Source organism: Medicago sativa, chromosome 1 (genome assembly GCF_051527215.1).
Source record: "Medicago sativa cultivar Bolivia chromosome 1, Bolivia_mono, whole genome shotgun sequence".
In the NCBI taxonomy this organism is placed as follows: domain Eukaryota; kingdom Viridiplantae; phylum Streptophyta; class Magnoliopsida; order Fabales; family Fabaceae; genus Medicago; species Medicago sativa.
Genome location: NC_140749.1, coordinates 11385893 through 11529629, shown reverse-complemented (window position 1 = coordinate 11529629; position 143737 = coordinate 11385893). Strand labels below are relative to the sequence as shown.

The 143737-nt window shown below is 33.5% G+C and overlaps 11 protein-coding genes, 1 long non-coding RNA gene, 2 other non-coding genes and 4 pseudogenes across 26 annotated transcripts; 10 read left to right on the top strand and 8 right to left on the bottom strand.

Moving 5' to 3' along the window:
• The first annotated feature begins 4023 nt into the window (after positions 1-4023).
• Positions 4024-4130, top strand: LOC146952650 (small nucleolar RNA R71). Its single transcript, XR_015025132.1, has one exon. It is a non-coding gene; the product is annotated as a small nucleolar RNA R71 (small nucleolar RNA).
• A 4510-nt stretch (positions 4131-8640) lies between these two features.
• Positions 8641-16721, bottom strand: LOC146952649 (uncharacterized). 3 transcript variants are annotated; one of them, XR_015007105.1, is made up of 5 exons: positions 16596-16721; positions 16332-16427; positions 15587-15807; positions 14823-15153; positions 8641-8960 (listed from the first exon to the last, which is right to left on the bottom strand). XR_015007105.1 is itself a non-coding variant. In XM_085704081.1 (4 exons), exons 2-4 carry the CDS (start codon positions 16419-16421, stop codon positions 14883-14885), a joined length of 582 nt encoding a protein of 193 aa, XP_085560207.1. In that variant the 5' UTR covers positions 16422-16427; positions 16531-16687; the 3' UTR covers positions 14818-14882. The 3 variants fall into 3 exon arrangements, 1 of the variants encoding a protein (XP_085560207.1); XR_015007102.1 differs by having other exon boundaries at positions 16531-16687; XM_085704081.1 differs by lacking the exon at positions 8641-8960 and having other exon boundaries at positions 14818-15153; positions 16531-16687.
• Positions 16722-34569: 17848 nt separating this feature from the next.
• Positions 34570-38537, top strand: LOC146952648 (O-Glycosyl hydrolases family 17 protein). The gene is made up of 2 exons (XM_085704185.1): positions 34570-35283; positions 37377-38537. The coding sequence occupies exons 1-2, from the start codon at positions 34943-34945 to the stop codon at positions 38464-38466; spliced, it is 1431 nt and encodes a 476-aa protein (XP_085560311.1). The 5' UTR covers positions 34570-34942; the 3' UTR covers positions 38467-38537.
• A 1439-nt stretch (positions 38538-39976) lies between these two features.
• Positions 39977-41852, top strand: LOC146952647 (uncharacterized). The gene is made up of 3 exons (XR_015007128.1): positions 39977-40422; positions 40587-40665; positions 41141-41852. It is a non-coding gene; the product is annotated as an uncharacterized LOC146952647 (long non-coding RNA).
• Positions 41610-46865, bottom strand: LOC146952646 (endonuclease V family protein). 2 transcript variants are annotated; one of them, XM_085704166.1, is made up of 8 exons: positions 46735-46865; positions 46385-46652; positions 44075-44137; positions 43845-43884; positions 43210-43274; positions 42935-43051; positions 42613-42723; positions 41610-42135 (listed from the first exon to the last, which is right to left on the bottom strand). In XM_085704166.1, the coding sequence occupies exons 1-8, from the start codon at positions 46797-46799 to the stop codon at positions 42076-42078; spliced, it is 789 nt and encodes a 262-aa protein (XP_085560292.1). In that variant the 5' UTR covers positions 46800-46865; the 3' UTR covers positions 41610-42075. The 2 variants fall into 2 exon arrangements, with proteins under 2 accessions (XP_085560292.1, XP_085560284.1); XM_085704158.1 differs by having other exon boundaries at positions 41662-42135; positions 42613-42741; positions 46735-46852.
• Positions 46866-53086: 6221 nt separating this feature from the next.
• LOC146952645 (FCS-Like Zinc finger 10-like) lies at positions 53087-55902 on the top strand. Its single transcript, XM_085704148.1, has 3 exons — positions 53087-53200; positions 53918-54829; positions 55330-55902. The coding sequence occupies exons 2-3, from the start codon at positions 53946-53948 to the stop codon at positions 55478-55480; spliced, it is 1035 nt and encodes a 344-aa protein (XP_085560274.1). The 5' UTR covers positions 53087-53200; positions 53918-53945; the 3' UTR covers positions 55481-55902.
• Positions 55903-57325: 1423 nt separating this feature from the next.
• LOC146952644 (protein MAINTENANCE OF MERISTEMS-like) lies at positions 57326-58010 on the bottom strand. Its single transcript, XM_085740128.1, has 3 exons — positions 57864-58010; positions 57554-57806; positions 57326-57438 (listed from the first exon to the last, which is right to left on the bottom strand). The coding sequence occupies exons 1-3, from the start codon at positions 58008-58010 to the stop codon at positions 57326-57328; spliced, it is 513 nt and encodes a 170-aa protein (XP_085596254.1).
• Positions 58011-64436: 6426 nt separating this feature from the next.
• Positions 64437-73759, bottom strand: LOC146952642 (putative E3 ubiquitin-protein ligase RZFP34). Of its 5 annotated transcripts, none has more exons than XM_085704124.1 (13): positions 73635-73759; positions 71727-73502; positions 71046-71630; positions 70869-70956; positions 67486-67545; positions 67338-67370; positions 66841-66918; positions 66644-66687; positions 65956-65996; positions 65763-65845; positions 65446-65537; positions 65249-65360; positions 64437-64877 (listed from the first exon to the last, which is right to left on the bottom strand). In XM_085704124.1, exons 3-13 carry the CDS (start codon positions 71210-71212, stop codon positions 64767-64769), a joined length of 909 nt encoding a protein of 302 aa, XP_085560250.1. In that variant the 5' UTR covers positions 71213-71630; positions 71727-73502; positions 73635-73759; the 3' UTR covers positions 64437-64766. The 5 variants fall into 5 exon arrangements, with proteins under 5 accessions (XP_085560250.1, XP_085560273.1, XP_085560239.1 ...); XM_085704147.1 differs by having other exon boundaries at positions 71046-71276; positions 73468-73502; XM_085704113.1 differs by having other exon boundaries at positions 71727-73759.
• LOC146952643 (uncharacterized) lies at positions 68244-69456 on the top strand. The gene has a single exon (XM_085704097.1). The coding sequence runs from the start codon at positions 68309-68311 to the stop codon at positions 69266-69268; it is 960 nt and encodes a 319-aa protein (XP_085560223.1). The 5' UTR covers positions 68244-68308; the 3' UTR covers positions 69269-69456.
• Positions 73760-79397: 5638 nt separating the features above from the next.
• Positions 79398-80487, top strand: LOC146952641 (uncharacterized). Its single transcript, XM_085740110.1, has 3 exons — positions 79398-79466; positions 79582-79796; positions 80238-80487. Exons 1-3 carry the CDS (start codon positions 79398-79400, stop codon positions 80485-80487), a joined length of 534 nt encoding a protein of 177 aa, XP_085596236.1.
• A 7469-nt stretch (positions 80488-87956) lies between these two features.
• Positions 87957-89250, top strand: LOC146952640 (F-box/FBD/LRR-repeat protein At1g13570-like; annotated as a pseudogene). The gene is made up of 3 exons (XR_015024682.1): positions 87957-88841; positions 89031-89186; positions 89245-89250. The product of XR_015024682.1 is annotated as an F-box/FBD/LRR-repeat protein At1g13570-like (transcript).
• Positions 89251-90432: 1182 nt separating this feature from the next.
• LOC146952639 (F-box/FBD/LRR-repeat protein At1g13570-like) lies at positions 90433-92961 on the top strand (annotated as a pseudogene). Its single transcript, XR_015024680.1, has 4 exons — positions 90433-90437; positions 91038-91679; positions 91869-92024; positions 92459-92961. The product of XR_015024680.1 is annotated as an F-box/FBD/LRR-repeat protein At1g13570-like (transcript).
• A 12997-nt stretch (positions 92962-105958) lies between these two features.
• LOC146952638 (molybdate transporter 1-like) lies at positions 105959-107830 on the top strand. Its single transcript, XM_085703922.1, has 2 exons — positions 105959-106229; positions 106338-107830. Exons 1-2 carry the CDS (start codon positions 105971-105973, stop codon positions 107531-107533), a joined length of 1455 nt encoding a protein of 484 aa, XP_085560048.1. The 5' UTR covers positions 105959-105970; the 3' UTR covers positions 107534-107830.
• A 3988-nt stretch (positions 107831-111818) lies between these two features.
• Positions 111819-113135, bottom strand: LOC146952637 (uncharacterized; annotated as a pseudogene).
• Positions 113136-113244: 109 nt separating this feature from the next.
• LOC146952636 (wall-associated receptor kinase 5-like) lies at positions 113245-116216 on the bottom strand (annotated as a pseudogene). Its single transcript, XR_015006986.1, has 3 exons — positions 115099-116216; positions 114624-114788; positions 113245-114477 (listed from the first exon to the last, which is right to left on the bottom strand). The product of XR_015006986.1 is annotated as a wall-associated receptor kinase 5-like (transcript).
• A 12085-nt stretch (positions 116217-128301) lies between these two features.
• Positions 128302-128408, top strand: LOC146952635 (small nucleolar RNA R71). Its single transcript, XR_015025233.1, has one exon. It is a non-coding gene; the product is annotated as a small nucleolar RNA R71 (small nucleolar RNA).
• Positions 128409-130347: 1939 nt separating this feature from the next.
• On the bottom strand, positions 130348-131077 carry LOC146952634 (uncharacterized). The gene is made up of 2 exons (XM_085740073.1): positions 130753-131077; positions 130348-130649 (listed from the first exon to the last, which is right to left on the bottom strand). Exons 1-2 carry the CDS (start codon positions 131075-131077, stop codon positions 130348-130350), a joined length of 627 nt encoding a protein of 208 aa, XP_085596199.1.
• Positions 131078-132064: 987 nt separating this feature from the next.
• Positions 132065-136840, bottom strand: LOC146952633 (wall-associated receptor kinase 2-like). 3 transcript variants are annotated; one of them, XM_085703908.1, is made up of 3 exons: positions 135925-136840; positions 134204-134374; positions 132065-133601 (listed from the first exon to the last, which is right to left on the bottom strand). In XM_085703908.1, the coding sequence occupies exons 1-3, from the start codon at positions 136760-136762 to the stop codon at positions 132472-132474; spliced, it is 2139 nt and encodes a 712-aa protein (XP_085560034.1). In that variant the 5' UTR covers positions 136763-136840; the 3' UTR covers positions 132065-132471. The 3 variants fall into 3 exon arrangements, with proteins under 3 accessions (XP_085560034.1, XP_085560035.1, XP_085560036.1); XM_085703909.1 differs by having other exon boundaries at positions 132065-133103; XM_085703910.1 differs by having other exon boundaries at positions 132065-133097.
• Positions 136841-143737: the final 6897 nt, after the last annotated feature.

The window sequence follows — 143737 nt, the reverse complement described above, 5'->3', positions numbered from 1 at the left end:
ATTGGAGAATTTTCACATTAAAACAAGATATGGGTATAGCAAGAACATAAGAAACACAAGAAACTACTTTTATGTACAAGAAACAACCTTTAGAGAAGAGACAAAACAAAAAAAATTCATGCCATATTTACATTAAAAACAAGCTACTTGTCATGCCTCTTGCTATAAAAACAAAACAAAAGAATAAAGTTCAAGGGAGTTTGGAAACACTACGACTCTAGACACTTTATTAGGCCCCCCCCACACTTAGGGGAAGCATTGTCCTCAATGATTCAAAGAAAAAGAAATTAAAAGAGAAGAAGAAGAAGAAATAGAAAGAGAAGAAAGAAGAAGATGAGTAGAAGAAGAATGAGAGAGATAGGAAGAAGAAGAAGAGAAGAGAGGAAGAAGAAAGCTCACATTTGTTTATTGAGGTCCGTAAGGAGGACCTTGAAGTTGGAGGTGTTGCATCATCCGACGGAGCATCTCATTATTTTCATCATTGACGCGGTTGCCCCTTTGAACTTCATTGCGAAGGCCGGAGATCTCAACACCTTGCCTTTGTTGCTCGGTGCTCATCCTCTCGATTTCATTGTGAATCCATGTCCATCTTTGATTTTCATTAAGCTCACCGGTTTCATGGCCATGGTGCCCCTCTTCATGGTGCAAGTTAGCACCTTCTCCTTCATCATGGTGCAAGTTAGCACCTTCTCCCTCATCATCATCTTGCTCACCAAGAACCTGCACATCATTAACATACAACCAATTTTCTTCCACCTCGGTGGTAGTCCGAGATGGGTTAGGCAATAAAAACATGATTGGCACATTTAGCTTAAGTTGGTAATGGAGGGGTGGACGATGTTTGATGAAATTCATAGCAATAAGGGTCTCTATGTTAAGCCTATTGTTTCCCTCAATTGGTTTGATCCCCTCATCTTCACCCACTCCAAAACACCTAGCTATGTATGTAATGATGCCACCCACCACTATGTCTCCTCTACCGGCCGGTCTAGTACCGACAAAGTCTAGGTGATCAATCAAATAAAAACAAGTATTGACGGGGTGGTTGTAGAGCATTGCCCATAACATGAACAACTCATCGGTTCTAGGGTTTCCTAGCTCGGTTCTACCCCAAATAGTGCAAGCCATTACCCTCTGAAGGTACCTAAGTACGGGGTTGTGAATGTTGCTAGCTTTGTTCGCCCTAGGGACGTATTTGTTAAGACCGGTGATTTGTTTCCAAAAGGCAGCTGGGTCATAGTTAGCCGGTTTTAGACTAGGATCCCAATGATCATGAATATATCCTTCATTTGCAAAACCTAAGGCTTCACAAAAGTGCTGAAGTGACATGTCATAATCAATATTCATTAACCGGAAAACAACTCTATGGTTAGGGTTATCATAATCCAACTTATCTTTGGTAAAATCTATTGAGCTCAAGAATTCATAAGTGAAATTTTCATAACCCCGCATAGGTTTCAGCAAATCAGTCCATCCTAACTTTCCTATATGCCTAGAAACATCATCAAAAAGCTCTAGCACATCCAAAGTATTGGGATCAGGATAACGAGAAGGATGCAAGTGTTTAGAGATGAGATTTTTATACCTGTCCCTTTGCTTGTTGTTTTTGAACTGGATCCCATGATTCTTCACTTGTGCTTGCTTCTTTGGGGGAGGTCCTCCTTGAGAGCTTGCTGGTTCTTTACCACTTCTTCTTGAAGCCATTGACCCTTGTTGGAATTGGTTTTGAAGTTTTAGGGTTTGGGAAGATTTTTGGTGGAAAGGATTGGTTTAGGGTTGGGGTTGATGTTTAAGGAAGGTTTGTTGGTTTGGATGTGGAGATTGGTTAAGGTTTTGTGGTGTTTGGGTTAGGTTTTGAAAGATTAGGGTTTTGGTGAATTATGGGTTTGGATGGATGAAAGATGTTTTTGATTGGTGGTTTTTGTTTTGGATAAAGTTTGTTGTTGATTGGTGAAAGAATTGAGTGGTTTGGTGAAGAATTGAGGGATATATGAAGGTTTGAAGGTTTGAAGGTTATGGAGGTTTAGAGAGAAGTTTGAAAGATGAAAGAGGGTTGTTGTTTGTGAATGAGGAAGAAGAAAGAAAAATTTGTGGATATATGGGGCAAGAACTCGGGCACGGCCGTGCCACCTATTGGCACGGGCCGTGCCATCTTTCTGACTTAAACCTTCAATTTTGCTTGAAAAATCTGGCACGGCCGTGCCAGTCTTAGCACGGGCCGTGCCAACCTTCTGGTCTAGGGGGCTTCAAAAATTTTCATTTTCTTGAATCGTACTCGGACAATTACCTACAAAACAACCTAAAACAAAGAAAAACAAACAAAACAAAAGCAATTAAATGCGTGGGGTGCCTCCCACGAAGCGCTCTTTTAATGTCATTAGCTTGACGGTTAGAAAGAGTCCTTAGAATGGATCAAAGATATCATATTGTGTAGATAACGCTATAAAACGTTCTTTCACAACATGATCGTTAAACATGCAACAAGAGTAAAGAGCGGGACCCTTCATAACATTTTCCAACTCGTATCTTACCATTTGATCACTCACTTGAAAGACTATCCTACCAAGTTTAACATCAATGAGAGCTCCTGCAGTTGCGAGGAAAGGTCTACCTAGGAGTATAGGGACGTCATCGTCCTCTTCAATGTCAACGACTACAAAATCAGTGGGGATGTATATCCCCTCTATCTTAACAGGTATGTCCTCGACAAATCCTACAAGTTTCATGGTAGAACGATCAGCTAACTTTAATTCCATTTCGGTAGGTTTCAACTCTCCTATCCCTATCCTTTTAAGAAGAGACAAAGGCAGCAAACTAACACTAGCTCCTAAATCACATAAGGCTTTGTTTATGGTTTCATTCCCAATTTCACACGGTATGGCAAAGCTACCTGGATCTCTAAGCTTAGGGGGTGCTTCTTGGATGATTGCACTAGTTTCTTTAGCCAAGGCTGTTGTCTTATTATGCTCTATAGCCCTTTTCTTTGAAAAAATTTCCTTTAAAAACTTGGCATATAGAGGCATCCTAGACAAAGCTTCAGCAAAGGGAAGTTTAATGCAAATTTTCCTAAGTATGTTAACAAATTTTTCAAACTTACCCTCTAGTTTAAGCTTTTCAGGATTTAAGGGGGATGGAGTTTTGTTTTCTTCAAGTGGTTTTGCTTCTTCTATCACAACTTTATCACCTAAGGGCTTGACATTCTCTTTCCCAATGTTTTTAACCTTAGCAAAAGTTTCGCCTAACTTACTACCCCCAAAAGATATGACATTAACTTGGGCTTTGGGATTGGCTTCGGTTTGACCAGGAAAGACTCCCGGTGTTTGGGAAGAGGTAGCCACTTGTTGGGCTATTTGAGCGATTTGAGTTTCAAGCATTTTAGAGTGAGTAGCAATAGAATCAACCTTGGTATTGAGCTTGGAAAGAGAATCATTCAGAAATCCAGTTTGGTTTTTAAGTTCTTGAAGTTGTTTGTTTTGGTTGGCAATAGAATTTTCCAACAAAATTTCCAAATTGGATTTCTGAGTGAATCTTTGGTTGTTTGCATAACCGGGTGGTGCTACTTGTCCATAGGGATTTTGGTTTTTATAAAAATTTTGATTTTGTCTCATCCCTTGGTTGTATTGAGCATAATTGATTTGCTCAACACCGTTAATAGCACTACCTAGTTGGCAATCAACACCAGCATGACCAGTTATACCACATATTTCACAAGAAGGAGTAGAAGTAGAATTGATAGCACTAACATTGAGTTTTTCAAGTTTTTCAGTTAGTGTATCAATTTTAGAAGCAAGGTGGTCATAGTTAGAGACTTCGTGTATACCTGCCTCCTTTTTGGAGGATGAAGAACTAGTGATGGCTCTCTCGTCGGTCCATTTGTAATGATTTTGAGCCATGTCTTCAATCAACGCATACGCCTCCGTGTAGTTCTTGTTCATAAGTGCTCCACCTGCAGCTGCATCAACAGACATCTTAGTGGTATAAGACAAGCCATTATAAAAAGTGTGGACTATAAGCCACTTCTCTAGGCCATGGTGGGGACAAAGTCTTAGCATTTCTTTGAAACGCTCCCACGCCTCATAGAGAGATTCCCCATCTTTTTGGTTGAACCGCGTGATTTGGTCTCTAAGTTTAGCGGTTTTAGATGGTGGAAAGAAACGGGCAAGGAATGCTTGCCTCATCTGATCCCATGAAGTAATGGAACCGACTTCGAGGGAATGGAACCAAGCGCTAGCTCTATCCCTTAAGGAAAAGGGAAAGAGATGAAGTCTTACGGCTTCTTGGTTCTCCTTCATGGTTCCACTAATTCGTAGGAAAACAGAGATGTGAAGATTGGGATCCTTAGTGGGGGATCCCGAGAATTGGTTTTGCTGCACCAAGTTAAGTAGGGCAGGCTTAATTTCAAAATTGTCATCCTCAACCGTTGGGTACACAATAACAGCTTGTGGCTCAGCCGTAGACGGCGTTGCATACTCTTTGAGAGTGCGATTGGCCATGGCGGTGTTATTTTGTGCCGCTCTCCTCCTTCTATGTAAGAACCTTTCGATCTCGGGTATGAATACCGCTCGATTTCTAGTTCTTCGCATAAAAGGTTGAGAACCCAAGAAGTTAATGATAACAGAAAAATAAAAAGTTAAAAATAAAAATAAAAAGAAAAGAGAAAGAAGAGAGAATTCTAATCACTAAGAAAAAGCTAATTAAATTAGTTAACTCCCCGGCAACGGCGCCAAAAACTTGATAGAGCCAAACCGCAAGTGCACGGCCTATCGAAGTAATAGTAGTAAGTAGAGTTATCGTTCCACTAGGGAGTTGTTCAACTTAATTAACTTTTAGTGAATGATTAGAGGAGAGAAAGTTAATGAAAGAGAGTTTGATTGCTGAAGGTAAAAACAATAATAATAAAGGGCCTTAGGATCATTGGTTCATCATAATGACTAATCCTTCACTAGACAAAACCTAAACATCTAATTTCATGATTTACACACTAATTTCTAAAGACCGGTTTCCCTTAGCCCCTCACCTTTCCGATGAAAGTCCGGTGAGAGTTTACTTCTAGCAACCAAGCCTATTTCACTGACATGATTACTAGAAGATGCATAGAGGATTGAAACTACTCTTTGTCTCAATAGTTGCAAAGACTATTTCACTATTTTGCAACTATTGTCTAGATTCACTTGTTCCAACATCAAGACTCCTCTCTCGCTTTATGAATTGATGTTTGGGATGATGGATTAACGATTATCAAACCCTCCGCTTTCGCTTCCACAGTTTGATAATTGTTAATCCACGTTAAGACGGTGAATCTAGATTAGAAATTAGGGTTACATAGAAATTAGGGTTTAGACATGTTTTGTTTAGGATTGAGTCATTAGACTCCCCAATAATCCCAAGACGAAGAAGTCTACTCACTCATGTTCATCGTAGACATGGGGGAAGAAGAGAGAAAATAATAGTAAAGTAAATTGCAAAGAAAGTAAAAGGGAAAATAAAGACTTTTATTAAAATAGCAATTGAAATAAACAAAGTAAAGCATGATTGTTTATGGTGGAGAGTTACTCTATTTATAGCTTTACATCCGACTTAGAAACTAAGCAACTAAAAGGAAAAAACAGTAAAGCTGCAACAGGGTAACTTGGGCTTGAAGAAAAGCAGCAAAACAGGTCCTGGAGACGGGCACGGCCGTGCCACATGTTGGCACGGGCCGTGCCAAGCTTCTGACTTTGGGGGGACATATTTTTGTCCCGTATCTTCGTATTCTTGCGCTGTATTTGTTCCAGTCCTCTTTCTTTTGCTCCAAGGCACCTTCCACCATATATTTATTCCTAAAATAAAATAAAACATAATTTGAAGTAAAATATTCTAAACTAAAATAAAATGCAATAAAATAAAATCAAATCTAAAATAAAACTAAACTAAATAAGGCAATAAATAAGACTATCTATGACTCATCAGCGCTCACCTGCAGAAAGTCTTGCAATCCGTTTCAAATTACGAGCACAATGACGAATATGACCACTACCCTTCTTCTTTGAGTCTCTTTGCACACCAGATTGGGATGCTTTATTACACTTAGATTCATTAGGTTGAGCATCACTAACAGTTACCCGCTTGTGCCAACCTAACCAATCCATACTCCAAGGGCCATCAGAAACAGAATGAGATTTACCTGGAGGGCAAAATGAAGTTCGTTTAACTGTTCTCCCATCATCATGAAAAATAATACGTGACTGCCTCTCTCCAACAACATTATTTATCGGTGTAACTTCATGTTCAGTTGGGTGTTGCAACTGTCCAGCATTATTTATCTGTGTAACTTCAAGTTCAGCTGTGTGTTGCATCTGTCCAACATTATTTATCTGTGTAACTTCATGTTCAGCTGCGTGTTGCATCTGTCCAGCATTAATTATTGGTGTAACTTCATGATCACGTGACTGCCTCCTGCGTGAATCTTCACTAATAATTGCACCGGTATTTGAATTGTTAGACTGAGCCACCATGGAAGCCACAACATAATTATCTGATTGCCCCTGAATTGAATCGTTCACTTTAGTTCCTGCTGAATGCCGAGCTGCATGAACAAAATCTTCCTTCTGCCATTCCTCAGATAAGTGATTTAAAAGAACATCAACATCCCCATTGGCAGCCTCTTCTTCATGTAAATTGTCTTGTTGGAACACATCATCAGTTTTCACCTCTTCCTCCTCACTTAAACATGCATCCTCCCCTAAAGCAAAACCCCACTCCTCAACAATGGTAAGATCAAGTAAGTCACCATCCACCAATATCTTGGCACCCGTGTTAATAATTTCCAAAGTGGATGTAGAAATTAAAACACGTGCATAGTCGAACCACTCTTTGTTCAAAGTAAAGTCATCCAATTTCAATAGTCGACCAATATCATAAACACATAATTTGAAGAAACCTAAATTCCACGCATGCAATGGTACTCCATATATCCGGACCCAAGCACCTCTTTCTCGGGCAATCAAATCTTTATTCCAACTTACAACATTATAGAAAAAATTCTGGAAAAAATCAGTAGCTTCTGTAAGTAAGTTACGGACATCTCCGTCATCTTCCCTACGTAAAAGTACCTTGTCAGCTCCCATTGGAATGATTGTCAACTTTTCAAAACCAGCATCAAAAATCCGACGCTGAATAACCAGAATATCTTCACCATTTAAAACAGTAGCTACGACTCCCTTATGAGCCCAAAGAACATCCTGTTCCGTTGGTGTGTACTTCGGTACAAGCTTCTTTTCTTCTAACGCCACCACTGGAACCTCCTTGTCACTCCCTTCTCTACGAGTCACCAAAGCTCCACTCGGTCCCTCCCCACGTACCACCTGTGCGTAACCAACATCTTTACTTATTTCACCCTCGTTAGCAATCTTAGTTTTAGCTCCCTCATGACCCTGGCGGCCCTCTATCTCTCTTTTTTCTCCCTCATAATTTTTTCCTACCACTCTTTGCCTCCTGTCACCACCACGATTGTTCCCAAACCTGTCAAAACTAGCCACCTTAGCCACCACCCTCCAATCACCAAACCACACATTATTTACCGCCTGTAACAGCTTATCTACATCTTTCACATTCCCATATCTCACAAAACCAAACACCCCACCATTAACGTTTCTTTTCCTTGCCAAATATACATCTTCCATAACACCACACACCTCGAATCCTTGCCTCAGAGAAGTATAAGATATATCATGCGAAACATTTGTGAAATAAAAAGAGACAAGATTCGAATTCACCGTTTTATTATGATCACTTGGAGCTGGTTTATTGATGCGGGAAAGAGACCTGTGCGGTATCTGCTGCTGCTGACCGCGACCAACTGCAGGACGTGAGGGTGAACATTGCTTCTTTCTAATTGCATCATGTTCGTGATGATAAGATACTGGCTGTCGTTGTTCCAGAACGTGAATATCAACATAAGAAAGGTAGTCACGATCTCTAACCCTAGTTGGTTCATCATAACGGACAACAATCCTCCCATCGTTCAAAAGCTCCTGATTACCTAAATCGAAATCCTCATCTGAATCGTACCATGTTGCCAAATCAAACTGTGCCCTAACCCTAGACTGCCTCTGTCGACGAACCCTTGATCTTCCGTGCCGCTGAGCTTCCCGAAGTCTGTCCCGTTGTCTGTCCACCTGTACCTGCGCTTTCCCCTTCCGCGATCTCACGTCAGCCCAATTTCCCCCATTCCCCCCATATGGTGGCACCCTGCTTGGCCCCCTTCCCCCCCTTTGGTACCTTACTTCCGGTGAAGGTGAATACCGACGCGGTTGTTCCCAATGATGACAAGAATAACCGCCACGCTTTCTCACCAGACCACGCTCTCTCTCTCTCTCTCTCTCTCTCTCTCTCTCTCTCTCTCTCTCTCTCTCTAGACATGTCAACTTTATAATTGAAATGTTGTTTATCAATTGTTTATTATTGAATCGCGTTTAAGAAATTTATTTGAGGTGTTGGGTTGGAGGGATTAATTGTTTATTAAGCACTACTATTAAAAAGTTATAAATAAGAGACGTGTAGAAGTGTGACCCACTTAATTGCCAAAAAATGAATTTCTTCATTGCAGTTGCTCTAAGATATCCTTGAGATAAAAAATCCGAAGATTTAAGAAACAAGAGATATTCACAAATAAGAAACCTTTCTTGAAACATGTACAACTATAAATTAGTGCAATGAGGTTGAAGCACGATAAACCAAGGATGATCATATGTACGTGGAGACCTAAAGTTAACTTCAAACAAATAAATGTGATGTGAACCTTCTTTTGATAACTCTCTATCTTAACCCCAAGCTTCGTGTCTAAGTGACGTCTAAGACAAAAGCTTTAGTGACCTTATCCTTGGGTCAACCATGCGATAAATATTCTTAGAGAATATCCATTTAAAAATATATTTACATTCATATCTATACATAATTGCTCAACACTATTTAAAGTAAATGTTGTTTTTTGGATTTCCAAACTGTTAAATTTGAATTTCCAAAATTCTATCATCTACCGAAGTTGTTACTAGGTTGAGTCACGACCAGGTCGCTCTCTTTAAGACGTTTCGTGGCACTACCCAAAGTTGTGCAAGGTAGACTATCAACCACGCCGCCTCCAGGATAAAACAAGCCCAGCTACAACTGTTCGATTAACTACTGCACTGTAGAAAAATCGTTCGAGAATTACACCCTCAAAATATGGCTCAATCGTTTGATCGAAGCCACTCGATACGGTACGTAACCGCTCTATTCGAAACCGTTCAAATTAATATGGTATTATTACCATTCTATTATGGTGCTGAGACCACTCAAATATGGTGTTACCACCATTCTAACTTCTCCAAAACATGAATATGGCACTACGACCACTCAAATATGGTGATACCACCATTTCTCTTTAAAATAATATATATATATATACTGTTAAGATCATATATTATCGAAGGGAATATGAACCTAAGACCAAGGGACTATGGTCTTAAGAACACTCTTAATACCGAAGGGACAGAAAGGAGTAGAAGAAGAAGAACGATTTGTTAAAATCGAAAGGGAGAAGAGAGAAAACCGCACAGGAAGCATCAACTGTGAGATTTTGGTGTGTAGAATGAGTGGGGCGAGCTCTCCTTTTATAGGCAGAGTTACTTGGGGATTAAGTTTGCTTAATCCTTAAGCAAACGCGTTTTATGCGTGACTTGGGGATTAAGTTTGCTTAATCATCAAGCAAACGCGTTTTCTTAATTGGAAATATCCGGAAGCTTCTGGATACGGGTTTGGATCGGGTCGGAACGTAACAAATTTATTTGTTACGCGTAGCGCTTACGGATAATGATTAAATTAATTAATTAATTAATTTAACATTTTCAAGTGACAAAAATATATATATATCATTTTTTATTCTTTAACCCACGATATATATATTTTGTAAGCGTTCACCCGTTCACAAAATTGGGTACCCCAAGGGCACACCCTTGGAGGTCACTTTGCCCATATATAGACACTTACTAGTTGGGGTGACCCTTCAATGTGGGACATTTTTAAGTCACACCCACACACTAGTTTTTTTCATAGTGTTTTTCTTTCCAATTTTCTTCACTAGAATTAACTAGTGTTCCAACAATCCCCCACTTGACTTCAAAATGGTTTCGAGAAATAACGTAAAACGTTTCCATAAGATTTGCTAATATACAAAGGTGTTGCCAACAACTTGAACCTTAGCATAGTGGAAGGTATTCTGATTTAACAAGAGTTGCTTACAGCATTGAACTCTATCTCAGACATAGAATCCACACACAAACCTTTTCATAGGTGTATTCTAAAAGCCCGTGCGTTTTAAGGCCCTGCACGTGTATCCCGGTTTTAACGAATGCTCTAGGAATTCTGCCTCGAAATTCCATAGGACTGGCCTAAGTTCCACATTCGTATAGGTGAGTCTATCAAGGGTACTCCTGTAGCTGTGTACCCCACTCAACATAGAGTATAGATTTCATTAAGAGTTACTATTACCTCATCCTTCTTTCGCTGCAAGATCATGCTTTCTATATTCTTTCTCTCATAGCATGTTCTACCACTTCATGACTTGTTTTTACCCATTGAACCTATTTCTTGGGATCTCCAGTCATGTAGGTCGGGTTACCATCACTTGTGGGCTATAGGCATTAGTCCCATCCTACTGGATGTTTCTTGGACTTTCTCTCTATTAAGTCCTTTCGTCAAAGGATCAGCTAAGTTTTCATTCGTACGTACAAAATCAACTCTAACCGCTCCATTTAGAGATACACTCTCTAATCGTGCTATGTTTTCGCCTTATCTGTCGTCTCTTACCATTGTAATAACGATTCTTAATCTTTGCAATAGCCGCGGTACTATCGCAATGAATTAACATAGCCGGTAACGGTTTCTCCCATAAAGGGATTTCAGCTAGCAAGGATCTTAGCCAACTTGCTTCTTCACTAGTTTTCTCTAGTGTTCTCATCTCAGATTCATTCCATAGTGGACTGAGTCAATATCATTTGTTTTAACAAACAACTCCTCTAGGGATGCTCAATGTGCAAACACTAGTCGCTAAATTTTCATCTGAAAGATGTTCAATTTGTATCTTGTACCATTTAAGTACAATATGTTACTCCTAGTGAAGTAATCTTAGAGTCATAGTCTTCTTAAGACACCTCATGACTCTTTCTATAGCATGGCAATGCTTCCCATCCGTCTACTAGTAAACTTGCACAAGAGTTTCACGACATCGACAATGTCGGATCTAATACATTCAGTGGCATACCTAAGTGCTGCCAATGATGCTCGTATATTCTGTTTTTCTAATTCCATCTCAAGTGTTCTTACACTTGGATCATAATATGTGATTGCAAGTTTACGGTGAAATAAGTACATTTCTTTAAGATCTTCTCAACTTTGTGAGAATTATCAAAAAAGTTATCTTTTCTGATCTAGTAATCTTGAAACCAAGAATTACTTCAATTTTTGTTTAGGTCTTTCTTATCAATGTTGTTGATAAACAATGATTTCACATAATTCATAACATGAATCTTTAAATCAAATATGAGCAAGTTGTCTTCATAGAGACATATGATCGTGCAAATATTATTTGTCACTTTCATTCACTTTATACTCATTCGATAATATTAGAATGTCAAATTTTTCATGTCATTCCTCAGGAGTTTATTTTAGACCATTCAAATAATTATCTAACTTACAGACCTTGTTTTCTTGTCCATGAATTGCAAACTTTTTCAGGTTGTTCCATATAGACTTGTTCTTCTAGTTCACCATAAAAAGGCAACTTTCACATCCATTTGGAGTACTTTTGAGTTATAAACGGCGGCTAAAGGGACTAGTACTCTCATGGATATGATTTTCGTGGCTGGTGAATGAATGTCGAAGAAGTCTATATTTTTCTCTTTGTCTAAAACCTTTGACTACAAGGAAAGCCTTGTATTCATCAACCGTACCATCAGGTTTTAGTTCTTTTTTCAAAAATCCAAGTACAACCGATTGGTTTTGCAACTATGAGACAAGTCAACCAAGTTTCATGTTTTGTTAGACTCTAGAAAATTCATTTCATCGTTTATTGCTTTTGCCATAATTCAGCATCCAATGAGGATATAACTTCTTTAAGGCTTAATGAATCTTCTTCCAATGTATAAACCAAGTTCATACTCTTTAGCAATTTTAGCTTTCTTACCTCCTTGAGGTTCTATAACATCTTGTATGATGTTTTCATAACTATTTCTAATTACATGAATGTGATTAGATATAGTGCCCCCACTAGTTCTTAATTTTTAAAGGGGAATTTAATTTGCCCCCACTAATGTCGTGCTCCCATTAGAGCCCCCACTAGTGCCCCCACTATTCTTTAGTTAAAGGGGTAAATATTTACATAGAATTCGACATCTTTTAAATTCTATGATCACTTTAACATTTAGGTCATAAAACCTATATGTTTCGTTATTTATCGCATACCCGATGAATACATATTCATAGGCTCTACTAGTGAGTTCAACTCTCTTGGGGTCCAGGATCTAAATATAGTCCAGACAATCCCAAGTTCAAAAAAAAAAAAAAAAAAAAAAAAAAAAAAAATAAGACAAGTTGGATTGTCTTTTCTTCAAAAATTTCTTAATTAGAATTTTTGTTCTTAGACTTGGGTACTCTATAAATTTCAATTTTCGTTATAAAAAATTGAACATTCAAGCATATCAATTTTATTTTTCCAAAGTTTACAGTCATCAATAAATATGATAAAAATATCATTTTATCATTTCTAATTTATGTGTCATTAAATTAACACATATCATTATGTTTAGAGATTCATATCCTCTAAATTCTAATTTATATGAATTTTTGATTCATATATCTTGACTGCAATAAATAAAATTGTTTAATTATATAACTTTGGAATTAAGTCCAAGTTACTCAAGTTTAAAATTAAACACTTGTTCGTGATCATTTTTGATATGTCAAATATTAAAATCACACAACTAATAACATAGAAGGAGAATTTAATTTTTTAACATACCATCAAAGTGCAATCTTTTTCCACAAGAGTGCATGATACACAAGTCTCTCTTTAAGTCTGAGTCAACTCAGTCTTATTCAATAGAAATCTGAAATTCAGATTCTTTCTTAAACATAAATAGAATTTCACAATTCCATTTATTTTCCTTATTGCATATTTACAAGTTTGGATTATGTAAAGCGATCAATGCATATGTTTATCAATTCTTGTTAAAGATTTGAAAACCAGTACGTGATATCAATGTTTTAAAAAAAAAAAAAACAAAACACTTTTAGAATTCACCATAACAAAATAACAGCATTGCATTATTTTATTTTCCGCTCCAAACAATTTTTTATGTTTTGTAACAAACTAAACTTGTTTGGTTCTGTAACAAATAATTTGTTTTGTAACAAATTATTGTTTTCATCAAATAAATTTTTAGTAACTAATAATTTGTTTTGTAACAAATTATTGTTTTCATCAAATAATTTTTTAGTGTTGTTGATTGAGACAACAATCACTTCATCGTTTCATTCGAAAGATGTAAATCTATAGCTTGATTTATCCTTAATGTATTTAGGGACAACTTAACCTCAATATGTAACTTCTTCGGTAGACATAGCATATAGAAACGTCTTAAAATTGTTGTTTTTTGGATTTCCAAACTGTTAAATTTGAATTTCCAAAATTCTATCATCTACCGAAGTTGTTACTAGGTTGAGTCACGACCAGGTCGCTCTCTTTAAGACGTTTCGTGGCACTACCCAAAGTTGTGCAAGGTAGACTATCAACCACGCCGCCTCCAGGATAAAACAAGCCCAGCTACAACTGTTCGATTAACTACTGCACTGTAGAAAAATCGTTCGAGAATTACACCCTCAAAATATGGCTCAATCGTTTGATCGAAGCCACTCGATACGGTACGTAACCGCTCTATTCGAAACCGTTCAAATTAATATGGTATTATTACCATTCTATTATGGTGCTGAGACCACTCAAATATGGTGTTACCACCATTCTAACTTCTCCAAAACATGAATATGGCACTACGACCACTCAAATATGGTGATACCACCATTTCTCTTTAAAATAATATATATATATACTGTTAAGATCATATATTATCGAAGGGAATATGAACCTAAGACCAAGGGACTATGGTCTTAAGAACACTCTTAATACCGAAGGGACAGAAAGGAGTAGAAGAAGAAGAACGATTTGTTAAAATCGAAAGGGAGAAGAGAGAAAACCGCACAGGAAGCATCAACTGTGAGATTTTGGTGTGTAGAATGAGTGGGGCGAGCTCTCCTTTTATAGGCAGAGTTACTTGGGGATTAAGTTTGCTTAATCCTTAAGCAAACGCGTTTTACGCGTGACTTGGGGATTAAGTTTGCTTAATCATCAAGCAAACGCGTTTTCTTAATTGGAAATATCCGGAAGCTTCTGGATACGGGTTTGGATCGGGTCGGAACGTAACAAATTTATTTGTTACGCGTAGCGCTTACGGATAATGATTAAATTAATTAATTAATTAATTTAACATTTTCAAGTGACAAAAATATATATATATCATTTTTTATTCTTTAACCCACGATATATATATTTTGTAAGCGTTCACCCGTTCACAAAATTGGGTACCCCAAGGGCACACCCTTGGAGGTCACTTTGCCCATATATAGACACTTACTAGTTGGGGTGACCCTTCAATGTGGGACATTTTTAAGTCACACCCACACACTAGTTTTTTTCATAGTGTTTTTCTTTCCAATTTTCTTCACTAGAATTAACTAGTGTTCCAACAGTAAATCGCAAAAGTATGATGTAACATATTGGTTCTTCTCCTTCTATAGCAACAAACTTCAGGCGCTTACATTACATCCACTTCAACATCAACATTAGACTCACCCTTATATCCTTCCAGTTCTTCAAAATAATCCTCCCGAACATTATTAGCTAGCATAAGTGCAATCAACCAAAGCAGAGATGAGTCAAGAGATAAAAATGCACCACCTCCAAGAAGACCGGTTTTAGCTGTAGGGCATGTGTAGTTGATATCGCGATGCATGTTGCGTGTAAGGTGCATTTGTTCTGTAACAGTTGGCCATATTAGGAACGTTGCAGCTAATCCAGCAGTAAACCTAAAGTAAATAGAACATTTCACATAATATATCAGAAATGAGAATAATTTAGATACTTAATTTTAATCGACAATGTTCAAATTTAGCCAAAACATGTGTAAAATGATGATCGTTAATTAATGTTATCGTTATTAAAACTAATTTTAAAAAAATTATTATTGAATACTTCTCGGATAAATTTATTGTAAAATGAGATTCATGATTTTATTTATGCTCATAAATACTGTAACAACTTGAATCTTTCATAATGGGTAATAAAATCCAAAATTTTATTTTGAAATAATACCACAAGAACCAACTTCTAATTATGATCATAGTAGAATTTGAATCTTCTATTTCAAAAAAAAATAATGATAAAATTAAATTTGTTTATTGAGATTTAGTAGCTTAAAATGTAATAAAAAATTGGAAAACAAAGGGTGAAGAAACCTACAATGCAACATTGAAGAATGCTGTGAAACAAAAGTGTTTTAACATAGCTCCTTGTGGAACAACCTTTCCTTTGTAAGGGTAAAACAGAGACATATACCCAACCACGGTGGATACAATAAGAAAAACTGTTGAAAGAACCCCCAATACAACGGTTGGATCAGATGGGTACCGACACGTCAGAGAGACACCATCGTTACTAGGTACTGGTGTTCCAGCTGCAGGCTGCCATAACATAAAATATAATTATATATATTATATGTATATGTATGCATATGAATGCATATATCATGATAATCAATGACTTCATATTAATAAACCATGTTGTGCTGTAGAGGATCAATTTTAGATAGTGATATCCGACCAGGGTGGTCGTACGGTGTTCTTACATAGTTATTTTGTTATCCAAAAATAAAATGTCGCCGTCAAATGTGTGATCATACTTTTGCTAACACGATTCATTGAATTAAGATTGGATAACATGTGCAATCTTCATATGATAGTTGATCATGAAACTGCATCAAATGCGTGAAAATTTCTCCATATGAACGAAATCAATGACATCATTTATATAAGTTATTTCTCTACACATATGGAAAATTTTCATTTTGATATTAAGTTGAGAAAGCAAAAACATATTGACAAATATATCATCTCATCCTTTAAAGGCTTCTAAAAAATATCTCATCATTTAAATGATCAAATATATTATTACTTATGATTCCATTTCACATTCTTGTGTTCGTTACCTTCTTATTTTCTGCAATAACCCCCAAAACAAAAGACATGACGCCGCACACCGTCACAATGGAGCCCATTTGTTTCACCGTGGCCACCATTATGCTCTGCAATAAATACATTTCAAATTACAAATAGTAGTAATTAACATTTAACAACATATAGGCAACATTGAAACAATGAAATTCACAATAATAACTAGTTACGTACTTGGAATGTGTAGACTTAAAGCGAGAGGAGGGGAAGATGATATGGTTGTGGAAATAATTGTTTACCTCTCTCTCATGCTACTTCTTTTTGTCTCGCTAGTTTCATTGCACGAGAAGGGAATATGCATAAAGATTTGATGATTAGAGGAGCGTGGAATTCGGGTGAGTTAACTTTGTTTAGATGGTAGCAGCTAAACAAATTGCAACAAATGGAAAAAGTTATAAATGGAGAGGATCTTGACCCTAGCTAGCAATCACCGCTATTTATGCAAATAAGACCAATAAGTCATCTTGTTTGCCTTAATTTTGACACTAATGATACAATAAATTCAACCATGAATTTGGATGCGAATTGTGGTTACATTCACCATTTTTTTTCTTTTCATATTTCAAATTAATAATAATAATAATAATAATAATAATAATAATAATAATAATAATAATAATAATAATAATAATAATAATCAATTATTAATAAATAGAATGCATCAATGCATCAAAATCTTTTAATAGGGAAATACTTGTGTGACATTAATGTCACGGTGACATTAAATCTGAGCCACACATTGGGTGACATTAAATGTGTTGTGTAGTCCAGATGCAATGGCAATGACAATGTGTGGTCCAGATGCAATGGCACGGTGACATTAATGTCACCAAAGTGCCACCCATGAATGTATCGCGGAAGTCTTATATGATAATGAAGCTCTTTTTGTATTGAAACACAAGTGCAATGAGTCATACCCATTCAACCACCCTCACTACCAATCAAGGAACACTAACCAATACTTCATCAAGAACTGATCCAACATATTAAGAGACTTGAAACAAAAAATTAACGAGGCCTTTTAAATTTTTTCTTTTAACAAAATATTTAATTTTGTGGGGATCAAATTTGAACTCGTGACCAAAAGTATTTGAGGTCTTTTTAATAATCAATTAAGCTATGCAAATGTCTATAATTTATTTGTGTTGATTCATAGTTTTTTTCTCGCAAATTTTCTATTCACATTTTTACAAAAAATAGATTATTTTAAGATTTTTCTTCGGCAAAAACTATAGCATTCATGGCATGAGTATCTATACTAGTTATGCTACAATTAAAGAAAGCAAAAGCAGATGCAATCCCATAATAATCTCTAAACTATGCAAATACTTGTGCTATAGTACGAGTTTGAAGACATCGTTGGAAATATGGAATGTAAGATTTAACTTATGCAGTTGAAATTAAACAACACAAATAATAAATGATAGATTTTTCATCGAAGGGTTATTTTCAACGTAATTGAATAGAATTATTATGGTCATTAAGGTTTGGTTTTAAATACATGCATCAAAGGGTAAGGATCAATTTTTGCAAATTTGAAGCGAGCTTGATTTCACGGACATGGTTCAAATATTTGCCTCCCTTTTTTTTTTTATTAGGGATGAATATTTGTCTCTCTCTTTTTTTTTAACAAGACAAAATGAAATATATTATATTACAAAAAGTGATTCATCTCGCACAATATGTGCAAAAGAGAATCACCCACCAAATTACAAAGTTATGAGTATGTTTCCACAAAAATTACCACAACGGAAGAATGACATAAAAAAAGCTACACAAAAACACCCATACAACTTAAAGGGTGCCGCCACCAGTCGTTATAACTGAAAGCGAAAGTGGGCATTTTTGCTTTTATCCAAGAAAAAGACATGAGTTTGATGTTGTCAGATAACTGATCCAAAGCGCCATTCTTCTGATTAAAGATCCTATTATTTCTTTCCTTCCAGATAACCTAGACAGTAGCTAACCAGATTACTGTAAGAAAAGAATGTGATGACTGCGGTAACCCCGCTAAGTGACCAAACTGATTAAGATGTGATAATACGGACGCTGGAGGCGTAAAAGAGATGCCAAGCCACTGATAGATGCGGTGCCACACCATGCCAAAGTGATCACAACAAAAGAAAAGATGATCCACAGTCTCACCGGAACCGCACCCACCAATGCAAGAATCGTTGTCAGGATGAATGATTCTCCTATGGATGAGATTGTCTTTGGTTGGTAATCGATTACAGATTAGTCGCCAAGCAAAGACAGACGACACCTTCATCGGAGCTAGCTTCTGCCAGACGTCATCAAACAAACCACGATCATAAGGGGAAGCCGTCGTCGAAAGATAATTATAAGTTCCCTTAACAGTATATCCCTGCATAGGGTTGTCTCTTTTCTTATATTTATCAAAGATAAATATTTGTCCCATACTTTTTTTATATATATATTTATCGGTGAAAAACGTGTCATGAATTTCTTATAATTATATTTGTCACATTTTTTTATGTATCAATGACAAATATGTGTCTTGTGTTTATTTTATATATATTTATCATTGATAAATATTTCTCCCTTATTATTTTATCATGAGTGACAAATATTTGTCTTGCACTTTTTTCATGTATAAACAATAAAGATTTGTCCTATGTTTTTATACTCATTGATGGCAAAAACTTGTCATATATTTCTTTCATGCATAGTGACAAATATTTATCTCATTTTTTATATTATCACCGGTAAAAATTTGTCATGTGGTTTTTTTATATATAAATCAATAACAAATATTTGTTTTGTATTTTTGTTTGTTGAACCGAACACAGCTCAACAATGCTTCTTTGTATAAACTGATGTTAAAACGTTCAAATTGGTTAATAAGTTCTTTAGATAAAATAAGAAGGTGGATCACTGTTTTTTTAAATGCATTGTTAGTTTAAAATGTAGTAAAAACCTAAAAAACGAGTTATGTGTCATAATTTAAAAGTAATGTAAAAATGTTTGAGTCATAAGATCACTGACAGCTAAATTTCTCAAGTCTAAATTAGAATCAGATTAATAAATTTTTAATTATTTTCATTTTTTATTTATAAGATGTAAAAAAAGTACAAAATTAAACTAATTGATTAGAGACATACATATCTTAGAGAAACAAATAGAATAAAATTGAAGTGTGAAACAATTATAGTTAGTGTATAATAATTGTTCTCGTTCTTATAATAATTATCATATTATGCATAATATATCAAATGTTACATTGATATCAAATGAAACCCCCAAGTGTCTTCGTGAACTTAGCTCAGTTAATAAGGACAACGCATAAAATATGCAACGTCAGGGGTTCAAACCCCGGCCACCACAAAAAAAAAAATGAAACCCCCCAAGGGCGTGTGTTCAATCCTCGGTAGCTTCTTTTTTTATATTTTCCATTGTATTAATAATACTTTATTCAAAAAATAGAGGTCCCTTTGGGACTTGAACCACCGTTCTCTATGGTAGTTCCAAGAAAAAAAAACCAATAGACTAATCCATAATTTTGTTAATTTCTTAAAACGAGCAAATAGTCACTTTAGTCCCTGACTTTGCACCTCGCTGTCATATAGGTCCCTGACTCAGGATTAAATACAAACAAGTCCCTGACTCTACACTTCCGTTATCACTTTAGTCCCTGCTGTTAAAAAAATCTGTTAAGTGATGATGTGGCACGCTGACAAGGAGTTTGACGTGTCACAGGGACTAAAGTGAAAGTAAAAAATTGTCACTTTGGTCCCTGAATCGAAAATCAATATCCTCAATTTACTGTTAGATCCCTGACTGTGTATACTTACTGTAGGTCCCTGAATCGAAAATCAATATCCTCAATTTATTGTTAGGTCCCTGAGTGTGTGTACTTACTATCAGTTAGGTCCCTGACATTAAACACGAAATTTCACTAAGATCCTTGGCAAATTGTTAGTTTAACATGCTACTTACTCAACACTAAGGTATTTGTGCTAAATATCAAATTATTATAACACTTATAAAAATGATTCCATAGTTTAATAACAAATTAATGTTTCCATAATATAACTATTAAGTCATTAATGTCAACCATAGAGTAGTTAAAAGATTGCACCATATCAGGGACCAAAGTGACCATTTTTTTACTTTCACTTTAGTCCCTGTGACACGTCATACTCCTTGTCAGCGTGCCACATCATCACTTAACAGATTTTTTTAACGGCAGGGACTAAAGTGATAACGGAAGTGTAGAGTCAGAGACTTGTTTGTATTTAATCCTGAGTCAGGGACCTATGTGACAGCGAGGTGCAGAGCCAGGGACTAAAGTGACTATTTGCTCTTCTTAAAACTGTTTAATACTATATTATGAAAATATTTGGCACCCCAATTAAAAAAATTCAAGATCCGCACTGGATGTTATAATGTTCGAATTGGTTAATAAGTTCTTTAGATAAAATGAGAAGGTGGGACACTATTTTTGTAAATGCATTGTTAGTTTAAAATGTAGCACAAAACCTAAAAGACAAGTTAGGTGTCACAATTTTCTCTCAAAAAAAAAAAGTTAGGTGTCACAATTTAAAAGTAATGTAAAAATGTTTGAGTCATAAGATCACTGAACAACTAAATTTCTTAAGTCTATATTAAAATCAAATTAATATATTTTAATTATTTTCATTTTTTATTCATAAGATGTAAAAAAAGTACAAAATTAAACTAATTGATTAGTGACATACATATTTTAGAGAAACAAATAGAATAAAATTGAAGCGTGGAACAATTATAGTTAGTGTATTATAATTGTTCTCGTCCTTATTCTGATGATGTCAAAAAAACATTAAAATTATTTTTTTTGAAGAAGAAAATTGAAGGAGGAGCACACTCCCAGATGACAAGCCAATACCACTAGGCCAACCCAAATGGATTAAAAAAAAAAACACTAAAATTATAATTAGGAATATCTAAAAATGTATTACCCAGTTGATCATTTATTTATTTCCTGGCTTGAATCTCTGCCAAATATGCAGAATGAAGTTGTTTCGAAATCTATACAAGAATTGGTTCAATAATGATGTACTTTGCAATGGTTTTGATTGAGACAATATTTTAACCGAGCTATTGATAATTTGATAACTCTTTCCACGATGATCAATCCTTTTTTATATGCCTTAAATTAAACTTAAGCTAATGATTTCTACCTTTTAATTTATTACGGACCTTAACTTGAGGATTAAGATCCGCTTTAAAAGCTTACAAACTATCATTCCTTTTTTATTGATACGTGATAAATAATTGTCTCATATGTGAATTATACCTTTCAACAACGTTCTCTAGTGTTTCATTTCCAAAAAGTAACGTGAGAGTAATGAAGTCACACAATAACAAAAATGAAATTGACAAATGACAGCTTATCTCATAATAAAATATATAAAGTGTCTAAAAACTTTAAATACATTCATTTTAAAACAAAGAGAATAGCATAAATAAACTAGTAGTAACAATATAATTATGTTGCTTCATTCCATGATCCAAGTGCCTCCACTTATTTGTATTCTCAATCGTAGATAAATCGTAAACATCAAAATCAAATGAGTGATGATGATATATCTCGCAAGAGAAAACTCACGAGAGCATCACAGATCAAAATTGTCCAATGATAATTCATTATTTAGCTACAAACATGGTGAGTTGGTTGAATTTAAGGAAGAAAGTGTGATTATAATATGCAACATGTATCGCGAATGCTATTCTTTTGCTTCAAATAGCATTTTCCAAATCAAATTAAGAGGTTCGATCTATGGTAGCACTTATTTCCATCAAGAAAATGCTCATTTTTACGAAACTATGTTGTGACAACGAAACACAAGAATAATTATGGCCTGTGATTTACACAATCACCTCCCCATGATTTGCATTAAACACGAAATAATTTTAGTTTCTTTTCAAAATAATACGGCTCTGTTTGGTAAGACCATGAAAAGAGCTTATAGCTTATAGCGGATAGCTTATAAGCTCGTCTGACAAAATAAGCTCTGTTTGGTAACATTTTTTACAACGAGCTTATAGCTTATTTCACGAATTTCCACGAGCTTATAAGCTATTTTTCAGAAGCTATTCCAAGTAGCGTTTGAGCTTATAGCTTATAGCTTATCATCTTTTATTCCATTTTTACCCTTATTAGTTTAACTAAATTTCATTTTTTGCCCTTTAACATTCATTATATTATAAATTAAAATACATATGGTTTAAACATGCATATATGAATGATTCTTTTTTTAATGAAAGATATTTTTTTCCAGTTACGTTTACGCTACTTTTGTTTTTACAATTGTTATGTTTTTTTTGGTAACTATTTCAATATTTACTATCGCTATATTGTTACGGCATAGCATTATTTTTACGCTTTACTTTTTTTTTTTTTTGGGTACAAACTACTTTTTATTTTAAAGAAGGTACAAACTACTGTTACATTTAAAATATGTAATTTTGTTTTTGAAGCGATGTAATTTTATTTATTGTTAATATATTTTTAACACTTTATATGTAATTTTTCTAGACAAATGAAAATAAATATAAATTAATATTTAGGGATTAAAAATTAATTTAATAATAATATTAAATTAATAAATTTAAATTATTAAATTTTAAGTACTTAGTTGATATAAACTTTATTATGAATTAAAAATGTCCTTTTATGTCATTTTACATTTATCAGCTAGTTGAACGCTAATTTTACCAAACACTTCAAATAGCTTATCAGCTATAAGCTATCAGCTATAAGTCATCAGCTATAAGTCATCAGCTATAAGCTATCAGCTAGCTTATCAGTCATCCGCTATTTTTACCAAACAGAGCCTACATTTACAATTGTGTTTGTTGTACCACTAGCTTTGTAAGATTTAACAATGCTCTTCTACTAATGACCACTTTCCTCATTAATATTTCAGCATCTCATGAAACATACACAACAAAACAACACATGAGTGGAAACTTAGGGGTGGTGGGTGACTCAATTTATGGACAAGAAACTTGAAACATAATGGGAATTTTACATGCTGAAGTGGAAATTATACAAATTAATTATCAAGGAATTTTATTTTTATACTTTAAGACATTCACCAAATGTCAAAAATCTTAATCTTCATCCATTTTTTTTCCTCCTTTTCTCTTTATTTGAAACACAAAAATGGAAAAGGGAAAAAGTAAATGAAAAAATGAATTTGGATATTGCCTAAGACAACAACACATGCCTCTCTCTCAAACGATTATTTTATGTATATGTTCAGCAATATCCAATTTCATCTTTTTCATTTACTTTTTCCTCTTTATCATTTTTGTGCTTCAAATAAAGAGATTGGGACCTCTCTACATGAAATCTCTAACCCTCTTTGGCTTGATAACAAAAAGAAGGATGGATAACGATTGAGATTTTTGGTATTTGGTGAATGTCTTAAATTATAAAACAAAATTACTTGATAATTATTTACTATGATATTCACTTTAACATGTACAATTCCTATTATGTTTCAAGTTTCTTGTCTATAAATTGAGTCACCCACCTATGAGTTTCCATTCATTCACCCTTTCTCTCTCTTATACGTTTACTAAGTTGTCATTTTTCATAGCTATTATTTTTCCTCATTCTTTTATTTTTCTTTCTTCTTTCTTCTTTTGTTGTTATGTTTCTCCCTTGTTATCACCACTACCAAACTCTAATTTTTTTCCCTCTCGCTCAATCGAAAGGCTATTTAAATCCATCAAAACTTGTAGCTAAGCACACCAAACTCAAACTTTAAATTATGAAATCCTCATTCACACTTCATAGTTCACTTTACACACTACAACAAAATCATAGCTTGATTATACCCACACTCCTTCGTAAGGGTGTTAGCTCTAACCTATACTTCATCATATAAAGGCTCTTATAAACCATGTTTTTTTCTCTATTTTATTTTTAAAATCATTGTGCTCTAAGTTTTTTTTTTCTTCCTTCTTCCTTAACATTTGCAACACCATTGTCCTCTTTTTTAATGGCAACAACAACATTGTACAAAACACTAAATTTTAGTGATTAGGGTTCATGTACCTCAATCTAATTCCAATCAATTTAATAGTTTTCTATTTTAATAATTAATCAATTAATGTTTATTATGTATATAAATTAATTATCATATATCTTTATACTAACAATTTAGAGTTTTTAGAAATAGCCTATTCTAAAATCCTCTCCTCTAAAGATGTCCACATCATCATATTTCTATTTGGCATTTGTTCCAAAAATTCCTCCTAATTTTTAATGCATGCTTAATAATTATAATTATTATTAAAAACCGTTTTTTATTTAACATTAAATTGTACATAAAATAGATAGTTGGTTACAATCAAATAATTATTAATATAATTATTGTTTCAATTAAAATTTATATGTTACATTAAAAAATTGGTACGTTACAATCAAATAATTACTAATGCAATTACTGTTTTGATTAAAATTCATATGTTACTTTAAAAAATTGGTACGTTAGAATCAAATAATTATTAATATGTTTAGTATTCGATTAACATTTATACGGTGCATTAAAAATTTGGTAGGTTACAAAATTATAATAAATAACTTGAATAAATTATATTTTGAATTTTGGTCCGTTACACTATGACAGTAACCTACTAATTAAAAATTTAATTGTAGTAATTAGTTTTTAAGGTTATATAATTAATTTTTATTCGTTACAAAATTATATTACTTAATAATAATAAGATATTAACCCTTATGATACTATTTTTCTATATAAATAGTAGTGTTTTTGGGTACGAGTACACAACAATCACAAAATATAGTTTTTCTTTTTCTGTTCTCTGATATCTATATTCTAAGTTTTTTCTGTAATTTTTTCTATTGCAAAGGAAAATGTCTACGAAACACGACCTCATCTTTGATGTTTCGCCAAGAAAACAATCGTGGACATTGGTTGTGAGAGTTGTTCGTGCTTGGTTTGTTCAACACTACAAAAATAAAAAACTACCATTTTCCATGGAGTTGGTTCTAATGGATCGAAATGTACTTTTTCCATATTGTTTTTGTTATTTGTTATTTGTTTTTTTTGTTTAAAGTATAGTGTTTTAATCTTTGTTATCTAGGGTGATCGAATTGGTGCGTCTATACGAAGAATATTGATCTACAAGTTCAAGGAGCAACTCCAAGAGGGAATGGTGTTCACGATTTCCTCATTTGATGTTGCTTGCAATAGTGGTTCGTATCGACCATCACGCGGCGAATACAAACTGAATTTCACAATCAACAAAAAATTCAAACTATCTAAAATTACTTTGGTCCCGACAAACGTGTATTCGTTTACACATGCATACGATGTTTTCAATGATTTTTACAACAACTACTTGGTTGGTAAGTGACTATCACTTTCTTCGTATCAATTAGATTATTTGATATTGTTTATTTACAATAATACAATAATAAATTAATTACTTTTTGCTTAAATTAGTTTTATTTTTCAATATAATTTTTTTTTTCAACCTTGATTTTTCTCATTCATATATATTGTTTTTTAATGGTATTTCAATGTTACACATTATTTTTAAACGTTGTATAATTCCCTTAAAAGTTGAATTAATAGGTTTAATAATTAAGTAACCGTTTAGATCTTTTTTTAATGCTAATAAAACGTTTTGTTTAATATGATTCAAGTATACATTATATTCTTAATTTGTGTTATATATGCAGATGTAATTGGAGTCATGACTGGAGTGAGTGTTGAAAGAGAATATGAAAGAGATGGTGGAAAAACTAAAATGAATGTCATTGAACCGGATTCAAATTGTTAAGCTTAATTTTTTGTATGTTTGTTTTTTTGAACATGTATTACAGGTAAGCTTAAATGTACTCTTTTGACAATTTTTACGATAGGATTTAATGGATAAGTTTTTTAAAACAAGTTCCACAACTCCACAGGATGTGAACGCGAAAGATGTTATTGACTCAAATTCTTAATCATATGCACCTCCTAAGAAGAGAATGTTGCCAATAAACGAAGATTGCGTGACATTTGACGCAATTGTTCAACCTGTCAAAAAGATTGTGAAGATAGAGAAATAATATTTACAAGTGACTTGGTTACGTTTAAGTTGTTTATCCATTATGTCAATATTATGTGTCTGTTTTTAATGTAGTGGAATAAAGTCCATGTTAAGACAATGGAATTACGATTTTCAATTAAATAAATCACTATTGTTGTATGTATTGACACTTCAATGAAAAATCTTTCAGGTTTCATGTTATCAATTTACGATTTACTTTTGTCTTAAACTTTACACAAATTCAAAAATAAATATAATAATTAAATTAAGGATTCTATGGAAAAAGTTATATATTGAACAAGATACACTTTATCTCTCTTAACCCAATTAACTTTTATAGATTCCTTACTCCCTCCACACAAAAGCATAAAAAAAAAATTAACGATTCAGTGGAAGAAGTTACACTTGTGGGAGCCTTAAAGAAGAGAATAAATTAAACCAACTGAGGTGGTATTGAAAGAGAATACAAAAGATATAATACAAGAACTAAAATGAATGTCATTGAATTGAATTCGAATGAGTGACATTTATTTGTTTTTATTTTTTATTTTTAATATGGAATATACTATGGTATTTAATTATAATTTTGATTATTTGTCAATTCATTTTGAAGAGATATCGGTTTGAATGTACTCTCTTCAGATATTATGTTCAAACCGATATTCAAACCGTTAATTGAATGTACTCTCTTCAGATATTATATTCAAACCGATATCTCTTTAGAGATATCTATTAGTAAATGATTGGATTTCAAACAGATATTAAACAATGTTACAAAATCTTTTTTCATCAACTAGGATCACGTTCAACCCTGAAATTATAGAGATAAATGAAGTAAAGAAAATGTATTATTATTTTGGTAGAGATAATTTTTTGGTCACACTTTACTTATGTCTTTTTTATGTTCCATATTTTGGTCACACCTTAACTTCAAAAGGTTCCATATAGATTATGATATTAGATGAGTTCAGTCTTTATAGTGAAAACAATTCTACATTAAATCGAGGAAGTTGGCACATATCTTATACCTTTTTATTCCCCGCGTTTGGGTTTGTTGGTTTCAATTAGGAACTTTGAGAAGGAGGGATGGTTCTTTTTGAAAAATGGAAAATAATGATTTCGAAATCAGAATTACGGTAAAGTAAAAGGACATTAATTTAGAGTGTTTTAATTTGTGACCCTTGATCTCCAATAAAATAAAATTGAGGGAAGATATTAAATAAAAATGTTTTCTCATTTTTTCTCTCTTCATAGATAATTTGTTTCCGAGAAAAATACTATCTCGAATATTTTTTTTAGGGACTCTTTCCAATCTTAAATATAATAAATAATTATTTTTTTTAATCTCAAATCAAATATAACTTACTTTGTCTCTATTTAATGTTGTTTATCCTATGTGGTATTGTAGAAATAATCAGATTCAATAATTCAAGACTTTTGTCACAAAAAAAAAACCCAAGACTTGTCAGAAATGCAATTATTGCTATGATCACAACTCAAGCTTCTCTATCTGGCAACCTTACAAAGCTAACAAATGGTCCAACTATCTTTGATTTTGTTATTTTCAAAGCTTTTCAAATGATTACTCATCATCAATGAACACCAAAATTATCGAGGTTATTTGACAGCCACCTATCTATAGTTGGATAAAGTGTAACACTGATGACATAACTTAAGGCAATCCAAGACCAATAGCTTCTATAGGCATCTACAAAAACAATCAGGGAGAGAGTATTGGTTGTTTTGTTTCAAACCTTGCTATTTGTAATGTTCTGTTTTCTTAGATTATGACATCCATTCTTGCAATGGAATGTGCTTACCAGAAAAATTGGCATAATATTTGGATTGAAAGTGATTCAAAAATGGTTACCTTAGCCATCAAGTAATTCAAATTGTTCCTTGGCATATCAGAAATAGATAACTTAATTGTCTTACTCTATTGCAATTAATGAATTTCATGATGTCCTATATGTTCAGAGAGGAAAACTGTTGCGCAGATAAGTTGGGTACTTTAGGCCTATCTATCAATGATTTTATTTGATGGTCTTCCACACATGTTCATATTAGTGAAGATTTAGTTAAGAATAGACTAGGTCTTCTATGTTATAGATTGTCTTAATGTAAGTTTATTTTTAATGACTTTTATATTCCCATGAAAGAAAGTTTTAATAGATGACACTTTTGAGAATGTTGTATTATTTATGAAACCTAGAATAATAATTGATACAATTAAATTTTTGAATTTAGGTATTTTTGTTTATAATTGAGATCTGAGAGAGTATTGAAATTAAGTAAAATAATAATAATTTTATTCAGAGTGAAAAATTAAAACATAGGTAATCATATCCATTTGATAAATGGATATATTGAATGACTAATAAACCAAATCTAATATGAACTTTTACTAATTTCCCTTAAAAAAATGAATTGTTACTAATTGGTTATTTTTTTAGGAATATATTAATTATTTATAGTGTTTTTATCTTTTAGGTTAATACTTTTGCTAAATGTTTTATCACTTTCACAAAAATAGCCATCTCTTCATAAAATTTAACATTTTTTTATCTCAATAAATGATGATTTATTGTTTCAATTTTAAATATGAAGATAAAATACCACATAACACCGAAATTATGGATGAAAAGAAACAAAACAATGATATTTAAAAAATCTGTTAATATGTACAACCTATTAAATAATTTTAAATAAAATGTATCCCGTGCTTGGCACGGGGCGTTACACTAGTAAAAGACATAGAAAATGAGAAAGTTAACACCCATAAAAGACATAGAAAATGAGAAAGTTAACACTCATTTGCCACGTCATTGATGAGAGTGACAAATCACCAAAATGATAGACTAAAAAAAACTCAATAAATGTATAACATAATGACCAAAATGGTGGGTTTTGAAATTGAGGAATTAAAAGTGCATTTAAGCCTTTATATTATTATATGTAAATGTAAATGCGTTATAACACATGTATTTTTTATATTTATCTCTATTGGTGCTTTCGTTTGATCATTGAAAACTTTTTCTTAATCTACTATTTGGAAGATGAGTAAGTCTTGTCTCATCACACAAGATTTAGACTCAACATTTTTTTAAAACAACAACTTCTATTAAAATTAGAACAGAAACTCACTAAATAAAGTGATCTAAAATGATCTACACTCTTCAAGCCACAATTTAGACACACACATAAAAAGTAAAAAAAAGAAAAGAAAATTAAATGACGTCTAATTTTATGTGTGTTCCTCCAAATAATTATAAATTTATAATTATTAGTTAGGAGTGTGATCAACCAAGTATTTCTCCTTGGAGATTTTTTTTCCTTTTCTGTTGAAGTAATTCCACATCCCATCACGGTGTATTCCTATATATTTGATAGTACAAAGTTTGTAAAATTTCAAAGTTAGCAAAGTTTTGTTTTTTAACTTGGAACTCGGTCAAAAAAAAAAACTTGGTTGAAAGAGAAAGAAGAAAGACATTTGTGACATTGTGGTTGGCCAATGTTACAATATTACCAACCACAATGTCACTCAAGTGCTACCCCTCTGATTATGTAGGTTTAGCATTCATAATTGATGGAGGGTGGATGGTTTTGTTAAAGTCATTGTTTTTTTCAATGCCGTTTTTGGCTCACCAGATAAACCTTCTAATGGTGAATTTAGGTTAGTCAGTCACTCATGAACTCGTATTCAGCTTTATCATTTTCGCTTTATTTACTTGAACATCCATTCTTTTTCTAATCTTCATGCATCTAAATTCCAATCAATTTTGCATTTTTCAATAGTTTTGAAAATCTTTTCATATACAACGATGGGAAGATCTGAGACAATGTTTGCGATGTTAACTACGACAATGGTTTATCGTAGGTAGAGCATTGTAAACATTGTACATAGTCTTACATTTCGTTGTCGGTGAAATGATAATTAAAACCGTGAAATATGTTAAATCTGCAGGAAAAATAGGTGAGTGAAGACTGAGAAATGGATGTATGTTAACCGGAAGTGGAACATTAACTCAACAGGTTGGATCATAAAGAATTCATGGATGTTTGTCATGTTGCCATCATCATAAGGGTGAGCTAAAAAAAAAAAAAAACTTCGGCAAACAATTGAATTTGAAGGGACAAGGACTTTGACAAAATTTCTCTAGATAAAAAAGTATGATCTGAAAAACAAAATAAGTTGCTACAGAATAAAAAATCAATTAATGATTTAAATTAATTAATTTGAAAAATAAAATAAATAGGAGAGAGAAATTTAAATTAATTACTTTTGAGAAAATAATGATTTTTTTAATAAATGAACTGAATTCCATGATTTGTCCAAACAAAAAAAAAAATGAAAATGAATGAATTGATTTTCTTTGTCCAAAATTTAATTTTGAAAAATGAACGGAATTCAAATGAAGCAAGTGAATTCCATGGAATTTCAAAATATTATCTTGAAAATTGACATATACATACCATCTCATTGTCCATGATCATGGATACTCGTATCTCCAACGAAAAGGAAAAGTTGGAATTACTTTGGCTTTTTCGCCCACATCAAAACCATCACTTTGGTGGCCTTATTATGAATGTCATCAGTGATTTTTCCTCCTTCTCGTTCTTTGTTCTCCGTTCATTTTGTTGACCACAACGACATCGTGCCACAAGTTCACAGTCTCCTTCTCTGTCCCGCACACGTCTTCTCCTTCTCAACCAAACCCTCATTCATGTCGTACACAGTAGCATATTGTACATCATTTGACTTCAAAAACATATTGTCTTGTTCGAGGCGATCAATGCCCTGGTCCTTCTATATGAAACACGACTTTGTGTTGGAGTACGAAGGTTGTCAGATAAGGTTTACGACAACGCAACGCAGTCGGAATAACTGGATGGATAATTTTGGTTTATTACAGATGCAATCATATACTTCATCCATCCCTATATGTAACCACCTTTTCCCTCTAATAAAAGGGTGTTTACATATAGGAACGGGGAACGGAGGGAGTAGCAAATAGTTCTACAAAAAAGTTGCAACTTTTATAATTGTTTTATCAAAGAAGAATTGAGTATCCGAGTTGAACCAACCTATATATTCATGGGAATGGATCCTCTCACTTGTTTTCCTCTCATGTCTCTCAATTATTGTCAATCTCACCATCGAATGAATAAGTGTGAGATTGGTTTTTAATATAAAAAATGAGAGTGAACAAGTTTTAATATAAAAATGAGGGTAAAAAAGTTTAATAGTGAGATTGATAACTATTGATAAACATGAGAGAAAAACAATTGAGAGCATTTTGTTGGACAAGACAAGCGAAAGAGACACCACACTTTTATAAAAAATCTTAAGACAATGGTAGAGAAAAAAGTGCATGTGGATGTGATGGAGATACAACCCAATCTGGGGGGTTTTGGGTTTGGATTAGGACTAGAGCAAAGACACTTTTTGTTGGGATATTGGATAAGCTAAACAAACATTGGGACAGTGATGCGTTGGAAAACAACTTAAAAGTCTTGAACGTTAAGAATATGACTCTGTATGCACGTAGGCTAGCAACTCTAATCTGATATCATAGAATTGGAAAGTAATGCCTTTCTTATTGTTCTTTAATACTATTAATTATTGATACTATTAATTAATAAACCAACTTGCCATTACAACATATCAATTCGTTTATAAAAATAAAGAAATAGTAAAAGCAATGAGCAAAAATCAAATATTGGTTGGACATATGAATAAGCAAGGCTTCTGCAATTGACATATGAAGAGTGAAGACTATGGATTGAAAGGAAGGTATATGTACTTATATATGAGGAACGCTCATTAGTACAACTCCCAAGAAAACTATGGCTTCTAGAACACTAATTCACTATTAAAGATAATTTTGTAAAACAACAAATAATAATTTTTTTTATATAAAGTTAATTACATTTCTTATTACGTGTGAAATGCTCGAAGTATCTTATAATTTGAGATAGAGGGAGTAAAATCTATTTGACATGTATAGTTTTACAACTATGATTTATGGTTTTTTCTTTCAAAAATCATTAAAGAATTTCCAAATTATTTATACCAAAATTACTTCCATTTTGACAAGAAAAAACATGTTTTTCCCTACAAACACTTAACTGTTTCTTTTGTTTTCTTAAAGTAATTTGTTAAATATGAACACTTCTTCTATTCAAACTTTGGTTCTCATATTATGATTTTTGAAAGTTTAGCCCTTAAACTAAACTCAACCCCATTAGTAACACTTAATTGGTTTCTTTTGTTGATAAAAAACACGTAATTGATTTTGATAACATTGATTATTGAAACTAGAAATAAGATTACTTGTGGAATCATAAAACCATCTTTTGATAGTGGCCGGGATTCGAACCCCGAACCTTGCATATTCTATGCATTGCCCTTACCAACTAAGCTAAGCTCACGAGTACAAATCATAAAACCATCTATACTCGATTGAAAATCTATAAACTTTTGTTTTTATTCAAAATTTGGCAAACCGCTCCAATAGTTTATTAATACAGAAACTGATTTTGGTAAGAATTGTTATTAAAAATCCGTTTTGAGTTAAGATCTCCGTCTAAATGTTTGTTTCTAAGACCATTTCTAACGGGGTCTCAAACTTCTGAGAACACACTATAATAAACAATTTTTACTTGAAAAAAACGCTATAATAAACATAAACATTTTTGTATTATTATAGTTTATATTTGTTTTTGAACAAGTATTATTATAGTTTATATGTAAATGACTCCCCCATGACAAGTGGGATTTCCTATATATTTTCTCGAATAAGCAGCATGGTTGGTACCACCATTGGTCTGAGCATGCTTGTCTGCACACTTCTTAGTTTTTTGTCGTTTAAGACGGACTTTAAAACTCAAAATGTGTTAATAAATGTATTTATCCATTTTGTAAAAAAAATGTATTTATCCATTATTCATCAAGATATTTTGTAAAAAAAAAAAAATTATTCATCAAGATATTGATAATGAGAATTAAATTTACGATCTTGATAAATTAACTACTACACCCTCCGGTCACTAATATAAGCAAAAGTTAACATTTTAGATTCATTCATTAAATGATGTATGTGGTCTATAATAAAGACCATATACATCATTAATTGAATGAATGTAAAAAGTAAATTTTTTCTTATAATAGTGACCGGAGGGTGTATTTACTAACTGAGTCAATTTTTATTGGCGTAAAAATAAAAATAAAAAAATCATCATGACAAGTGGATTCGACAAAGGAAACATTGTTAAATTTTATGTAGAAAAAGTTTATTTTTAATACTCTCTCTATCTCAAATTAGATATTCTCTTTTATAATTGAAAACTGCCAACGAGTGATTCAGAGACACTCTTCAATGTCTTGAAATGGTAACTTTATATCAAAACTTGTATAATCAATTATTTTTTTGGTTACAAAACTTGTATAATCAATTAATATGAGTTAAAGTATTTAAATTTTTATTGGAATAATTTCTTATTTTGGAATCATTAAAGAGTGTCTCGGACGCTCGTTAGCATGACCCTTTATAATTTTCTATGTCAAGTTATTTATTGCATTTTAATCATCTATAACTACTCCATTAACTATAATAAATAAAAGTGTTTTAATAAATAACATATATTTAACCTTTGAAATTAACATCATTAACCATTTTTTTAATAATTATGTAAAACTTAAACAAAACATTTGATATAAGATGGAGGAAGTATTTCAACATTCAATGAGGGTAATGTTAGCCACACTCTCTTTTAAACACCCTCTCTAATACTCACTTTTTTATTGGTTTAAATCATTTTAAGTCTACATCTTGAAAATTGAACCACACAAAATGGTTGAAGATTCACTTATTTAATCCAATAAAAAAGCGAGAGTTAGAGAGAGTGTTGAAAAGTAAGTGTTGCTAGCATTCCTCTACTCAATGAATACAAAATTTTCAAGATTATACTTTGAGTTTTTCTTTGTCAAATAGTCTAATGACGGGATCTCACACATATTAAATGCGGAGAAGTAAAATGTCTGATTTTCGAACTCTAACATATATTACAAAGTTTTTATCAAGTGAGTTAAACTCACATGAATACATTCTTAAAACAGCTATTGTTACCGTTTCCTAAAAATAAAAAGAAAATCAACCATAAAGAGATTCTCTCTTATCATTCAATAATGCTTACTTCATTCACCAATTACCTTTTCTGTCTCTATGCTATGCTTCATCAGTATCACCTCACTTTAAAGCATAAAAGTACCATAACATAAAAAAGTCCCTCCCTGCCATCCAAAGAGATCTGTTTATCTTTTCTCTGCCTTTTCAGATACCCTTTCAAACTCTTCTTCAACTTTCTTTCTTCATAAAAATTTCCATTTCAGTCCTTCACCCACTTATTATTATCTTCTAAACTTCATAGACAAAAAACCATTTTTTAGCTTCATATTTGATTCAAAGATTAGTAAAGTTTTGATTTTTTCAACTTGGTCATTGAATTCTTGATGGAGGGTAAAAAATTTAGGATATGTTTTGTTCTTATGATGTTATTTGCAACATCAGTGTTGGAAGTGGGTGGAATTGGAGTTAACTGGGGAACACAGTCAACACATCCATTACCACCATCTACTGTGGTGAAAATGTTAAAAGATAATGGTATTCAAAAAGTTAAGCTTTTTGATGCTGATCCAAATATTCTTGATGCTTTAAAGAAATCTGGGATTCAGGTTATGGTTGGTATACCTAATGATTTGCTTTATACTATGGCTAATAGTCGTCAAGCTGCTGAAAAATGGGTTGCTAAGAATGTTTCAGCTCATGTTTCATCTGGTGGAGTAGATATCAGGTTGGTAAACTCTTTTGATTCATTTGTGTTGAGTTTTTAATCTTTGGTTTAGATTTTAATTCTTGTATAGAGTGATTCTGTTATTTATTTATTCTGCATTTTGGTTATGATTGTTTCAAACTAGGAGAGGTGAGAAATTATAGTGGTTTACCATAAAAAAGTTTACTTTTTACATAAAATGAGTGTTTTTAGTCCCTACAAAAGAAAAATAGTGATTAAAATTAGACAAAATTTATGTAGGGACTAACTTGCAAATTAAAAAATTTTATAGTAAGAAAAGTGAAGACATATTTAACCAAGGGATTGAGCTCTAGAAGTTGATTAGTTTCGCCAAAGACGAATTGTTCAAGAGAACCTGAGTTCGATTCCTGGTTGGGACGATTCTTGACGGCCAACCAAATTACAAGGGCCCTTCCCTAAGTAAAATCATATTTAACCATCTATATACAAGTAAAGTAATCGTTTCTGCAGTTACAATCACATACACAGACACAAACACATTCTATGAATGTCAATAATCTTCAACACATCAAGTATTTTATTGGAAGGAAAGGGCAAATTTACATTTTACGCTGTTATAAGCATTTAGTAAGAAAGTTTTTGCAGGAACTTTTTATAGGATGGTTCATGTAAGATTTAAAATAGTTACTCCCCTCTCTTCTGCATTTGACTCGGTGAAAATATTGTTTAGTATGTATTGCTGTGAGTTTGGCAGGTTTGTTGCACTAAAACTGTTTTATCTGATTCAATACAATTTTGAAGATTAATGGAATTGAACAATTTTAGAAATTTAGCATTGCAACTAAGATACTTCCGATGTATGGAAATTACTTGTCGTTCCTTTGGAATACTTAGTGGAATCAATCGCAATGTGTTTGAAATCATTGACTAGGATTTATATATCCTGTTTGTTTTTCTATTTGTTTTTTCATGAATGACATTATAGTTATAATGTCTGCCAAAAAGGACATGCCCCTTGATTCTTCATCTACAAATCATAGAATATTTGGCAACATAAGATTTTTTCAACAACTTTTTTGGCAACATATTATCTTTGCATTCTTGCTTGCACTGAATTCAGTGGATTAAATTGATTAAAGGGTTAATTATGTTTTTGGTCCCTACAAAATTGTGACCTTGTAAGTTTGGTCCTTACTTAATTTTAATAGCATTTTTAATCCCTATAAAAAATTTCTGCACTCAATATTAGTCCTTACTCAATCCAAATTTGTTTAATTTATGCTTAAACTCTTAAGTTTTTCAACAATTTTTTACAGGCGTGTTAAGAACATTATTAAAAGGTCCTCCGAAAAAAATATCGCAAAAATTTGATTTCTACGTCCATATTTTTGTTACTTATATCTTAAACTTTTGTCGTTTTAAAAAATTCATATTTAATATATTCCATGTTAAAAAATTATAGATTTTAGTAAATGAACCTTTCATAGTGTTCTAAACTTGTATAAAAAAAATCGTTAGAAAATTTAAAAGTTTAAGGATAATTAAACAAAATTTATTTTAGCAGGGACTAAAATTATAAGTAAATTTTTTTTGTAGGGATTAAAAATGCTATTAAAATTAAGTAAGGACTAAACTTACAAGGTCGCAATTTTGTAGGGACCAAAAACATAATTAACCCTTGATTAAATTTAGCTGCAAAAGGGTGAAATTCAGATATGAGCCTAAATCCTTGTCCACCTGTACAAATATCAACCTGTTGTCAATGTTTTAATTAAATGAGGACTCAAAGTAAGACATATTATCAAATTTCACACTGACCTGTTAAGGAAAAATATATGATTATTTACTTTGTTGCATGCATAAAATCTAAAGGTTGATATGTCTTCCTAACTTTTTGGGGGCTGAGTGCATGGTTTTTAAGTTACTGTAAACCTTTTTATATTGATGTAAAATACGGGCAATTGCGGGGTCTTATGTGTTGTGTGTGCTTTTGCTATGTTTTTCATTTCTTAATCTGTTGGGACTGATGACATTTCCTTAACTGTTAAACAAATGACTATTCATATGTATTTCAATGTTGCAGTTGTCTATATTTTTCTTTAACTTTTTTATTTCATGTAATTTTTTTCAAGGTACATTGCGGTTGGAAATGAACCTTTCTTGTCAACTTACAACGGTACCTTTGAAGCCACAACACTTCCAGCTCTTGTAAATATCCAAAACGCTCTTATAAAAGCTGGTTTGGGAAGTTCAATCAAAGTCACTGTCCCTTCAAATGCTGATGTGTATCAGAGCTCATCAGGTAACCCTTCCGATGGCGACTTTAGGACAGACATCCATGATCTCATGGTTCAGATTGTCAAGTTTTTGAGTCAGAACAATGCTCCATTTACCGTGAACATTTATCCTTTTATTAGTCTTTATGAAGATCCCAATTTTCCAGTCGACTATGCATTTTTCAACGGTTTTAGTGATCCTTTAAACGACAACGGAAAGATCTACGACAATGTCTTTGATGCTAACTATGATACTCTAGTATGGGCGTTGAATAAGAATGGTTTTGGTAACATGCCCATAATTGTTGGAGAGATCGGTTGGCCTACAGACGGAGACAGAAACGGAAATCTTCAACTCGCGCAACGTTTTAACCAAGGTTTCATGACTCGATTTATTGCCGGAAAGGGGACTCCATTGAGACCTGGTCCTATGGATGCATACTTGTTTAGTTTAGTAGATGAAGACAACAAAAGCATTCAACCAGGTAACTTTGAACGTCATTGGGGATTGTTTTATTACGATGGACGGCCGAAATACCAACTCACCATTGGATCAAGAACCAACGGGCTAGTAGGTGCTACCGGAGTAGCACATTTGCCCAAGAAGTGGTGTATTTTGAAACCCTCAGCGAACCTGAACAGTGATCAAGTTGCACCGAGTGTGTCTTATGCTTGCCAAAATGCAGACTGCACTAGTCTTGGCTATGGAACTTCGTGTGGCGGTTTAGATATCCGTGGTAACATCTCATATGCGTTTAATAGCTACTATCAGGTGAATGATCAGGTTGATGGCGCTTGCAAATTTCCCGGTCTTTCTACTGTCACTGACAGAGATCCTTCAACTCAGGGTTGCACATTCCAAATCATGATCCAAACTGATTCCGCGAGGAGAATCGAATCTCTTAGAATAGTACTGTTTGCTTTTTTGGTTGTTGCTTTTTTGTAATCTTAAATACTATCAAGATTCTGGATTATTAATTCATTTTTGGATAAAGTAAACTGTATTTATTTTGATTATCATACTATTTAACAAATTGGATGTATACTGCCAAAGGAAAACTGATTGTTGAGGACAGCAGAAGATTATTGGCTGTGTTCAATAATAATTGACAAAATTTCCTTAAAATCTGGAATTCAGATTTCTAGTATCACATGCAAATGTAGCAACTTAAAATAATTGTTGGCAACATTCCCTTAAATCACGGGAAGAGTTTTATTTTGGAATTCAGATTTTAGTGAATATAACATAACTAAACTAGAGAAGATTATCATTGTTAACCATATATATGGAGAAAGAATGAAACATTTTTCAGTAAAAATGAATTAAAACAAAATTTATGAAGATCAAAATAAGTTTGTATCCCTTACGTTTTTCGTTATCTCTCCCACACAACTGCCCAAGCACCAGTTCTATATATATAACTAATATATTGTTCAACCACTATGTAGCTATGAAAGATGCATATTATACTTATCAGATTTTTTGTTGTTGTGTTGATTGAAAAGATACATGTTAAAAGTCACATTGCTAAGAATTTATAAAGGAAGAGGGAGACAAAGACTTTATATATATGCTCTAAATATGTGTTACAAGATGCACCAGTCGAAAACACTTTAAATTTGTATATGATTTTTTTTTCTTTCTTATACTCTTGCCCTAGAGTGTTCGTGAGGTAAAGTTAAGTATTTGCTTTGGAGGGTGTGAGTGTACTGAGAGCGGTAGGCGTTCAGGCGTAGATGTGTCATAACTCATAACAATTTGCTTATAATATTATGTTTTGGTTGTCGTTAGACAACAATCATGATTTTTTTCTCCGGTTTTAGAGTTTCCCAAGTAAAGGGGTCTTTAGGTTCAATCCGAAACAATATAATTTGGACACATAGAACCCACTTAAAGAATCAAAATGGAGAATTTCATTTATGGATGCTCTAAGAAGTTTTTCTTAACCAAAAATCTCCAATGTACTGCTAAGTGTCGTCTTTCAATGCCAGATACAAATGACTCTTATCAACATATTAATGTGGATACAAGCCACCGTTTGCAGAGATAAATTGTTGATATTTCTTGTACCAATTTTTTTGTTTTGTTGATATCTCAATTGTCTCGTGTTAAACCTGATCTACATCTAGTTTATGCGATATATAGACACTATCTTGCCATCTAGCAGAAAGAAGGATAAATGCTTTTTGCCTTCATTGTTCTAAATTTAATTAGATGATTTAGACATTATCTCGTCTTGGAATTATCTCGTCTTTATTGGACTCATACCTCATCAGGTTTGATATCATTTAGGATCGAATTCAAATCTAAAATTCGTTCGAACTAATGTTAAGGTCGGGTTTGAGCACATACAACCCAACCTAACTTGTCCATGAACCCTTGAGAATAAAAAAGAAGTGTGAAGTGATAATATAAGTGGCAAAGTAAAGGTGATAGAGTCTCATGTATTGTATTACTTTTATCTAGTTTTATAAGATAAATGTGTTAAAGCAATAAATTTGTTGAAAATGAAAATTAATTCCTCCCCCAAACGTGTATTACTACTACCTTCAAATTTACCTTTTAAAATGATAGTTAAGCGTCTCAAAAAAGGTTTCTAGTTAAGTCTACAGACTCTTTTCGAATCTATGTGGACTCGCGAGTCTGTGAACCTTGAAACTAGTACGTATTATTGATGAATATTGTTAGAATTTCTCATACAAATGAGTCACCCAAGTTCCCTTCAACCACCTTCACAACCAACCAAACAACACTAACTTCTAACCAATAATTCATAATATATAAAGGCATAAGGCTTATCACTTATGTAATGTAAGCTCCTGTACCAAAGAAAAAGAAGCCAAAACGAGAAAAAATTTGAAATTGCAACAGAGTTGTGGAAGCACTTCAGTTTATTTACAGGTATGTGTGTTTTCTACATTAATATTTGGGTTTGAATATAATACTCATCATTAGTTGCACTTTTTAGATGTTTTGATTTCTTCAGTGGATCTGATTCTACTATCCACTTAATTTCATTCCATTGTGTTGTGTTCTTCTAATCTTTGTTATATCTTTATCTGCAGTCTCCATTGTCAGCTTCATGCAGCTTCAGAGCTTCTGTGACCACTTTTGTTGAAGATGATTATCATATTAAATAATAAGGTAACAAAGTTTCTATCTACCATAAATCTAATTATCTTACTCTCATTTTATATTAAAAATTCATCTAAAAAGGTGGATTCCTTCTTCTGTTTAGAATAATAGGATATTGTATTGCAATTTTAATAATTACTAGGCTTACCATGATGACCTTAACTATATAAATAACTATTACTAATTATCCATCTATCACTTTAATTATACAGTTTTTGTACTGTTAAACCTTAACATCAAACTTCCATTTGTTATACAAAAATTCATGACTGTTATTATATAATAAATTTTCAATGTTCAGATTATCATACTTATAGATTAAATTATAAGCAAAATCAACTATTTAATTTATATTTAGATTGCCCAATATGTGTATATTATAATTGATAAGCAAAATCAAGTTGGACTGATTTTCATATTGTGTCTCAAAGATTTTCATATTTAAATTATAGTTGATAATAAATGTGTATATCATCTTGTTCAGATTTAATGTATCAGGATAATCATATCTGTCGGAATGTTCAAATCAAGTTGGACACAATATGTTTTCTAATCAAGCCTCAAATAACGCTGAGGAAGCAGTTGGATGTTCATCCTCATCTTTTAGCGTAAAACTAACTGAAGTTGTTGCCATGGTGAGAAATGGCGATGATGATGAGGTTGATTCTAAAACATAGTGTCGTTGAAACATATACCAAGATTTCTTGTTGACGGAATTCAAGTTATGAACGTGGATGTGAAATGCTCAGCACTAGGCTAGCTAAGTTACGTAAAGCATGATTTACTCGGAAAGATTGTGATAAACTAAAAGTGGAGACAACAATAGTAAGAACCTCATTGCAGATGCTGAGAGTAAATTGAAAAAATATGAAGATAACAAGTAGGCATTGGCAAAGAAAGTGATCGAAATGGAAGAGAAGTTGGAAGAAACGAAAGACAAGTTGAAATCCATGTATAGTGCATCAATGAAGTGAGTAATGAAATTAAGGTAGAGAACTTTGGGAGTTAGTTAATTGAATTACATATTACATCTATTTAGATTCTGTTACTAAATGTATTACATAATAACAGAGTTTGACTCAACAACAAACTCCTAAAAGCAATTGAATACTCTTCCATGTGACTATATATATTACTGCAAATATACTACATTAATCTCTGATGAAAAGGCTGTACCAATACAAGTTATGGATTTAGATTGTATCCGGTATTATAATACATTCATTGACATCAAAATATATGATATGACAAGCATATTCATAATCTTGAGTTTATTTGCTTACATCTCTGTACTTTAAATTCTACATTGCTTTGACAACTTAAACAATAAATACTATAAAATGTCAACTTTAATCCATAGTAGCATGCAGTAAGTGTTAGCATCATTTTAGGTGTTGATAGTGTACCATATCAGTCAAATTACTTCAGTTCAGCGTTCATTTCATACTTTCGAATGTAGTCTCTGGATCTTATATCAGCCTGAAGTTGAAGTAATGAAAAATTGTTTATGGAACAATTACTTGATGAAAAACCAGTAATTGTGGAAACAGTAAATCAATCTAGCTATCAGCACCTAAACCTTTGTAACATCTAATAAGGATAATTATAAATGATATGCAGATTTGCAATAAATATTTTGAGTTCAGTTACTAAGTGAAGGAGAACAAGTACGACGAATAAAACTATGTCTCCAGACAATATGACCTAAGGCTGCATGAGTCCCAATATACAAAAGTGGTATTTTACAATAAATTGGCAACAAAAAACTTCTGAACAAGAGAGGAGTCAATACTAGCTTAATAAAAGATAGAGGATTAAAAGTGAGAAAAGGCATATTCTATTTTGTGTTTTGGTTCACCCTTTTCTTGAAATATAACCGATCAGCTGTGAATGTGATAGTAGATGTATGTGTAATAAAGTAGATATCAAATTCTTTCAAATGAAAAATTGTTTTACCTGCCTAATTGGCTCAGGGACACGATACTTGCAAGTCATCTGAACAATCGCAATGGCAGTCTGGAGTGATATCCTGTGGCCGATTGAAATATATATTGGCTTTATGGATCCCTGCGTAGATTTCATGGCCTGGATAACGGTTTGGAAGGAAAGGATGAAAAAAAAACTAAGCATGCTGAATCAATATATCAATAAAAAAAGTACACAAACACATGGAACTAGATTTTGGCAGCTAAAGTTCAAGCTTTATAACTTGCATTTTTATGAGTATGGCACATCCTTTTTTCAAATAAGGACAAGTGCCGTTAATTCAAATTCTTACCGCTCCCCATGTATGCCCGGAGCAACCCGTCAAAGTAATAAAGTGTTTAGAAGAGTTTTCTTTGGCTTCTAGAAGATTTCTCACTCTAGATTGATGGAGACCATCCACGTGATGCAACTGGAAAATATACAGCTTAAGAACTTAGATATCTACTCAGTACTTCTTAACTACAAAAACATCAGATAGAATCAAAGCTCTAAATTGAAGGAGAAGGATGTGAGAATCTATATACTGATATGAGTCTTTCCACAATAGATTAGTGAGATTATACTAACATTCTTTCCAATCCCGATAGTTGGAAGATTGGCTTTAACTCCAATATGACAAGCTAGTCCAAAACCTGCAAAAGTTAAAGGTTGCAAGCCAAGACTTGTCAAACACACAGGGTAGCAAGTTAAAATTTGTTTGTCACAACAATTATGAATATATGTAAAGAACCTAAAATGACTTCAACTTTCAAAGGATGGTTATGCTGAATAAGAAGTTTTAAAATTGGAAATTGAATGATAAAAAGTACTTTGGCTGAAATGTATACACTACCAAGTATCGCCTGAAATGGCATTGGTCTATCGGGTAATTTTTTATCGCAGGTGAAATCAGTGTTCACAGCATTTTTAGTTACGTTAAACATCAATTGCTATAATCAATGCTGATAAAAAATTGAAATAGCAGCCAGCCATTCTATGAATTCTGAAGTGTTTTGTTCTAACAGTGCACCAACAAAACACATGGCTCCTAACATTCCAGCCGTTTTCTTTCTATCAAACGAAAATTCAATAACAATAGGAGTATCTTTGTATATGTCAAATTCCATAAAAGCTAAGTTCAAAGAAAAGAAAAAATCATCAATCACTTAAATAGAAAAACAGTGCATGACTCTGCAAAATGTTTCTATACAGAGCATACTTGCCTCTGGGATGAAGTATTCCATTTCCATCAACCATTAACAACTGTCAACAACATGAGAATAACCTTCTTATCAGAAGATGAAAACATCAGTTACAAAAACATCATAAATTACAGAGCTGAGTTTTTAGTGCAGCTAACAAGATTGGAACCAGCAACTTGAGTGCTAGATTATGGAAAAACAAGAAGTTCCTAATGCATCAAACTCTTATGAATTATTAACTCAACAATTACCTGAGGGTAGAAAGCATTGCCACTCCTTTTCATTTTCTCTAAAATATCTAGAAGAACTGGAGCCTACAATCGTAGATGCAATCAAACTATAACAGGTTAAACAAATACTTTAGAGACTATATCAAAGAAAGAAAAGAATAAATAACTCCATCAATCCTAGTAAAATATTTCAATCACGGGCAAAGAAATAAGAATACCCTACAAGTTGGATCATGATTCTGTCTATCTTGGTCTGTATTACAAATTTGCAACAAATGTAATACTACCAAACTACCGCAGTAACCTAGAAAGCTATATCATTCAATGAATGTTTTCTATATTTAATTCTTTAGAAGTACTGGCTAAATGAAAATTATCAAATAGCCATAAAAAACTGCATTGGCGTTCATGTTGAGTATGACTCATATTCGCTGATAAGTGGGAAGACGCTCGAGCATAGTGAGTGGAATTAAAAGCGTAATATTTAAACAAAGTTTTTTACTATGTAATCTTAATGCAGTGCATAATAGAAAACAATAGCAGCCACTATGTTGTCGAAGATATATGCAAAATTGACCGAAGTGCAGGGGCGGATCTGGACTCACAATATCAGTGAGGCAAAAAAATTCCATCAGATAATTAAATAATACTAAATTTAATAAAGACGTTAAAAGAGATCAATCAAATGCTCTAGCAGAATACTCGCGTTCTTTTTGTTTAAGCAAGTCGCAATTGCGTAGAAATTAAAAAATAAAAAGATCTATGTATTGATATATGAATAAAAATATAGACAGATGAACAAATTGCACAAAACATTATTTATGTATTAAATACGAGTAAAAATATAGACATGTGTATAAATTAAAAATAAAATCGATCCCCGTATTAATATATAAGTTAAAGTATAGACACATGTAAGAATTAAAAAAAAAAAGGTTCCTTTACTAATATATGAGTAAAAATACAGACATGTGTATATATTAAAAAAAAAAGTTCATGTATTAATATATGAATAAAAATATAGACACATGTATAAATATAAAAGATGTTTGTATTAATATATGAATAAAATTACAAAGTAAACTAATAAAAAAAGTAAAAAAATAATAATTTTGGTGTGGCACTTGCCACATCATGTCCAGTTCAAATCCGTCCCTGCCGAAGTGGCGAACTTTATGACCAATCGTTTTGTTCTTTTATGTTGATCTATCAGTTTACTTTATAACCAGATTTGCTATTCTAACAGGTCAACATATTGATTCCTAAGCTAAAGTCACTCATTCGATCAACAAAATACATTAAACTGTTAAAAAAATCATCTTCAAGAATTATTAATATCAACACAATATCTTTCAAACATTGAGAGGGAAGCACTTATTTAATCAAATATTATGGACGACCTATGTACAATCAAAGATAAAATCAAACTTAACTACCGTACAACTTATTACAATAAGCTATCCATAAAACGTATGAAAATAAACCGAAAACAACTTATGAATATATCATAACCTATTTTTACAAGTATTGGTATAATAAGGCTTTGTTTAGCAAGGCCAGTTTTTGAGCTTATAGCAGATAGCTTGTAACCTATCTTAGAATTTATGGTTGAACTTAACACAAATCCACAAAATCGGCTTGTGAGGTCTGCCCTCACCTATAAATGCTTGTTCAAGCCATATCACTTCTAACGTGGGACTCTTAACACACACACCCCTCACATCCAAGACTGGACATTTGGAGCGTGACCAAAGTGGCTCAATAGCGAAAAACCTGATAGCAGTTGGCCTAATAGATTTTGGATAGGCTCTAATACCATAACACAACCCCATAAACCAGTTTGTGATGTGAGGACTGCCCCCACTTATAAAAACCTGTTCAAGTCATATCAATTCCGATGTGAGACTCTCAACAATCTATAAGCTCATATGATCACTCCTATTGATGGCGGAAAACCAAAAATCCGTCATATGGCACCACAATCCGCCATGGCCGACATTTTGCAACATTGCATAAGTTCAAAATAAACTTGTTTGGTAACATTTTTTTCTGAAGAGCTTATATTGTTTTTTATTTTTTTATTTATAAACTAGCATTTAAGCTTATAGCTTATCTTTTCTCTCTCAAATTTAACCTTATTATCTTAATTGAAAAAAATAAATACATTTTTATTAAACAAACACTAAAAATTCCATTTGCTACCTTATCGACTACGAACTATCAGCTAGTTAATCCGCTATAAGTTCATCCACTATCTTATCAACTATCAGTTAATTTTAACTAAACATAATCTTCGTAAATTAAGTGCATAATAAAAGAAAAAAGTAGAACCTCTCGAAAGGCAAGGAAGCCAGGGACATAAGGAACACGAAGAGTAACAAAAGCGAAATCCTGATAAACAATTTGGAGAGTTTGAAAATCTAACACTACAAGAGTACCACACGCCAATGATGGATCGTGTTTTGAGAAGCTTATATCAACGCCACCAACGTATCTCAATTCTTGTGATGACGATGATGATGTACTTGGTGATACTAATTTCCATGTGAAATTAAAATTATCCTCTGTTATTAATTTTTCCTTCAGATTATCTTGCTCTCTGAAAATAAAATGGATGATAGATTAGTGATGAATATTATGAAATAAATGTTATAAAGTTTGAAATTTAGAAATGTGGTTACTTTATCCAGTTTTGGTGATCTTGTTGTTGTGATGAAGTTGATGGTTCTCCTTCGGTTTGTTCCATTGCTTTGCTTCAAATTAAGTAACACCTGACGCGGCGTTTGTTCCTTTATGTTTTGATATATTCATTGACTTTTTTTTCTTTAAACGTTTAAGTGCATTATTTGTATTTTTTTTTCCTATTGAATCAAGAGTGAGGAAGACATCAAAGAACCGTTGGACATTCTGATTAGGTCGACATTTTCAGGAAACTCCAATCCTATGCCGCTCACTCATATATTATTTGTATATAACTTATGCGACACTCTAATAAATTAATCTCATTCAAATAACCCTAATCACTTTTAATTAATCTTATCATATCTTATTCAAATAATGCTAATCACTTTTAATAGAAGAAAGCATCAAATACATGATTTGGATACACCACATCATTCACAATGGAATCAAAAGTATGAGTCATACGGGTTCGTATAAATGTGGTCTCTTGTGCTCTTGAGGACATTGTCTCTTGATGTTGAAAAGGAGTACTTGAAGATGATGAAGCCATGACCGTAGGTTTATGTAACAATTTCAAAACAAATATAGTTATGAAAAGATGTAACCTTCTAAATTGATCAAACCCAATCCATATAGCACAAATTTGATTGTCCGGACACAATAAAAATATGTTCCTCCCTTCAAGAAATTGGGTATTCCCATTTTTTATAACGGGGTAACGCCTTTTAAAAATCTCATTTAGAGTTGATAAAACCTTAGTGAAAATGTTGGTGCATATATGAGCATAGCATAACCATCTTCAATTCCTTCACGAGAAATAACAAGTTGAAAGTCTTTGTTAAATCCGGGAAAAAATGGCACATTAATCCCATTTGTTGGTAATGATAGAACAACTTTAAGAAATGATTTAAGAGCATTTTGGTTCAATTCTTGCCATGTAGTGTGAAGATTGGTATCAAAAAAATAAGCTTTTCCAGTGTCATCTTCAATAAGCAACTTGTGACCTAAAACAAGATGACCTAATTTTCCAATGTAGGAAGGAGCATCCTTCAATATGGTGTTCCACTAATCACATAAACTTTTGAATCAACATTTGCTACCAATGGAGAACTTTTTCCATAACGTTGTTCCATAGGTTTACAACGGTCTAAAGTGAATGAATTTTTCTTTATGTCTAACCGAAAAACATGACTAGAAAAACCACCATAACATTCTAGATTACTATTAACATATGTTTTATCAATTTTTGTTACTGATTTTAACTTCTCACCACCAAGCAAATACACTTTAGAACCCAACTTCATATGTGTAAAGCCTACAACCAATTCTTTACTATTTTGAAAATGCTCCATTAGGCTCTTCCTAAAATAGATAGGGGTAACATTAGGTTGATCTTTTACTTTATGATGCCATTGAGGTTGACATTTGAGTCGTTTGAAGTCTATCCCAACTAATTCATCGGCTAAGACAAGGACAAGAACTTCAGCATGATCATTAGAACTTGTCATGATTGAGTTTATTGTGTTTTTGAAAAAACTTGTCATGGTTGGGTTGGAAAACAATTTATCTTCACAATATAAAATCAAAAGGATAATAATATGAATGCAAATGAGCTTTTTTTAGGGGATGAATGCAATGAGGTTGAAAATGGCACTTATACAAGACATAAGTACTCCACATGTCATGTATATTTGTTGAAATTTATTTTGATTAGTCACGTCTACCCATGGGTATGAATACATAAATGCTTGTAATTATGGTTTAATTAGATTTGATCATGCCTTTTTTTTAGATAAGATTATTAGCATGCCAACAACTTGATTCTGCATGTTAGGTAATTGAATGGAAGGATATGAACTTCTTTGTAATTTTGCACGTATTACATATAACATGGATAAGTTCGACTATCGATCAAATGCTCCATTTGTTTCAAAAATAAATGTGATTAATTTCTCCTAAAAAAAGTGTCAATTAGCTTTTTTTACACACAAAATAAAAAATACAATAAAGTTGTAAAAAAGAAGGTGTATGAGAATTCAGGGGTGTTACACCGAATGTTGCCCCCATACTTGCCAACAAATGTATGAGAATTCAGATCAAGATCAATGATAAAGAAGGTGTGGGATCATTGGTATATTAGTCATTCCATCAAAAATCTTTTCATATATATAGTCAATAGGTAGGGTAATTTTAACTTGGACCAATGAAAGTTTGGGTCCAATTTGAACCAATTTTTTTCAAGCATTGATCAAATGAGACACACAGATTTTATAATAGTCCAACCACACGGAATTACTCTCTCACTCTTCCATCCTTTCACTGGCATGCACATGCTCTCTCTCTTTTTCTCTCTCTCCCTCGGTTCCTTCTTTTCTATCTCTTTCACCAACTCATCTCAAACCCATTCTCCTCCTTCCTCCATTCTTTTATGTTTTTTTTTTTTGGGAAATGTTAACTAGTGCCCCCGGGCACTGGTTAAGGACCTAAAATAGTAACTTTTTTATAAAAGTTTGTGTAATCAGTGCATTGGAAATTGAAAACTTTTAAATTTTAAAAGAATAATTACTTTACTTAGCATGCTTAAAGAGTTCCCGGGGGCACTCGTTAACAAGACCCTTTTTTTTTTACAACAGCCACTCCACTCCTGTAGTTCCCTTTCTCTTTATTATTGGATTAAATATCAAAAATTTCAACATTGTTGGATTGCATAGATCCTTCCTTCATGGGTTGAGGGAAACATCAAACAATGGCAGTTATGTCTCAAATGGATGTTCATGCTTCAATACTTTCTTCTTGTTTAATGAATGACCAAGAGATTAATTTAAAAAATTCACTTGTTTTCAAGCTTAACATAAAATAAATTATGAATGAAAAAAAAATAAGTGAAAAAGTTTAACGTAAGATAAATCTGGAACCATTTCGTACCAAAAAAATAATAATCTAAAAGCATTACTAAAAAAATGGTGAATGAAAAAAGTACAATGGATATAGAAGAATAAAAAAAATCACTTGTTTTATTCATAATTCTTTATTTATATTTTTATTAATTTAAATTGAGTGAAATGAGTATATAATTAATGGACAATAAAAACAACACCATTTTGAAGATTAATCTGCAACTTTATCATGAATGAATAAAGCCACAATTTAATGGAAAATAAAAGCTATCATTTGTATCTAGTTTAATATTTTGAGATGAAAGAACAAAGAAGAAGAAGACAAGATGCAAATATAGGGATGGGAGTCAATGCAATGAGAGAGAAAGAATTGATGAGTTTTATTTTGTGTGAATGGACCATAATAAGATATGATGGGAGTTACAATCTAATGGTAAAAAATATTGATCCAAGTTGGACCTAAACATGCACTGGTCTAAACTAAAGGGACCCCAATAGGTATGTTATGTTGGTTCTAATGATCGTACAAGTAAACGTGAAATATTCATAATTTAGGAGCGATTGTTGATATTTAAATGTAAATGGTAGTTCACCATCAAGCATAAATGAACTAAATATTATATATGTAAGAGAGAATAATTTTAATTTGGACCAGTGAAAGTTTGGGTCCAACTTGGACCAATTTTTTCTAAGCATTGATCAAATGAGACACACAAATTTTATAATAGTCCAACCGCACTGAATTACTCTCTCACTCTTCCATCCTCTTGCTTTCTCCTCCTTTCCTACTTGGGGTTGCTGTAGCTAGCAAACCCACCGTACTGTTATAAGCAAAACACAATCTCAATTACAAAAATACTTTCTTACTTTCCCTCTTCAATTTATGTGGTAGTTTTATTAAGTTTTTTCTCTCTTTCAAGTTATGTCTTTCAAAAAGGCTTCCTTACTTCCCCTTCCTTTTCACTCCGCCATTACCCTCCGAACATATTCCCTTTCTTCTCTAATTCACAGAACCACTTCTATTGTTGTTGCCTCTGCTAACATCTTGGTTACACAAGTAGGTCAATTGATTGTCAAAAAAAAAACTTTTTAAAAATATTTTAGTATCCGAAAATATATGCAGAAGTTAATGGGAAACTTCAAGATTCATCCTTTGATTTCTGGAAATTAATACATAATAACAAAATTAATGGAAAACAGCGTTTGTGAAGATTAATGTGCAACTTTATCATGAATGAATGAATAAAGCCACAGTTTAATGGAAAATAAAAGCTATCATTTGTATCTAGTTTAATAGTTTGAGATGAAAGAAGAATGAAGAAGACAAGAGGCAGAGATAGGGATGAAAGAGAGAGTCTGTGCAATGAGAGAGAAAGAGTTGACTAGTTTTATTTGGTGTGAATGGACCATAATAAGATATGATGGGAGTTACAATCTAGTGGTAAAAAAAATTGGTCCAAGTTAGACCCAAAGTATAGGTAGTCCAAACTAAAGGGACCCACGTAAGAGATGAAACTCTTATATACACATTACCTTGAAGTTTTTGGTAACAATATGGTGTCTATTTTTTGGTAGCAATATAGGGTACACAAGATGATTTCTTCCATTCCAATTTATTTTTCTCTATACGCAAGAGACAGAAATCAAACTTGTGACCAATTACTTTTTTTTCTTCAGGATTGTGACCAATTACTTAAGATGTCTAAATCTTTTATCCTTAGACCAATTCATTGATAATTCATCATGCTTTTAGTAAAATGGGTGACCTCTTAAAAAGTATGTGTTATATCTTTAAAACTCTAAAAATAAAAAAATAAAACATACCAATCATTTTTCAACCGAGAAACCTACAAAGGCATTGTGAGAGAAAACTATTCTTTTTAGACCCAAATTGAGAGAAAAGATAATTTCTCTATATCAAAACAAAGAATGCTTAAAATATATATATATATATATATATATATATATATATATATATATATATATATATTTGTCAAAAAAAAATATATATAAATATATACATATATATATATATATATATATATATATATATATATATATATATATATATATATATAAAAGTTAATTGTGGTCGGTTAACCGCAAGGCTAGAACATATAAAAGTAGAAAAAAAGTTTACTTTGAAAATATGAAAATGAATCTTCACATCCGAGCCATTGGTGTTATGAAGATCTAGTTTTATGCTTAGACGTGCTATATTCTTTCTTTATGCCTCACATTTGAGCCGTTGGTATTATGGAACCCTAATTTAACCTTAAAAACAAAACACATTTTAGTTAGTGAGAGAAATAAACTAGAACAATTTAGTTCTTATATGAATTAGATCATTGACAATATAATAATTAAAAAAGAGATGGTTATATTCCCCATTTTTTTTCTCTAAGAGATTAACATATTCTTTTTTTATTTTTACAAGGACTAAACACATCTGATTTTTTTTAAATAGGTGTTAAATCTATTTTTTATTCTTATATTGATTGATAGTAAAGCTACAATTGGGGGTGTGACAATCAAACTAACAACTCGAGAAAATTTGTAGATTCAATCCAAACCAATTAAGTTAGATATATGTTTTTTTTTTTTTTTGAAAGGGAGTTAGATATATGTTGTGTTCATGTAATGTCTAATATTTAATTTATGTAATTTTTTTATATATTATCTTCTTTTACTTGTACAAAAGATCTATATATTATATTAAAAGTTAGATTTTCTTAGATTTTTTAAAATAATTTTTTTCATGATTTTAAATTTAAATAAACATATTCTTCGTCATTTTATAAGAGACAAAATTTCATAACCTGAACCATACTGAACAACAATTTTTCTATTGCTTTCGTTTATTTTTTAAACCGAACAAAACGAATTTGTTATTAAATTGGATTCTCTTCCTCAGTTTTTCTCATACTTCACATTTTCTTTTGATTATATATATTTATTTTAATGAAGAGAAAGTGAATTTAAGAGAGAGATAAAACTTAGAAGAGGAAATGAGAAAAAAGTGAAAATGGACAACCCTGGTTAATCATGACATGGGTAAAGCATGTTAACCATGGTAAGGATAACTTTGTTGCATGGTAAGGGTCATTTTGCATGTTGTGGTTTTCGTGTAAGTTCATCAATTGTGAAATGAAAATTAAGCAGCTAATCACAACAATTGCTCCATAATGTCTCTGGTCAAAATAATACTACTTACTAGTAATCCTAGCATTTAATCACAACAATAACTATTATTATTATTAAAAAATAACTTGAAAAATAAAATGAACTTTATGGTTACGTGGCATGATGACACAAGAATTCAACATATGTCAGCATCAAAGTGAAAGTTAAGACAATTTTTGTATGTTACACGGCAAACAAAAGTACTAAGAAGTAACGCGCAATGAAAGTGAAATTGTACCAAACAAATTCATAGTGTGATAGTACTATTCTTGTTCTCTCTCTCTCTCTCTCTCTCTCTCCACTTCACAACTTTCACATTTTATTATTACTGCATTTCAACTTCACTCTCCCTCCCTCTCTCTCAAAGCTTCTAGACAAAACCCAGGTTGGTTGGTTCTTCATCCATTTATTCTTTTCCTTTTTTTATTTCTTCATTTTCATTATCATCATTATTCATATCTTATTAGTTTAATTTGTTCTATAATCTAATGCAAATGTTTTATTTTTAATTTTTTTAAAAATTTGGAGTGTTTTTTTGACCTATCTCTCAGATTCTTCATAGCATACTTTATTTTCAACTTACAGTATTTTTTTTTTGTTTTGTTAAAAAAAGAAATACTGTTTTTGATTTTATTTTTATTTGGGTTTTTTCAAAAAATGTTTTTTTAGGTTGTTTGTATGAATAATGATGAATTAAATTCCTCATTTTATCCTTTTTATGATTCCTCATTTGGGTTTTTCAAAAAATGTTTTTTTTTAGGTTGTTTATATGAATAATGATAAATTAATGTCCTTTGTATTTTTCTTCTTGCATTTGAGGGTTTGATGCAGTGGAATGAAATATTTTGTCTAATCAGCTAAAGTTTTTGTTTTTATATCTGTTTTTGTTTTTTGATTTGATTTTGTTTTGTTTTTCTTCCTAATTAAGTTTTTCCCAAATTGTATATTTTACAAGACTTTACCTTTGATACCTAATTTTTGTTTTGCATTCAAAGTCTAAATCTTTACCTTTGATATTACTCATAAAAATATGTACATGCATGTAGCCTTATACATTAATATTATGTCCTTTGTATGAACAAAAATGTGGTGTTTTGATTAGGTGTTGTGAGAAAGAAGACACTATTGAAATGGCTTTAGGAAGCAATGAGAAAAGAAAATCAATTTTCAAAGCTCCTCTTCTGTATGTGGGACTTGGAATGGATTCTGATTCCCTTAGGAGCCCCACTTCACCACTAGATGTTACTTTGCTTTCAAATAGAGGTAACACTTTAAGAACATCACCACCTAATCAAGGACTAAAAAGGGGTTGGAACTGTACCAAAGTTGGTTTAAGCATCATAGATTCTTTAGAAGATTGTTCTAAATTTTCTAGGAATGTTCTTCTGTCATCTGAGTTTAACAAGGGTAGTTTCAGTCCTAATCCTAGTCCTCAAATGATTACTAAAGTGACTAATTGTAATCACTGTTTGGATTCTGTTAAGGCTTCTAAATCATTGCCTAAAGATTTTTTTAAGCTTCCGTATACTAAGAATAATTCTGTCTTCCATAAGGGTGAATCCAATGTTGTTTTTGAAATCGGTGAACCATTGCTTGAACATGAATTACCCTTTGGAAAATCAATGTCTTGTTCATTGGACTTATATAGTCCAATGAAAGATTCTAAGTTTGATTCAAAATGTGAGAATTTTTGTTTGAAACCGGTGAGTTTTCCTAACACATTGCTACCTATGTCGCTATCTGCAAGTGAGATTGAAAACTCTGAGGACTATACATGTGTGATTTCACACGGTCCTAATCCGAAGAAAACACATATTTTCTGTGACTGCATCTTAGAAGTTCATGCTGATGATGATGTTATAAAACATCAAAATAAGAATGAAGAGGAGGGTTTGTCTTCTCATGTGGTTGGCAGATTAGAGACTCCGAAACAATTTCCCTCTGCTGAGTTTTTAACTTTCTGCAACCATTGCAACAAGAAATTGGATGAGGGGAAAGATATTTACATATACAGGTAAATTATTAACATTGTTGTAACTCTTCCTTTTTGACTAATGTTTTAAACCGATGTAACCATCAATTTGGTCACTCACTAAACTATTACTCTCTCTACCGTTTGGTCCGTGAATTATAGAAATATAATAAATACTCCATAAACTATTATTGATAGCTCAGGTTTGATGGATTAGAAATAATTTAGGGACTATTTTTTATATTTCTATAGGTGGTTTATTCTTTAAATTGAGATAACAATTGCCGTCGCATTGTGATCCTTAAGTATCACAGTCAAATGCATACAGCCTTGATTTCGCTTTGCGATCAATAAAAACTGCAGAGAAATGCATCTGTTGTGGCCTCCATTCTTGAGAATTGCGGTTTAAAACGGCCTTAATTGGTTGTGATGACATAAATAACATTGATGTCGCAGCTGAGATTGCGATCTTGGTTTTAAAAGTTTATTTGATGGATAAAACATGATACTAAGACTGGCTTGTTTTGTCTAATATATTGCAGAGGTGAAAAGTCATTTTGCAGTTTAACTTGCCGCGCCTTTGAGATTATGATTGATGAGGAGCTAGAGAAATCCAATGAACCACCTGAAAACTCTCTAGAGTTGGAATCTGGTGAAGAACATTTTGGATCTGGCATCTTCACTGCTGCATAGAGAGGTTTTTTCTGCCATTGTCGCCGAGTCCATGAAATAAGTAGACGCATAAAATCATCTGTTGAGAAAGAGCTGTTTTTTATGAGCTTTAGCAGCCATGGATGATTTTTTTTTTTTTTTTTGTACATTGCGTTTGCCATTGTTTTTTATTTTGGCTTTCATGGTCTCGGTGGATGGTGACTCTCTTCAGCTAGATTTGGTTTTGGTATATGACTTTATGATACAATATGTTATGTTATGAAATTATATGATAGGTTATGTATGCTTTTTGAAAATGCATAAATTAAAGGGTTTAAGCTCATTTTTCTTGGCTTGCCCTTTTGTTCTAGTTCCTTTCCTACTTTATGTGTGTAAGAATCTATGTATGCAACCTTAACAAGTTTTTGGCTTGGATCTTATATATTACTTACTATTGTAATGTATCTGAAACTGTTTCCAATGATTTTTGGATTGTAAATCGGAATATTAATCGATTTGGTCCTCTTAGCCTGGATTGAGCTTTCACAAACCTATATAGGACCGACACTTCAGATTAAAACTGTGTCCAATATATTTGATTAATTATATGGAAAATACTAACAAGTGATCTTGGTGCACTGTTTAAGTAAGCAGAAGTGGTAACTTTTGCCAAATAGTTGTATATTTATTATTTTCTCGAATTATTAATGATGGAAAAATCAGTTGTACCTAACTTAGGTGTATTGGTAGAAATTAGTTTTCAGTTTATCTTTAGTTTATCATTGTTTAAGAGCAGACCAGTTGGTAGTATTTCATTTTGATCAATATACAGAAAGAGATTTTGAATAGAAGGCAAATTCAAAGTTCAAACTGAAGTGAAAAATAGTGTCAACGAATATTTTATTCTTTTATGTTTGGTAATGATGAAAAGTAAAAGGAAAGAAAAGCAATGTAAATAGTTTTTGAAAAGTATTTCAGACCTTGATTGCAACAACTAAGAAAATTGTTATTTAAGCACCTGGCAATTGCTCACAAGCACCTTTTGCTTAGTTTTTCCAGCTTTTTCCGGTATAATTCTATCATAACGAGAGTTAAGTACTCTACCGTTTAAGAGCAAATGGTAGTTAACTACTGTTGAAACATTTTATATTAAGTACTCAACCGTTTAAGAGCGAATGGTAGTTAACTACTGTTGAAACATTTTATTAGGCGGTGCTTGCGAGCAATTGCTACATGCCTAAAGAACAATTTCCAAAAACTAATTAAAAAACAAATTAAAGTGGTCCGACCAAATTGGCCTCTTTGGCTAAGCTGGGTCCCTATTCATTCAATTTTTTAATCATCTCCTACCTTCTTTCCGGTAACCAATATTTCTAAAATCACTTGATTTGTGCCTGGTTAAGGGTGAGCGTCCATGCACTGCAATAAGAACCATCATTAACACAACTTCTCAACTCTCATCTAAGAAAAAAACATAACCATGAGTTTCTACAATTCGTTTTATCTATTTAGCCTCTTGACCATTTTATCCCTTTGGTTTTCATTCTCCAATGTGCTAAGACGAGAACTCACCTAATTCTTTGTTAAGAATTCGAGTTTGGTCTAACCCAGCCTTCCTCGGCGTATTTTAGAATGAATTCTGCTCTTTACCCAACATGTTTTGCTCATTTCCAACTGAAATTCTAAAATTACCCCTGCGTGAGCCTGAGTGACTTAAGTGCGTGACTTAAGTCACGCATTCACATTGAATTCCAATGTGAATTAACTCACGTTGGTTTTCTTTCAATATATGCTTTTGCCTAATAGCGATACAGGGAAGTCATACTGAAGCTAAACATCACGGCAAGCAGCACAACTCATTTGATTCCATATTTCTTTGTACGATTACTATGGCTGCCGAATTTTGGAACAAAAAGCATCGCGCATGGATCCCAATCCTCTTGATATCCTGCCCAGACATCCTAGCTTCACATACCTCAGTAGTGCTGATATACCCAAGCCTGCAACAATGACAACCACATATAAATATACAAACAATAAACACTTACATTTAAAAAAACAAAACATAATTTTTAATTTATACCTGCAACAAAGTCAGATATCCTGACACCTAACCGCAGTTCCAATGTGAAGCATTGTTAAGCTCCCTATACAAGTGAGCTAGTGTCGCAGCTCCCCATGAAAATTCAGCAACAACATCAAGGTCTCTAAAGTACCTTAGGTAGACAACATCCACAGTAGTTTGGCCCTTGTCAGTGAAGAGCGTGATCATCATCAAGTATATGCAGACAGCCTCGTCCCGCAACCTCCGCACCTTCTGAGTCACACCATGCTCATTCTCCAACTCCAACTGCTGCAATAGACGCTCCTTGAAAATCCTTCTCAAGTAGCTAAATCAGCAATGTGCACCTCTAGTACGAGTCACCTCAAGAAGAGCATCACCCAAATCAGACCCCAAATACCGCACCATCATCTCCACCGCATCGTCCCTTGTCATTCCTTCATGGGACGGAAGCATGCCATCAATGGGGAGATGCAGCAAACATGACACATCATCAAGTGTCACTGTCATCTCCTCAAACGGAAGGTGGAAACTGGAAGTCTCCTCGTGCCACCTCTCCACAAATGCACAAATCAGACCGTGGTCAATCAGGCTATGGCTGGTATCCTAAAGTCAACCAAGACCGGAGCGCTGCAATCTGTCACGCCACCACCGTGTAGCCATGATAGGTTTGGTATGTTTATCATGCATCGCTTCTATCTTCTTTCCGTTGTTGTAAATTGTCACGCCACTACAAATAATTTAAAACAATACATAAACATCAGTTTACACTCATGGCTTCACAAACAGGGTAGTTCAACAATTTAACAATGCATAAACAACAGTTACACAAATATTAACAACTATTTACAATCATGGCTTCACAAAACAGGTAGTTTAACAATTCATAAACATCATTTTCACAAAGATTAACAACATATTAAAGGAAGTTTAACATTAATAAATATCTCGCCCTCAGGCGCCTTCTTGGCCACGTGCACATGGTACCTCCACAACAGGGTAGTGTCATTGGGCCACCGGGATAGTCATCAAGAGGCTCAGGGTCTGGCACCATGGGATGCTTCCCCCTCCGCCTCTCCTACGGCTCGCCGTCTTCCATATCCTCCTCCGTTGCCTCAAGCTCCTCCTTCATTTGCTGCTGCTGCTGCTGCACGTCCATCTCATCACACTTTTGCTCATGCTCCGGCTCAGACTCGACATCAGCACGGCGTCCCCTAGCACGCTGACGCCTCGGAACAACACCATCCCCCTGGCACCCTGACGTCCATATAACTAATTAATTTTTGAAGTTTTAATTTCAACTTTTATATTAAATAAGTGTGTGAACGCTCATATATATATATATATATATATATATATATATATATATATATATATATATATTAAGTATATTGGATTGAAATGATTTCATTTCTAAATGTTAAATTATTAGATAACATATCATATTATTATTTTAAAATAAGTAATTAATTTAAAATCAAATTGAAATGAATTAAAATTGTTAAACTTCAAGAATACCATATTTTATTATTAGTTTTCAACTTTATAGTGTGTTTGATATTTTCATTTTTTTTTATAGAAGTCCAAAATATATTTGTCAAGAAAAGAAGTCCAAAATATTACAAAAGTGAAACATAACATTAAATATTTGGTCAACAATTTTTCATACATACAATAAAATATAATTTTAAATGGGTAAGTTTTTTTCCTTCTAAAAATACACCAAATTTAAACTTAGCCAAATGGTAATATCAAAATAATTGGAATATATATTCGTGAGCTTAGCTCAGTTGGTAGGGACAGTGCATAATATATGCAAGGTTCTGGGTTCAAACCCCGACCACCAACAAAAAAATAATTGGAATGTATGAATTTTCAGATATATAACCAATAACCATCTACAATGGTTTTTTCTTTCAATACCATTTAACACCCACTTTTTCAATTCACAACACTCCACATCATTTTCTCTCTCTTATTCAACACTCATTCAACTTTTACCATCTCCAATGGTTTTTCATTCAACACTCTACCCCACCACTTTTTATTTCTTATTCTTATTTAATTATATATTTTTATTTTTATAATTACATAAAATTATAATTATCGATTAAAATTAAATTAAAATAATACAATTAACAATTTATTTTTTGATAATTGTTGGGATTTTCGTAGTTAAATGGGTAATTAGAATAATTTTGGGTGTTAAAATGGTTATTATTGGGATCCATTTCACTAAAAAAAAAGATTAAAACTTCACTTAGTTTGCTAATAGAAAGATAATGAAAAACTTGGTTTTTTTTTTTCTGTGTCCAAATCAAATGAACCAAGTCTCTATTTATAGAGAAAAAAAAGCATGAATTTTGGTAAAAAAAAAAAAATAATTTCGAGTGAAATAATTGAGTTGAAATTATTAAGATGATAAAAATCCAGACAGCCAATCAGAATCAGCCACGTGTCACCCATTATCCACAAAGCATATTCTCTCTCCGCCTCTCCTGCAGCAACACTCGCGCCTGTCAGCGCGTGTTGTACACACGCCATGCTTGCCCAACAAAATCGTGCCACACGTACCTCTGCTTGCGGGTTCAACATTGTTGAATGGTTTCAACACTTCTCTCCTCCACATCATCTCTCAACACCATTCAGCTCCCCATTGGAGCAAAACCACATGTTGAAAGTTCCATTCAACACTACCATTGGACAAGTTTAGTTGCATAAGTTTCTCTCATCCTTTACAAATAAATAAACTATACACCTAGAGACATTTAGTTGCTTGATTTGACACCTTGTTTATATTATGTGAAGAAATTAGGTTAAAAAAAGAGTAAATAATGGGGATTTGTCGAATTTAGTTTAGCTTTTTTTTTTTGGTATCAATTTAGATTAACTTTTAAATGGAATACAAATATGAACATAATTATGTCAAATATAAATTTTTAAAAAATAAATAGGAAAATAAAATTAAGAACATGTATATACTTTCAACTTTAAAATTAATTAATTCACGGATATTTTGTTGACTAAAAAATTAAATGAAAAAATTGGTGAATATTATCAAAATAACATAGGAACTTTCTTGAGGTAGTTGTCTAGATTAAAAGAATATGAGAAACAGAATAAAAAATTAATAAGAATTAAAAAATTAATTATTGATTATATGTTAATTTAGAAATTAAAAAAAAAAACTTAGATATGATAGAAAGTTATATGTAATTTGAGATATATGATACATAAAACTTGGGTTTTAACCAAAACAAATTGTTTTTTTTCCGTACCTTGCATATATTAGGCATTGTCCCTACCAACCGAGCTAAGCTCACGAGGACAACCAAAACAAATTGTTAAAATGTAAGTAGAAGAGGCACATAATTACAAAATACAAAATTCGCTAATTTTGCGAAAACAATTTTAAAAAGATTAAATGTAATGAAACCAATATTTATTCTGCATAATAAAAAAATTCTTTTTAATGACAAAAAAGTAACGTTTGTAGATTATGTGCATAATAAACTAAATACAAAGACTCACCTAAAATTCTCATTGCCCTTATCCCTAAAATTGACCCACCTAAAACCTACAAAGACTTTAGACCAATCAGCCTTTGCAACATAACCTACAAAATCATCACAAAAGTCCTCGTCCACCGCCTCAGGCCGATCCTTAATAATATTATTGGCCCCTACCAAAGCAGTTTTCTGCCAGGTAGGGGCACTTCTGACAACTCTATTGTTTTGCAGGAAATTGTTCACTTCATGCGGAGATCCAAGAGGAAAAAAGGCTATGTTTCTTTCAAACTTGATCTTGAGAAAGCATTCGATAATGTGAATTGGGAGTTCCTTAATTCTTGTCTTCGTGACTTTGGATTTCCTAACGCCACCATAAAGCTCATTATGCACTGTGTTACTTCACCAACTTTCTCCGTCCTTTGGAATGGAAATAAATTGCCGCCCTTCAAGCCAACTCATGGCCTCAGACAAGGTGACCCTTTGTCTCCCTACCTCTTCATTCTTTGTATGGAGAAGCTTTCTCTAGCTATCAATAATGCTGTCCTCCAAGGTGACTGGGACCCTATTCGGATATCTGCAACCAGCCCGCACATTTCACACCTCCTCTTTGCGGATGATGTTCTCCTCTTCACTAAAGCAAAAAATTCTCAATTCAGATTCATCAAGGATCTTTTCGATAGATTCAGTCAAGCATCCGGCCTCAAGATCAATCTCTCAAAATCAAGAGCCTTCTACTCTTCAGGTATTCCTCATCAAAAAGTTACCAACCTTACTTCCATATCCGGTATTCGAAGCACTCCATCTCTTGATAAGTATTTGGGTTTTCCAATTCTCAAAGGTCGTCCGAGGAAAAGTGATTTTAATTTTATTATTGAGAAAATGCAAACTAGGCTTGCTTCTTGGAAAAATAAGCTTCTCAATAGAACTGGAAGATTGGCTCTTGCTTCATCTGTCCTTTCTTCCATCCCAGCCTACTACATGCAGATTAACTGGCTTCCTCAAAGCATTTGCGATAACATTGATCAAACGACCCGTAATTTTTTATGGAAAGGTGCTAACGACAAAGGGGTTCACTTAGTTGGATGGAAGAAAATAGCCAAGCCTAAGCATTTAGGCGGGTTGGGTATTAGAGCAGCCAGAGAGGTTAATACTTGTCTTCTAGGGAAGTTGGTTTGGGAATTGATTCAAAAAAATAACAAGCTTTGGGTCAATATCTTCGCTAACAAATACTCAGCTGGGCAGAATTTCTTATATGCATCCACCATCACCAGCAGCTCACCCACTTGGTCATCCATCATCCGGGCCAAAAATATCCTTATTAGCGGTTACTCGTGGCGGGCAGGATCCGGATCCTCTTCTTTTTGGTTCAGTTCTTGGAGTGATTTTGGCCCTCTTGGCTCTCTCGTCCCCATTATAGATATTCATGACCTTCACCTTACCGTCAAAGATGTTATAAATTACAACGGCCAAAGCTCCCATTTGTTGTACACTTCCCTCCCTCAAGCTGTGTTGGAATTCATCAATAACTGTAACTACAGGTTCAACCCAGCTATTGTAGACGCCTTCATATGGCGTCATAACAAAAATGGAATGTATTCTGCTAAAAGTGGCTACAACTGGCTGCTGTCAGCTCAAGGAATTCACGCTGGCACTCAATCTTGGTCATGGATTTGGAAGCAAAAATTGCCGGAAAAATACAAATTCTTCATTTGGTTGGCTTGTCAGAATTCTATCCCTACTTTATGCTTGCTTCATCACAGGAACATTGCTCCTTCTCCGATTTGTTCTCGTTGCGGTGATTTCGAAGAAACGGTTCTCCACTGCATTCGCGATTGCAGAATTTCCAGAAATATTTGGCAGCATCTGGGTTTCTTGGATCACTCTTTCTATGCGGCATCTTGTGTTATGGACTGGATCAAGGATGGGCTGAACGGTTCTCAGGCTATCTTGTTTGCGGCTAGTATGTGGTGGGTGTGGAGACACCGCAACTCAATGTGTTTGAGCGATGAAGTCATGCCTCTTAACAGATTGACATCGCACATCTTTAATTCAGCTGATGACATAAAGCGTTGTTTTTACCAGCAGAACGCAGCTGCCTCCTCTGTTAGACACATAAGATGGAACAACAATGATCTCGATTGTGCTATCCTCAACGTTGACGGTAGTTGTATTGGCTCTCCAACTCGGACAGGTTTTGGTGGTCTAATTCGCAACAACGCAGGTCTCTATCTGATAGGATTCTCAGGTTCCCTTCATTCTTCTTCTGATATTTTAGAAGCAGAGTTGACTGCCATTCTTCACGGTCTCATCTTGGCCAAGGATAACTGCATTGCAGATTTAGCTTGTTATTCGGACTCGCTTCTTGCTCTCAATCTCATAACAGGCAACTTGTCCAAATTTCATGTCCATGCTGTCCTCATACAAGATATCAAAGATCAGCTTTCTCTTTTGAATTGTTCGCTGCACCACACTCTTCGCGAAGGGAACCAATGTGCTGATTATTTTGCCAAGTTAGGAGCCAGTGCTGATGCGGCCTTCGTTCTTCACTCCTCCCCTCCTGATGACCTCCGGCCTCTCTTGAGAAATGATGCTTTAGGAACGTTGTTCTCTAGGCCTTAGTCTTTTTTCCTTTTTCTTTCTCTGTTTTTTCTTTTTTCTTAGCCTTGTAACCAAAAAAAAAACTAAATACAAAATTAAATAATTTTTCCAGGAAATAAATAAATGTTATTTTAATTTAGACATCAATATATTCCACCAAAAAATAATAAATAATTATTTAAAAAATGAAATGGAATATTTATTGGATATATAAACTAATATATGTTGTTTGTTGAGATATTTATATCAAATATTTTTTTTTAAATTTGAAAAAAAATTAAAAAAAAGAGAATTTGGGTACAACTCCAAACAAAAATATTTGGGTACATGTTTTTTTTTTTTAAAAAAGAATAGAAATAAGTGTATGTGGCAAACTATGCTGTCAAAAATCAAGATAAGGTCTGAGGTTTGATGGTGACTTGGGAATTAAGATAATTATATTTTAAAGAGATCCTTTATTTTTCCACCCCAGTAAATAAGTGCAAACATATTGGGGATAACCGGACATGGTTCTAAAACTACCAGACCAACCAGCAACCATGTTGCTGAAATCCAGAATACTGAAGCCCTTGCAATCGAAGTGGCAAGAACCCCAGACGGACCGGCAGAACCACCCTAAAACAGTGAATCTGTAAAAATCGACAGGTTTACAGTTTAAACCTGTTCAGGCAAAGGATGCCATTTGTTCACACAACAACTAGAAATTATTATAAATCCAAAGCGCAAAAACTAACAAGCAAAGGCTAACGCATCAACATGAAATGGATATGATGCAATACGTACAGAAAAGAAAATGAATGAAAGCACAAGGATACTGCAAATTTGCATATAGTTCAAAAGTGCAAGACTGCATAATTGCATAATTAAAAATATTTCACGTTAATACATGAATGAAAGCTACGAAATTTCAACTACTTGCCCTAACCCGAATCCACCAAACGACAGATTACAGCAGCTGAACCAACTCTTACTCCCCAACCTAAAATCAAACTGAACAATCATTATTCCAATGTGTCTAAGCGCGTTGAAAGTCCAAGTGTACAGCATCCTTGTAGCCAAGAGAGAACAGCATCAAGTACCACTGCCTTCATAACAAATAAAATGAGATGAAATGGAAACTTCCATTTCGTTGAACCAATACATAATTAGTGTCATGTGTTCAGCCTCTTGTTTGTCGTGTGTTGTAGGAATTGCAGTTGAGGCATTTTTGCGCTACAAAATGGAAACGGACATTAGAGGTTTTTCCACAATCATTGCACAGGATCCAAACCTGCATGTAAAGGATAACACTATTAGTGTCCTTGGATTTAAGATGCCAATAAAATAAACCGCAAGTCTATGCTTCTAGGTGCATACTGGAGAAGGCTAAATCAGACTCTAGTAACCACTATTTCATCGATCACCATATATACCTCCATAGCACCAATAAGACATCCTTGGCACAAACACGTATTATATAATACACTCAGTATGAATAACATGTAGTCCTTTTAATTTGCCAAAAATTAAGAAACCAACGGACCAAATTCATATGCGTACAGGCAACATTAAACATATAACAATTACTTATTCTGTGCAGATACCCGTAAGCATACGCGTAGTGTAAACAACCATCAGATAGGGTGGGAAAAAAAAACTGACCATTTTGTTTTGATATGGCTCAGGCATTGGTGTAGCAGCAATCTCCATGTCCAATTTCTCCCAAACCTTTGACATATCACAGACCGACTTTGAACAGAGAGGGCATGTGAACCTGATACACAATTAAAAACAAGAATAAAGACAATATTCAGAAAGAGATGAAGAAAAAGTAGACTTGGAGCTCTGTGAGCACTCACTGGAAATGTTCTCTCATTTCATTCAGACAGCTTTTATGGATTGTATGTCCGCACGGCATAACAATGACATCATTTCTTGATTCAAACAAATACTGCATTCATCAATGTTGGCACCACATGAATCAGATTCCAGCAATTTAAAAAGCAGTTATAATGATATTTGAGATCCAATTTAAATTAACCCTAATTAAAATATTTACAACTCTTCACTGACTGATATAATAACTATTACAGGATTCTTTGAATAAGTCTTTTCTTGTAAGTACTTGTTCAAAGTTTATTAATTGGTTCTAAACCATGAAAGTTGTAAATGTTACCTCAAAACAAACAGGGCAATCATGATGCATTGCTCCTTCCACACAGGGGTGACTGTCTCTCAGCAGAGTTGAGTAGCAACAACCTATGCCAAAAAAAACCATGGATGTCAAATAAGTACTACATTTCATAATTACCGCATTGCTACTTAAAGAACTAAGCAAAAAACACAGGAAAAAAAGTGATATCACTTACCACACTTATTACAATGGAAGAAATTCTCTCGTCCGCCAGTTCTGCGCAAAAATATAACAAAATTAATCAGTTTGAGTTCTGACACAAAGCCAAGGCAATAAAAAGTAAAGTACACTAAAGCTTCAAAATGTATCTAACAAAAATGCAATCAAAGTTATATGCAAATAGTTAAAAAATTGTACAAGAACCATATGGCATTGCATTTTCATTTTTCCAAAAGATCCCTAAAATCAGGATAAAGCTAAGTGCTAGGCTAGTTTAGTTAAGGTCCAAATGAGAAACTATTTTGGGTGGATGTGGAAGTGCCAATATGACATGTAAATTTTATAATAAAGGGTCTTGCTAACTTGTGCCCTAAGGTTGCATGTTAAGGATTCCAAAAAGAGAAAAGGGTCTTGCTAACTTGTGCCCTAAGGGCACATGTTAAAGATTCCAAAAGGGAGAAATTTTGTATTGGTAAAAACAATTTTTTGACTTATAAAATATTGAATGCACGATTTTTAAGACAACTTTACTATATTAAGTTTGTTAACAAATGCCCTTAGGGCACGTGTTAGAATTTTCCTATAATAAAGTAGACTGAAAAACAAAATGAAAAAAGTGATCCCCTGTTGAAACATGTTGCCATCCCTCATAATGATGCAATTTGTTATGTTCCAGACTACAAAACCAGGTTATCAATTCATACCTGCAAATTCCACAGCCATTACAATGGTACTGCTGCTTAGATATCTGCATCATTTAAAAGGAATAAGATAGTTTACTAATCTAAAATTGCAGTTACAGACTCACTGGTCTATGCTTTACAAGCAATCATTGAAGAGAGTATATCTAGACCACAACATCAAAAGAAAAAGGAATTTTATTCCTAGGATCAATACTCACATCATCGTCGTAGAGCTTGCATGTATCACAAAAGTACTTGCCCATGCAAACACCACAATTAACGCAATTTTGCTGCGCCTGAAATTAAGTAGTAAAAATCAGCACAAGAACTTAGCTTCAGACGTTCAAAGCAGAGTGCATACAGTAAAATTCCATATATCATTGTAGTTGATACATTGATTTATTGAACAAACAAAATCATCAAAAACAGTTTCAAGCAGCATAAGATCTATTGCTCTAGGCAATATCTCACAACCACAAAACACCTGGAAGAACCTCCTGACAGTAATAAGCTTAACAAATGCACCATATTATTTTCTTTATGCATGTGCTTATATGTATATAATCTATGCAGAGAGAATTTCTTCATTACAGACTGCAGATAATAAAGATTCAAATCTTCTCAAACCGATAGTTACATCGACCTTTATAAATAAATTCTATATCAGTGTCACAACACTAAAATAACAAAAATATTGAAAAAAACTCTAACCCACCTCTTGTTCAGTGCCACAAAGTGAACATATCACCTGTATACATCAAATTTTTTTATTAGCATTACGGAGGGCATTGAGCACAGAACAGGAAAAGGTTCAAAAATTTGTGAATGTTCAAATTAAGGACGTCCCAAGTAAATAAGAATACCTGTTTGACTTGGTGTCGAGGCATGTCGTGTCTATGCTTATAATCTACGTTGATATCATTCTGCAAAAAAGAATTATAACAAAAGTAAGTACCCCAAAATTAAGAATACTGCCAAACGCAAGAATTAGCCGTCATGGGACACTCTGAAGCCATACTTCTAAAGTGAAAGTGAAACTCAAGTAGAAAGTGATAGATCACTTCATGATGAAAATCGGAAAAACAAAGGACTGCCTTAACAATGCCAAGACAAATAGAAACCAATTACAATTAAATTTTCACTATGCCTAATTTAGTAGTTGTTAGTGTTGTTAAGTAGCGGTTATAGTATAGCAAAGTTCATACAGATCATAATTTTTCCACAATGTGCTATTTAGCAGAATATGTTGTCAAATAGCGGCTATAGGGGTGCTATAGCACTGTCGTAGCGGAAAACCAATAAAATGAACAAGAAAAACTATACTAATTTAACTTTGACAATATTTTTTTAATCCTTAATACATATATTTAATATATAATAGTTAAAATAATCTCACGACGCATTGTTGCATGTTTGACCGACCTTAACAAATGGTGTATACCTTCCTTAAAAGCTGTTATTTTTTTTAATATATAATAATCTTAATACATGTATTTAAGATATAACTTAGTATATAAAAGTTAAAATAATCTCAAGTCACGTGATCGCTCGTGCCGTGTATATTTTCCTTAAGAGCACGCTTCTAGATTGACAATAAAATATGCTTTTACTTACATTTTTTTTTTTCCTTGTATAGCACATTCAACGGTCTTATTCCAAATAATAAATACCCCTCTTGAGCAAATCATGAAACCACACAAGTTTGTTTTCACAGTGAAACTTTTCAAATCTCTATTTTTTGGTCTTTCAAAAATGGCTGAGAGAATTTCCATCGGAAATGCTGGGGACAAAAACCTCAAGCGCAAAATGATGGAGGAGCAGGAGCCAGAGTCAAAATCAGAGAAGGAGCCAAAGGGAATACCACCAACCTCTGAATCAGATGTTGAGGATTTGCTGACCCTAAGGCTTGGCTTCCGCCCAACGCCCACTTCCAAAGCCTTGGAGAAGGGCGAACCTTCACGTTCATCTCAGAATGCTGCTGATGAACCTTTACCGGAGCAAGACGTGAAGGAATTTCCCTGTCAGTACTGTGACAGGAAATTCTCTACTTATCAGGCTCTTGGAGGACACCAAAACGGTCATAAGCGTGTCCGGGTCTTCAAAAAACAGGAAGACAAAAGGAAAGAGATAGATTTACTCCGAAGGATCGTAGCTGCTAATCAACCATACCCTCATCCATTTTCAAGTCCTACTCCCTATCAAGGGCATCCAAATTTCCGTAGTGCTAACTTGCACAACCCAGTTGGCGCCCATGTGAACAATACCTTGCCTTCTTGGCTTGGTTCACCTTCTGGTGGCTATGGAGGGATGTATATGCCAAATTCACCCCTCGCAACACCACAATTTGGGATGACTAATTTTTGGCGTGTAGGTCAAAATGCTGAATTGCCAATTCCACAAAAGTCAAACACTTCGGGTTCGGGACTTTTTGCTCAAGCTAATCAAACTCCTCGATTGGCTGAGGGTGCAGAGAGAACTTCCATCGATCAAATTCATTCTCATGGTCTTCCATTATTATCTCGTGATCCTACTGGAGAAGGCATAATTCAGGCAAATCCCAATGTGCCCTCATCATCAACTCAATCACCCTCAGAGGAACCAACTCAATCAACCTCGGAGAAACTCAACTTGAATCTCCCCCTTTAAGATTTATGTCTTATATAAGGCACATTTTGTGACATGACATCATGTTTTCATGGTCACTCTGATTTAATGTCCTTGTTGTTTTGTTGTTTCAGTTTTTATTTATTTTCCGCATATCTTTATGTATTTTGTTTCATGAAAGAATAAAATATATGTCTCCTTTATAAGCAGACTTATTTTTTCAAGTAGATAGATTACCACTGTCATTTCGTAATGATTATTAATTTGTCCAAACATGTGCAAGCAAATTTCTTAAATTAAGAATCAAATTTTATGACTAAGTTCATGAACTAGTTTCCAATGAAAGATGATTTTAGGGATAAATTGCAAGGTTCGTAACAAATTTAACAATATGAAAGTATAATTTTGTCTTTTCATAATGATTATTCATTTTCCAAACATGTGCAATCAAATTTCTTAAATTAAGAATCAAAATTTACGACCAAATTCATGAACTAATTTCCAATGAAAGATAATTGTATGGATAGATTGCAAGGTTTGTGATAAATTTAATAATATGAAAGTATTATTTTGTTTCATAAAAGTATCACTTTCACCTTGTGGTCTCTTTGACTATTGTGGAAATAGAATTGAAGTTAACCGAAGACCGAAATAATTGAAGTTAATCAGAAAAGGATTTGAATTCTTTAAATAATTATCATAACAAACATTCAATATATTAACTTGTAAATTTTTATGGATAATTAATGTTTATTATCAACATATATGATTATAGCTAGGATCTAGTGATAATTTTTTACATATAATTTTTTTTCTTCAATATTTCCGTTTCATTCTCACATGAGTTGGTAACAAGAGCGTTTAGTATAATAGTTTAAGATATTCGGTAAACTGATACATATACAACACTTTATTCATACATATACATAAATATAATTCACGAGATTATTCACAATTTATTTGGCTAATAATATACATATACTTCATCTTGACTCATATAACAACAAGAATTAGTTCTAATTAGTAGGTGAATTAGTAGGATACTAGTTCAAGACTCGTATACATGGCAACTAATTATCCTTTTCTTGTAATTTAACACAATACCTATGCCATATATTATGTGCTTACATCTTATAACTGTATATTATGTGGTTACATCTTATAACTGACTTCCATGCATTCACTTGGTTAATTTCAACAGTTAAATTACTGATAATAATTCTCTTTAAATGTTCATCAATTTATAGTTGTTGAACTGACTGATAATATATATTTATTTAATGATGTATACGGAGTCATTTATATTTATTTAGATGAAAGGAGGGTCATTTATGTTTTTTTCTTGAATCATCAGTTAGCCCACACATGCATGCATATGCCAACTTCATTTTATGATACTCACATAGTTTTTATTTCAAATATTAGATTTCATAGATCTCATTTCTCTCTCTGCAATTGAAAACACTGGTGTGTTCATATACATACTGTCTATGCCACATAAAACCAATGAATGATGGTGACAATTGAGGAAAGGATTGGCTATATATAAATATGAAATAAGATGGAACCATATCATTTAAGCAACAATCATAGATTTAAAATATGTAACATATTATAAAAAATATATTAGGCATTTACTCACTTTTGCCTCATTGTGACAATGGCGGCAATCAAAAATCTCATTGCAACAGGGGCCCCTGATTCGGCATCTTCTCCGGTAGTGTTGGCATCTGCAAATAAAGTCTAATTTTATGGAAAAAGGAGAGCAAGAAGTGCAAAAATTTGAAAAGCAGAAAAGAGCATATGAACAAGAAATTACCCATGTTCCATATATCCCTTCTCCTGCAAATCATATGTACTTGATTCTTCTCCAGGCAAGGATTCCGGATTTGATTTTGGAGGATAAACGCCTTCTTCGGTCATATGTTTCTTGTCATTGCATTCAAATTGCAGAGGCTCAGAATGCAACACTGCCACCTCGCCCATGATACAAGCTATCCTCAAATAAGATTATCAACTAGATCTAGAAATAGGCAGTAAGCTTAAGGACCTGCATGTACGAACAAATTTAGAAATAATCCTAAAACTTCTACAAGTTATATTTAGTCACCCCATCAAGCCAGGTAAACACCAAACGCATTGTTGATTTCTTGCATACTGCCGCAGGCCAATTGTAATCAGCAACACAAAATCATATTATGAGGCTCCGATCACCACCACCCCCAAGAGAGGAACACAACAAGACAAGTGTACATACAAGAATTCCACATATTACAATGTAGCAGTGGGGTTTTTCACAGCCTTCGGCAGTAAATACAATTAGCATTGAACGACCACTTGATTCCTTGAAGAACTCCCAGAACAAAATCCAACTATAGTGGACCAAACCAATAGAAACTTCAACCTATTTTGAAAGCAATAAATCACTCAATCAAATGCATCTCAGATAACAAAACATACTATTTGTGTTTATTTTATTATCCACAAAGGGCGAACCTACCTTAAAATGCAGTTCAGCGTTGATTCCTCCAGAGACCGAAACTTACCAAAAGCATATATATTATCACTCCATATAGTCTGCACCATGGTAAAATCACTTGGGACACTATAACACTTTTCTTATTAATAGCTAAGTCACTTCAAAGTGAACTGTGTTCACTAACAAATTGAACATTCGCACTACTTCAGGGACTAGGTTAAAAGAATCCTTATGTCATAGAAGGTTTGCAGCAGGGTTGTCTTCCAATGTAGAGAAAAAGCAGGAAGCAAAAATCGGCGTGTATACAAGAGACTAGAAATAATTATATGCGATCCAAACTAGCATCAAAGCCATTCCTCTTGCTGTCCGACAAATAAAAACAAATGGATAGTTTCTATGAATTATGCAAAAAAGATATCCCACCCATACGAAGCTCCAACAACTTCAAAATTGGCTTCAAACTCTTGGTCCAAGCTTGACGAAATAAGACAGTGTGGACAAAAAACATAGCTGTCTATGTTGTTGAGATTCTTTTTGATGCAACTGCAGAAATACAGATGGGGAAGGCATTAAAAGGAGGATTTTTTTTTTTTGCTTCCTGCAGTTGGAGATGGATCAAAATCTGAAACAAAATTGCTGGTGCTGTTTGGTCATGCTTCCCTCCAAAAATTACAGACTCATATCTCTGCAGCATAAGCATTCTACAACTGGGTAGTAGTTCCACTTCGGATGCCCTGTGAAAGACTTCTCTACCTATAACCTAAACTGATATAATCATTAATCTCCCTTGAGTCTCCCATAAAAATTTGCTCTCTCATATCAATTAATATTATTTCCCCAAAGGTCAATCATCTATGTAACTGGAAAAATTGTGTACAAATACGTAATTACTTTACAACACAAACCACTAGAGGCCTGTGATAGGAACAGGACCAGGTCTAGAATTTTGAGTCATAGCATAACAGAATTCTTGCAAAAACTGCGGTGACTGTGTGACATCAAGGTTTTCGATGTCTTCGTATCACAATTACGGACTCTAAACCACAACAATTCAAAACCATGAGTTCAATATGATTCAACTGGGTTAAACCAGTTGAACTAGCTTACTTAAGCTTTCCCAAACACTTGTGAGACTATTCACAAGAGCTTATAACTTATAACTTATATCAAAACAGTTCAACTTTATATCATCTTTTGTTATATTATAGAAATAACTTGTACTTTATAGGACAACCGCTTATCATGGTAAGGGCTTAATTAAGTTTCTCACCCCATATGGGTCATAATTAATTGATTAACGTTAGTTCTTCTTTTCCAAAGTGAAATCTTATTTCAATTTTCAATACAAGCTAATCAATGACACCATGGATCACTACTAAAGACAAAATTCCTTGCCTCCAAACCAAGACCTCTTGATACCCTTATAGCAATGAATCGTGTTATGTATCACCGATACTTCTAATCAAAGGTGTTTCACGTGTACACGACATGAATCAGTGTCGTGTCTGGTGTATGTGTCGGTGCTTTTATAGTAAACACCCTCAAACGCCTCCTAAACATAACATGATATGAAGTAAAACAAACAAAAACCACAACAAACAAAACAAAACAAAAACCTCAACAAACAGGTAAATTTCAAAATTGCACAGAATTCACGAAGAACAACATCAACACATCAGAATATGCAAAAATTTCAACCAAAAACAGCTTCTAATCTAAATCATCATAATAATAATGTTAATAATAAACCAAACTACATTACCTATCACAACAGAACCGAATCCAAAGAAGCTGAAACTGACAGAAAACGCAATGATGATATAACAATCGCACGCACTCAATCAATATCATAACAATTTCACAATCCAAATCAAGAAAGAGTAAATACGAACGAACGGAAATTAAAATGAATTGTAATTAACAACGAACTTTCAACTCTTCACGACGGACGTAATCAGCGAGCGATCGTTGTTCTAATTTCGAATCTCCAATCTTCAAGGAAAAGCACTTTTCTACGGAAACGCGCTTTTTCAGATTTAGAAATGTTGTTGATTGAAGAATAAGCGATTATGAGAGGAAGTTATTTATAGTTGCGAAGTGATATTCGAGAGGGTTCGTTTGAAAATAAGTTAGTGTTGTGTGTACGAAAATGAAAAAGTTAAGTGAAAGCGACAAAGTAATTGAATGATTATCCGTTAATGGTGACAGGGTGAGAAAATATCTATCTGGTGTTTCGTACCGGATCATTTGGATGACGTGGAGATAGATCTGCTCTTGATTTTTGTGCAGATGGTTGGCTAGATTTCATTTAGCTTGTGGAGATTAGATATTTTTTAGTAAAAACAAACTTTGTTCATATCATTAATCATAGCAAATTGAATTCGAAGAAGAATATTCTTAAAACTACGACTTGTATGTGAAATGGCTGCCCTTGCAGGGGTATGTATGAACAATTATATTTGTTTGTCGCATTGTAAACTTAATTTTAAGGGTCATGTTAACTTGTGCCCTTAGGGCACCAGTTAAGGATCTAAAAAAAGAATTAAAACATGTGTGTTGTATTGAAAAAATAAGTTTTTAACTTTCTAAGACATTGAATGCACAATCTTCAAAAATAAGTTTCTATATTTGGCTTCTAAACTTGTGCCTTAAGGGCACAAGTTAACATTTCCCTAATTTTAAAGGTTAAATGGATTGACAATATAGCAATAATATTGCCAAATTCAGAGACACCTAAATGTTCAAAATAAATAGTGTTTACAAAGATGTGTTGATCATTTTAAAGACAATCTGATCAAGATCTTTATGAACAACTGACTGCATCGTCGATTGGTATGAAATTGATTTGTCCTCGATTGCTGTTAGTATTGCTCGTTGCCAACTAGTTCATGCTGAAATAAATCGTTGAACGTTGCTTTAGAAGCAGTATGTCGCAACACTGATTCCCCTATGCTAAAAAACATGACATCAACACTTGTAGTAGTTCGGACTTCTTTTGCATAGATGTTATGAGTGATGTTTGCAAAACTATGGAACCCTACACGACGACCATGCACAATCGAACATAATTCTGCATTACTCCAACAGTTTTGGATTAGTTCACACCCAAAAAAGAAATGGAAAGCATCTTCCATATCAATCTCACAGGAAGGGCAATGGTCGGGTGATATGTGCTAAAGAGTGATATATTTCATGTGTTAGTTTAGGCATTTTAGTGACTTGTTTTGCAAGTTATCTGTAGAAAAGCTCCAATTTTATGCAAAAATGTCATTTATGCTTTATGTGCCTTACTCTACCCTTCTTGTGCAGGAAAATACAAGCAAAGACCAAGAAATCAACCAAAGTTGCAAGGTAACTCGCTTCAAGCGAGTTCTTCTTGCTTGAGCGAGAAAACTCCAGAGAGCCACTATCAATCTCGCTTCTAGCTCGCTTAAGCAAGTTCAATAGGATAAGGTGTTACGTGGCAGTCATCCAGTGGCCAGCGTGGGATTTTTAGGGATCTGATTTTTAAGAGAGAGGGACATGGAAAAACTTAGAGAGACCATCAAGGAGCTAGGAGCTAACAAGGATTGAAGGTGGAGTCACAAGATTCATTGAGAAATCAAGGCTTGGTATCATCCATCTCTTTTCTTCTCCTTGTAAGGTTACCATGACAATGAGTAGCTAAACTCTTATTGTTGGGATTAAATATAATCAACTCTACTAGTATGTATTACTTTTTAGTATGATATTGTATGATTCTATTATCTCATGATATTGATGTTATTCTTGATTTCTATGCTTTTAATCTTATGGATTTGAATTGTTATTGAAAAATACCTTTTGAATCTAGGTTAGAATAATGTCTATTAAACTCTAAATTCTAGAAATAGATTTAAGTTTAATATTCACATAAAGTATTGAATCTTAATGCTATCATATCGGCAAATAGGTTGAGAAATCGTCGATTGACCGATATGATTGAACTCACAAGCTTACTTAGACATGAATAATGTTTGCCGAGCAATACGTGAAAATATCGAGTGATAACTAGAATCTGCAATACTAATCATAAGAATACATATAAGTTAGGTTGATGAAGTTTAATCCTAGCATATTCATTTCCCTGTTAACTTGGGATACTCGATATGTTATTAAAACAACCGTTGTCGCATCACTAAATAAGCTATAAAAACTTGGATTTCAATAGATTGATTTCAAGATGTGTAGTGAGCATAAAAAAATAAATTAAGATGTGTATTTTTCCTATGATTAGACATATTTATAAGATTATTGTTCGTGTTATGCATAACGCTTATTAAAAATATGCAAACCTCAAATAATGAAAGGAAACATCCGCAATTTATGATATAAATAAAATATATAATGAATAAATCTTAGTTGTTTAAGGCACTGTTTGTTAAGGTTTGTAAACGAGTTTATAACTTATAGCTTATAAGTTCGTATGACAAAAAAATATCTATTTGGTAACGGTCTTTTCTACACGAGTTTATCACTTATTTCACGAATTTATAACCTATTTTTCATACGCTATTTCAAGTAGCGTTTGAACTTATAACTTTATAGCTTATCATCTTTTGTTTATATTTACCCTTATCATTTTTACCAAGGCTCTGTTTGATAAAAATAGTGGATAACTAATAAGCTAATTGCTAATGACTGATAGTTTATAGCTGATAGTTGATAACTGAATAAAACTAGTACATGTAAGAATAAAATGTATTTTCTTATAGATATAAAAAGTTTGATTACGATAAATAATTAAAAACCAATTATATATCAATTTATCATTTAAAAATTAATTATATAATAAATTTGACCCAATTTAATGAAGAAGAAAATTCAAATGTATTTTCTTATAGATAATTTTTTTATTAAAATAAATAATAAAAAAATTCAATATCAATTTATAATTTGAAAATTAATTATATAATAAAAATAATAAAAAAAATTCTATATCAATTTATAATTTAAAAATTAATTATATAATAAATTTGACCAAATTTATGTTGATTTAAATTTAATGAAGAAGAAAGTTCAAATTTATTTTCTTATAGATAATTTTTTTTCATTAAAATAAATAATTAAAAAAATTCTATATCAATTTACAATTTAAAAATTAATTATATAATAAATTTGACCAAATTTATGTTGGCTTAAATTTTATGAAGAAAAAAAAATCCAAAGACAAATAAATAGTTTGAATATAAATAAAGGATAATATTTAAAAAAATAAAACATATAGAAATAAAAATAAAAAAATTACAAATGATTTGTAAATATATATATATATATATATATATATATATATATATAATTCACTATATATACTGAAATTCACCTATCGATACTCATAATATTTATACTCGTTAGTAAATTAATAAAATTATCTTAAATTTATATTGTCTAAATATAAACACTAAGTTAAAATAATGATAAAAAAAAAACGATAAGTGAAATGCTTGGTGGAGAGAATCAAAGTAGGTATAGGGAATTTATTGAAATAATTTTGCTCAATATTTTTGAAAGAATGTTGTATTATAATACTGTTGAATATTGTTTTATCTATAACAAAATATAATTTATAATAATAATATATAAAGGGACACAACATTTTAGATTTGACCAAAAGAAAATATTTTAGGTTGGATTTGTCACGATTTCAAACGCAAATTTATCTTAATGGTACATATTATTTAAATATTTAGTTAAAATATGAATTAAATTCATTATAAATAGAAATTTCCACTAAAAATTCCACTAAATTCATTAGTCGCGATATTTTTTTGGCACATTATATTGAATTGTGTTTTTATATGATTCAATATTTATTAGAAATGGTTTTAAATTCTTTTTTATTTTAATTTTATAAATATTTTATTATGTTTGATGGGTCATCAAGATCGGAAAATTGCTATCAATAGATAATTTTGAATTTCAGATTTAAATTATAAGACTCTTATAAAAATCTTGTCAAAAAAAAAGACTCTTATAATAAGGATAAAAAAGTATTTGTCTTAAAATCCATCCTCTCCTTCTTGTGAACCAAACATATATGTAATAAAAATTCCACCACTCCTCTTCCTTCCGTTGAACCAGACATATAAACATTAAAACTATCTCCCTCCCCTTCCCTTCCCTCCCGTCTCATCCATTAAAATCCTTCCCATCCACTTCCCTCCATTTGAATCAAACAGGAGAACTAAAACAAAAAGTTGAAATATTCATAGACACCAAAAAACATATATTTAACTGTTAAATGTATTGAAACAAATAATGTTATAATAAAATGAAAAATTATACACTTCATTTTTTTAATGAAATTATACACTTCATTCAAACTATTACAACTAGCGGAAAGACGGACACTATCGTGTCCGTCTGTCCTTTTTACTGCGCCAATTAATTTGTGCGTATATTTTATTATGTTTGTTTGTATAATTTTGGTTATAATTTTTAAATTTTTAAATATTAATGGAAATTATTCGTATATCGAATTATCCTAAATTATTGTCAAAGCATATAACAAAATTATTTATCAGCTAGTTATAATTATAATTTCATCTTTCATATAATTTTATTTAAATCTTTAATTAACAAAATTAGTTAAATCTTATTACCATAGGAACAACGCAACTATAATAGCAACATTATATGTAAATCTTTATTTTATTGTTATATTCAAAATTTTTATGAAAATCTCTCAAAAAAACGAATTATCCATAAATTATTGTCAAAGCATATAACAAAATTATTTATCAGCTAGTTATAATTATAATTTCATCTTTCATATAATTTTATTTAAATCTTTAATTAACAAAATTAGTTAAATCTTATTACCATAAGAACAACGCAACTATAATAGCAACATTATATGTAAATCTTTATTTTATTGTTATATTCAAAAGTTTTATGAAAATCTCTCAAAAAAAAAAAAGTTTTATGAAAATGTTTGTTAAAAATTTAGATAACAAAAGTTAGTTTTTTTTTTACTAACAAATCTGCGAGAATTGTGATAGGGGTTCGTTATTCATAGAAATAGGAGATATATAAATTCAAAACAAATATTGAAAAAAAAGTAAAAGAACAGTAAAATACAGAAAGAGGGAGTACTTTCAGAAGTTGAAGAGAATAGGAGGTGCAAGAGTGGAAAAAGCGTTCCGATCACAAGTAAGTAAGATTGCGGTTTCATAATGTTTAAGCAATTTTAAATATGAATGATGCAGTGTTGAATTTATTTATTTTATAATGCTTGTTACACTTTTGTTTTTCTACATGATTCATGGATAGAGTTTAGTCCTCTACACACCCTTAGTTCTAAAACACAGTATTGAATTGAGTAAAAAAAGGTTACTATTAAAAAAGTTAAAAGAATAATATTATACTTTTCTAGTGATTTGCGTAAGTTTATCTTCTAATATATTCATGTTGCGATTGATAATAAACTTATTGGAACTTAGAAATTTATGCAAACCCTAATATTTTTTTGTCAAGTAGTTTGAGAAATTAACTTTAAAGGTGAATAAGTAGGTGTCCGGAGTTCGAACCTCAGCCCCGCATATATTATGTATTAATTATTATCGCTTAGCTAAATTCACGGAGACCATGCAAACCCTAGTCACTACTTTATAGCTTTATATCACTCTAATGGCAAATTTTCTTTGCAGCATCATGAGACTCACCATGACAAAGATGTCGCTCATTGTGATAATGTGTGGACTAATTTCTTTTATTCTTGGCATTGTTGGTGAAAATAAAAAGGTATTATTTCATACTGCTTAGTAAACTGTTTTAGCATTATAAATTTCTACGAAATTGATTTTGTTACATGAGTTGTTTTTTAATACGAATTATTTGTCACTCTTATATCTTTTAGCCTTCAATGGGAGTTCTTGTACAAGGAAAAGATGCTATGATATGCAATTACCCAAGTGATCCAACAGTGGTATTTGGATATTCTTCTATAGGATTTTTAATGGCATCATCTTTAATGGGTTTGATATCTATATTTTACTCATACAATGGTACATCGGTTCCTCCTTCAGCCTTGTTCAAATACACAACTTTATCTGTCTTCTTCATTATAGCTTTGTAAGTTTCTCAAATCCAACACTCTTCTCATTGTTTTGTATCTATCTATAAAGGTCATTATTTCCTATTTTAAGTGCACACTTAATTCAAATAAATCCTTAACTAAAAAATATTGTAAGTCCACGAGTCTCAACTCAAATGGTCAAAATGCTGAAATCGCTAGGTCAAACGCAACGCCGTGATTGGGTTCAAACCTCTGATTTCTCCACTCATGTGCGTGACTTCTCGAATGACTATTGTCGTTTCGTCTAAAATAGAAAAATTTAAACTTTTTTTTACAAAAATTAAAGTTAAGTATGAAAAAATAAATATATTCTTCGTCTTTATAAATATATGTATCTTCCCACATAACCAAACACTATTCGAGTTAGGATCCTCTCCATTTTACTCACACTATTCATGTTAAACCTAATTGAAACTCACTCATCTTATTTATTTCAGAGCTTGCAGTGCATTGGCTGGTGTAATGACATTATGGCCAACAGTGACAGAGCAACATCATTGGAGACACAATCTCCATCCTACTAATGTCACTACTTCTACTATGCCAGCTTGTCCTACTGCTAAGACTGGTCTCCTGGGTAGTGGGGCATTCTTGTGTCTTAATTCATCACTTTTTTGGCTTTTATCCCTAATGCTGGTAAAAAATGCAAGAGAGGACTATCTTGAAGAGGTGCCTCCCAATGTTTAGTTTTTCAATCAATTTTTATATAGCATCTTGTTTTCTATTTTCTATTTTTCATCATTATATATTCAACTTTATGAATTTTGGGACAACTTATTCAAATATTGTCTCATATATACATTTTATTTTAAAAAAAAATGATTAGCCTAAATACATGTTTTTTAAGTTTTTAATTTGAATTATTCATTTTTATTTTTTAAAAAGTTAATATAAAACTTCTAAAGTGAGCGATTAACAATTTAGAGCTTAAAATGAGTAATATCAAATATTACAGAATAATGCAGCAACATTAAAGGAGAGTTTGCAGGCCATTTAGACCACACTAGACTCGAGATATTAGTCATCACAGTTGCGCGTCGATGATAATTGATTAAAAAAAATAGTTAAAGAATACATCAATGATAATTATTGCATGCATAGTGTGTGTATATAAACAATGTAAGAGATCTCTTGCAGCTTAATCTGATGGTGTACGTAATTTGAATCCAACTATGAGAATTAATGCAATAATGTAATTCTTTTGCGTGGGAGTTTTGCCACCCACTATAGTCTCAACGAACTCGAGAAATTAATCTTTATAGTTGCACGCAGATGATATTCGATTCAAAAATGAAAATCATAGTAAAAGAAGAGTTGATGATTGGTACGAAGTTTATATGATGTTGTCTTAAATTCAAATATTAATTGATTAGTTTCTATGACTGTATCCCATTTAAGATACTTACAATTTCTTTGCTACCATTTTGCCACATCAAGTTGGTCCAATGGACTAAAAAAATTAGGGTTAAATATGTTTTTAGTCCCTCTAAAATTTTAGTTCAACTTTTAGTCCCTAAATTTTTTTCATCTTCACTTTTGGTTCCTCGTTTAAAGTAAACTCATATGTAGAATTCATATTTTTGAATAAATTTTTGCAGAAAAAATTAGAATTTTTTAACAAAACATGAATTTAATATGAATTTTTATATTTTTGACAGTTAAAAATTCATATTTAATTTTTGTTTTGTTAAAAGATTCTAATTTTTTTGGGAAATTATTTTACACATTTCTGCACAATTTCATTATAAAAAAAATACAAAAATTAACTTAAAAATAGAGACTAAAAGTAGTGATTGAAAATTTTATAGGGTCTAAAAGTCGAAGGAAAATTTTATTAGAGGGACTAAAACGAAAAATTGATACATTTATAGAAAAAAAAAACATATTTAACCCAAAAAATTAAGACACATATTCATCATCTTATGAAACCCTCCTATGGACTTGTATGCATTAGTGTTTACACAAATGGTGTTTATTGTGGTTTTTCATTATGGGGTGAATTTGTGAAAGACTGAATTATGTTCTATAACTAAAACTACTATTTTCAAACTTTTTTTTTTTGAAGTACTATTTTCAAACTATTGGTTACTTGGGGATATGATGAAAAATTAATTGGTATGTGGAGAAAAATGGATGGTGTAGATGCTCTTTTAAGCCTCTTTAAGCTCAACATGCACGAACAAAATGCATGCGTAAACCCCTTTTGAAACTACTGTTTCCCACAAAAAAAAAACTAAAAACCCAGAGATGAACAACACAAAAAACCCATACATTACAAGTATCATGGATGAAGAACAAAGATGAAATAAACATACCTTAGTTGATGTTGATGGTCGCGAACGATTCTCCACCCAAGAGCAATTTGCTTGCTTTTCTTTTTCCTCTACCTTTTTCTCAACAGTAGTCAAGATTCTTTCGTGTCCTTTGTGAGGTTAGGATTCTTTCGATTTAATGAATATTTCCATTTAGACAGATAGACACATGAAATAAAATAACAAAAATATATATTTTTATTCCATGAATCTATATCTCTTCAAACAAAAATGTGAGAGGATCTCAACCCTCTTCAACCTCTAATTCTCCATGGCATCTAATAACCAGAAGAAATTTATAAGGCTTTGTTTAAGAGTTTGGAGGACCTTGGAGGACTTTGAAAAATAGGAAAAAGCTTGTGGAAAAAATAAAAAACATTGAAAGGAGAGAGTTTTGATGGTTAATTTTTTATTTATAATACAAATTCCCCTCATTTGGAGAACTCAAAATTTGCATTGAGATATGGTTTATATAAATTTTTCAAATTCAATATAGGTTGTTATAATATTCTTAAAATCTAAAATATATTAAACATATGGATTAATTTATAAAATATTCTTAAAATTTAAAATATATCAAACATATGGATTAATTTATCATTTTCTAAAAAAATTACTCCTTAAAAAAATATGAAAGATTTCTCTATTTTTCTATATATTTTCCAACCCAAACTCTCCATCTCCTCCAAACTAAAGTTGTAAAATATGGGCCGGGTTAATGGGCCGCTCCATTAGCCCACGTTTTGGGTCGGGTCAAGCCTAAAAAAGCTAGCCTATAATACACCAAGCCTTTTGAATTCTGCTCTTCTCCCAACACGTTTTGTTCATTCCCAACCAAACTTTCGAAAATGTCCTTGCGTGAGTTAACTCACGCTAGTGTTAATTCTGCGTGACTTAACTCACGCAACGTGAGTTAACTCAAGCGGGGTGTTTTTTCATGTTTAACACCTGGGTGAGTTAACTCACGCATGAGTATTTTCATGTTTAACTCCTGCGTGAGTTCACTCACGCATGAGTATTTTCGGAAGTTTGGTTGGGAGCGAGCAATTTTTGTTGGAAGAAGAGCATAATTCAGGTTTTTTTGGCCCTATCCCATTTGACCCATGTAAAAACTGGGTTGGGCCGGGTTAGTCCACCGGGCTTCTGGCCGACTAACTTAAATTTATTAATAAAAAATATTTAGCTCAAAGTTTATAAATTATTAAGTTGATTCAATTGAAGTAATATATCTAGATTTAGTTAATATCGAAGTAATATTTTTAGAGTTTAATTAATATTTAATGTTAATACAAAAATTATTTACACTTATGTGTCAATCCAATCATGTTTTAGCATCAAAATAGTTGTGAGTAACTAATATATCAGAAATGCATAAAAAAGAGTGAATAATTAAAAAAAGAAAACTAAAATGGATCGGGCCGGACAGACCCATGACCCACACAGAATTGGACGGGCTTAAAAATGAGTGGCCCAATTTCAAATGAGTTGGACCAAGTTGAACCGTTTAGATTTCTGCTCTTCCCCCAGCACAAAACACTCGCACCCTGCAGCCATGCCCAAAATTCCCCTGCGCTAGTTAACTAGCGCAAGTGTAAACTAATGCGCAATTTAAGTTACGTGGCGCAAGTTAAGTGGCACAAGGTGGCTATTTTTTTATAATTTATTTACTATTTTCAAATTACGTTATTTACTTTATTCTAAATTATTTATTTTCTAAATTATTTGTTCACTTTATTCTAAATTATTTATTTGCTATATTCTAATTTAGTTATGCACTTAAAATAAATACAAATATAAATAAAAGGAAATGACCTAAATCAATATTTATTCATTAAATACAAAATTAGAAAATAAAAGCAAATATAAAATAAAAAGGAATGAACAAAATCGAGGCATATAACAACATCTTATTTTATTCGAATTCACTAGATCTACTTATTTTCTCCCTCTTGGGGTAAAATGTGACCAACCTTCTTGGGGTAAAATAGTGAGCAACATTCTTGGGGAAAATACATCATCAACCCTTGGGCTAAATTTAAATCTGTTTTTTTTTACCCCAAGAAATTCTTTTTACTCAGGGTAAAAAGTTTCTGGGGTTAAAAAAAGCAAATTTAAACTTATCCCAAGGGTCGATCATTTTCCCAAGTCAGCTACTCACTATTTTATCCCGAAGAAGTTTGATCACTTTTATCCCCAAAGATACTATTGACAAAAAAAAAAAAGAAGAAGAAGAGAAATAGAGGGAGAGAGTGAGGAGGGAGGGAAAGTGATATGGTGTGAGGAAATAGGGAAGTCTGGAGGGATATTTATAGGTGGGAATGGTAGTATAGGTTGTAAATACCATTAATGTGGTAAAAAAAACGTGTATAATGAATAAAAAACGTGTAGATTGAATGTTGAAAAACTGACCAAAGACCAAAAAACGTTGTTCTTCAGCTCTGACCACCGGCCAACGTGCGTGAGTTAACTCGCGCACATGCCAGTGGTGCGTGAGTTAAGTCACGCAACGTGACTTAACTCACGCAGGGGTATATTTGGCAACACTGCAGGGTGCGAGTGTTTTGTGCTGGGGGAGAGCAGAAACTAACCATTTATGTCCTCGGTAGGGGTGTTCATGGGTTGGGTCAACCCAAAAAATCTGGTCAAACCCATCCAAAAAACCCAAAAAAATGGGTTGGGTTGGGTAATTGGGTGGGTACGGTTTCTAAAAATGGAAAACCCATAAAAATGTAAAATCAGACCCAAACCCAAAAAGTCCACTTACCCAATAATGTTAATATTTTTTATCTTTATTTTCATAGGGTAGAAGAAAGTTATATTTCCAAAAACATATAAATTGTACCCTATATATTGAAAAATCAAAACATAGTTTGTTGCAAGTATTTTATGATGGAGTTTATTATTTGATATTCCATGATACATAAAATTATAGTAAAATAAGTTAAACATTTTTTTTAAGAAAATTAAAAAGTAGAGTACTATTTTAAAACAAAATTATGAGTACTTGTCATTTAGTCATTTAATATTAAAAAAATAGAAAAATAAGTTTGGTAACCCATTACCCAATCCAACCCAACCCAAAAATTAGTGGGTTTGCTCAAACCCACCAAATAGTATAACGGATGGTTATTTTACTTCACCCTAACCGAAGTATCCTATTTGGTTTGGTTTTGGGTTTGGCCAAACCCAACCCAAACCCACCCACGAACACCCCTAGTCCTCGGGTCGGCTTAGTCCATTTGACAACTCTACTCCAAACTCCTTAAAAAAGAAACCCAAATTTCCTGGAAACCCCTAATTTCCATTTTCAACGAGCTTGGGTATCGTGTTTCAAATTCAAAATCACATTGCTCTATTTTTCAATCCTTACTTTCTCTCATTGCCACCCCCACTTCCTTTTTCTTCCTCGGTAAGATTTTGCATCCTTACTTTTTCACTTGTTGCTTATTTTTTCTTCCCCCTAATTATGTTTTTTTGTTGAAGTAATCACTTCCCAAGTTCACATGCTTCTCCTGGAACTACTCCTCGATCCATAGCTTGACCTGGTAATTCTGAACGAATGAATTATACTGATTTAGTTTAGGTTCCATATATATGCATTTTTTTGTTGTTGTTTTAACCCTCCTGTTGCCGGGGAAAAGGGACTCTGGTAATCTAGAGTTCGGCCAGGTGGTGTAAGTAAAGTCTGACCAACAATTGTTCCACCCATGGTAGTCAAAATCCCGATTTAATCCTAAAACCCTAGGATTTTGTGATTATACTTGCATTTTGGGGGAATCCTGTATAATCCACTTTTCATTGAAACGATTCTACGATTATAGCGGCGGTGGTGGAACTACAAAAGGCAATTTTAGTTGTTGTTTTGTTTGAGACTTATGACTTTGATTTAACATATTAATTACATAAGTACTCCCTCCGGTCCTATTTACAAGAGAAAATTGACTTTTTAATACATAATAATGTATGTATCTAGTCAAGAACCTAAACCAAATACATAAATTATTTAATGTATCTAAAAAGTAAATTGTCTCTTGTAAATAGGACCGGAGGGAGTATTTCAAGTGTTATGTTGTTGGTATTTGAGTTTAAGTGGGTTTATTTTAAGTTTTAATTGTGTAAGTGTTATGCAACTATGCTATTATGTAAGTTATGCTTGTGAATTTAAATTTACACAAGTATTTCAAGTGGTATTTTTTGTCTTACCTATGCTGTTTTATATGCATATATTTGAGTTTAATGTATCATTCTACAGTTTATGAATTTAGTCCCCATTATACGTAAAATCCCGATTTTGACTATCATGTTATTTAGGAGAAAAAACACACTATTATAATTTTTTAACACAATTTTAATCAAAAAACAAGTTTTTAAATAAAAGAAATACTCATGAAGCATGGGAGGGATCTATTGGGAGAGATATAGATGTGAAGAGTTCATTTTTCTCAGGTTATTTTTTATCATTTAAAATAATCTAGTTTATTTAAAATACACCTCGTGTATTTTAAATACACCTCGTGTTGTAACCAAAAAAAAAAATACACCTCGTGTCTATCTATATTAGTGAAGACCTCATTTTGTTCTTTTGAGAAATGGAAAGAATCTCAATTCATCGATACACAAACCAAAACCTACCCTTACAGTATCTCTTACACTTGCAAAAGGTTTCCAATGCTGTCACACAACATAGCTCTAATATACAATTATGATATTATAGAAAACGTTTATTGTAACCGCACACTTTTGAATTTAGAAGAGTGACTTGTGTTTTAATGTGGACCTAGCAAAAATTCTTGTATACATACATGCATGCTTAGTTTGTTTTTTGATTCTTGTATGTACCCTTTGTTTGAATACGAATATGTATCAAAAGGGAAGAAAACAAACAATGTCTACTCCCCGAAAAGTGAATGATGCGGAGCCGGATAGAATTAGTTGTTTACCAGGGCATGTAATAGATCAGATTCTGTCACACTTGCCAATTGGGGAGGCAGTGAGCACAAGTGTTTTATCCAGCAAATGGAGGTACAATTGGACCACACAGGGGCGGTATCACCGCCCGGCGACCCCGGGAGGTCGCCCGGGCTCGATCGATAATTTTTGCGCATTAGACCAACCCAAAAGCACATTAACACACTTACAAAAAGAAAAATTTGGGCAAAATCTGAAATTTCTCACACGCAAACAGGCTCGGAAAAGATATTTACCTTCTAATTTTATTTAGCACACTATTGATGGGTTGATCTCTCTTATTTTAACGGGTTAATTGTTCAAATTGACCCTGTAATATACGTTATGTCTGAAAAATGACCCTGTCAAATACAAAACATATATTCTAGCATTGTAACTTGAATTTCTTCTTATTTTTGACCACCCTATAATATACGCGTAGTCTAAAAACGTGACCTACATGTTGAATTTTTCCACTATTTTTTTCATACATGTTTAGCACGTTAAAATATAACTTTACACAAAATTAAATTTCTTCGACCAGTGATAAATTAATTATGAATTTTTATTCCCTCATAATTATGAATTTCTTAAACAATTTATAATTAATTTGTATCTTGTTTAAAAACTACAAAATTTCATTGTGAAGGTTCTTATCATGTTCTAGTCATGCCTACAAAATTAGGGAACTAAATTTGACTTGTGAGTATACGCTTACGCGGAACAAAATTTCAATTTTGCATGTTTTGGCTGAAAAATCAAAATAAATTTAAACGACTTCGAAATGCTATGAAACTTTACAGATCTTTTTTATGTATTTTGATAGATGTCTCTACAAATAATGAACTCAAAATTCGATTTATAGGTCGAGATTTCCATAGTTTTATTTTATGAGTTTTTGACACTTTAAAAATTCATAATTAATTTGTCGTTTGTCGAAAATTTATAATTTTTTTCTGTGTAAAGCCATATTTTAACGTTCTTAACTCGCCTCTTTTATTTCAATTTATGACTGTTTATATATTATGTCACATATTTGCGATAAATTTTTTTCCCGGGCTCCATAAATTTCCTGGCTCCGCCACTGGGACCACACTACCAGATCTTGTGTTTGATAGTCATTGTCTCTGCAGCTTTCCAAGATCGTTCAGTTATTAATAAAAAGCTCAAAAGAAATATTGATCACGTACTCTTACTTCATTTTGGGCAAATCAACAAGTTCAAGCTCTCCCAGGCAGATCTCATTAGTGCGACTGCTAGTGATAGATGGTCTATTAAAGAGACCATCTATCTAGAAGGTCTATCAAAGAGCTTGAGCTCGAAAACAGGACAACCCTATAGGATACCTTGGTGCTTATTTTCTTGTCAAAGTTTACATCATATAACCTTATATAATTGTTTGCTTAAACCTCCATCGACTATTGAAGGCTTTAAAAACTTGAAAAGTCTTAATTTGGATCACATTACAATGGCTCAAGATGCTTTTGAGAACTTGATATCCGGTTGCCCTCTACTTGACAAATTGAGACTGGTAGAACTCAATGGTTTCACCCAAATTAACATTCACGCACCAAATCTCAAGTTTTAGAGTTCGAGGGTGAATTTGAGGATATTAGCTTTGACAACACTTTCCAATTAGCTGAGGTACATGTTGATTTAAATTTGTATTTGAACTCTGAAAGCAAGCAAAGTAGATTGCATGGATGCTCCAACAACTTGCTCAATTTTTTTGCTCATCTACATCAAGTACAATACTTGGATATTAACAACTATTTTGTAAAGGTATAATGCTTGAACATCTGAATGTTAAATTTGACAGTCGAAGTGACTCACCTAATATCGTTTAGTTTCCCCCACCCCCAAATCCCTACAAATTTAAAATGAACCTCAATCATGAGTATGCAACTCTTGATCTGCAAGTATTAAAAACATCATATTCTGATTTATAGCAATTTTTCTTTTGTACTTCAGTATTTAGCTGCAGGTGTTGTGCCAAAAATGCTTCCTACACCTTGTCTTAATATAACATATCTTTGGTTAACCATAAACTTCAACGACTTGAAGGAAATTTCAGCCGCTCTATGAGTGTTTAGAAGCTCACCTAATCTTAAAGAACTACATATATTGGTGAGTGCTCATTTAGTTTGGCTTGACTTTGTTTTTGCTTTTGTGTCATGTTTTTCAGCTCTAGAATTTGAAAACGTTGTCTGCCTTAAAGTATTTGTCTAGTGCCTTTCAAGTTGCCAATCTAGTATTGGAAGTTTGATTCTAAAACTTGTACACTTGAGTTACAAATAGAACTTATGAGTTAGGCTCAATTTAGTGTAGTAGAGTCCTCTAAATTAGAGACTCATGTACCTTCTTTTTCATCTTTTATCAATCAATATACTCTTTATCTGTCCTTTTTGTACGAACCTCTCCTCTTTGATTTTTGGATTTGTAACAATTGTGTGTATGCAGGACATGTGAAGTAGTCTGTTGAGTTTTAATATACTCTATGTCTCTCTTATGCATACTATCTTTCTTCCTTTGATCCATGAATTTGTAACGATTGCATGTAGGCACGCATTGAGGAGCAAAGTGTCCCTTTGACGCCCGACTCCTATTGTTGGGAAGATATCTTTTCCCTACATGTAGGGAAGATATCTTTTCCCTACATGTTGAATTTTTTCACTATTTTTTTCATACATGTTTAGCATGTTAAAATATAACTTTACACAAAAAATTAAATTTCTTCGACCAGTGATAAATTAATTATGAATTTTTATTCCCTCATAATTATGAATTTCTTAAACAATTTATAATTAATTTGTATCTTGTTTAAAAACTACAAAATTTCATTGTGAAGGTTCTTATCATGTTCTAGTCATGCCTACAAAATTAGGGAACTAAATTTGACTTGTGAGTATACGCTTACGCGGAACAAAATTTCAATTTTGCACGTTTTGGCTGAAAAATCAAAATAAATTTAAACGACTTCGAAATGCTATGAAACTTTACAGATCTTTTTTATGTATTTTGATAGATGTCTCTGCAAATAATGAACTCAAAATTCGATTTATAGGTCGAGATTTCCATAGTTTTATTTTATGAGTTTTTGACACTTTAAAAATTCATAATTAATTTGTCGTTTGTCGAAAAATTATAATTTTTTCTGTGTAAAGCCATATTTTAACGTTCTTAACTCGCCTCTTTTATTTCAATTTATGACTGTTTATATATTATGTCACATATTTGCGATAAATTTTTTTCCCAGGCTCCATAAATTTCCTGGCTCCGCCACTGGGACCACACTACCAGATCTTGTGTTTGATAGTCATTGTGTCTCTGCAGCTTTCCAAGATCGTTCAGTTATTAAGAAAAGAAAAATGCTATGTGGTGCGAAAGTAAATCCGTTGGATTTGAGCGAATGGATTGTTTGCTTCCAAATGTTTTGATCCCTTAAGTTTTTTTTTTTTTTTTTTTTTTTTTTTTTTTTTTTCATTTTGATCTTTTAAATTACAAACATTTGACAATTTGATTTTTAAGTTTTTTCAGTTTAATTAGTCTTTTTTTTAGGAATCATTTTGGTCATTTAACTTATAAACATCTGTGTTATAAATTTTTGACACTTTACTCCTTTTTATCTGGACCATTTCAGTTCGTTTGGTGATGTTGACCTGAAACTTTAGAGATTTTATAACATAAAACCAAAATGTCTAACATTTCGAAAAAAAAAATGTCTACATTTATAACTTAAAAGATCAAGATAAAACTAAAAACATCAAAAGTATCAAATTGTGTAAAGTTGGATGTAACCAAATTTTTTTTTGTAACGTTGGTAGCCTAAGGCCATAAGGGACCACACTGAAACAAAACAAAATTAAGAGATCAAAATTAAAACCTGTTAAAAAAAAAGAAGAGGTCAAAATTAAAAATTGTTTGCACGTTGATTACTAGTTCGTGTGATTTGTGCGAAAAATAATTCGCACCATATAGCACCGTTGTTAAGAAAAAGCTCAAAAGAAATATTGATCACGTACTCTTACTTCATTCTGGGCAAATCAACAAGTTCAAGCTCTCCCAGGCAGATCTCATTAGTGCGACTGCTAGTGATAGATGGTCTATTAAAGAGACCATCTATCTAGAAGGTCTATCAAAGAGCTTGTGCTCGAAATCTGGACAGGACAACCCTATAGGATACCTTGGTGCTTATTTTCTTGTCAAAGTTTACATCATATAACCTTATATAATTGTTTGCTTAAACCTCCATCGACTATTGAAGGCTTTAAAAACTTGAAAAGTCTTAATTTGGATCACATTACAATGGCTCAAGATGCTTTTGAGAACTTGATATCCGGTTGCCCTCTACTTGACAAATTGAGACTGGTAGAACTCGATGGTTTCACCCAAATTAACATTCACGCACCAAATCTCAAGTTTTTAGAGTTCGAGGGTGAATTTGAGGATATTAGCTTTGACAACACTTTCCAATTAGCTGAGGTATATGTTGATTTAAATTTGTATTTGAACTCTGAAAGCAAGCAAAGTAGATTGCATGGATGCTCCAACAACTTGCTCAATTTTTTTGCTCATCTACATCAAGTACAATACTTGGATATTAACAACTATTTTGTAAAGGTATAATGCTTGAACATCTGAATGTTAAATTTGACCGTCGAAGTGACTCACCTAATATCGTTTAGTTTCCCCCACCCCCAAATCCCTACAAATTTAAAATGAACCACAATTATGTGTATGCAACTCTTGATCTGCAAGTATTAAAAACATCATATTCTGATTTATAGCAATTTTTCTTTTGTACTTCAGTATTTAGCTGCAGGTGTTGTGCCAAAAATGCTTCCTACACCTTGTCTTAATATAACATATCTTTGGTTAACCATAAACTTCAACGACTTGAAGGAAATTTCAGCCGCTCTATGAGTGTTTAGAAGCTCACCTAATCTTAAAGAACTGCATATATTGGTGAGTGCTCATTTAGTTTGGCTTGACTTTGTTTTTGCTTTTGTGTCATGTTTTTCAGCTCTAGAATTTGAAAACGTTGTCTGCCTTAAAGTATTTGTCTAGTGCCTTTCAAGTTGCCAATCTAGTATTGGAAGTTTGATTCTAAAACTTGTACACTTGAGTTACAAATAGAACTTATGAGTTAGGCTCAATTTAGTGTAGTAGAGTCCTCTAAATTAGAGACTCATGTACCTTCTTTTTCATCTTTTATCAATCAATATACTCTTTATCTGTCCTTTTTGTACGAACCTCCCCTCTTTGATTTTTGGATTTGTAACAATTGTGTGTATGCAGGACATGTGAAGTAGTCTGTTGAGTTTTAATATACTCTATGTCTCTCTTATGCATACTATCTTTCTTCCTTTGATCCATGAATTTGTAACGATTGCATGTAGGCACGCATTGAGGAGCAAAGTGTCCCTTTGACGCCCGACTCCTATTGTTGGGAAGATATCTTTTCGGGACCAGCCATGCCCATCGGAGTGCAACATGTGTGGATAGATGACATCTGTGGTAAAATATCTGAATTAGATTTTATCAGGTTTCTACTTCTATATTCTCCGGTCCTAGAACACATGACTGTGAAGCCTGTTTCACACCTCGGAATGGAGGTGGTGTTAAAATTATTGCAGTTCAAGAGGGCCTCAGAACAAGCTGAAGTGATTTATGATGTGGAAGTCTCTGAATAATGTTTTTTTTATTCAATTCTTAAATGCATATTACCATTTTGTCTCTTTTTGATGAACCAAGAATCAAGAATGGTCACCGTTCATGACTTCAGTTGTATCTTTATAGACAAATGTTACTTTGGTTATTCTACAATGTATGTGAATCTTGTAAATTTCGGGATACTTTGTTCATTTTCATTTCATAAAAAAAGGAGACAAATAACTATGAATTTCGATTGTGTTGTTTACAGAAAAGTAGGGAAACATATAATAGATTCAATAAATGTTTTTAAATTCGTCTTCTTAAGGAAAGGGAACATACAATTCTCAGAAGATATATGCTCAAGCTGTCATAAAACAAGTCTCCATGACTCGAACCCATTACTGGAATAACCAAAAAGTTAAATTATCCCTAAAGATTTGATATATAGTAACTTTTAATACTCCTATGTCCTAATATGTTTGTAATTCCTGTTTTATTTGTAACACAAAAAGACATTATTAGAAGATCGTTAAAAAACAAATTGCATAATAGAATAGGAGATGATGTGAACATAATTCAATTGATAGGAACATTGTGTTATATAATGTGACAAAGTGACAAAATTTAAGTGTCTGAATGCCCTATCTTTCACATCTTTGTAACTTTGAAGATGTCAAAGTTATTGTTTAACTGAAGCTAATATGTCAATCTAAATCGAACGGACATAGTAACAAGACGGAAAATCAAAATAACACTGCACCAAAACGGCAAGCAAAACGTGTCACACTAAGTTGACAAAATCACAAAGGAAAAAAACAAATATATGTGATAATCAGTTATTTAAATAAAAGGGCGAGAAAAAAAACTATTTTGATGGTGGAAAAAAATGGCCTTAAACCACACCCCTTATCAAGTGGATGAAGAAGGTGAAGGGGCAAAGAGAAAAGAAGGAGGCGGCTACGATACCCCTTATTTATTGTTAATAAGAAGGAGGGTCCAACATGTCCTTAGACCCGATCAAATCAAGTGCTTTGAGTTAAATATGTTAGAGATCAAAATACAAATTTTAGGGTTGAGGGTGAGTCTTGCTAACCCATATTAGATGTTACGTAAATGTCTTTCGAACACAAGTTTCGACACTTTTGAATTTTCCATCATATAAACTACATTTTGTTACGTTTTGAATTTTTTATTATTATTAGAATATGAATAATCAACTATGGTTAGTTGATAGGTAAACTAGAGTTAGTTAGAGTTAGTTACATAACTAAACTCTATATATAGGAACACTCATGTATCATTTCATATCTTTTATTCATTTGCATCTTTGTGATGACTCCTAGAGAGAACTATACAATCTATCTCTCCATTGCATTTGATCTAGAACCATGGAATCCTCTAATTCATAACATGGTATCAGAGCGCTATGGAGATAGCGAATTTGATCCAGTTTCTGATGAAGAAGAAGATTCCGATGGTGATGAACAAGAAGATCTTGAAGCTTCCGCATCAGAAAATTCTTGTTCTTCTGCTTCGCAAGCTTCGATTGTTTTCGGCAGTTTCGACGGTTCCGTTTCCACTCCTGTTTCTTCACCCTGGATCGCACCAGAAATTGATGGATTCACCATCAAGATCGGTGAAGTTCCTTGTTTTCTGGAAGATTCTTGTTGCATCGATCACGAATCTGTTTTTGATGCTTCAGCAGAAAACCAGCAAACATCATTTCTTGATTCGGAGTTGATCGTCTCTGCCAAATCAACGAATTCGACGCATCGCGAATCTGAGTTCAACATTTCTGAAGCCGTCGCCAAGAACTCGAAGCATCGCATCATCAACATAAATTTCTCATGCTCTGGACCTGTTTACGACGCCTCTGCCTTCGTCGGAAAACAGGATCAAACGGTAATTGCAGTCAAGAATCAGTTTCAATGCTTCGATCTACATGACGAACACATCATCGATTTCGATCCCGGCGGAAACCTTTGCGGTTCGTTGTCCTCTTCTCTGTCAAATTTCATTTCAATGTTGTTCTCTGTTTGCGTTTTCGTTTTCGATCCTGGTGGAAGAATTTCTTGGTTCTTGCTGTTCGTTGTTTGCAAAGCTTCAACTCAGAATCAATTGTGGAAGATACCTTAGGATGAAGAGAGAGTATGCGAAGAAGAATTGATTTCAGTATGCATCACATCATGTCCATAATCACGTTTTTCTTATTCTTGTTTCTGGAAAAGAACCATGTTTTTAAACTGAAGCAGAAAAAGCGCTTTTGGGATAAGCTGTTTATGGTTCAGCTGCGTGATTAAATGAGTTGTTTTTGGATAAATTGCATTTTGCATAAGTTGTTCTTGGTTCAAAAGCGCTTCTGCATAACATCAAGAGGATATTTGCACTTTCTTGTTTCATGCTATAGAGTATAGAACCTTTACAGATGCACGTTTTGAATCAGTTACTTTGCATCAGATTATGGAAAAGTGATTTTCAAAAGCCACGTTTGGTACAAACCGTTTTGGTGAAGAATGTTCAGTTAGCAGTTTGTGTTTCTCCTTCGTTCTGGTGTTTAGAGCTTTGGCTATGGGAGGATCAGAATTTCACATTGGGCCTGGGCTACCTTTTTTTTTTTTTTTCTATAAGTTTTTGTCATTTGCTAGTTTTACCCCCATTTTAGTTAGTTACTTTAGTATGAATAATCATTGTAATTTCATTGTATTTCAAACTCAAATTGGTGAATTTTTCCCATTTTGAGTTTGAGGGGGACTATTAGAATATGAATAATCAACTATGGTTAGTTGATAGGTAAACTAGAGTTAGTAGCTTGGTTAAGAGTTAGTTAGAGTTAGTTACATAACTAAACTCTATATATAGGAACACTCATGTATCATTTCATATCTTTTATTCATTTGCATCTTTGTGATGACTCCTAGAGAGAACTATACAATCTATCTCTCCATTGCATTTGATCTAGAACAATGGAATCCTCTAATTCATAACAATTATCCCTTTCACTTACCTTTAATTCAAAACACACTAGTTCGAAAGCACACTATCTACTATATCGGCATACGGTGTCGTGATTGTATCCAAATGACAACACTCTAAAAGTTTTACTCGTGCTTTATGTTTAGAGTGAGTAATAATTCCTTCATTTTCCATGTAGACAAGTCCGTTCTTGGACAAGTGCAATGAGCTCTATGGAACCAGGCCTCCAATTCACGGAGGCCTCAAATAATATTTGTAGGAATATCGGTATAATTGTCTGGGTGTAAGATAAAAAAATAACACTTTTACCTACGGACAAAATAAGTCAATACATGTCATTTTTCTGTAGATGAAAGTCAGGAAGACACCAATTTTGCCGTCAATTATTCATTGTCCATATGTAAGTGTCTAATTGCTTGTAGGTAAAAGTCATGTTTGAATATTTTTTTGATAAAGGCACAAGAAAACAATAAAAGGCATGAGAGGGCCTGAACCATATACAGATAGAAAATACACATGAGAAAGCAAACCAAGACTATTCCTAAGAAGCAAAGAAACTTCAGACATCTAGCTTAAGCTTTGCTTTTAATCCAATGAAACTTGAACTGCTAAACAAGGAAATGCAGCCCTGTTCACCGACAAATCTAATCAAACCTATCTCACAAAGATAGATTTAACAACCACCCAAAAACTGCTCATATATTTAACTAAAACTTAAGGAAAATGCTATTTTGTACGGATGTATTGGGCAAGAATTTTCACGGACACGTGAAATCATCATATTCGCACGCGGTGCAGTTCTATCCAATAAAAAAAAACAAAATTAATGCTACGGACAACTTGTGTTGTTTTGTGTGTGAACCTGTTTAATATTTGTTTTGTTCTACATCCTTCTTCTGATTATTCAACATCAGAATTACACAACCCATCCAACAACTCCATCAATCTCACTGAAGATTTTTTTTTCACAAACTAGCATTTTTGTTCTGTTACTCACATCAACCATGGTTGGACTTGGTGAGATTCACCTTTCTCTCACTAGAAATTGTCACTTCTCTCCAACTTCCCGACCGTCGGAAGCACCGATTATGCGATCAATTTGGGTTTCAATAAATTTTCTCAGTTCTGCAACAAATATAACAGAGACATGAGTTTGGTTTCTGGGTTTGTGTTTTCTCCTCCAATAAAGCTGTCTTGGCTTCATGGTTGGACTTGGTGAGATTAACCATGTGTTTCTTGTTGGTGTTGCCGTGTTGGTGATCTGGTCAAGAAGGAGAAGAATGACCTCATGTTCATGGCATAACAATATTAGGTGGAAAGAATCCTGCACCTAAAAAGAAGGAGAAAAGGGGTTTTTAATATGGAAACGGTGGGTTAAAAATAAGGAAAATTCTACGGTGAAGTCATGAAAATGACTTTTCTGGTGAAGTTAACACTATAACATCAAAAATGTAGTGAGTAACACCCCACTATTTGTACAATGGCATCAAAAGTTCAGTCCTCATAGTATCATCAATTCATCAGATTAACAAGACTACACTTAATCTAATTTTATCCTACCTTGTTTTAAGCATAACACCCCACAACGTGTAACACTTAAGACTATCACATAATATCATCAACTCTATTTGCATGTTAAAGATTCCAACGATAAAATAGTATCTGTAAGTCCAAGATGTTGCAAGTATTACTAGATGAATTACTATTGATCATTAATCAGTAACCAACAATTTAAAAATGAATCAAACATTAAGATCAAAATTAACTTTTTTAAAAAAGTCAGTTTTCTGACTGCACCGTAGAAGCTCCCTAAAAATAAAGGGGAAGAAGAAGGGGGTTGGAAGTTTTTTTTTTTTTTGAAGGAAAGGGGTTGGAAGTTAGTCTCGTTTTATTTTATTTTCAAGATTGTAATTTAGCGCGTGGATAATAACCTTTGACACGCGTCCGTGAAATTTCGTACGTTAATATTCGTACTGAATAGCAGTTCTCAAAACTTAATTATCTATCACTATAAATGATGTTGGATTTTTTTTCTTCAATTCTTTTTAAACAAAAATTGTCAAAATTACAACTGAGCTTCTAAATTATCGGAAACGGTCCTGCATGTAGATATAAATGATGAAAAAAATTACTATTAAAATAAATTGATATAAACTGTCTTGGTTCAACTTAACTTACCCAATATACTATTACGTTTAAAAGCTAATTGATTTCATATCAAATTTAGTTATATTTTTTCTATAAATAAAGTTATTAGATTATTTACTTGTATTTTTTGTTATAATTCTTTTGGGATATCATGTTATAAGTACAAAGGTGTTGGGTCACATGAGGAGTTAGAAGATCATTCGCATTGGGTTAAGAGGAACCACACTTTAACATAAAACGTTAAGATAATATTTTTACGGGTTCTCTCATGATCAACCTCCACTTTTCTAAGCAACGTATGACTTATAACTCACACATGCTACGCAACAAACTTCCCCTCAAGTGTGAGTCCATCAATTCATTTATACTCCCCTCAAACGGAAGCTCTTTCATCCACTTACACTTGTACCACTGTTGTGGCACTTAACAGAACACGACACCTGAACACCTTATCAGGAAGACTTTGGACAAAAGAGTCGGTCGAACCCTTCTCAAATCTTAGCTTTGGTACCCATGTAGGTTCATAAGGGGAGCCTGAAAGATCAATCATAAGACATTATGTTTATGGGTCCCTCCACTTAAAGTGTCAAACCTTCATTTTTAAAGTAATGTGGACTTTTAAACTCATACTTGCTACATAACAAAAGTTTCCACCACGTTTAACGACGACTTTTGGCTACATTTACTCCATAAGCAAGAAACATGGATCGAACTCCTGACTAATTGCTTCAAGGGTTCAAATACCTCACCATTTGAACTAATCCATTTATAGTGTATTTTTAATAATCTATTATCCCCTATCCAAACAAATTGGGTACAATGGAATCGAAATAACATAAAGGGGCATGCAGGTTTCGAAGTTTTTTGTATCCTCGTATATTGCAAAGAAAATATTCGAAGTTAAAAAAAGTGGTGCCGTTTAACCTGGGAAAGGAAATTTCTTTCCCACCATGGGAAAGTCCCTTTTCCCAGGACAGGTGTCAGTTATAACTGGCTATGCCAAAAACAAAAAAAAAAACTCAGTTTTGTTTTTTAATGTTGTTTGTAACGTTGCACATCCCCATTTTCTCACAACATCACAACGTAATCCTCACCTACATTTAGCACTGAAGCATTAAAACATCGATTCTTCTTCTTCTCAAACATTCCAGAACACTGCAGAGCATAACAAAACCCAGCAAAAAAAGCTTAAAATATCCAAAGTATATATACTATTCTACGATTGTTCAGGTAAAGATTCATTTTAAACATCAATCCTTCTTCTTTTGTTCTATTACTTGATGATTTCAATTGTGGTAGTTTTAAGGATGCTATGGCGGTGGAAAAGAGAAATTGCAAATCCTGTATGGAATACCCACCTACCCCTGTCTAAAAAAAATGAAATTGAAAAGGAGATGATAAAATCAATTGAAGGAACTACAAGGTAAACAAATAAATTAAAGGCTTAAATAAAATTGAAGTTGGGTGTTAATGGAGTTGGGTGAAGAAGAAGTGAAGTGTTAGCGTTGGTGATAAACGGTAATAATTTTGAGGAAGATGGTTCTGGAAATAAAATATTGTTGCTTAATCAGAAGGTGGGGACCACTGCTGCGGGTCCACAATGCCATGCAACAATTGACAACAATTAACAGGTCACAAATCCTAGCCATTCAATTAAAAAAGTAATAAATCCATGGTTGTGGTTCAACTTTCCCATGAAGGGAAAGAATTCCCCTTTCCCATACTAAACCCCACCAAAAAAAGTTATTGATAGGAGGAATTATTTGAGGAAGATCTAAGTTTCTTGAGGAAAAAGAACTACACTAAGTAATAAACAAATTTTGTACAGATGAGTGGTTTTTTTTATAGAATTTATAAAGATAAACCGAGTAAAGTAAATGGAGCAAACCAAACTCAAATTAAGTTGTACTTTGCTTTTTTTGTCAAAAAAAAAGTTGTACTTTTGCTTTTATTTATTGTCTATTTATGATATAGATAAACAATAAATGGATTCCACCAATGGAATTATACATTATCTAATATAAAATCCTAATTAATTAATTGGAAGGAATAATTCACCGTGTTCTTTTGTTGAAGTGCCTTCCAAAATGAAATAAGTTGCTGACACGAATTGAAAGACAAACTAGCATTTCTATGAATAGAGCTTCATTAAAAATGGTTTAGCAACAGTTTAAATAAATGGAATGAAAGCAACGTATAAATATCAACAGTTTAAATAAATGAAATTTTGTATAAAAAAAATAAAATAATGTATTTACTATTGGATTTCTAAGATAATTCTTTTTAGATTTCTAATACCTTTAACACTTTTTTTTTTTGGAAAGAATATCTTTAACACTCTTATTAGCAAGACACATAAACAATTATGATCAAGGGACATAAGTCGCAAAGTATTCTATTTGAATACTTTTTTTTTTTTTTTTACGGAATTAGTCCAAATACCTTTTTTATTTTTTTATTTTTATGAAATTAGTCCAAAAACTTGATTACAACTTTTAGATTAAGATTCGATTTGAAAATTATCAAATAGTCTAGGAATTTCCAGGAATTAAACTATTTAATTATACACCATATCAAAAAACAAAATAATCAACTAGGAATTTCCAGGAATTAAACTATTTAATTATACACTATATCAAAAAACAAAATAATCAATCTTCAATAGAACAATTATTAATAAGAATTTATTTACTTTTCAGCTGAGTTCCGATTTACCAACCCTTTTTATTGATAATCCAAGTGATATATATGAAACGCAAACAAAAATTCCAAGTGATATATATGGAATGACAAAATTGCTATAATGTTTAGGAAAATGCTAACAAGTGCCCTTAGGACACTATAAGAAGTTTAAAGTGGAAGGTTTATCTTAAAAGTTGTGTATTCAATACATTGAAACATTAAAAAGTAACATTTTCAACATAAAATTTATCAATTATTTCCTTTTTTAAGTCATTAACAAGTGTCTTAAAACACTTGTTAGCAAGACCCTAATGTTTATGAGCAATTATGGTGGTTAGTAGTGGAGGGCGTGGGCTAGTTGGAACAAATGAGGTCAATGAGCAAGATGATTGTTGAATTCAGTCATGGAGAAAGTTTTTCCTGGTGGCAGAACAGACAATATTTTGTGATTGATGATGATTAGACATTGATGGATCAAGCAATTATAGAACGGGGATGAATGTTGGCACAATAATGTTGATCATCGACACTAGATAATGTATTATAAGTGGTTTTACCGCTTTGGCAATTGGCTACCAGGGTGACAGTAAGATCCATGTGTGACTTAGATGGAATTGTGTATGGTTGAAAGGCATATAGTTTACTCATTAGTTTAACTTAGATGGCTACTTAGAGTTGGTCTTTTTTTTCCCTTTATTTTTTAATGAGTTTAACGGAAAAGTTCACACACTTTAAATGGTAAAAAGTTAAAAATTGTGTGTTCAACCCCACGTTTCAGTATATCAATTGTTTATGCAACATTGTTTTATCTAGCTGTACTTACAAACATAGTGTTATATAGTTTCTAATCTAGAGATTTTGGTTTAATTTGTGCAAAAAATATTTTCAGCAAGGGGCATAGAGTTTTAATTAAACGGTCTAATGTGTCATGTTTTTTTTATTATTTTTTTTTTATCAAAAAAATTTAGTAGATAGAAATTCACATTTAAAGATGAATAGATGGAGGATCTGGGGTTCGAACTTGTATTAATGCAATGTTCAGTAGATAAAAATTCACATTTTAAAGATGAATAAATGAGGAGTGGGGATGAGAATATGCTTGACCGGCCTATAGGGCCTACGCCCTAGCCTACAACATGTTAGACCATACCAGATTTTTTTCTTAAATAAAGAAGACCTAGGTTTTTTTTAGAGTCCTATTTAGCTTAAAAGGTCAGGCCACAAACCATTTAAAAAATCTTTTAGGCATATTAGGTCGATCTACTTAAGTAAACACAAATACTATTATTTATTATTATATTATATTATATTATATTTTGTACTTTGAATTAAATTATAAATTTGTTAACCTTTTCAGTAATTTACGCATATTAGTATACTTTTTTTTAGTACAATAGGAGAAAAGAAATAAAAAAGAAGAAAAAAAAACTATCTAGAAAAAGAAATCCTACTAGCATCAACTAGCAGGAGTAGGCTAATTCCGGCTAGAGGAACTGCAATAGAACGATAGGTCTCATGGTTACCAGCTCCAAGATTAGCAAGATAGTCGGTGCATATATTCTCCTCCCGAAGAGCGTGATGCATGCGAACGAGTTAGTCCTTGAAAATGAGCTCCTTTATATTATAAATAATTATTGCGTAGTGATGTCAAGCATTGTCGGGTTCAAATACCAACTTCATTGCGGTCTTTGAGTCAGAATAACACCACAACTATAAAATACGTACCAAACTTCCAGGTCATACGTAACCCCTGATAAACTGCCAATAACTCTGCATGAAGGATGTTAGAGAAGCCTGTATTTTCAGCAAAGCCATATATTCAAGCACATTCCTCATTCCTAAGCAAACCCATAAAACCAGAGACACCGGGATTGCCAAGGCTATACCATGAACATTCAAAATCATGCCATTACCATCCTTATTGTTCCACTTTATCATTCGTATGAGTGGAACTGGATGCTACTTGAGGAAGCACTTAACTAGAAGATTAGCATAGTTGTCTGTACACATCTGAATAGAAAAGGGAAAACAACCTCGTTTGCCATACACGAGCTATTCCTAGCGCGCCATAACCACCAACAAGTGGACATAAACAGAAATCTAGAATGGTCATCAATACCACGACGCAGCCAAACATAAAGATCACCCTATTGGAAGAAAGAATATTAATATACATTAATATTTCACACATTTAAATGTATTATTTAAAACTAGAATTGAAATATGATATAATATATAGTCAAGTTCTATAAAAGTTCATGTTAAATACTAAAAGAGAGTTTAATCTCATTGATCTATTAGTTCGCTGGTCTGTTTAAACTTAGATCAAATTACTTATTTAAAGATGTTTATATGAAATAGGCTTTTAAACATGTTAATAGGTCGTATCAGACTTCTAGAAGGCCAGACTCAGGCTTAAAATGTAAGTCTATGACAGGCCGTAGGCCATACTTTGGTCTTAAAATATTTGACAGACCAGACTTAGGCCTTGCAAAGCCTAACTCGGCCTAACCTATTCCCACCCCTAATGGGGAGTCCAAGGTTTGAACCTATATTAATGCAACATTCATATCAATTGAGTTAAACTCACAGAGATTAATGTGTCATGTTTTAATCGTATGAGAGATCGAATCAGTAAGACCTATATAAATCATGATTAGATTGTTCTTAAAAACATGAACAATTATTGTTTTCGAGGTTAAATAGCTTTTCCTTCTTAAATTTTCTAGATTATGTTTCACAAAATAGAATACCTGATTAGGAAAAAGTAAGCAAATGAAAAACTTTGAATTGTCAAAATATGATTATAATTTTCCCGAATTAGGGAATAACTAATGATGGGAGTTGTGACTATGAATATTTTTTATGATGACCCCCGTGTAATTTCAACTGAATAATGATTTATTTTTTCATTATTACTAAAGTTTATATTATTTTTTCAAGTAACATAATGACTAGAAATTCATCTTTTAGAAGAATGAATAAGTAGGGAGGTTTGTGGTTCAAACTTAGCCCCTGTATATATTATGCAATATTCCTATTAACTAAACTAAATATGTTAAAATTTATATTATATCAGCTAGACAAGTTTATCTATCAATCTATATTCAAATAATGAAATAATAATGAATTTGATGCCGTGAATGCTTTCAGACAGGGAACAAAACTAGTTTATTCAGTTGCAAATGGGTTGCTAGGAGGGTCTCTATCAATGCCAACTTTTCATTTTCTTCACAAATTCCACTCACATAAGATAATCTCATTCGAGTACTACTGAGCATTAACCGTGTGTTTGCTAGTTGGTTTTTAAAGAATTTTTGAAGAGTTTATATTTTGATATATTAAAATAATTAAAAGAATATCATGTTACTCTATGTTCATGTATCACACTATCATGTTTATTTTTGAAATAACCTTCTAAAATAGTATTTCTTTGCAAAAATTTAACTTACAAACACACCTTATTTTTTTAGTTGACTTTTGTGATAACTTGGAGGCTATGTCATGCTTTCAAGTGGAGCCGTAGTGTCAATGAGTTTTGTGTTCCTTTAAAAAAGGTGATTCATATTTGATATCTATATATAAAAAGATATTTTTCTTAATTCAAAAAAAAAAAAAAAAGAAGATATTTTTCTGATAATATATACTCCTTATGGGACATGTTGGGGATAATACAGTATAAATTTTCTAATTCTTTATGTTGGGGATTTTGTAATTCGTTTCTTTTTTGACTATTTAAGTTGTAATTGTCAAGAATCTTGTTTTCATTGTATGGTTTCAACTTAGCATTTACTTACTTGTTTGTAATTTATTTTCTCTCGGTGAAATGAATATTATTTATTGTTACCTTTCTTTACTAACTATCAACTTGATTGAACATATTTACTAATGGGAATCAAACGTAAACAATTCTCCAAAAAACACGCACTCCTCTTATCATTTTATTACTTGTTTAATTGTTTATACTTACATTTGTTTTTACACAACAAAAGGTAGAGTATACGATATGTGTAGACACACAGAAAGAAAATGAATAATGGACAAACTTTAGTTGTGTGTGCCAAAATCTAGGTTCGCAAGACATCACAGAAGAATAGACCTTCAAACCCTAAAGAAGCTTGTTATCCCATTCAACCACTGATTTAAGGAAAACATTGAAGCACGACTCAAGTACCTTAGCCAACTTTTTTTTTTTTTTTTTTGAGAGAATGGTACCTTAGCCAACTTGAATGGTTCGCATATACTAAATTGAAGCTCCAGGAAGAGCTTCACAAACTCAAAGTCCTCGCCGAAGCACCAAAACTTTACTCGGATATCGTTAATCTCAACGTTCATGCCATTGAATAATATGATATGATTATGTTTTGTGTGCAAACATTGGTTATGGTTTTGGCGGGTATCGTTTATTGGAGATTAGAGTTTGGTAGACTTACAAGGATTTGTTTATTTTTTAAAAAACTTGCTATCTAGCTTAAGGTTCACATACATTTTTTTAGAGAAATACTTAAAAAATCATTCGTTTATACTTTATCATTTTTCATGTTCTTGTGTGATTCAACAATGTAAATATTAAAAAAAGATTCAACAAAAACCAACTAGCAATACGAGATTCGTTCATATTTTTATACAACATAGTATAGTACACTACATATGTATCTATAATATAAAATTATTTGCGACTTGTTGATTTAATTATTTTTCGACAGTAAGAGTTTTACATTAATAAAAACCGCCTCTACTTATACACTGGCGCAGATAATACTTCATTATATATATTTTTTATTCCAAATTCTAATTTAGATTCATCAATATTTCTAATCTGCTAGCTGTATTATTTGTTAATCATGTAAAATTGTCCATATGCTGTCATATAAAAAACAAAGGATAGAGTCCTGCTCTTTTTTAGCCTATGTTTAGGTGGGCGGTACAATTTTCGCGTCTTGTGCAAAAGCACGGTGGGAATTCACGTATACACAGAAGCTGCAAATAGTAGCTTTTCAAAACCACGGCAAAAAGTGCTCTAAATGTGCGGTAAAAGTGGTAAAACGTTGAAGCAAACACACACTTAATGACAATTTTTTTTTAAAGGTTTAGTGACAAATATATTACTACTACTAAAAAGTTTGACAAAAAAACAAGAGTAAAAATAGTGATGACTCAATCATTAAATTAAAAAAGTGAAATGTAAAAAGTTTGGTACTTTTGTTTGCTAGCTACGTTTATTCCGTGTAAATATTAAACGACAATGATATGTCAATGGTATAGTTTTCTACGTTTTCCTTTGCATTATTTTTTCATTTAGTAATTTTAAATGGCAAGTTGATGCCAACATTGACTTTAGAAATTTTATAAATAAACCAAACAATTCACATTCTTTTCTCCAATTGGTTACAAAGCCTATATTTTAGCCACTATATACTCTAAACAATTGAGACTAAACCATCATACTCAATATGGCATACCAAAACCCTCCTTCAATTCAAACATCAGATCCAGAAGCTCATGAAATCACTCCAACACCTCCAACAAACCATTCAGCCACAAGTTTCAAACCCAAAGATGCAGTGCAGACACTGAAAAACAACTTTGTTTTCCGTTCAAAATGGGCTGAAATTAATGGTGCCATGGGTGATCTTGGTACATATATACCTATAGTCTTGGCTCTCACTCTAGCTAAGGACCTCAACCTTGGCACCACATTGATTTTCAACGGTATATTCTGACATACATACATATATAGTATCTGTAATGTATATGTATTTATGCATGCACACAAATAATCTCTTTTTTCTTATGTAATTCATGTCCGGAATCTTTCAGGTGTCTACAACATCATCACTGGTGTCATATATGGAGTGCCTATGCCTGTTCAGCCCATGAAGTCAATCGCTGCCGCGGCCTTATCAGACAAAGATTTCGGCGTGCCAGAGATAATGACAGCTGGAATCTTGACCGGTGGCGTGCTCTTTGTTCTCGGTATCACAGGATTGATGCAGCTGGTGTATAAGTTGATTCCTTTATCTGTTGTGAGGGGAATTCAACTAGCACAAGGTTTGTCATTTGCTTTAACAGCTGTTAAATATGTGAGAAAAGTGCAAGATCTTCCAAAGTCTAAATCTTTAGGCCAAAGACCTTGGTTTGGTTTAGATGGTTTGGTTCTAGCCATTGTTTGTGCTTGTTTTATTGTGATTGTTAATGGAGCTGGCCAGAAAAATAGTGGTTGTTGCGGTGCTCCGGAAGATGGTAATTTGGATGGCCAAATTCAAAGGAGTGATGAAGGTGGAAGAAAGACTAAGATGAATAAATTGAGAAAGATTATTTTTTCACTTCCTTCTGCTTTTATAGTCTTTGTGTTGGGAATAGTTTTGGTTTTTATAAGAAGAAGTGAAGTTGTACATGAAATTAAATTTGGACCATCTTCAATAGAAGTAATGAAATTCACTAAACAAAATTGGAAGAAAGGTTTTATTAAAGGTGCAATTCCACAACTTCCATTGTCAATGTTGAACTCTGTGATAGCTGTTTGTAAATTATCAACAGATCTTTTCCCTGAAAGGGAATTTTCAGTTACATCAATTTCAGTGACAGTTGGGTTGATGAATTTAGTTGGTTCTTGGTTTGGTGCTGTGCCAACTTGTCATGGTGCTGGTGGACTAGCAGGACAGTATAAATTTGGTGGAAGAAGTGGAGGGTGTGTGGCACTTCTTGGTTTTGCAAAATTGGTATTGGGATTGGTTTTAGGAACATCTTTAGCACACATTTTGCAGCAATTTCCAGTTGGGATTTTAGGTGTGTTACTTTTGTTTGCTGGTATTGAACTTGCTATGTGTGCTAGAGATATGAATAGCAAAGAAGATTCATTTGTGGCACTTATTTGCACTGCTGTTTCATTGGTTGGATCAAGTGCTGCTCTTGGATTTTTGGTTGGAATGATTGTTTATGTGTTACTTAAGCTAAGGAATTGGAGTAATGATAAACCACTTTCTACCATATGGAACCAGAAAAGTCCAAACTAAATTTGAAGAAAGAGAGTTTATTTATGTGTAAAGATTTTTAGTGCAAATGAGTTAGTGTGTATTGTTTTCATAATATGCTGATTTTCTGTGAGGTTTGAGTTTTTTTATTGTCATGTGAGGACTTGCTAGGGTTCTACTTCTAGGACTCTGTATATTGTAACTGTAAAAAATGTAGACCATATAGTTAGCAGTAGTAGGAACTACTATTTATGGCTTTTGCTCCATGTAACTTATGTATGCTATCGCATACCTAATGTTTACTCTCAATAATAGTACAAAGAATTTGATTCAGTTGAAGGAAGTTTTTCCAATAATATTTTTGTTGTTGAATGGATGTTTCTTTGGCCCAATAACTTGATTTCAGTAGACATGAATCATGATATAAACTAAAAAATATGTACAGATATTTTAATCTAAACTTGGGAAGATATTTATTGAGGTAAAAATCTTCATTGATAAACCTAGTCATGAAGTCCGTCATAAAATCATGAATAGTAGTACCATAAAATGTAAGTTTATCCACACAACCAACATAGTGTGACACAGTTGACAAATAACTTGTGTCGACTCCTTAAGTGAATCTTTGTGCCTCGAAGAATTAGTCTCTAACTTTAGAGGAGCCAAAAAATGTTTATTAATAAAATTTTTGTCTTCATAACTCTACAAATCAAATGGAGCGCGGTGGGTGAATTAGAGTACATCAATTTATAGAATCAAAAAAAGTTGGAGGTTACCAACCTCACGAGCTCATGTTCGTTTAGTAGGATTGTATGGCCTCTTATTTTATAATATTTATATCTTTTAAACCGCTTATGAAAAATTCACTCTTAAATATTGGCCACTTAAAAATTCACCCTAACATTGACAATACTCATTATACTTGTTTACACTTTGGGATATGGCCACTTAAAAGAATCAAACTTTGGGATATGCAATTTTTTTAGTGTTGGCTCTAAAGAAATCGAACTCAGTGCTCACGAGTCCTAATCAATTCGACCTTAACTAAAATACATTATACACTTGATTCTAATTACTTAGTTTTAGGATATTACATACATACCCAGATATTATATCTAAAATTTGGGAAATTTAACGTTTTCCCTTTGAAATTACATAGTTTGAAATGATAGCAAGGAGTGAATTGTTTTTATAAACTCAATCTGCAAAATAAAATTTAGCTCAAACTTAAGTTTACAAATTTAAATCCTGGTTCCGTTAAATTAACATTATACATTGGTCCACATTATGATCAGCAATGTATAATAACATTATGATTAGTACCATATCATTTACGCCAGACTATGATGTCCACATTATAACCTTTTCAACTAAAGTTTGAAGATAGTGCTTGAATAATTTTGGTATGACTCCTTTATCCAACAATAAATGGTGGTAAGGAAATGAACATGGCTGCCTTTATCAAACATTTGTCTATTGCTATTAATTCACCAATAATAAACGTTTCTATTTGAACAAAAATGAAGCCTTTATGAAGTCATGAGAACAAAGAACAACAAATGGTAAAAAAGAAAACATTTTCATTTTTTTAAGAAAAGAATACATTTTCATTTGTTTTTAATGTGATAAACTTTTCAATTAAATAAAGTGATAACGATTTGGGTTCTAAGATGAATCTACATAGGCGTGCCTTTATCCAACAATAAGTGTTCGGGGCATGACTCTATTTCCACTTTTGGAATTCACCAAAAACTAATAAAGTAAACTTTGAAATATTTGTTTTGCAAAAGTACACTCGAGGTCTTTATAGTTTAACCTTTATTTTGGACCGGTCCTTTAAATTTTACTCTTCTTGAATTACTCATTTAAGAATTATGATGCATGTTTGCAATGTGAAGTATTTAAGTTATCTTCTTGTTGCATCGTAATCCTCTATGTATTTTTTATGACTGCTCGAACTACAAGTTTTATTGCACAATTAAAGATGAACAAACATTCTAGTGTCCTTTCATCACACCTCACACTAGATATAAATTAACCACAAAAAAAAAGATATAAATTAAATGACTCATTATTTTAGGTTGACAAATTTTATCCGTTCATGCTAAATGAAGACATTGTGGCGAACAATGAGATAATTTGGTTTTAAAGTTTTTGGATTTGATAATTTAGCTTTAAGAAAGAAGTGGGAGGAGAAATGATTTATACATATCTGACATGTCTATGTAAGTTTTCTCAACATTAAAATGTCACACATGCTTTATTTTAATGGAATTAAAAAGACTAACCGTGAAAGTATGATGTAACATAAATGACTAATTTGGGAACATAAAAACTTAAAAACCAATTCGAAAAAAAGGCGAGACTTAAAGGATCGCTAATGTAATCTTGCCAATTTTATATATAACAATGTTATGTTATATGAAAAAAAAAAAGTCTTGTTAACGAGTGTCCCCAGGACACTCTTTAAGTATGCTAAATTAAGCAATTATTTTTTTAAAATGTCAAAATTTTCAAATTCCAATGCACTGGTTACACAAACTTTTATAAAAAGTTACTATTTATGGTCCTTAACCAGTGCCCCGGAGGCACTAGTTAACATTTCCAAAAAAAAAAAGTCACGTCTCACCCGAAAAAATTAAAAAAATTTAAAATCATATGTCAATTTTATAAGATTTAAAATCATATTTATTCAATGCAATCACTGTTTCACTTTCTTCTCAGTTGAACATTTCCTCCTTCATGTCTCTCCATGCATAACTTGCGTATCACTCCACTGAAGCAGGTTAGGGTTATCTACATACACATTCTCTATGCATTACATTGATATATATATATATGATACACGGCTCATCTTCTAGGAAGGAATCATCAACAATCAACTCACGTACATTTTAGATCATGCATTCAAATATGTACTTATGAAAACAACTTATAGATTATACGTAAACAATTAAACTTTATTTATCTTTTGCTATAAAATGGCTTATACATAAGCGCTTATCATGATAAGTGTTTATGCTATAAGCTGCAAATAAGTTGTTTATTCAAACAGGACCTATACATATGCTATGCAAATTAAATGTATTCAAATGATTGATTTATTGTAATAGGAGAGAATAGAATTTCATTCAAGTAGATGATCCAATTTTATATTGCTTTTAATTAGCTTATTGATATTGATCATCCCAATTTCTTTGTTATAGATTTTAAATCTTAAAATAGTAGCTGTTTCATATGAGTTATGACAGGTTGTTCTGTTGTGACTTGCTATGTAGCACTGATACATGGCATTGCATTGAATGATTGAATTATGTCATTATTTCAAATTATTATCATTATCGACCTGCCAATGTCTGTGTCGTGTTTGTGTTATAAACTCCTTTTTTTTTGTGCTTTGATATGCTCAATCATATACTTTTCGAACGCGTGTTGTCCAGGTTTACACAGATTTAATAGATAGAGCGATAGACTGATGATACTGTGGGAGTATAATATGTAATTTTTCTGAAAATATTGTTACTCTTTCAGTTCAGTATACTTTCCTTTGACTTCAAAATCCTTTGCATAAGTCATCTGTCATATAGATGGTGCGGTTTATGGTGTTGATTAACTATTTGATATCAATGTTGCTTTAGCTCGCAATCACCATAGCCTGCTACAATATTTTATGTTTTAAATAAATTTACCAGTGACTATTGATTGATACATTTCATTAAAAAATGAAAGAAATTGTTATTTATTGATGCATTTATTTTGTTGTGCCTCCTGAGTCCTGTGAATGTGTGTATTGAGAAGTAATTTCAGTTAGTTTCAATTTCAAAATCCTGGTTGTTAGAAGATCAATACTTTCAAATGGTTGGTTGGTTTGATCCTCCTCTTTCATGTTGTTTTTTCTATGTTTTAGTTTAATTATTTGATAGTCTTGTTTTGATCATAACATATAATTAATATAAACCAGAAATAAGATTCATATATATTCAATTGTGTTACGCTTCCACCGTTATATTCCAAAATTGGCGAGTTAAGCAATAAACTGCAACTAGAAATTGTCCTTGTCCCCCTAGTTTTTCTTCGTCTTCTTTTTGGATTTTCATGTTATTTATTTTGTTTTTTCTTCCTTGATTATTCTATCACCATGACTTGATTACCAAGGTTCTGTTTTGTCTTCTCCTATTACATTTGCAGGAGGTTCCTGCATGTTTGAAACTTTTGTCCATAAAAGGTGATTTGAAACTTTTGTATCAATGGTGCATTCAACTATGAAAGCAGGTGAGTGAGTATCGTTTGACTCTCATGGTTGGTGATTTCAATACTTTTAAAATTTCTAAATGTATAATAGTGCATCTACCACTGATGCGGCCGTGTGAGATGTTGCGCCAATATCCAAGTACCACTGATTGTCAGGAGTGTGAAGTGACATGGTGTGCATAGGTGCCTCAATGTCCGTCGGTGTCTGAGATGAGGTAGAAGCTGCATATACTTGAGGACGTTGTCCTAGGATGCCTGATTGCTTCGGAGTACCTGTAGGGCGTGTCCACTGATACGTGGCATACAGACACGGAGGCATAGCCCATGGTGGTGGAGTCCAACCCCATGGTTGCCAGGCTGTGTACTGCTGTTGCCGCTGCCAAGGAGGAGTGGACCATGGTGACGGGGCGTTGGGAGCTCCAGACTGAGGTGCACTACTGTTACCACGTCCCCCGCTACGACTCTGGTTTCCACGGGAGCGAGAACGATTTCCAGGGTGGTGGCTGCCACACTCAGAGGTGTCTTTAGAAGGTATTGGTTGAGTGGTGTGCATGGCAGCATGAGAGCATGATTTTCTGGCGAATCAAAGTGGCAACACTGCGGTAAGCTTCTGGGAGACCAGATATCAGCTGAAGGAACAAACGATGATTGTTGACAAGAGAACCGACATTTCTCAACTGGTGAGAGAGCATCTTAAGATGCTGACAGTAAGCAGAGACATCAGGAAAATCCTCTATGCGAGTGTTAGAGAGTTCTTGCTCAAGAGTAACAACTCGAGCATTCTGGTTGTCTTGAAAAATGTTAGCCAATCGATTCGAGGCTTCCATAACAGTGGAGTCTGGTTCTAGGATGGTGGTTAGCAGATCAGTGGAGATTGTGGAGTTTATCCACAGAAGAACGGTGGAGTCAAGGGTGTTCCACTGCTCATACTCGGCATTGGAGGTATCCGTCGGTGCAGTCTTGTCTTTAGAGGGGACACTATGATGTAGAACCCGGTGAGAACACGGGCATGAATGCGGAAGAGCTCGGCCCAGGTGCCATATTAGTCTTTCTCCATCTCAAGAATAATCGGAATATGGTTCTAAATGTTTGAAACATCGAGGGCAGGATGAAACTCGGGTTTGGAGGCTTCCGATGAGGAGGAGGTTTGTGTCATCTTGCTAGAGTTACCACTGGAAGACTTGGTGTTTTTGTTGTTGCTGCTGCTGTCGATGTGATTAGACTCAGACATCTCGTGACGGAGGAAAGTGCACGGACATAGAAGACGGTAAGTGGCTGAACGGATGACTGCACAAAGGGGAGGTCGCACGTAAAGTCAGTTCGCGACTGTTTGGACGGGGAAGCGTGTTTGAAGGACGCGGCGGCATTGGAGCTGCGCGAAGAGGAGGGCATGTTGGTGGCGTTTTTGTAGAAAACTCAGCGGCTGTGGCGGCGGCTGCTATATGTGGGTGAGAGTTTGAGAGAGAGATTTAGGGATCAATTAGGGTGATACCATCTAAGACAATGTAATGCTTGCCTTTTCATTATCTGAATAGAATATATATGTATATAGGTCAACTATCTAATTATGATACAACATTATTACAGAAAAATCATTATACTTTATTATGACAAATATTCTATTCTATCATCACCAAGTTCATAAATGCTAGATGATTCATGAAGCAAGAGTGGCTCTCCTCTACATTAAGGTCTCCAAGAGTGCTTATCCATTAACCTCATTCCCTCCAATTCCATAGCCACTTCCTTCATGCTTGGTCTTTCCTCCCCTATAAGTCTCAAGCAGTTCGCCGCAAGAACAGCTACCTTCTTGATCTCTTGTTTGTTTTCTTCATTCCACATACCATCTTGAATAACTTCAAACACATTATCATTTTTCAAGCAAGATAGAAAATGCATAGCAAGACTTCTTCTCTCTTCCGACCTACCAAAACAAAAAGGTTTCTCCCCCGTTAGCAACTCCACAAGAACTACTCCAAAGCTATAGACGTCACTTTTTTCAGTCAATTGGCTTGTTAGCATATACTCTGGATCTAAGTAGCCAATAGTTCCTTGCACCATTGTGGCTACTTCAGTTTGATCAAGTGGAATCAATCTTGAAGCTCCAAAATCTGATACTTTGGCAGTGTTGGTTCCATCTAAGAGAATGTTAGCACTCTTGACATCTCTATGGATAATTGGTATTGAGGCAGCTGAATGCAGATATGACAGAGCTCCAGCTACCTCTGCAGCTATCCTAAGACGAGTTATCCAAGTTAGATCGTTCGTCTCACCTTGTGTGTGTATAAATTCAGAAAGAGTACCATTGCTAACAAACTCATAAACCAACAAAGGAACTTCTGTTTCTAGACAACACCCTAAGAGTTTGACCACATTCCTATGATTTATTTGAGAGACAACATCCACCTCATTAATGAATTGTTCAATTTGGCTTTCGTCTATAGTTTTGGACTTTTTGATAGCAACAATTCTATTATCATCAAGTTCCCCTTTGAAAACTGTACCAAAACCTCCTCTACCTATGATTAAGCTCTCATCAAAGTTGTTAGTGGCTTTCTTTAGTTCATTTTCTTTGAAAATGTGAGCTATTTGAGACGAGTCTTTTCTTTGAAGAAGTTTTTGTTCCAAAATAGAACCTCCATTCTGCTTAAAGAACTTCTCTTTTAATTTGGTAAATTTCCTTTTTTGGTATATTATGAAGAAAACTATCCCCACAAATAGTACTGCTCCTGCTCCTGTATTCAAAATATATTGAACCCAATTTTTGGATTGTTCCCCAGACTAATATCAGTAGCATATATATACTTAATGAACACTCATAATATTTGATAATAAAAAAAAAATTAACTTAAAATACAATTAGGCATGCTTAGTTGCTTACCGAGGACAATTTGAGTTGCATTTAGATGAACTGGTTGGCATCCTCCTTCCTTTGTTCCATCTCCGGTTTGCCCCTTGGGACAGAAACAAGTGTGATTCCCCAAAGTGTTCATACAATTTGCTTTATTTTTGCATACATGAGTTTTTGTGGCACATTCGTCAATGTCTGAAAAACCATAAAACCATTGTCATTAGTATCTTACTATACATGTGATTCGTACATTGATTTGATACAAAAATGAAATTCAACATCTAGTGTGTATGATAATAAATCTAGCTTGCACCCTGATGAATGACTGCCTAAAAATTAAATGTAATCAACCACTCTTATGTCAACTTTGTATAGTCAACCACTTTTTAAAATGACTCAATTAAGAGGAACCAAGTTCAATAAAACATTGAAAATATGAAGCACAATCAATTAATTAAACTGCAAAAACAAAAACAGTGGTACGATATTATGCTTTGTTTGTTACCTGTGCAGCCTCCAGGAAGGTACGGATTTCCTTCAAAACCTTCTAAACACTTGCATCTGTAACCATCATAATCTGGTTCGTCATCGACACATTTACTATTTTCCTTGCAGGCATAGTTATCTGTAGTTTGTGCTATTTGACATGATTCATTTGCAACAGCCCAATTAAGAACTACGGGGAAAGTTTCATATGGTAGATTATCTATATGGTCTACAGAAAATTTATAGGATCCTTGTTTTGCAATAAAGGAATAGCTACAATTTTCCTGAGATAGCGTAGAAGTTGGGAATTTAAATGCTTCAATGGTGATATTTTTCATACTAGAAGGAATATCCACTTGGCAACACCCTAATCCTGTGCATTTTCCATTGTTATTCCCAATTACTATTTTAGGATCATAATCATAACATCTTGTTAAGCACCCTGTTGAATAAGTGGCACCTGTGAAATTACTGTTGAGATATCCGTAACTGTCACAACCAACTGTTATGAATTTGTTTTCCGTACTTGAAATTGTGTGAGGAGAAACTCTGAGATAAGCTATATTCGCTTCTTCGGTATTATTACTACTACTACTACTATTCGTACAGAGATGTGAGACGAAAAAATTCATTTCCATTTGACCTTGGGGATTTATATCTAGGACTTCTAAATTCGTACCACGGATTAATTTTGAGTTGTTTACACAAGTGAGTTCAAATTTTGAATCCATGTAACATGGTGTATGATTTTGTGCTGTTGAATTTCCTATGCCAAATGGATATGGAATTGTTACATCTCCACAAGTGTAACTGCAGCCAGGTAAGACTTGTTGAGGTTGATCATATGCAACTGTTTCTATCAAAAGTGCTAATGAAACAATTATCAATGGATGCATTGCCGTGATCTGAATCACAAATTTAGTAGTAGAAAAATGATAGGCCTTTTTAGTGTCTTGTGGCATAAGGGTGCCTTGTTTATTTATAATAACACTTCAAATTTAATTAGTTTTTCTTTTGTGTCAATCGGTATTGCTAATTGCTAATATTTTTTAGTTCTAAGCTAATTGCTAGTTTAATAAGTGAAATTGAGTTGCAAGTTGCTAGGAAGACTTGCATTTTTTTTCTTTTCAAAAGCCTATCGGTTAGAGAAATTCACCTTAAAGGTGAATGAGTGGGATGACATTATCCCTTACCAAGTGAGATAAGTTCACGGGACAAGGAATACTGACAATTATATTTATATAAATATATATAGATAATTTTATGGCATATGTATTCGGCAATTTGACATCTAGATATATATTTGGTATTTAAATCAATAGCTAAATGAGTTTTTCTTTTAAATTATTTTCTATCATTTAAAAAATTAAATTAACTAAATATTGTTTACCAAAAGGGTTGACGAAATAATTTTTTTTCACTTCTAATTATAACTACTCATAAGAGCATACACATCCATGATACTCATCTTGATAGTTTAAATGGACCCCACATAATTTTTTATATTATTTCACACTTTCAAAATATTTAAACCATTCAACTATATTTTTAAATATTCATGCTACTCATCAAAAACTCTAAAATGGATCCCACTAAACTCCACAATATATCAAAGGTCTCTTTGGCTGCTTTATAAATACCTTTTAATTTATATTTTAGGGTTAATAGGTCTTTACCCCCTAAAATATATGTCATTTCCGGTTTTCCCCTGTAAATTTTTCTTTGGCTGCTTTATAAATACCTTTTAATTTAATTTTTTTTGAACGGCAAATGAAATATATTGATTAATTAACAAAAAGAAAGACAAAGTACAGAGAGTACTCCGACCGCCTCCGGGTACAAAGTACAAGGGGTATGTGACCCTAAAAACAAAGAAAAAGTAAAGGGCAGACACTTCCTAACCCCACAAATTAACTTTTCAATATACAATCTTTAGGATGCACCAATCACTCATATAATAAGCATGGTGCCCTTTTTTTCTTTGCCAATAACCAATGTCAAGAGACATGTTGTATATAGTCTACCCCCTCGACGACCGAATATTTTTTCTAAAAAAAAAAAAAAATAATTTTAGTCTTCCAAATAACCCAAAGAACTATATGCCAAACCAACATCAAACCTTTGTGCTCCCGACTCAACACATATAGAGGTTTATGCCGTATTTAAAGATGGAATATTTTTAATGAAAGCGACTCCTTGCACACCTCAACGAGAACACCAAGCTATATATGAAATGATCATTGGTCACAGGCCACCACCAAACTTTCTACCACCAATTACATGAAATCTAATTTGTAGAAAACATATATGGTAAAAGCTAGTTAATAAATTCATAAAAAATGGCTAGTTAATAAAAACTCTTTAAAGTAAAGGGAAAAAAATACCACTCTCCAAAAATATCTATTTCCACTTTTGGAATTCTCCAAAAACCAATGAAATAAATTTGGCACTGTTTGCAATATTTTTTTATTTTTAATAACAATTTTTTTTTAACAAATTATCCATAGACACCCTTTTTTTTTATTCCCCCAACATACACCCCATGTGGTAGGTTTTTTTAGTATATTCACATCACACCACCATCCCCTCATCTCTATGGATAGATCTCTCTCTCTCTCTCTCTCTCTCTCTCTCATGGCTAGTTAATAAAACTCTTTAAAGTGAGGGAAAAAAATATCACTCTCCAAAGATATCTATTTCCACTTTTGAAATTCTCCAAAAACCAACAAAATAAATTTGGCACTGTTTGCAATATTTTTTTTATTTTTAATAACAATTTTTTTTGAACAAATTATCCATAGACACCCTTTTTTTCATTCCCCCAACATACACCCCATGTGGTAGGTATTTTTAGTATATTCACATCACACCACCATCCCCTCATCTCTATGGATAGATCTCTCTCTCTCTCTCTCTCTCTCTCTCTCTCTCTCTCTCTCTCACACCCTCCCCGCGCACCATCGTCATCCGCCCCCACCGTCGTCTTCTTCCCCTCTTTCTCCCTCTCGTTCAGTCTCCCTCACCTATGTCCACCATCTTTCTCCCCCCCCTCTCTCTCTCTCTCTCTCTCTCTCTCTCAGATTCACTTCTCTTTCTCCACGACCCGCTGTCGCCGCCACCACCACCATCCTCTCCTTCAGATCTCATAACCACCACCGTCGAACTCCGACCTCACCCCCAGGTCTCCCCATCGCCTCAGACTCACCACACGCCCCTCCATCCACCACCACCACCACCACCGTCGAACGCCGTCACAGATCTAAAAGTCAGAGATAAGAGAGAGTGCTCATGACAACAAGATCAAAACAATGAGAGTCGTAGATATGGGTGGGGAGGATGAGAGAGAACAGGGATGGGAGAGATGCCAACTGTGAGGGTGAAGGTTAAGCTGTTTGGTCACTGTCGCCAGTGGAGAAGAATGAACGATGAGAAAGAGGCAAGGCAAATGAGAGAGAAAGAGAGAAATTTGTTATATTTTTTTGGATGAGTTTCACCGTTTTTTCCACATGTCACATCTGTGTGTGGGGATCAATGAGGTGTATGCCACGGTCCTTGTATAAGGGTTGTTTCTTTTTTGACAATTTTTTTTAAAACTATGTTACATTATAAGTACGAAGTATTTATCATTGTTTAATACCCTCAATGTTAAAGGAATTGTTGGACAATCAAAACCTATTCTACCACTAAAGAGAGAAAGAGAGTAAAATGAAATATGTCGTATATGCGTGATGTGATAGAAAGGGAGACAAAGAGAAAATAAGGCATTGAATGAGTGTATGAAAAGTAAGGTGTATAAATATAATCGCCCTCAATTTAAGAGGTATGTGATTTAAACAACCGTTTTTATAACAACTTATGTGACAACCATAGATTTACAAAGAAAAATATGTATTGACACGAAAATCATAAAGAGATAGAGTAAAAACATAATGTGAGTATGAGAGAAAAAGTTGTTACACATATCATTTCTCCAATTTTATTGTCACATTTTCATTGTTTGTGGTTCTTAAGAATATGATTAGTTTGGTTGATTTGAATGGTAAAATTAGTATCATTTACTAAAATGTTGCATATATTTTAGAGTAACAATTATTTTGAGGTAGAGAGAAAAAGTGTAAATGTGATAATTATTATGAGCCGGAGTGAAGAATTATAAATCTATATTGGAGAATATGTTAAAGTACGCAAACTAAGTTTATATCTTTCTGCAAGAGGGTTAAAACCGCCATTAAGGGGATATACTTGCAGAATTTGAAAATCAAGAGGGTTAAAATTGTAATTAAACCTAAAAAGTACGAACATTCATCACTTTCTTCTCACTTGAACATTTCCTCCTTCATGTCTCTCCATGCATAACTTGCGTAACACTCCACTGAATTAGGTTAGGGTTACCTACACATTCTCTCTGCATTATTACATTGAAGTAGATGATTCAGTTTTATATTGCTATTAATTAGCTTATTGATATTGACCATCCCTATTTTTTTTAGGGAAATTGATCATTCCTATTTCAGTGTTATAGATTTTAAAATCTTAAAATAGTAGTAGTTTCATATGACAGGTTGTTCTGTTGTGACTTGCTATGTAGCACCGACACCTTTGATTGAAGGTATATCCATTGTCCAAGCATTCAATTATGTCATTTTCTCAAATTGTTATCAGTATCCCATCTGTCAGTGTTGTGATTGTGTATGTGCTTCATAAGTGACTTGTAGTTGGTTGTTATCTTTGTTATAAACTTTTTTCGTGTGCTTGATGTGTTCAATAATATGCTTTTCGAACATGTGCTGTCCAGGTTTACACAGATTTATTAGATAGACTAATGATACTATGTGAGTATAATATCTAATTTTTTTTGAAGATATTGTTACTCTTTCAGTGCAGTACACTTTCCTTTGACTTCAAAATCCTTTGCATAAGTTATATGTGAATGTGTGTATTGAGAAGTAATTTCAGTTAGTTTCAGTTTCAAAAGTAAAGGTCTATACTTTCCCTTCCTGGTTCTTGTAGAAGATCAATACTTTCAGATGGTTGGTTGGTTTGATTTGATCCTCCTCTTTCATGTATTTTTTTTTTTTTTTATAAATCAAAAGCGAAGGAAGGCATCAGGAGATAGTTTGACACCCCAACCAGGTTGGCACCCAAAGACTATCCCCATCCTCTACCACCACGCCCAAAATTTATTAAAAAAGGGAAAACCGTACAAGAGGGGGGACCAAACCAAAACCATAAAAAAAAAAAAGGAAATAAAAAGCCAAAAAATAAAGCAAGAGACCTGAGGATAACAGAAATTAGGAAGACTATATCTGTCTCTATAAAGAGCAGCTCTAATAAACGTAGGAAGAGAATTCCACCAAGCTGTGACCATGATTCGCAAGCTTATATGCACAACAATTTCCTTCGCGAAAAAGGCCTATGATTAAAGTAAAATTCTTTCAAGGCAATACGGGAATCCAAATTACCAATACCTCGAATGTTCTAGTAAAAAAACTTCATTGAGGAGTAGATGGAGGATCATCCTTAGACCGGGTATTATAAGCGGACCTGATAAGCTTCTTTTTTTGTTTCTTGATCAAATATGTAATGAAAGGCGCATTATCATCATCATTTTGCTAAACCAAAATGTGACGCACCAGATTCAAATCTTTTTGAAGAATGGGGCAAAATTCACTACTATTTCCAACAACCACATGTGTTTCCGGAACGGAGGGCGACGAATGGGTGCTACCAATGGATTTATTTGTCAAAGGTGTGGGCAGAATTTGTTCCAAAATATGACTGTTTTGAACATTATCCAAATCATTTTGTGTTCGAACAATCTCATCTGTGACATTATCTAAAACAAAATGGAAAGAAGTATTATCTTTATCTTGCACCAAATTATGATGTCTGTGCATAGGATCCTGATTAACAACAAGAGTTTTCTCAATAACCTGGACTTCCATTTCGACTGGGGCTGCTGTGCAGGAGCGGTTTGTGACTGAACATGAGCATGAGGCTTATTGATAGATCTCTGGCAAGTGCACCAAATACTATCGAAGTAGTAAAAATATCGATCCCACGAGGACTGTTTTTAACTTCAATAATTCAATTGCGTTATAAAAATAGGATGTATAAAGGTTTATTTTAGTTTGCCACTAGACAGTAGATTTGGTTTGATTTTAAGAAATCAAATAAAAGAAATAGGCTTGATTAAGAAAATATGGAGAGAGATGAGATCAGGTCTGTCGAATCCTCTATGTTTCCCCTAATTGGTTACTGCACCTATTATTACTAATGATTCTCTAATTTCACGATAGTTAACAAATTAGCCCTAATCAATCCCTTGAGTTAGGACCCTCTTTTTAAACTACAGCCCCTAATTCCTTAGGTGGTCTAATAATCATCAAAGGTTTTAGCACGTTAACCTAATATCACTAACAAACGATTATCCATTCCTAGACTAACCATGTTTATTAGAACAATTCAATTAGGTCTAAGTCGAAAGCTATGGTCAGTAGTCATTCGTTCTCACAAAATCATGTTTATATTTGATCAGGATATAAAAAGCATTAAGAACAATTGAATTGAATGAAAACTAGAATATCATTAATAAGTAATAGAGTTTCACAGCAACATGTATCAATTAGGGTTACATAGATTCATCTCTGACCTAATCTCTGAGAGATTTAGCTACTCATAATCGAGTTTACAAATAGCATAATCAATGAAATAATTAAAACATACATGAATTGGTAAAAGGATGAAGAAATCGCCCTTCTAGCCGTCTCTGATGTCTCAAAATCGCACTTTGCTCTCCAAAATCGTAACCCTTGTTCTTCAGATTGAGTGCAGTATTTATAGAAGTCATGGGCCTGACCCGTCAAAATCGCGCCGCGCCATGTATATAGGCGTGCCGCGATTTCCCTCAAACAGGGAGGATGTAATTTTGCTTCAAAAATCGCAGCACGGCTTGAAATTGGCGTGGCGCGATTTCCTTCGAACAGACTTCAACATTTAAGCTTTTTGCACTCCAGAACAGTAGAAATTGCATAAGAACTCTATCAAAATGTCACAATAAGTCCCTAATATTACGTAATGACAGAATGTCATCACAACCCCAAACTTAAACCATTCCTTGTCCTCAAGGAATTTGCTTGCAACAGTGACAAACGACAGTAAAATAACAGTTACCTGACAAAACGATAGTACCCAAAAGTTCATTCTCCTTCTAGCTAAAGATGAGCTAGTTTGACTTGTTCGCATCCACCAATTCACAACTCCTCGCATCAAATTGAAACAGGGTTCTACCAGTCGACATGCAGGTCTACATATTACCATACGCTTGAAAAGTTTCTAAACATCAATCAAAGTCAATATCATTACACACTTTTGAGGTCTTTATGGTTATAACGGGGCTTAGGTGAAAGGTGGGATATATTTGGATAAGTAGGCTACACAAAATTTGAGTTAGGCATTCCTACGGAAATTAAAGCACAAAATTCAATCCTTCAATCATTCACCTTGTGGAATAACAATCAATGCAAAGGTACTAGAGAATATTTTTAACATTTAGGGACACTCGAGTTTGAAGTTACTCGGATTTTCAATGTTTTGTCCCTTTTTCATCATTCAATTTCTTTTTTTTTTTGATACACCATTTTTATGTGTATATTTTGCATGACAATCTCATATTTCTTTCATTTTTTGTTCTCTTATTCTCTAGTACCCCCACCCCAAACTTAGTTGGTTGCAAATTCCAATAGCAACCCCAAACTTAATCTTTAGCAACATTCTACAATGCCTTAACTCAGAAATTCATTAAGGGACAAGTCCTAAAAGTCTCTAGGCTTGTAATGTAGTTTGTCACCGAACAAAAAGTTCTAATCCTACCGGCTCACAATTGGTTAAGAAAGGATAAATTCAATTAATATCAGGGTAGGCTTCAAAAAGGCTCACAGGACCAAGCACTTTTGCCTCAGTGTGTAATTGACAAAGACCAATCAATAATAGAGAAACAATGCAAGTTCTAGAAATGTAGTTGCATGGAAAACTAATCTAAATATAAGTAAATTGAAAAACAAATTTGGCAATGAACCTTATGGCTGAGATTTCTGGGAGTATGTGACTACCTAGCAATGCCGTACACTTCGCCTTTGAATCAAGTCACCCCTCCTTTAGAACTTTTGGAATACCGTTTCATCAAACAACTGTTACTAAACTGGAATAGGTCACATGAAACAAAACAAATTCATTAATAATAAACAAGTGCAGGAGCAATTACAATAGGGAAATAAGTTCAATGGACTTCGACATTAAAAAGAAAATAAAAACTGAATGTATTGAAAAACAAAGTAAATCTAGTGGGTTGCCTCCCACCCAGCGCTTCTTTATCGTCACTAGCTTGACTGCTAAGGATCCTCAGAGGTCCTTCAGAATGAGTGCCACCCTTCCTTTAGGTAGGTCGCCACCTAGGTATGGTTTAACTCTTTGTCCATTAACTTTGAAACTTCGATCTCCTTCAGGTGTCACTAGTTCAACAGCTCCATATGGTGACACACTTTTGACCAAGAATGGTCCAGACCATTTTGACTTGAGCTTCCCAGGAAACAGCTTCAACCTAGAATTATACAACAAAACTAGTTGTCCACAGTTAATATCCCTAGGCACTAAGTTTTTGTCATGATACCTTTTTGTCCTGGCTTTATAGATGAGTGCATTTTCATACGCTCTAAGCCTCATCTCCTCAAGTTCATTAAGTTTCAAAATTCTTTTCTTACCAGCGGCTACTTGATCAAAATTCAAGGCCTTAATGGCCCAATAAGCTTTATGTTCCAGCTCGACTGGAAGATGACATGCCTTCCCATATACTAACTGATAGGGTGAGAACCCAAGATGGGTCTTAAAGGCTGTCCTATATGCCCACAGTGCGTCATCTAATTTCCTAGACCAATCTTTCCTATTTGACGCAACTGTCTTCTCCAGAATCTGTTTTAGCTGTCGGTTTGAAACCTCTGCTTGACCACTAGTTTGTGGGTGATAGGGAGTTGCAACTTTGTGCTTAATGTTATACTTTTTGAGCACATTTTCAAGAAAATTATTGCAAAAATGCTTCCCCCCATCACTGATCAATACTCTAGGGGTTCCAAACCTAGTGAAAATATTCTTTTGAAGGAAGTTGACAACCGTTTTGGCATCATTAGCAACACATGGTATCGCTTCAACCCACTTTGTGACATAATCAACACAGACTAGAATATGGAGATAAGAGTAAGAGGAAGGGAATGGTCCCATAAAATCAATACCCCAACAATCAAATGGTTCAACTTCAATGATTCCTTTTAGGGGCATTTCATTCCTCTTTGATATGTTACCTGTCCTTTGGCATTTGTCACATCTTGTGACGAAGTCGTGGCAATCTTTGAAAAGGGTGGGCCACCAGAATCCACTTTGCAAAATTTTTGCAGCTGTTCTTTCTCCACTGTGGTGGCCTCCATAAGCTGAGCTATGGCAGTGCCACATGATACTATGTGCTTCCTCACCTGCAACACAACGTCTAATCAAACCGTCAGTACCTACCTTAAACAGATAAGGGTCATCCCACAAGTAGTGGTTTGCATCTTTGAAGAACTTTTTCCTCTGAGGGTAGGTCAGATCATCAGGAACTATGTTGCCGGCCTTAAAGTTTGCCATGTCAGCAAACCAAGGTCTTTCTCCAATAGCAAACAGCTGTTCATCGGGGAACTCGGCCTTGATGGCCTTCTCCTTCTTTGTTACCTCGTCATTCTCCAGCCTTGAGAGGTGGTCAGCTACCACGTTCTCGACTCCCTTCTTGTCACGAATTTCAAGATCAAATTCTTGCAATAATAGGATCCACCTCAACAGTCGAGGCTTTGAATCCCCTTTTGTTAAGAGATATTTGAGAGCTGCATGATCTGTAAAAACAATGACTTTGGAGCCTATTAGATAAGAACGAAATTTTTCCAATGCAAAGATTACCGCAAGCAATTCCTTTTCAGTTGTGGAATAGTTAACTTGATTTTCATTTAAAACCTTGCTTGCATAGTAAATTGCATGAAAAAATTTGTTCTTGCGTTGGCCTAGGACTGCACCAACAGCATAATCACTTGCATCACACAATAGTTCAAAAGGTAAATCCCAATCGGGTGCAATGATTATTGGTGCAGTTACCAACTTGTTTTTAATCAAAGAAAAAGCATTTAGACATTCAGAATCAAAATTAAACTCGTTTTCTTTGACCAAGAGGTTACAGAGGGGTTTGAAAATTTTAGAAAAGTCTTTTATGAACCGCCGCTAGAAACCGGCATGCCCCAAGAAACTCCTCACTCCTTTAACATTGATTGGTGGAGGAAGTTTCTCTATAACCTCTATCTTAGCTTGGTCCACTTCAATGCCTTTAGCACTTATCTTATGCCCCAAAACTATACCTTCGGTTACCATAAAATGACATTTTTCCCAATTCAAAACAAGGTTAGTTTCGGTGCATCTTTTAAGTACAGCATTTAAATGGAACAAGCATTGATCAAAAGACTTACCAAAAACAGAAAAGTCGTCCATAAATACCTCAATGTTCTTCTCTATCATATCAGAGAAGATGGAAAGCATGCACCTTTGAAAGGTTGCCGGCGCATTACACAGCCCAAAGGGCATCCTTCGATAAGCAAACACACCGAATGGACAAGTGAAGGCAGTCTTTTCTTGATCTTCCGGAGCCACTGCAATTTGATTATACCCTGAATACCCATCCAAGAAGCAATAAAAGGCTTGGCCAGCCAGTCTCTCAATCATTTGATCCATGAATGGTAATGGAAAGTGGTCCTTTCTTGTTGCGGTATTCAACCTCCGGTAGTCTATACACATTCTCCAACCAGTGACGGTGCGGGTAGGTATCAATTCATTTTTTTCATTTGCTACCACCGTCATTCCTCCTTTCTTGGGTACCACATGAACTGGACTTACCCATGAGCTATCTGAGATAGGGTAGATCATACCTGCATCTAGTAACTTCAGCACCTCTTTCTTTACCACTTCCTTCATTGTTGGGTTAAGTCTCCTTTGAGGTTGAACCACCGGTTTGTATTCAGCCTCCATGTGTATTTTATGCATGCAATAAGCTGGACTAATACCCTTTAAATCAGAAATGTTCCACCCCAAAGCTCCTTGATTGTCTCTTAACACCCTCATCAATTTTTCTTCTTCCAAAGGTGTCAAGGTATTGCTGATGATTACTGGTTTAGAGGCATCCTTAGTGAGAAAAACATATTTCAAGTGAGAAGGGAGTTCTTTTAATTCTGGATTTTTCTCTCCTTCTCCACTCAAAATAGGGGCATTTATAGAGTGCTTACCCATTAATTCTTCTGTTTTTACCGGACCCAACTCTTGCTTGCTTGCTGCTAGTTGCTTCACACAATCACTTACTTCAAGATCTTCATCATCTTCACCTTTTTCTATAGAATTCACAATTACACGTTCAAGAGGGTGTGTTGGTTGATGTTCACAAGAGTCATCTTTAACTATTTCTTCAACAATGTCAATCCGGTAACACTTGGGATTTTCATCTTTGTGCTTCATGGCCTCAAATATATTAAACACTACTTGCTCCTTATGGAATCTCAACATTAGCTCTCCTTTCTCAATGTCAATCAGAGCACGGCCAGTTGCAAGGAAAGGTCTTCCTAGAATGAGTGGCATATCCTCATCTTCAGCCATATCTAAGATCACAAAATCTGCCGGGAACACCAAGTCATTAACCTTGACTAGCACATCTTCAAGCACACCGAAAGGATAAGAGATTGACCGATCAGCTAAAGTAATGGTCATTCTTGTTGGTTTTGGTTCCCCACACTTAAGCTTCTTCATCATTGAAAGAGGCATCAGATTTATACTTGCTCCCAAGTCACATAAAGCTCTTCCAATGTCTACCGGTCCGATGGAACAAGGGATAGTGAAAGCACCAGGATCCTTCAACTTAGGTGGCAGCTTCTTTTGAAGAATAGCACTACAATTTTCAGAAAGTGATATGTTCTCATCATCCTTAGGCTTCCTTCGTTTAGTTAACAAGTCTTTCATGAACTTAGCATATAACGGCATTTGATCAAGAGCTTCGCCGAAAGGAATATTCACCTGAAGTTGTGAGAAAAGTTGCATGAACTTCTTGAATTGGCCTTCATCCTTTTCTTTCTTCTTTGAAAGGTGAGGGTATGGAAGCTTCACATATGATGGAATAACCTGTGGTTTGTCTCCATCTTTCAAAATTTGACTCTTCGACTTCCTCAAGATTGAATCTTCATCAATTAACTTCTCACTTTTTTCTCCCTCTATTTTTTTCTTCCTTTCGTTTTCAACTACTCCATGATCATTTTCTTTTTCAACTCCACCCTCATCATTTTTTTCAACTACATCATCCTCCTCTACCTCAACTACATCATCAACCTTCTTTGGAGCTTTTGGAACTAAAGGTGTCAAAACCTTTTTGCTCCTCAATTCAATAGCATTACAAGACTCATTCTTAGGGTTATCTTTAGTGTTACCTGAGAATCCGCCTTTACTTTGTTCAGCCAATTGCTTAGCTAATTGCCCCAGTTGAGTTTCAAGCAGCTTCCTAGAAGCTTCATTGTTCTTTCTTTCAGCTTCTTGACTCTTCTTCATCTCTTCAAAGTTGCCTTGAGTCATCTTCATGAAGTTCATCATAGTTTCCTCAAGAGCTGATGGCTTCCTTTGTTGTTGTTGAGGAGGAGTGAGCATCTGAGAGTTCAAAGCATTGTTATTTGAGTAGCTTAGATTGGGATGCTTGTTGATGCCTGAATTGTAGTATTGATTCTGCCTTTGATAACCTCCCATGAAGTTAGCTTCTTCATTTGACCCTTCTGGAACACATTCACCGTTGGGATGTTCTTCACCACATAAGTCACACTTGATTGCAGCTACTTGTTGTTGTTTATGGGCCAAAGTGAAGCCTTGAAACTCCTTAGTTAGAGCTTCGATTTGTTTGTTCATAGCTGCTTGGTTCGCAAGGATAGCAGTTTGTTCACTTACTCCAAACACTCCTCTTTCTTTCTTCTTAGCTTCAGCACGATACTCATTTCCAGCCATGTTTTCTATCAAAGCTTGGACTTCATGATCAGTTTTGCTCTTGAGACTACCTCCCGCGGAAGCATCTAAGAACATTCGAGTGTTTGGTGTTACCCCCTCAGTGAAGATTTGGAGGTATTGCTTCTCGGTGAACTCATGATTAGGGCATCTCTTGAGAAGCAAATTGAATCGCTCCCAAGCATCATACAATGATTCACCTTCTCCTTGCTTGAAGTTAGAGATCTCCATCTTCTTGTCCCAATACTTAGACATAGGGAAGTATTTCTCCAAGAACTTCAGCTCTAACTCTTCCCATGTTTGGACAGTCCCGTTTGGAATTGTTAGCAACCAATCTTTTGCTCTTCCCGTCAAGGTGAAAGGAAATAGCCTTAGCTTCTTTTGTGCTTCAGTCACGGTGGCTGGTTGCACACAAAACTCGCAGGTTTCAGCAAAACGGCTCAAGTGTTCATGAGGACTCATAGCTTCAGTCCCATCGAATTGCTTGTCCCTCAAACCGTTGAGGACAGTTGTCTTGATGTCGAAAGCTACAGGGTTAGCTGGTTGAAAAGTGTGTGTCAGTTGACCGCGATGAGTGGCTAACCCGTAGTCTCCTAGCTTAGGTCTCGGTGGTACAACTCCTTCTCCTTCCATAGTTGCAGATTTAGGAGAAGAGATTGTTTCAGATTCACTTGAGAGTTGCTCCGGTACTTGTTCTCGAACACCCGGTGGAACGGATTGAGCTAACCTTTGCGATCGGACAGCTTTCCGAAGTGCTCTAGCAGTTCTTTCAATTTCCGGATCGTACTCTAAGTCGTCCGAGCTCTGTTTACCTCGCATAAACAACAAAATACCTTAGTAGCACTGCACAACGCAAAGTAATCAAGTGAATATGAAAACAGAAAAATAAAAAATTAAAAACAGAAAAATTAAATTGCAAAAACCCTAAATTATAACGTAATTGCCTTGTTGAAATAATTCAACAGTCCCCGGCAACGGCGCCAAAAACTTGATAGATCTCTGGCAAGTGCACCAAATACTATCGAAGTAGTAAAAATATCGATCCCACGAGGACTGTTTTTAACTTCAATAATTCAATTGCGTTATAAAAATAGGATGTATAAAGGTTTATTTTAGTTTGCCACTAGGCAGTAGATTTGGTTTGATTTTAAGAAATCAAATAAAAGAAATAGGTTTGATTAAGAAAATATGGAGAGAGATGAGATCAGGTCTGTCGAATCCTCTATGTTTCCCCTAATTGGTTACTGCACCTATTATTACTAATGATTCTCTAATTTCACGATAGTTAACAAATTAGCCCTAATCAATCCCTTGAGTTAGGACCCTCTTTTTAAACTACAGCCCCTAATTCCTTAGGTGGTCTAATAATCATCAAAGGTTTTAGCACGTTAACCTAATATCACTAACAAACGATTATCCATTCCTAGACTAACCATGTTTATTAGAACAATTCAATTAGGTCTAAGTCGAAAGCTATGGTCAGTAGTCATTCGTTCTCACAAAATCATGTTTATATTTGATCAGGATATAAAAAGCATTAAGAACAATTGAATTGAATGAAAACTAGAATATCATTAATAAGTAATAGAGTTTCACAGCAACATGTATCAATTAGGGTTACATAGATTCATCTCTGACCTAATCTCTGAGAGATTTAGCTACTCATAATCGAGTTTACAAATAGCATAATCAATGAAATAATTAAAACATACATGAATTGGTAAAAGGATGAAGAAATCGCCCTTCTAGCCGTCTCTGATGTCTCAAAATCGCACTTTGCTCTCCAAAATCGTAACCCTTGTTCTTCAGATTGAGTGCAGTATTTATAGAAGTCATGGGCCTGACCCGTCAAAATCGCGCCGCGCCATGTATATAGGCGTGCCGCGATTTCCCTCAAACAGGGAGGATGTAATTTTGCTTCAAAAATCGCAGCACGGCTTGAAATTGGCGTGGCGCGATTTCCTTCGAACAGACTTCAACATTTAAGCTTTTTGCACTCCAGAACAGTAGAAATTGCATAAGAACTCTATCAAAATGTCACAATAAGTCCCTAATATTACGTAATGACAGAATGTCATCACTTATCAGGTTCTGTCTCCACTTCTTGGGACTGTTCAGCCGGAATAAATTCCTTTTGCGAATCATCATGAGCATCAATATTGCGACCAGCCGGAATATTTTATGTTGTGTGTGCCACAATAGCATGACAAGCTGGGTGCTGCTGCGCTAAAATATCAATTTGAGACTCCACAGGCTCAGAAGAGGTTGCAACACCAATATCATTTGCCAACCACTGTTTTCTGCCTTTTTTAGTAACCGATTCAGGCTTTTTTCCAACGTCAAATTTTTCTGTATCCTTTGACGGATGAAGCCACTTACAGCTCGACAAATTATGTCCAATGAAATGACAGTGAGAACAAAATAATGGTAAGCGTTCATATCCTTCCACGTTGAAGGCATATCCTTCCCTTTCCACCAAAACTTCATCAAAAAATTCTCTTGGATAAATTCATGTCAATAAGGATCCTAGCGTAATGTCCAAAATGCCGATTCTGCGTTGCTGTGTCAATAATCAACGGAGTACCAATGGCACCTGCTATCTCCCGCATAATTCTCTCCCTCCAATATTCTCTTGGGAAGTCCATTAATCGTATCCAAACTTGGGCATGAGTTTGATGTTGCGTGAAAATATTAAAGTCCTTCGTCCATTGAGAAAGACGGAGGACTCCCGGCCTTAAGTTCATCGTTCCATGTGCCCACGCCATTCTCATATCATCCAGAGAAGAGAATTCAAACTCAAAGAAACCTCTTCCTAATGAAACCAGTTTCCGATTCCCCGATAGTTTCCATAATTTCAAAAGCTTCAAAAATAAATCCTTAGCCGTGTAGGCTTTATCTCCCTTACTCATGACCATACGTCCATGAAGTAATCACTTGCAAGTTGCAATCATCAATATCCTTCTCATATTCCTCCTAGGTGATCTTGATACTGAGGGAATCCCCTTTAATTATTTGATTGTCTTGTTTTGATCATAAACGATAATTAATTTTTTTTTTTGAGAGATAAACTATAATTAATAGAAACCTGAAATAAGATTTATATATTTAATTGTTTTATGCTAATCCACTGTTATATTCCAAAAACTGCAACTAGAAATTGTCCTTGTCCCCCCACTTTTTCTTCATCTTCTTTTAGGATTTTCATGTTATTTATTTTGTTTTCTCTTCCTTGATTATTCTATCACCATGATTTGATTACCAAGGTTCTGCTGTGTCCATAAAAGGTGATTTGAAACTTTTGTATCAGTGATGCGTTCAACTATGAAAGCAAGTGAGTATCGTTTGACGCTGGTTGGTGATTTCTATATTTTCAAAATTTCTTAATGTATAATAGTGCACCTACCATTACAGCTCTTTCAACATATGCAATCTTATGAATGATTCACATGATCCTTTGCAAATATTAAGTCCAAGAACAATTAACTTTTGGTGCACCAATGTAATAATTTCTAATAGACCAATGAGAGTATTCAAATAGAGTATATAGAACAATTGCATTACATTATGTGTTGATTCTATGATATGCATAATCTTGTAGGTAGGTAGTTGGGGCTCTTGGTGGATCATGTCTTCAACTAGGTCAGTGTTGCTAACATGTTCTCCTCCATTACAACCCCCCACCTTTGCTCTTACATCTGTGACTTCAAATCTCTTCTTAATCTGTCCAATCAAAGTCGGACTCACCGATTTGAGCAATTGCACCGGAAACCTGTCCCTGAAGGAGTGGTCCAATGGTTGGCTGAGAGACCGAAAAAATTATATGCAAGAGCTCCAGGGTTCAATCAACGGAAAACCTGTCAGTTATCTTGGTCTAAAAGGTCCTTCAAATCGATGTGCTTCAAAACAACCATTCCTTACAACAGAAGTATGAAACAATTCCTTACAACACATTACTTCTATAACCAAGTTACATTACAATTACAAAATTAATTGGATTATTTATGCAAAATAAAATATGCATGTGAAACTAATAAAATAAAGAAATGGAAGTGCATTTTGTCACATCCCAATCATCTTCCATCATCAAAGGCAATCAACACATGATCTTTCAAGCTGTCATATACCCAATATCTCCATGACTGCTGCATCAACTGTAAGATAATGGAACGTTTCCCTTTTCATTACGTGAATAGAATATATGTACACACACACACACACACACACACACACATGTGCAGGTCAACTATTTAATGATGATACATCATAATTACAGGAAAATCATTATAACTAATTATGACATATATTATATTCTATCATCACCAAGTGCATAAATGCTAGATGATGATTCATGAAGCAAGTAGTGACTCTCCTCTACATTAAGGTCTGCATTGATCCAAGAGTGCTTATCCTTATCCATTAACCTCATTCCCTCCAATTCCATAGCCACTTCCTTCATGCTTGGTCTTTCCTCCCCTATAAGTCTCAAGCAGTTCGCCGCAAGAACAGCTACCTCCTTGATCTCTTGTTTGTTTTCTTCATTCCACATACCATCTTGAATTACTTCAAACACATTATCCTTTTTCAAGCAAGATAAAAAGTGCATAGCAAGACTTCTTCTCTCTTCCGGCCTACCAAAACAAAAAGGTTTCTCCCCCGTTAGCAGCTCCACAAGAACTACTCCAAAGCTATAGACATCACTTTTTTCAGTCAATTGGCTTGTCAGAATATACTCTGGATCTAAGTAGCCAATAGTTCCTTGCACCATTGTGGCTACTTCAGTTTGATCAAGTGGAACCAATCTCGAAGCTCCAAAATCTGATACTTTGGCAGTGTTGGTTCCATCTAAGAGAATGTTAGCACTCTTGACATCTCTATGGATAATTGGTATTGAGGCAGCTGAATGCAAATATGACAGAGCTCCAGCTACTTCTGCAGCTATCTTAAGACGAGTTTTCCAAGTTAGATCGTTCGTCTTACCTTGTGTACGTATAAATTCAGAAAGAGTACCATTGCTAACAAACTCATAAACCAACAAAGGAACTTCTGTTTCTAGACAACACCCTAAGAGTTTGACCACATTCCTATGATTTATTTGAGAGACAACATCCACCTCATTAATGAATTGTTCAATTTGGCTTTCATCTATTGTTTTGGACTTTTTGATAGCAACAATTCTATTATCATTTAGTTCCCCTTTGAAAACTGTACCAAAACCTCCTTTACCTATGATTAAGCTCTCATCAAAGTTGTTAGTGGCTTTCCTTAGTTCATTTTCTTTGAAAATGTGAGCTATTTGAGACGAGTCTTTTCTTTGAAGAAGTTTTTGTTCCAACATAGAACCTCCATTCTGCCTAAAGAACTTCTCTTTCAATTTGGTAAATTTCCTTTTTTGGTATATTATGAAGAAAACTATCCCCACAAATAGTACTGCTCCTGTATTCAAAATATATTGAACCCAATTTTTGGATTGTTCCCCAGACTAACATCAGTAGCATAGATATACTTAACGAATGAACACTCCTAGATTTGATCCTTTAAATATATCAACTTTTTCATTTTATTCCCTCTAAAAAATTTCTTTAAGTTTTAGTCTCTATGAAAATTTCAATCACCACTTTTGATCCCTATTTTTAAGTCAATTAATGGGTAGCTTTTTTATTTTGTTTAACAAAATTATGTAGAATATTGTAAAAATCCCTCCCAAAATAATTAGAATTTTTCAACAAAATATGAATTAACTATGAATTTTTAACCCTTAAAAATATAAAAAATCATATTTAATTCATGTTACATTAAAAAAATTCTAATTTATTTTAAAGTGATTCTTATAATATTATAAACTTTTATGCAAGATTTTATTCAAAAATATGAACTCTACATATGAGTTTACTTCAAGAGAGGGACAAAAAACAAAGATAAAAAACTTTTGGATTAAAAATTGAAGAGATTTTTAGAGTGACTAAAATGAAAAGTTGATATATTTTATAGGGACAAAAAATATATTTAAAAAAAAAAAAAACAGCTCAGTTGCTTACCAAGGACAATAGGTAGTACATGATAGCCAGCATGTAGATGACACCCTCCTTCCTTTGTTCCATCTCCGAAATATCTCTTTGGACACACACATTTGTAACTCCCACCAGTGTTCTTACATTTTGCTATGGCATGACATTCATTATGTTTTGTTGGCGTACATTCATTGATGTCTGTATCTCGATACATATGATTATGATAAGTAACCATATTTTAAAGCAATAATAATACTAATCAGTAAATAGAATGAAATTCTGGCACTCGATGTCGTACCTGATTTTCTGGACAACAGGTTCGACAAGAGTGATGTTCTAGACAACATGTATGACAACGTAGCATAATAAACAATAAACTGAATTAAAATAAAGTGCGATAAAGAAATACAGGTTTGGTAATCCAGTTTGGTGCACATGCATCCATGGCAAGAAAGAAAATTTACTTTCAATAGTATTAGTTTAAACCTTGTTCACTGTCTTTTTCACCTAACACTACCCGTGAATTTCTATCTAAGCTCCCCTCTCACTTTTTCTCAAATACAAACTTAGTGATTAACTCAATCACGATTACAATCAAATAGGAGAACAACTCCAATAAATAAACCAACTCTTGCAAGATGCACTAGAGTGGTATACAAATGACAATTTACAACTCAACTAAACAAACCAACTCTATACATCAAGAGGACACATAGAGAGGTGTATAATTAACAAAGCACAAGACACGAAACCCTAAAGACTCTTTCTTCAAAATGACGGCTTCAATAATATTCATAAGGGTTTGAGTATTCCTTATATTGCTGGAGAATGCATGGACTTTTTTTTCAATCAGGCTAGACAAATCGGCTGACCAGAACGTATATTCAGTCGTAATATTCTAGGATCAAAATATATTATTACCAAATATGTTTATGACATTTACTTCAAAAACACGGCATGAAATGAACAAGCTTCTAGAAACACATGCTTCTTGGAGCACAAGCCACATGAATAAAATCTTCTAAAAACTCACGCGAAATCCAATCTTCCAAGAATGCGAAACAAAGCACTTTACCTTAAGCTAAAATGTTGTACTTACATGTCTAGGACATTTGGTACAACATCTTGCTAACTTCTTGTTTTGACAAAATGAAGCCAGCACATAATCAAACTCGAACATAAAATTTTAACTTTTTCTCTTTCACTCACTATAGTCTTTTGATTTAGATATTCTTCGTTGTAAATAGTTATCAAATTATTTTTATAAGAAATGTGGATTAAATTTCAAATATATTAAAGGCAAAATTTCATTTATACCCTTGTAGACTTGTAGTAATAAATAATATCATTACTTTATAAAAAAATGTTAAGTATGTTTTATTCACCACTATAAAATTTCAAAATTTAGCCATCATTAGATTATTGAATCTTGGAATGACCTGATCAAGGACGGGTCTGGTTTTTAGAACCTTAATTAAAACCTAGTAAAGATCAACAATATTGTACTATAAACTCATTTGGATTGGTTTGATATTTGACTAGAGATCATAGAGTGTGTTTTTTTAAAGTCTCAGGTTCGATCCCTCGATGCCAATTTTGTAGGTTTATCCATACAAATAGTTTTAAACAGGGCCATTGCACACGGGCAGTGAAATTGGACCTTCGAATTAGTACGTAATTCGATACAAAGTTTTAAGAAAAAATAAAAAAAAAACGTAAATTGCCAACATTTGAATAAGAAAATTGACCTGTGCAGCCATGGGGATGATAAGGATTTCCTTCAAAACCTGGATTGCAACTGCATCGGTAACCAAACTCTGTGTCCTTGTCATCACAAAAGCTATTGTTCTTGCATCCATTATTCTTGGAAGAAACTGTATTGCAGCTTTCATTAAAGTCACCAATGGTCCAGTCAAGAACCACAGGTAATCTCTTGAAAGGTATACCTTTTTTTGAATGAGCTGAAGAGAAAGTATAGCTACCATTCTTAACAACAAATGCATAGCTACAAGATTGTGATGAATTTTGGTTGAAATACGAAGCTTCTATACTTATATTCCACATTCTAGGAGGAATATCAACTTGGCAACACCCTATGCCCGAACATGTTCCATTATCAATCGATCTTTGATAACCAAAAAAGCTTGTTAAGCACCCAGTTGAATACTTGTTTTCACCATCGTAACTATTAAAATAACCGTAACTGTTAGAACCAACAGTTACAAACTTGTTTTCTTTGCTTGAAATGGTATATGAACCATCGGTAAGCCTGGCTATAGTATTTTCTGTAGTATTATCATCGCCACAATACTTAGAGACGTGAAATAACACGTCGATTTCAGCTTTGAAGATGTTTATGTTTAACACTTCCATGTTACCCAAGTATATTTTGGATTCATTGCAAATGAGTGGAAGGAATCTACCACCCTCGAAACAATCTGATGAAGGGTTGTTGTCGTCTATACCAAATGGATATGGAATTTCTTTACCTCCACAAGTGTGACTGCATTTATTTGTTGCTGCAACTGTTGCTACCAGTATCACCATGGCTAACACATACACATGCTTCATCTTCATCACTTTCATTCACAAACTAGCAAGAGTGAGAAAGAGAACAGGCCTTTAGAAAGTGAAAATTGTTAATGTCGGTTGTTAGCCTTGTGCTTTCACTGTTACTTATAAAGGAGCAATGATAGATAGACAATTCTAATGTTGTGTACACCCCTTTGTACCACCCTGGAAAATTTAAGTTAACTAAATATATGGTGTGTGACCACATTTATTTAGTTGCGTGACCACTACTTATTTGGTTAACTAAGTGGCAAAATAGTGGTCACGCAACTGAAAAATGTGGTCACACAGACCATAAATTTGGTTAATTGAAATTTTTCAGAGTGATACAAAAGGGTATACATTATTAAGGGTGTCTATCTATCTTTACTCCTGATAAAGAGAGAGTGATTCTACTGTTGTCGTTGAAATTATCCACAACTCTGTTCGGTAAAAAAGAAAGGGAAATGTTAACTAGTGCTCCAGGGCACTAGTTAAGCATTTTTGTATATACTTAATTAATTAATTAAATACAAACTTATTTATAGTATATACCTTATCTAGAAACGGTTAGAGAAATTCACAGAAGATACACTTTAAGTGTATTGTGCTTCGTACTTGTTTACTACACCTAGAGTTTGTGTAAACACTTTCTTTTACAAAACAACTTCTTGTTGTAATTATCTGGATTGAGATTAGGAAGTCTTATAGGTTGAGGCAAGGAAATCTATGACTGGTTGTTATTTGTCCCACTAAAATTTTTCTTTGACTTTAAGTTCCTATAAGATTTTTAATCACAACTTTTTGTTTAAATTTTTAAGTGTTTTAACAAAATTGTGTAGAATATTGTAAAAATCCCACCTAAAAAAATTATAATTTTTCAACAAAACATAAATGAATTAACTATGAAATTTTAACTGGCAAAAATATAAAAAAAATCATATTTAATTCATGTTTCGTTAAGAAATTCAAAAAAAAATTCGGAGAGATTGTTATAATATTATGAACTTTTATGCAAGATTTTATTCAAAAACACGAACTTTACATATGATTTTACTTCAAACGAGAGACCAAAAGTGAACATAAAAAACTTAGTGGAAGTGACAAGACAAAAAAATTACGGGACTCCTCTTCGCTCTTCCCTCGACAATGCATTTTTTGATAAATTAATTTTTTTTTAAAATACAAAAGTTGATTATTAATAGCTCTTTAATTCATAAAAATGATCATTAATTTATTAATTTAAAAAACAAATATATTTATTTTTTTTAACGGCAAATGAAATGTATTTATTAATTAACAAAAAGAAAGATAAAGGTCAAAGAGTACTCCGACCGCTTCCGCATGCAAAGTACAAGAGGTACTTGACCCCAAAAAAAAGTAAAGGGACACTTTCTATCCCCACAAATTAAATTCTCAACATACAATCTTTAGGATGCACTCATAAAATAATCATGGTGCCCTTTTCTACTTTGTCAATAACCATTGCCAAGAGGCATGTTTTTTATACTCTACCACCTCCACGGCCGAATATTTTTTCCCAAAAAAAAATCCAATCATTTTCAGCCTTCTAAATAGCCCAAAGAGCTATGTGACAAACCAACATCAAACCTTTGCACTTTGCTCTACCCACAAAAAGGCACCAACTTTGAACAAAAAAAAAACGTATTTTCGGGTAGCACAAACTCCTCACCAAACCACTTGAAAATCCTTTTCCAAATATCAGACGCAAAGTGACAAGACAAAAAAAATGTGGGACTCCTCTTCGCTCTTCCCTCGTCAACACATTTATTTTAAAAATTATTATTTTTCTAAAATACAAAAATCGATTAATAATAGCTCCTTAAATTATAAAATAATTGTTAGTTTATTAATTTAAAAATAAATATGTATATATATATATATTTTTTTTTTTGAAAGAATGTATATATATATATATATATATATATATATATATATATATATATATATTGAATGGCAAATGAAATATATTTATTAATTAAAAAAAAGACAAAGTACAGAGAGTACTCCTACCGCCTCTGGGTACAAAGTACAAGGGGTGCTTGATACTAAAAACAAAGAAAGAGGAAAGGGCGGAAGACACTTCCCAACCCACAAATTAACTTCTCAACATACAATCTTTAGGATGCATCAACCACTCATAAAATAAGCATAGTGCCCTTTTCTTCTTTGTCAATAACCATTGCCAAGAGACATGTTGTATATAGTCTACCACTTCCACCACCGAATATTTTTTCTCCAAAAATAAAATCCAATAATTTCTAACCCTGTAAATAGCCCAAAGAGCTATGTGCCAAACCAACATCAAACCTTTGCGCTCCTTTCCTTTACCCACAAAAAGGCAGCAACTTTGAAAAGAAAAAAATAGACATATTTTCGAGTAGCACAAACTCCACACCAAACCACTTGAAAATCCTTTTTCAAACATCATACGCAAAATGACAAGGCAAAAAAATTGGTATGACTGGAGTTTGAATTGATGGCTTGCGACCTATCTAATGTTCCTTTATCCAACAACAAATGGTGGTGGCATGACTCTATCCCAACTTCGTAAGGAAATGAACATGGCTGCCTTTATCAAACATTTGTCTATTGCTATTAATTCACCAATAAACGTTTCTATTTGAACATAAATGAAGCCTTTCGTGATTTATTTTTGGCTGTGCGGTATATACTTATGTTATGTAGATGACGATAGGAGAAAGCTTTTATGAAGTCATGTGAACAAAAGAACAACAACAAAAATGGACAAAAAGAATACATTTTCATTTGTTTCTAATGTAATAAACTTTTTCAGTTAAATAAAGTGATAATGATTTGGGTTCTAGGATGAATCTATGTGAGTGTGCCTTTATCCAACAAGTGTTGGGGTAGGAGTGGGAACAAGTCAGGCCGATTAACAGGGGCCTACGACTTAACCTATTTAAAGTTTAGTTGGGCACATCTCGTTTATTAACAAGGTCAGACTCAAGCTTTTTATAATGTCTATTTAATTAAATAGGTTAGGCTAATGCTTATAAAAAAAATCTATTAAGTCCGTCAGACCGACCTATTAAGCTTTTTACATATAATATATCTTTCATTATTGATATTGTTGAAGTATTTTTTTCATAAACTCAAACCTTCGTATGATTGATTATTTAGTAACAGATATACTGGTGTGATTAGACCTTCGTAAGATTTTATTATTTAGTAGCAAACATATTTGTGCGCTTTGGGCCTTCATAAGTACTGACCTATTTAGTAGTAGGCACATGTGTTGCTAGGCCTTAGTGTAAAAATAGATTTTAAATAGGCTTTCAGACTTCATCAGGTTTTTAAAAAGGTCAGATCAGATCTCGAAAATGAGTTAATGACGGATAATAGGGATGACTCATACCTATAATTTTTTAAGTAGGCCAGACTTAGGCCTTATAAAACCCAGTCCGGCCTAACCCATTTCACCACTAGTTGGGGGCATGACTAATCAACCTGACTCGATATCAAATTTACTATTCTTAAATAGAAGACATTGATGAAAAAAAGTAAAAGAAATAATAAAAAAGAGAAATGTTAAATATCGTGAGAAGCCCATTCAAGAATAGTTCGCAAATGATGTGGCACCTATATTCTGTAACATGAAATTGCATTGTTTGATTCAAGAGAAATGATGAATCTCGCGAGAAATAATAAAATATTGAACAATGAGATAATATTGTTTGCATGAAAAAGTACGATAAGATTTAACGTATGTTTGTATCCATTTTAAAAGAAGTCAAAATTGTTAATAGACTCTCGAAGTGGAAAAGTAAATTTTTATCGTTGGGAGTCGTCTGATTATCCTGAAACTGTCATGTTTTCTCTTCTGGATTACTTTCTTTCATTCTTCAAGACATCTGCAGGTATAATTTCTTCTATTGAATATGTTTTTTTTAAAAAAAATTTGGGGGGTTGTGAGGATTTTAGGAAAATATCTTGGGTCGATTGAGATTCGATTTGTTTACCAAAGGAGGATGGAGGGTTAGGCGTGCGAAAGTTACGTGAATTTAATATTGCATTGTTAGCAAAATGGTGTTGGAGGATGTTGGTTGATAAGGAGGGGCTTTGGTATCGAGTCTTAAAAGCTAGGTACGGGGAGGAGGAGGGACGATTGAAGGAAGGTGGTCGTGATAGTTCTTTGTGGTGGCGAATGATCTCTGCTATCCAAGGTGGTGTAGGGATGGGGATGAGGAGGTGGTTTGAGGATAATGTTCGTAGGGTGGTTGGAGGAGGGAGTAGTACATATTTTTGGACGGACAATTGGGTGGGTGGAGTTCCCTTACAAGTTTGTTTCCACCGCCTTTTTGCTTTGGCTGAAAATAGATGGGTGACATGGCGGATATGGAGAGGAGTGGGTGGGGGGATGGGGAAGGAGGGTGGGTGTGGCGGAGGAGACTTCTAACTTGGGAGGAGGAGAGTGTAACAGAGTGTTCTGTTTTGCTGCATGATACTGTTTTGCAAGCTGATGTTCTTGACAGGTGGAAATGGCTTCTTGATCCTATTAATGGTTATTCGGTTAAGGGATCCTATCATTACCTCACGACAGTAGATGTGTCTACAGAAACGGGCGTTTCTAACGACGTTAGACTTAAGCAAGCTCCGCTAAAGGTTTCTTTGTTCGTTTGAAGACTTCTTCGCAACAGGCTACCAACAAAAGATAATCTTGTTCGGCAACGTGTCCTACACATGGACGATAACGGGTGTGTGGTGTAACAGCCCGATTTTTCGCTAGTTATATTTTATTATTTATTTGTGTTTGTTATATGTGCTCTTATGTGATTATCTGCCTCTGTGTGTATTTTTGGTTGGAAATCGTAGAATTCGGTGTTAGAAGAGTATTTTAGTCATTTTGGACTCAGGGGTATTTTGGTCATTTTGAGGGCAGGGGTAATTTTGTAATTTTTGCCGAAGGTTATTTTTAGTGCTTAGTGAGGGTTTTATTTTACTAAGTGTTGGAGAGTGGGGTAATTATTTAGTTTACCGTTAAGTGATTGTTAGTGTTGTATTTTACCGTTTAGTGAGTAGTAACATTTTGGGTTAGAATAGAAATGGGTTAGGCCGATTAAAACATTGTGAAATGAGCCCAATTGAGTAGAGTTTATATAAACACTAGTTGGTAGTGAAATTGGGGTCTTACAAACATTTCATTTCATTTTCATTTTCACAATTAGAGAGAGTTAGAGAGAAAAAAACAAGAGGAGAAAAAGGGTTTTGAAGGGAAGGATCTAGAGGGAGCTAGAAGAGGCTAGAGGATCAAGGGTTGGAGCTAAAGTGAAGCACTAGCTAGTGATTGTGGAGAATTAAGGTAAGAGGGTTAGAATTTAAACATAATCAATAGTTGTAGTTCATCCCTAATTCTTGCTTAAGTTGTTAATTGAGATTTTGTTGTAGAATTTCGTGCTTAATTATGATGATATGATTATGTACACGAATTGATTGATAATTGTGTTGTTGTTGTTGAATTTGTATGTCAAAATGGGTATGTATTAACATAATATGTTTTTATATGAAATTGATGAATTGTGAAGTTGTGGTTGTTGAATTATGAATGGATTCATGTTCAATTGTTGTTGTTGATGATTTGAATCATGTTGTTGTTGAGTTGGTACATTGGGTATCATTAACTATGAATTGGTGATGAGAATTGTTATGTTGTTGTTGAAAATGGTTGTTGTGAAAATTGGTTTTGATTAGAGAAGAAAACTTGTTGTTTTGAGAAAATGAATTTTCAAAGGTTTGTATAACTTATTCAAACGCCATGAAACGTGTGAGTTTGATGTGTTGGAGCCTTGGGTTATGCCTCAGATCACTTTTGACTTTGAAGGGTTTTAAACATCCGATTTTGGGGCGAAAACGGCATAAACCCGTGGCCGAAACGCGCGAAAACGCACGTTGCGGAGCGCTGCGCCTGAGCTAGGGCGCTAGGCGCCCACACTCAGAGAGCTAGCGCTAGGCGCTACACTCCTGGCGCCAGGCGCCCTGCACAGGGCAACGCGCCCGTTGTTCCGTGTTCGGGGGCAGTCGTGTAGGGGTCCGTAGCGACCGTTTGAAGGTGTTCTTGTACTGTTTTTACTTGCTTTTCAACTGGAACATACTTGGGTTTGTTGAATGTTCGAATTTTCAAATGGTTTGAAGCTTGGGATTTTCCTCAAACGAACTTAGGCTAATTTTTGAATTAAGGCTTGTTTGCTTGTAATTGGCCTAGGCTCTTGTTCATATGATTTTAAAAAGTAGTTGTGATTGGTTCCATCAAGTCTTAACTTGTTTTGCTTGAACATGAGAGTTTTTGTGAAAATGATAAAGTGAGACGAACTTTGAGTTTTTATTGAATTTGTCGTATTTGGCCGATGAAATGCTTATGTAATCTCTATTACACGCATATGTGACTTGTGAGAATACATGGCATAGGCAATTGAGCTTGTTTGCTTGGTTTCGACTTATATGCTAAAGTATTCTAATGTTGTGATCTTAAGAGACGAATTTTGTCGAAAATGGTTTAAGAGCCAATTGTCTTGTGAATCCTTTATGGATATTTGATATAACTTATATAAAGATGATTGGTGGTGTATATTTGTGTGACAACTATATGTTGTTTGTGTTGTGGATGTTGTTGGCAATTGTATATATGTTATGTGGTGGTGAATTGTTATTAATTGCATATATACAAGTATTGGTGATGTTGAGGTGAATTGTTGTGTGAACATATGCATTGTAGTTGAGTCATATTTTCATGCATACATGACTGATGGTGGTGGATTTTATATTCAATGGAGATGATTACGATGTTTTTGTTGCATCGAAGGTGACGACCTTGAGGTGTTTTGGTACCACATGCATCTAGATGAGTCTAGAGACATTGCATAAACTGTTGGTGGATTGAATTGCATTAAGATGTGTTTGATGGTTGATTATTGCTAGTTGTACTTGCGGATTGAATTGTTAATTGTTGATTGACAAGGTGAGGTTGTGATA

What these genes read in the sequence shown, in the direction of transcription:
- LOC146952649 (XM_085704081.1), bottom strand. Translation starts at nt 16,421, where the DNA reads ATGGTGGCCACGGTGAAACAAATGGGCTCCATTGTGACGGTGTGCGGC. An exon ending in TTATTGCAGAAAATAAGAAG is followed by an intron (nt 15,808 to 16,331) that starts GTAACGAACACA and finishes ATGTTATGGCAG; the next exon opens with CCTGCAGCTGGAACACCAGT. An exon ending in GCATTCTTCAATGTTGCATT is followed by an intron (nt 15,154 to 15,586) that starts GTAGGTTTCTTC and finishes TATTTACTTTAG; the next exon opens with GTTTACTGCTGGATTAGCTG.
- LOC146952648 (XM_085704185.1), top strand. Translation starts at nt 34,943, where the DNA reads ATGGAGGGTAAAAAATTTAGGATATGTTTTGTTCTTATGATGTTATTT. An exon ending in TCTGGTGGAGTAGATATCAG is followed by an intron (nt 35,284 to 37,376) that starts GTTGGTAAACTC and finishes ATTTTTTTCAAG; the next exon opens with GTACATTGCGGTTGGAAATG.
- LOC146952646 (XM_085704158.1), bottom strand. Translation starts at nt 46,799, where the DNA reads ATGGAACAAACCGAAGGAGAACCATCAACTTCATCACAACAACAAGAT. An exon ending in GATCACCAAAACTGGATAAA is followed by an intron (nt 46,653 to 46,734) that starts GTAACCACATTT and finishes TTTTATTTTCAG; the next exon opens with AGAGCAAGATAATCTGAAGG. An exon ending in CCGGGCATACATGGGGAGCG is followed by an intron (nt 42,742 to 42,934) that starts GTAAGAATTTGA and finishes ACCGTTATCCAG; the next exon opens with GCCATGAAATCTACGCAGGG.
- LOC146952645 (XM_085704148.1), top strand. Translation starts at nt 53,946, where the DNA reads ATGGCTTTAGGAAGCAATGAGAAAAGAAAATCAATTTTCAAAGCTCCT. An exon ending in AAAGATATTTACATATACAG is followed by an intron (nt 54,830 to 55,329) that starts GTAAATTATTAA and finishes AATATATTGCAG; the next exon opens with AGGTGAAAAGTCATTTTGCA.
- LOC146952644 (XM_085740128.1), bottom strand. Translation starts at nt 58,010, where the DNA reads ATGACAGTGACACTTGATGATGTGTCATGTTTGCTGCATCTCCCCATT. An exon ending in TGGGTGATGCTCTTCTTGAG is followed by an intron (nt 57,807 to 57,863) that starts GTGACTCGTACT and finishes AGGATTTTCAAG; the next exon opens with GAGCGTCTATTGCAGCAGTT. An exon ending in TGCTTCACATTGGAACTGCG is followed by an intron (nt 57,439 to 57,553) that starts GTTAGGTGTCAG and finishes TCATTGTTGCAG; the next exon opens with GCTTGGGTATATCAGCACTA.
- LOC146952643 (XM_085704097.1), top strand. Translation starts at nt 68,309, where the DNA reads ATGAAACCACACAAGTTTGTTTTCACAGTGAAACTTTTCAAATCTCTA.
- LOC146952642 (XM_085704113.1), bottom strand. Translation starts at nt 71,212, where the DNA reads ATGGGCGAGGTGGCAGTGTTGCATTCTGAGCCTCTGCAATTTGAATGC. An exon ending in ATTGCCCTGTTTGTTTTGAG is followed by an intron (nt 65,538 to 65,762) that starts GTAACATTTACA and finishes TGATGAATGCAG; the next exon opens with TATTTGTTTGAATCAAGAAA. An exon ending in AGCCATATCAAAACAAAATG is followed by an intron (nt 64,878 to 65,248) that starts GTCAGTTTTTTT and finishes CTTTACATGCAG; the next exon opens with GTTTGGATCCTGTGCAATGA.
- LOC146952641 (XM_085740110.1), top strand. Translation starts at nt 79,398, where the DNA reads ATGTCGCTCATTGTGATAATGTGTGGACTAATTTCTTTTATTCTTGGC. An exon ending in TTGTTGGTGAAAATAAAAAG is followed by an intron (nt 79,467 to 79,581) that starts GTATTATTTCAT and finishes TATATCTTTTAG; the next exon opens with CCTTCAATGGGAGTTCTTGT. An exon ending in GTCTTCTTCATTATAGCTTT is followed by an intron (nt 79,797 to 80,237) that starts GTAAGTTTCTCA and finishes TATTTATTTCAG; the next exon opens with AGCTTGCAGTGCATTGGCTG.
- LOC146952638 (XM_085703922.1), top strand. Translation starts at nt 105,971, where the DNA reads ATGGCATACCAAAACCCTCCTTCAATTCAAACATCAGATCCAGAAGCT. An exon ending in CACCACATTGATTTTCAACG is followed by an intron (nt 106,230 to 106,337) that starts GTATATTCTGAC and finishes GGAATCTTTCAG; the next exon opens with GTGTCTACAACATCATCACT.
- LOC146952634 (XM_085740073.1), bottom strand. Translation starts at nt 131,077, where the DNA reads ATGAGTAAGGGAGATAAAGCCTACACGGCTAAGGATTTATTTTTGAAG. An exon ending in GGAGATAGCAGGTGCCATTG is followed by an intron (nt 130,650 to 130,752) that starts GTACTCCGTTGA and finishes TTTTTGATGAAG; the next exon opens with TTTTGGTGGAAAGGGAAGGA.
- LOC146952633 (XM_085703908.1), bottom strand. Translation starts at nt 136,762, where the DNA reads ATGAAAGTGATGAAGATGAAGCATGTGTATGTGTTAGCCATGGTGATA. An exon ending in TCATCCCCATGGCTGCACAG is followed by an intron (nt 134,375 to 135,924) that starts GTCAATTTTCTT and finishes ATCGAGATACAG; the next exon opens with ACATCAATGAATGTACGCCA. An exon ending in TGTACTACCTATTGTCCTTG is followed by an intron (nt 133,602 to 134,203) that starts GTAAGCAACTGA and finishes TTTTGAATACAG; the next exon opens with GAGCAGTACTATTTGTGGGG.